Source organism: Camelus dromedarius, chromosome 23 (genome assembly GCF_036321535.1).
Source record: "Camelus dromedarius isolate mCamDro1 chromosome 23, mCamDro1.pat, whole genome shotgun sequence".
Taxonomy (NCBI): Eukaryota; Metazoa; Chordata; class Mammalia; order Artiodactyla; family Camelidae; genus Camelus; species Camelus dromedarius.
This window is the reverse complement of record NC_087458.1, coordinates 9953126-10092111: the sequence shown is the minus strand read 5'-3', so window position 1 is coordinate 10092111 and position 138986 is coordinate 9953126. Positions and strand designations below refer to the sequence as shown.

Genomic DNA, 138986 nt, shown 5'->3' with positions numbered 1-138986 from the left:
AAATGTACTTTTTGGGGATGTCATGAGGATAAAATGAGTTAATGCTCTTAGAACAGTTTCTGGACCAAAGTACTTAATCAATATTAATAATTAGTAATATTATTATTATCTTATTGGTACCATTGAGGGGTACAATGGTTCCTTTTCTTTAGTAGAAATGTTTAAAAATCAAACAACTTGATTTCTAAATGAAGATGAATTTTTAGTGGGAAATTTAAAGCTATCTTACATATCTTCCCTTATTGCAGATATATAACGTGTTTTCTGGGTTGGGACACTCAGAGCCTTATGGACTTTGCTTAAGAACAACAGGTACTACTCCTGGAGTCTCTTAATCCAGTACGCTTCCCATGAGAAGGAACCCTGTTACAGTGGATCTCAACTCCATCACGAGTTCTTCCCAAGAGACTCCTGAAACACTCATTTTATAGCAAAGATGCCTTCCAGCAAGACTGAGTATAAAAAGAATTCTCTCTCCTGTTGACTTGGGTTATAAAATCGGAGATATGATCATATGGGAAAAATACCCCAATTGGTTTGACAAAAATGCTTCGTTAAGGAAGGAGCAGATGATGTGCTTGCTTTAGTCCACAATCACATTACAAGTTTATTAAGAGAAGGGGGCTGGGTCTCCTAGGCTGTAGTTCATAAAGAGTATAGGACCTTAAAATATCATGGGCACAGTAAATGCTGACACAGATTGGCCTGGTCTTTATAGTAGAAACAGAATTTTGAGAAACTTTTAGAAAGAGCTGTGGAATTCTTTCTGAAAACAAAATATTATTTTACAAATTAGCATATGAAGAGATAAAAAGAAGTGCCAGGATTAGAGGGGACGAAGGGAGCCACACTCTCTTGGCCCTGCCTCTCTTATATGGCCCCTTTGGATGCCTTTAGTGTTTGGTGGGCACAGTGGTAAAGCTGGCGTCATTCAAGGTGAGACTCCTGGAGCTAAGATACCAAGTGATGTAACCAAGTCTATACAGCTAATGATGGCAAAGCCAGACCATAACTTGGGCTTTTAACTCTACTGGGAAATTCCAAGATCTACCCCCGCCCCTTTCTCTGTATGACAGGAATTTCTCCTATTTTGATTTGCACCGGCAACTGGGTAGAATTTAGCCTATGGGCTCCTTTTATTTCCTGTAAAAGGGAGTTGAATGCAATGCCACGATTTACCAGTAGATGTCACTAGATGCCACATTATTGTGCATATGGTCGCTACCTGAATTTTACTTGAATTTCTTCATTCCGGGTCTGCAGACTCCTGAGAATCCCTGAATCTATTGAAGGAAGCAGGTGGGAGAGTTAAGGGAATGGGGATGACATGGGATGGGATGACTAAAGACAGCTGTGAAAATTTTAAAATCTGTTAATCGTGATGAAATCTTTTTAAAGGGTTATTTGACCAGATATAAAAGCAAAACTCTTTAGTTGAAAAAAAATTTTTTAAGGAAAACAAAAACAAAAACAAAACCAATGTTTCCTAAACTGAACTCCTCCAATGGGAAGAAGAGTTAGTGGGGCTCTGAGGAGCCCCCACCTTCTCTTCAATCAGCAAAACCCTCTCTTTGTTTCACAGAGAGAACTTCAAACGGTTAAAGAGCATGAGACAAAGTAGACAGAACTGGATGTGAATTCTGACTCTGGTGAGCTGTGCGATCTTGAGTATGTTAACTCTTCTGGCCTCAGTTTCTTCAACTGCAACATAATGACATGGTGGTGTGAGGATGAAATGTGAAAACACAAAGATCAACTGTCATTATTAGCTATGATTATTTCACTTGATAAAAGTGTTTTTATAGTTAAAGTCGTTTTGAAAACTACAGACTAGTTCAAGCTTTGGTTTTAAAAATGTGGGAACTGGGACTTAAGAGGCTAAGTAGTTCTCTGAGTTGCACAATTTCATAACACAATGCAATTATTTATGTCAAGCAAAACATACTGGTCCTAATCTTTTACAGGTGTAACCCTCCCTACTTAGAGAAACTTGATATGTCACCATGTGAATTTATAAAACTGATGAAATACAGAACAATTATTCACCTAATGATTTAACATGCCAAATCGTTCAGTTTATTTTTTAAATTTAATTTGTATTTTATTTGTTCTGTTTACAAAAGTAATCCAGAACAAGTTTGCAAAATTTCAACATTGTTCTTAACAAATGATTCTGTTAATGCAGTTAAAACATCTATTAATAAATATAAATGGTTTCATAATGTTTCAGCCACAGATTTAATGCTTAGATTTAATTGATTTGGCAATATTTTTGTTGGGAAATTTCACTGAATAGCTGTGTAGCCTGCCAAGTGGAGATTTTAATGAAATGAGAATTCATGGATCTGTGACCTTATGATATTGGTTGCTTTGATAATTATTAATTGAAAGAATAATTCAAAGTGTTGTCGGTCTATCTTTATGTGTAATGTAAACTTAGTTTTCCTTTTCTCTGGAAATCCACCTTAACTTCCTTTTCTCAGAATTCCTAAGATTTAAAATAATTATTAAAAAAATTTTTTTAATTGAAGTATAGTCTATTTACAATATTGTGTTCATTTCTAGTGTATAGCATAGTGATTCATTTATACATATGTACATTGTTCTTTTTCACTATAGGCCATCACAAGGTATTGAATATAGTGCCCTGGCTATACAGTAGGATCTCGTTGTTTATCTACTTTGTATATAGTAGTATCTGCAAATCCAGAACTTTCAATTTATCCCTCCCCCGCCCCTTTTCCTCCCAGTAACCATAACTTCAAGTTGTTATTTTTAAGGAAATGCAATTTTATTATGATAGAATCCCATTGCAACTCCATGTGGTCCAATACCCAGAGTCAGAGAAATCGCTGGATCACGGAACCGACAGTTCAAAGACTGGTTTGATTAGATTCACGTCGTTCTGGCTACTTTGAACTTTGCCCAGGGTAGTCAGGGCGAAGCAGAGACGCCATTAGAATCAGGGTCACTGGTCCCTTATAAAAACCAGCTTTGGGCGTCCCCGGGCGTCCGCAGGACCTCTGTAACTGCCGCTGCCAGCAGAGGGCGCCTGCGTCAGCGCCCAGGTGTGCGCGCCTGCGCAGTGCGAGCGCCTGACACCCACTAGGTGTGGGAATCTGTGTCTCCAGACCACGATAATTGGAGGGGAGGGTTAAGATGTTTTAAATTTAATTTATTTTGAAATCAAAATAAAAATTGAATAAAGTAGCAATGAATATATAATAATGAATCCAGCCTGTATTACATTTGTTTTTATCCTAACAATCATGAAATATAATTTGAATTCTTTTATGGAGGAAGGGGCCAAAAAGACCAAATTGCCTGGGGCCCACGACAGTCATAATGTAACCCTGACTTCTACTTCCAAATTCGGTCCTAAATTTACTGACAGGGGAGAGGGAGGAGAGAGAGAAATTTGGAGGATCCCTGCCCGGAGGGCAAACACTGGTCTGGGGCCTGAGATGACGGTGGGTGACGAAGCCTTGGCCCATCAGGCTCCGCCTGACTGCAGCGGTGGTGGCGCGTTATGCATGAATTCATGCATGAATGATTCAAAATTACAAACCTGGTTGTACAAAGAGTTTCCTGACCTCGCAGTCACGAGCTCCTGGCCTATCATCTGTCTCGGAAATCTTCGTAAATGGACCGTTTTACCTCCCTTGCTGTGGTCTCTGAAACGTCTTGCAGTCTGTACAACATCACAGACCCGGACTAGCGGGCACAGGGTGGAGGGCTGGACATTTCCTCTCACACGGGCCTTCAGGCAAATTAGTAGCTCGAATCAACTTTTCCCTCCTGGGGAAGTTACTGTTGGAAGAGCTCTGAGATTTCTAAGCAGGTGTCTCTACCCAGACCTCAGAGGATCCAGGGACGTCCCCCACCCACACCCCCACCAGGTGAATTGCAGGCCTTGCGGGTTAACTCAGAGAAACTCTTGCGGCAGGCGAGAGGGGAAGGTTGGGCTTCCAAACTTCTCTCTCCAGACAGTGAACTGTGGTCTGATACCCCTAGGCCCTATTATGCCTGGCCTCCTGCATATGGCGGTTGTACCCTGTGGGCTGCTGGGGCCTTCCAGTGCTTTCCCCCAGAAGAAGTGGGGGAGTGGGGCTGGGTGGAACTGGAGGAGGCTTGCTGGGCCTGCTGGGTGGGGAATGTAGTGGGGATACTGCCCACCTGGTGGCACTGCACAGATGCCAGCTGCCCCTCCCATCCCGGAAACACAGTGAGCCTCATGGGGTGTGGAGAACGAACAGGCTCCATCCATCATGTCCGGCCCCAGGATTAGGTGATGGTTGTTTGACTGCTAGGGTACCTCGCACCCCGAGGTCACCATGGCCGCTCTCACCCTCTGGCCTCTCTCCTGGGTCCCTTCAGCAGGCTGGCCCTGGTGGGAGGCAGGGGAAGTGTTACTACCGCATTCATGTCCATGTTCATTTATGATTTCATCTTTCAGCCTTTATGGAGCCAGGCCTGGGTACACAGATGAGTAATATATGGTCCCTGCCTTCAGGGAGCTCAAAGGTGGGGGGAAAAAAGCAAATAGGCCATTGGTACACAGTGACAAATACTGGGCTAGAAGTCTGCCCAGGCGGGTGGCAGGAGCTGTGACTGGTGTGTGCAGGGCAGAGCGGGGCAGGCCTCACCGACAAGGTGAGTCTCAAAGGGAGAGCAGGAGCCAGCCAAGAGGGGAGGAAGGGAGGGACAGGTGAGGCCTGGAGCCATAAAACACAGAGTGCTGAGGCCTGCCAGGGTTTGATTAGGTCGCGCTTAGGGCATGAGAAGGGGATTGAGGAGAAATAAGCCAGCAGAGAGGCTGGGATTCAAGCTGTGAGCAAGAGCCAGGCTCCCCCTGCTAATGGGTGGGGGAGCTACTGTAAGATTTCCCCCAGGGAGACACACAGCTGGATCTGAATTATATGATGATGGAGTCCAGGAGAAGCGAGGAGATGGGAGCCGGAGGCAGGGAGGCCTGTTAGAAGGTGATTACAAATAACAAATGATAAACTAAGAGAGTGGGCTAGACGCTCACCGCTCTTTGCTTCTCAGTCGCCTGGGGCCTGCACTCCTGCAGTCCAGGCTCGGAGCTTCCAGCTGCGGGAGGAGAGGGCAGGTGGGAGGGGGCCTCCCAGCCTCAGAGTCCCACAGAGGTGAGTGGGTTGGGCCAGATCTTGCTCGAAGGTGGCACCCCTGTTGGGGTCTGGTTGAGGCCAGTGGGTGGCGGTGGAGCGGAGGGCCCAGGAGGCCTAAGATAGGTTGACAAGCTGAGGGGATACAGAGGTGGCAGAGGCATTAAGGTAGGAAAGGGGATTGACCCCAGTGCTTCCCGGAGTCAGGGGCTTGAGAAAGAGGGAGAGAAGAATAGAAAGAATCCGGGAACAGGGCGATAGAAACAGCCTTGGGAGAGACATAAAACTCTTTCCATGATTTTAACACCAACCAATGGAAGGGATGAGGAGACTGTTGACTATCTTGTCTGTGGAAGGACCCAGCCCCACGGAAATGAAGCTTTGTTGGGGGTCAGAGAGAATCCGTCCCTTTCCTCTTGGAAATGCTGGGTCAGCCCCACGCCTTCTCCAGCCCCAGCTGTGGCTGCTGTGCAACCAGGAAAAGTAGGTCCCCAAGGGGCCAACCAGGGCCACTGGGGCTCCCCAGCCAGAGCGACTCACTGCCTCGGACTTTAAACAGAGAATGCAGGGCACTACGCAGCCCTGATTCATACCACCCAGGGCCACATCCTCCGGTCACTCAAAGATGAGTAGGGCACCAGAGGTCTGGTTGTTCCAGATCTTTCCTTTGGCTCTGGAGCACCCTGCAGGGAGCGTCAGCACAGGGCTATCTCCCTGCGAAGTGGGTGGCTCTGAGCAGAGTTTGGGAGACAGGTGTGCCAGGACCTGGAGAAAGACTGGGGATGAGAGTGAGGTGGGGAGGGGCTAAAGCTGCCTGAGGTCAAGACGCGGTCTCCCATCCCACGGTCCTGGGGCCAGCCTTGGCATCTGGCATGTAGCCATTAATAATAGTTTGTGTTTCTCTTCCCTCTTAGCTTCTGCCACTGATGACCTCATGGACTACTGCGGGTAACAAATGTGTTAGTGGTTGTGAAACCGATTCGTGAACTGATAAGGGCTTGGCCCGTGTGTGGTGGTTGTTTTCCGCACTCAGGCAGAGGAGTCTAGAGGCCTGTTTCCTCCACTGTGTTGTGGGGACATCTCTTGGGCCATATGTCATCTTCCTTAGGGTCTCAACACCTCCTCTCCCAGGCACACTTGGCTATTTTCAGACCTCACTTAGTGCAGATTAGATCCACAAGGTCAAACATTCATTCATCAGTCACCAAGGGAGTGTGTAGTGAGGGCTGGGCTCTGCATCATTATAAGAACCCAGCTTTCATCGCCCGCTGGGCCACTACACGTGTTCAACAGTGACATCCCGAGATGCTGGCCTCAAACTTTTCTTCTGGTTTGGAGAAGCTACTCTAGATCTACTGGTTATAAGGGAATATAGTAAAGGAAAGTCGGGGTAGGGGTGGGCAGGGTGGTAGGCCTGGTTGGACATTCACCTCTGATTTGCCCAGATTTTGGCTTTGCTAGAAGGCATGGGCCACCACTGGTCAACTGAACCTCAGAAAAGCCTTTAAGATCTGTTGCTGACTCCCTGCAACAACCCTCAGTACTTTGAACTTTGGGAAAAAAGGGAAACCAAGGAAAAGGGAAAGACGCCATGTCCTTCTCTGTGACTGTCCCCGTTCATCCAGTCAGCATGGACTTCTCCAGCTTCAGCGACGACGGGCCCACATGTCCTCAAGAAGCAACACTCGGGAGTCTATTATGCCAAAGGGTCCAGGCGACTCAGTCAGGTCCAGACCTGGAGGTATGAGGAATTGGCTGGGAATAAAGTGATGGAGAAAGGCCCATCCAAGAGCTGTGAGCTCTAAGGGATTGGGGTGGAGGCATGTGTGCCCACCCCACTGAGTCCTTGACATTTGGATGCTGGGATGTTACAGAACCTGGAGGAGAGGACCAGGCCACAGCTCTCCCAGGGAGAGCCCATCTCTTTCTTCCTCTGGCTTAAAGGAATCTCCATTCCATCTGCATCTTCCTGTCACTCAACGGAGCGGGGTCAAGGAGGTGGGCATGGGGCCAAGTTTCAAGCTTAATCTCTGCTGCCAGGTAAAACCACGCAGCCCAGATTTTCCAAGACATCCCTGAGTTCAACTATCCTTTTCCAGGTGCCTCTTTGTGACTTCAAATCAGAAAAGGGACCTAAGGAAATTACATATGCCTGATTGGGACCAGAAAGCATGGTCACATGAAGCACAGAAACACAGGACACTTTCAGGCCCAGAATCATCTGCTGTCACATGTTGTGTAGGACTGGACACCCTAGATGTTATGGGGGATCAGGTTTCAAGAAATACCTCTAAAATAGGGTGGGGGCAGAGACAGAAGGCTCCTTTCAGAGTCCAGCTGCTGACTCCCAGAGCAGTGTCCTGTAGAACCATATTGGAGCCAGGGGGACCAAGGAGCAATCAGCGATACTGATCCCATCTGAAAATTTTGATATTTTATTCACAATGGATTTGGGGGGTCATTGATTTAAGTTTTTAAAAAATATTGCATTAAGATATTATTTATCTTGATTACTGAGTTTTTTGGCACTTCCTTCAATTTGTACCTAAGGTGAGGCCTCACTCACCTTGCCCTAGTCCCAGAGCGAGAGAAAGCTACAGCCAATGTCCCTGAAAGGCAGCCATGCAACTCTCCCTATTACGTGGAAGGTCCCCAGAGAGACTGGAGGGTCACTGAGAAGATGGGGCAGTCTGCAGTACCACCGTTTCTTCATGGAAAGGGAAAGACTCTACAAGCCAGGAAAGAGTGAATACAGTATACACCCCACCCTACCTCTGTTACACAGACTCGATGGCACGAACCGTGATAGGAGCACACTTTGAAAGTACAGTTACTCTATCAAAAGCTGTAATACTAAAAAAATGGGGGAAGGGTATAGCGTGGTGGTAGAGCACATGCTTAACATGCACAAGGTCCTAGGTTCAATCCCCAGTACCTCCATTAAAAATAAATAAATAAATACACATAATTACCTCTCCCCCACAGAAACAAACAAAAAAGATATTATTATCATTTCTATTACCCTCTATTTCCATTTTTTTTCTTTTTAACAGATAGAGCTTTTCTTCCTAGCAGATTTTTTTTTTAACCTCCTGTATTATATTTTTCTTTAACTGTTAATTAAATTGTTTGGGGTTCCTTGAACACTGGCATCATTTCACAAATGTTCCGTTGGGATGATAGGAAAAAATCTACCTCGAGTGAAAAAAGGAAAAAAAAAACCCAAACTTATTCATGATGCACAAGGGGAATAATCCACATCATCAGTCGGAATTGAGAATTGATGGGAACCATCTTAATCAGGAAACTTCAGTGAATCTAGAAACCAGGTGTAAATCTCTTCCAGGCCAAGTGGTATCAACAATGTTGGGTATTCAGTCGGCGTAGTCCTACAGCCACTGGCTTCTGCCTCCAACAAAAGTGGGACGGTTTTGCATTATCATCTATGAGCTGAATACTTTCCATGCAGAATGTATCGAATATAAATACAGCGTCTGACCCTGAGTTATTCACAATCTTTTTTCAGAGACAGGCAAGGCGGGTGGTGAGATAGAAGGGTCAGATGTGTGTGCCCTTGGTTTAGTATTTCAGGTCGGCACATACCATGTTAATAATGTTCTAGACTCTGAAGCTGGTGAGCTCACTGCTTAGACTGTCCCCATATCCACACACCTCTCCCATCACCAGCACGCCCTCCTGACTCCCTTCTGTTCTTGGGCGTTCTCCTCTGTGGTGGGAGCCTATGACTTTCAGTCTCCCATCTGTCCTGATCCCTGAGGCCTCAGCCCTTCTCATCCCTCCAGCATGGCTGCCAAGGCTGTGCAGTTGGACTCTTTTGCTCTCTTTTTAAGGGAGCATCATATCGTTTGGGGCCAAATGGCGCCCAGATCTAGGCCTCCAACTCAATGATATTCACATCCCCTCTCCCCTTTAATGATGAAGACACCCCAGTGAGAACCTCTTGCTATCTGGACCTAAGTATAATCTCTCCCATTAATTAACTACATTTTTTATCTTACACTTATTCTTTTTAAAATTCACAATAAATGAAGGAGTTAACTAATTATATCTGAACATTTTGAGGCCACATTTTGAGTCCAGGTTGATATGAACTTGAGGGGAACACCATTCAACCCACTACACCCTTCCACCATCGTAAGTACCATCTACACCTTCAGTCCTAGCCTAACAGTCTATTGTTCCTTATGTGCTTTATGTAGACAAATGGCTGACATCAATATTTTTGGAAAACTAGACATCAAGATTGATGGATTTTATCAAATTTCATCTCTGGTTAAAATTCATGGGCCATGAATCTGGCCAAATGTCTACAAGTTTGATTGAACACTGCTGAGAGGCAACCCGTGATGTAAATCCAGGACGGTCCTCACTCACATTTTGAACCTAAGAATCGATGTTGCACGTTAGTTAATGGTTTCTTTTTATTGCATCTTTGCCACATCTTTGAAATACATATTTACGCTGTAGTGATAGTTGTTTATAAACCCGTTTTTCCCTTAAATGTATTGGTGTGCGTTGGGGGTGAAGGAAACGAAGATGAAGCGGAAGGTATTTACATTTGAAGAGTGAAATTTTATAACCAAAGAATATTTTTGTTGTTACATTTAATTACTTAAAAACACAAGATCTGTAAATATAAAATATTAAAAATATATATACATACACACACACACACACACATACACACATTGGAGAAGACTTGAGAAAACATATCCACATGAAGAGAAAAGGAAGTGTTCTTGTAATTCTAACCATCAGAATTAACAACTGTCAACACTTTGGAGTATGCTTTTTCAGTCTTTCTTTCTAACTATATGCACATGTAAATAGGACGTTTCTAGAAGAAGAGATACGCATTTATACACGTACACTCACAAGACTGCAGCTGCTTCTGCCTTTAAGAGGATGATAGAATTCGTCTCATGAAAAATTTATTTTAATTTAGAAGCATTCCTAATGGCCTATAGAAAGTGTGAATTGTGGACGCCTCTCAACCCTGCTGCCTTCCAGGGCATGGAGCAGAGGTGAATCCAAGAGTAATAAATAACTCCCCACAAGAATAGGAGGGAATGGAGAAAGAAGATGTAGTGTATTTATACAATAGAACACTGCTCAGCCATGAAAGAATGAAATAATGCCATTTGCAGCAACATGGGTGGACCTAGAGATGATCATATTAAGTGAAGTCAGATAGAGAAAGATAAATAAATATGTAGAATCTAATATATACATATACACATATATATATAAATTTTATTTACAAACCAGAAATAGACTCATGGACATAGAAAGCAAACTGTGGTTACTAGGTGGGGAGAGGGAGAAGGATAGTTCAGGAATTTGGGATTAACAGATACATATAACCACATATAAAATAGATAAACAACAAGGACCTGCTGTATAGCTCAGGGAACTATATTCAATTTCTTATAATGAGCTATAATGGAAAATAAACTGAAAAATATGTATATGTATGAATGAATGTATATGTATGTATGAATGTTTATGTATAACTGAATTGCTTTGCTGTGCACCTGAAACTTACATTGTAAATCAACTATACTTTAATTTAAAAAAAAATAATAATAGAAGAACAGGAGGAAACTTTGAGCCTGGCAGCTCAGGAGACATGGGACGGGAGAAGGAAGAAAACCCAGGAAGGGGAGAGGAGGGAGGATGTGAGAAGGGAAACTGGGGAGAAGCACTAAAAAGGGTAGATTCCGTGGAGGAGCACAACCAGTGAGGAATTCCCTGTGGAAAGGAATGTCTGATATTAAACGTGGAGTGCTTTCCTGACTTGTGCCACAATTTTACTCCATGACTCAAGCCTTCAGCGAAAGTATGCTATTAACAGCACCCTCGAGTTTCGTTGCTTTGGTTGAAATGAAGCATGGAGTAAAGTGGAGTGGTGAGGGAGCAAAGGAGCTGAGAACAGAATCCGGGAGCCGACATTAGGGAGAATCAGAACATACCACGCACGCAGAATTTTGTAGTCAGCTTTTACTGGTTAGCAAAAAATTTCAACAGCACGTCCGCATATTGTTAGATACTCTTCCACATCACCATAGTACTCAGCCTCACATTTACAGCACTCTTTCAAATACTAAAATTTTCAGAGGCACAGTTGAAAGAATGATAAGACTCAAGACAACATTAAATAAATCAGCAATCATTATGGTACAGCTGCGAATGCAGTCAAGTAGCGCCTAGTTTTTCTCCCCCAGAATCTAGGTAGAGACCCTGCTCCTAGGTTATATACAGAACTCTGCAATAAATATCCTTGTACCCAAAGCGTTGCCCACATCTCTGATTATTTCCTTTAAAAATCTCAGAAGTGGTTACAAGGGTCAGTGAAGCATCTCAGAATATTTGACTGGCATTATCAGTTGTCCTCCCCCAAAAGTGGACCCACAACCTTTCTAGCAAGCAACCTGGGAAGTCCAACCAGACCCTCTGCAACAATCAGACCAGAAAAGTCAAGACTTGGTCAGTGATGACCAGCTCCCCTCATTTTTGCCCCTGTTTCCAACTCAGGACCAACCAAAGAAAGCCAAATGTATTCTCCAAACCGATCGCATAGGATGCGTCCCCACGCCAACAAGTTCCTATCAAAGCATACTTGAAACCTCTACCTTTTTTCACTATAAACCTTCCCTACTCCCCTGCCTCCTTTTGAGTTTCCACCAAAGCAGGCTAAGGTGGCTGACTCCCCTCCTACAGCAAGCTCTGAATAAATAACCCCTGTTTGTTTGCACTTGGGTAGTCTTTATTTCCACAATGTTCTTCGGTTTTACAGGTAGGCAATTGAGTGAACTGTAATTAGGACTTCCTCCTTTCTGATAGCTATGCATTTACGACTTTTTTTCTGTCCTACTGCGTAGACTGAAACTATCACACCAATGTTATATAATAGTAACAGTAGTAACCATCATTATCCCGCTCCTTACTTTATTGGGAAAGTCTGTAGTTTTGCCTTTAAATACAATGTTGCCTATGGCTTTGAAATGGATATTTCTTCTCCTATTAAATAAATATATTTTCATCTCCAGTTTATTTAGGTTTTTATTTTTTAATATCAGAAAATGATGTTTTTAGTGTCTATTGAGTTAATCTTTTATTTTTCTCCTTATGGATAATAACATATTAATAGATATTCTAATTTTAGTCCATACTTATAGTCTTATAAAAATAAACCTACTTGATCACAGTGCATTATTCTTTTAACACACTGCTGAATTTAATTGGCTAATATTTTATTCAGGATTTTTGCATCTATATTCATAAGTCAAGCTAGTCTGTAATTTTCTCTTTTTGGTGCTATTTTAGTCATATTTTTTACTTGAAATCTATTTCATCTACGATTAATATTGTAGATATGTTTTGTTGGCATGAACAACTGGCTGTCGGTTTGAAATATGTTTTTTGCCATTTTAAGCAACTACATGTAGACCTACTATATTTGGAGGATGAATTCTTAGGCAACAAATTCCAGTTTATTGTATGTGTTAGTCTTTTCAGTCCTTCTACATTCTCTTAAGTCAATTTTGATAATTTTTGTATTCCCATAAAATTACCATTTTGTTAAGATTTCCAAATAAGCTGACATGAAGTTTTACTTGGATGTTTTTTAAAATTTACACTATGCATGATTATAATCTTTAGTTTTAATATGTGTCTGTAGCCTATCATTTTTAATTTGGTGTGGTTTTTTTTTCTCCTATGGTGCAAGACTTTTGTTAGTTTGGGATATTTATTCAACGTACACTTTGGGTTTCCCCTTGAGACAAAGATTTGAGTTCAAGTAATTTATTTGGTTGATGCAGGAAAACACTGGAGGGGAGCAAGGAGGCGGCCCAGGAGAATGAAGGCAGACAATAAAGGATGAGTTGTTCAGCCAGCCACCACTGTGGGGACTGGAATGTGGTCCTGGGAAACTGGGGAGTAAGGGCCTCGGGACCCCACATGCGGGGTGGTGGAGTGACGGTATTTGCACACAACTCCTAACAGATGTTGGTCGAGGGTTACTGTGCGTAGAAATGGCTGGGTTGCGGGTGTCAGGGTGTTCATTCCTTGGCACTAAAGCCTCTCTTGGGCACAAGCAGAAAGGCCTCCCACAGTCTCAGAAAAGGCTGTCATGCAAAGGGATGCAGATACCAACACAGGAATGCCTTCAGAAGACGCCAAAGTGATGATGCCCGGGTACTGGGACAGGCACGAAAGTGTCTGCTACACATACCCCCTGGGCCTTACTTATCAATTCTGCTCTTTCACAGGATTCTCATTAATTTCACCTTTTAGCTTTATTAATGTATTTCTTCTGTTTTTTTAAACTTTAATCTTCCTCTAACCTCTTGTATTATATGCTTACTTCATATATTTTTACTTTCTTATTTAATAATACAAGCATTTCAGATTGGTTATGAGGAAAAATTGAGAACTACCTGTGAAGTGTGTAGTACAGGATCTGTCACATAGTAAGTGCTCAACAAGAGTTAATTAGTATTTTTATTGACCACTTTGAAGTTGCCTCTGATCATAGATTTGGCTGTCTCCTCTTGGTGTTGATATGATGGAGTTGTCATTACCAGCATTTGCCAAGCATTCTATAAATTGTGGTTTAGGTTTCTTCATTAATCCATGGAATATGTTGAAGAGTGTTTTCATATCAAGTAGTCAGACATTTTTTGTTTACGTATTTTTCCATTTTCTAGCTTTATGGTATTGTGGTATAGGATGTAGCCATGTGTAATTTCTGGGTTTGGAATTTTGTTACAGTTTTGTGGTGGTTTAATATGCAACCAATTTAAAAAAAAAGTATTCCATAGACACTGAAAACGATAGTGTATTCTTTTTTATTTTTTCGTATTTGCTAAATGTATCCCAGCAATGAGTTTGGTCAGAGGGTCTACATCTTTATGTTTGCTTACTTGATCAGTCAAGAACTGACAACGTCTCCATAGCAATTGTTTTTCAATCATCTTCCTCTTATTATCTATTTATCCTTTATCTACTGTCATAAAGGTTTATGACACACATATCTTCATTGCAAATCTTAGTTTTCATTTATTTTGTTTAATGGTTTAGGACTTTAATTTTCCTTCACTAAATATATCTTTCCCCATCTTTTTATTTTTAAACATACTGAGTCACTTTGGTTTGGATGTGCCTCTTGGGGACAATATATGGTTGGATCAAATGTGAGAATCTTTGTCACTTCAAAGGGAAATATAACTTATTTAGATATATCATGTTGCAGCTAACATGTTTGACTTTCTGATGAATTTGTCTGGATCCCTTGCTGAGGTATAATAAGAAAAAACTATTTGATCTTTGTCCCTGGTTCCCGGCACAGAGATCTTAAACCCCCCTGGAATTAATTTTTCAAGTGATAGGATGATAGGGCATCTTTCCTTAATCGTAACAAGCCTCTTTCAACCATACCTGAGTTCATGCTGATGAGGTGACTCTTGGCCAGTCCCTAGATGGCTTCAGGGCTGGGGATGGTGCCAGAAAGACTAAGGCATAATTAGAAACTTGGAACTTTCAACCCTACTCTGTCCCCTCTCACCCTCCCCCACCCAACTTCCTGGGAGGGGTGTGCAGTTAAAATTGAGTTAATTACCATGGCCAATGATGAATCAATCATGCCTATGCAACAAAATCTCCATAAAAACCCTCAGTGACCTGGTTCAGGGAGATTCCCAGTTGGCAAACACAGCCACGTACTGGGAGAGTGGCACGTTCCAAATCCATGGGGACCAAGGCTCCTGTACTCAGGGCACTTCCAAACTCATCCTAGGTACCTCCTCATCTGACTGCTTTATAAAGGTAAAAGATAAATGGAGGCATATTATAATAATTTTTAAGAGTTTATTTGAGCAAAAATCCAGTGGAGTGGGGCAGTGGCAAACCAGAAGTGTTTGTGGGTGCTCTGCCCACAGGAGCTCGGGGGATGACTCAGACAGAGAAGGTGCAGAAATCAAAGAAAGGAAATGACTTGATTGGCTGTAGCTACAGCCTGGTTGGCAGTTTGTGATCAGTTGTCCTTAGGTTTTGATTTCATAACCTGGAGGCATTTACAGGCTTAGATTTTGGGTTGTTTATGTAGGCTGCCAGGGCATTCCAGCCATCTTAGTCTAATGCCTCCTTGTTTGATTCATTTAACATAATAAACTGAAATAGTAAATGTGAAATTTTCCTGAGTTCTGTGAGTTGCTCTAGCAAATCATAGAATCTGATGGGGGTGGGGGTGGGTTATGGGAACCCCTGACGTTGTAGCCAAGTTGGGCAGACATGTCTGGCAGACCCCATATTTGAGGCCGGTGTTTCAGGCACTGAAGCTTGAAACCTGTGCGTCTGTGCTGACTCCGTGTACTGAGTGTCAGAACTGAACTATAGGGCACCCAGCTGACGTTAGAGAATCAGAGACTGGGTTGATAGGGGAAAAAAAGCCTCATGCTTGGCAAAGATGGAAATTGACTTTCAGTATGTGTGCTTGCTAAGATTAAAAAAAATTCTTGCTATTTAGACTATAGGGATTGGCCCAGACCAGTCCCTACCCAGCCTTGTTGATGGCGCTACTCCATAGAGATCAGACAGGATTCACGTTGCTTTGAAACAAGACTCTTCATTGCTGCCGCTGCCGCTGCTTCTTGTTTGCAGTAGCTGCTTACGCCTGATCGCTTCTGCCTGGCTTCTCACGAAGTTACTACACTGCAGCGCCTAAAAGGACTCCGTCCGGACCCTTTCCAGACTGTCCAGGGCCCGCCCTTGTCTCCAGCCTTTGCCTCTCAAACTAGGAGCGTCTCAAGATTTTATCTTCTGTTCTTGCAGAGCTAGGGGGAGATGGGCGTTCACTTCTTCGGGGAAGGGAGGGGAAAATCACTCAGAAGTTTTTCTTCAGGCTAGTCCCACCTGGACTTCATCCAGTGTAAATGCACTGAAGTTTCTGGCATGTGATTGGGACTCTTCTTCTGACACCGGTTAAAGTATAATTTTCAAACTGATAAAAGCCTAATGTCCATGCAAGGATAAAATTAATCCTGTCTAAAATTTTATTCAACTAACTCACGAATTAATGTGGGAACCAGTAAGATATTGAAACTGGTTCAAAGAGCAGTTGAGAAACTGAAATAGAGATATGCAATTTAATAAAGAAATGGTAGGTTAAGATCACTGGGTTAGATTTAGATAAACTATAACCTTTGAGGTTATCTGTTCCACTTGACAGTAAATTACTTACATTTTTATTGGACAAAAAGCTACATGCTAACAAGTATTGTAAAGTAAACTAATCAATAGAAATCAGGTTTAGCGCTGCACTGCACTGAAAGAACACTCGGAAATCTCATCTGCCGAGTTCCAAGATACAGATCGTTTTTATGACAGATGTGCTGTTTTTCTCTTTTTACTAATCATTATTTCTAGACTGGATAGAGGTGGGGGATCTGTCCTCAGTCCTTATGCTGCCATCTTACTCAATCAAAGGGCCAAGAGAAATATTTCTCGTTCTGCTGCAGTTGTCTCCTAAGAGAGTGTTTTCATTTCTCTCATTAATGGATTATTAGCAGACTCAGTATTGTCTTGGCTAAACTAGGTGTCTTAAATTATAAAAGAAGCTTCTCCAAAAACTATAATTCAAAAAGATATATGTACCCCAATGTTCATAGCAGCACTATATACAACAGCCAAGACATGGAAACAATGTAAATGTCCATTGACAGATGACTAGATAAAGAAGATGTGGTATACATATACATATACATATACATATACATATACATATACATATACATATACATATATATGGAATATTACTCAGCCATAAAAAGGAATGAAAGAATGCCATTTGCAGCTCATAGATGGACCTAGAAATTATCATATTAAGTGAAGTAAATTAGACAGAGAAAGACAAATATGGTATGATATCACTTGTATGTGGAATCTAAAAGAAAATGATACAAATCTTATTTACAAACCAAAAATAGACTCACAGACAGAGAAAACAAACTATGGTTACCCAAGGTGAAAGGGCAGGGGAGGGATAAATTAGGAGTTGGAAATTAACAGATACATGTTACTGTATATAAAATAGATAAAAAAAACAGGGACCTACTGTATAGCACAGGGAACTATATTCAATTTCTTGCAATGACATATAATGGAAAAGAATCTTTAAAAAAATATATTTATGTATATATATAACTGAATCACTTTGGTGTATACCTGAAACTAACATTGTAAATCAACTACACTTCAATTAAAAAAGAAAAAAAGAAGCTTCTCCAAAATTTAACACAAGCATCTTATTAATTTAAAAATGGAAGCACAAAAACTCAAATAAAGGAAAATTACATTTTAGACCTGGTGAACTTAGGTAAGTCCAACTCTATGCTGAACAAGAGGACACCTGACATGGTGAAGGGACTTCACCCTGCTCTTTCACTCAATGACTATGTACCACAGGATGAGGGTGAGAGGGAGTCACACATTGGCTTTCATTTTCATAAATCTCAGTTTTCTTGCATGAGTATCTTAGCATGCTGAGTGTGATTCTAATGTTTAAAAACACATATAGTTTGGAACCACATGGTCCCTAAATGAAAGCCACCTACTTCAACTGGTACATAAGTTCCAAGCTAGAAGAAAAAAATCTAGCTGTCAGTGTCAGCTTTCCTAAGGGATTTTCAGGGGTAATTTTAACACTATGTTTAATTTGCTTCATACAAAGTCTGCAGACATTGTGTTAGTTTTCTGTTGCCACATAACAGATTGCCACACATTTAGCAGCTTAAGAAGACATAGGCATTTATTAGCTCACAGTTCCTGTGGTCTGGAGTCTGGGGATAGTTGAGCAGATCCTCTGCTCAGGGTCTCCAGAGACTCCAATCGAGGTTTCAACTGGGCTGCATTTTCCCTCTGGAGGCTCAACCAGGAGAAAATCTGCATTCAACCTCGTTTAGGTTGTTGGCAGATTTCATTTCCTTGTGGTTGTAGAACTGAGGGTCTTGTTCTAAGTTCTTTGCCACATGGGCCTCAAGATGGCTCCTACTTTTTCACGTCAGTAAGGAGAATCTTTCTGACCATAGAGAAAGTCTGGTTCCTCTCTTCAGGGCTTTTACCTGATTAAGCTAGGCCCATCTTGATGATCGTTTTTTGTTTTTTTTTTTTTTTACTCGAAGTCAACTGCTTGGGGATCTTAATTACTTCTGCAAAATTTCTTCACTTTGCCATGGTCTATGGGTTGAAAGCAAGTCACAGGTCCTGCTCACACTCAAGGAGAGGGGACTATACAAGACCTGGACACCAAGGGACAGGGGTCATGAGGGTCACCCTAAGGGTCTATCTGCCAAGACCTTGCCCCCACCCCCATAACAATCAGGGACCAGTCAAGAAAACAGCAACCACACCAGGTGTTCTAACAGAAAATATTTAATATAGGAAATTGATCAAATAGTTATTGGAGGACTAAAAATGTTTAAAAAAAAAAAAAAAAGGAATAGTGAGGGCAGAAAGCAGTGCAGGAAGCAGTTACCCTCTGCAGCTAAGGGGTGAGGGGTGAGGGGTGAAGGGTGAGGTGAGGGTTGCCAGGGTTACCACGACCTACGAGCTTGGAGGAGAGGCCCACACAGCTGAGCTGTAACCTCGGAGTAAAACCCCACTCCGACTACCAGTGGTTAGAAGGCAGAGATGAAAATATCAGTTTTATTACTAACAAAGTTTTTGCTGTCAGGGCTGCAGCCAAATGTGCTTGTGCACAGCCCCAGACCCAAACTGCCTGCCCAAGCTGCGGGCCTCTCTGTGGGTTCCCGACGATGAGTGTTCCCGGGCAGCCCGAAAATTCCAAGGAGAGACAGCAAAGCATCTGCGTGAAGCCCACCGTTGGAGACAGTGCCCAGAGGAGCTGAGAGGGTCCCCGCGTAGGGGCTTCCCTGGTTGGTAGAGGTTCCTGTACTAGGGAAGAGCTTTTTCAGACAGACAGATTTACAGGCTTATTTGATCATAACCTAGCTCTGGTTAGAGATGGAGAAACACAGATTTCTTTTTCTTAGTTGGAGGTTTTTTCTTTTTAATTGTAAAATATCTGTAACATAAAATTGATCATTTTAACCATTTTAAGTGTACACTTCAGTGACATTAATTACGTTCACATTGTTGTGCAGCCATCACCATCATCCACCTCCAGAACTTTCTCATCTTGCCAAATTAAAGCTTACCCATTAAACAAAAAGTCCCCATCACCCCCTCCTGTGTCCCCTGGGAACCTGTAATCTACTGTCTATCTCTGAAATTGACTACTCTAGTTCCCTTATACAAGTGGAATCGAACGGCAGTTTTTCTTTTATCACTGGCTTTTTTCACTTAGCGTAATGTCCTCAAGGGTCTTTCATGTTGTGACATGTGTCAAAATTTCCTTCTCCCTTTAAGACGGTCTAACATTCCATTGTATGTATGGACCGCATTTTGCTAATCTACTCATCCATGACAGACATTTGGGTTGCCTTTACCTTTGGCTATTGCGAATAATGCTGCTATTCACATGCTCTGAACCTGGGTGAACAAATGTCTGTTTGAGTCCCTGCTTTCAATTCTTTGGGGCATATAACCCGAAGCAGAAGTACCAGATCTATGGTAATTCTATGTTTAATCAGAAACACAGATTTTGATGGGGATTGTGAGTGGTGTCCAGAGGTTCAGGCAGAGAACTTGTGAAGAGTGTATCACCCAGTCTGGAGGTGTCTTAAGTGCAAATTGCCTATTAGACCCTGAGAGCCTGCTCCTGCTGCCTCTTTGGGTCCACAAAGTGGGGAATGTGCTTCTCGGGGAAAGATGCCTGTATGCTCCTTAGATGTGGGGTAGTCAGTTCCACATTCAGGAATGAGGGCAGGAGCTGAAGTTCACTTCAGTCCCCATCACGCAGAGAGACTGGCTGTGGGACCTGAGTAAGATTCTGGAGCCCTTGCAGCTCGCCAAGCTTCCTTAGTTTTGCTGTCCTTTGTTGTCCATATCTATGCAATGATTGGCAGTAGAGCTTTGAGTATGGGGGCCAGCTGGATGAGTGTCTCTAGGGACAGTTGGAGAAGGGACCTGAGAGGAATTTTTCTGGTCTAGGGCCACTCTTGGGGCAAGGGCCAGAGACGAAAGGAAAGCAAGTGGAATTCTTGGTGGTGGCTGAGATTTAAAAGTTCTTAAGACCCATGAACCATTTCTGGATGGAGTTAAATTTTCTATGCAGCAGAGTCACCCAAATGGTGGAATTTCAAGCATGGGGGCAGATGTCGGGGTAGACATTTTGGAGTGGATGGCAGGGATTAAAAAGCAGTGTATGGTAAGGAGGGAACAGATTCCAGCTAAGCCGTGCAGAAGGATGGTGCTCTGACCTCACTGGAAGTTTCAAAGAGAAAGTGACGGCTCCCTCCTTCTGCCTTAGGGCAGGGACCTACACCATGTCTAAGGCCAAATGAATTTTCTCTTTTGGTTTAGTTGTACCTGGCAGTCAAGAATTAAGGGTGCTCCCAGGAATGTCTCTTGAGCAGCATCTTAAAGATACAAAAAAAAAAAAAAAAAAAAAAGGGAGCAGGTGAAGGCCAGGGGCAATTACGTAAAGAAGTCAGCACATCTTACTGCTTTCCCTGAATGGGCCGGAGTGGCCTTTGTGTGCTGCATGCAGCGAGGTCCAGAGATTCAAAGAGCTCTGTCTAGTGGAAACATAATGCAAGCCACACACAGAGATGTAAATTTTCTAATAGCCGCTTTGATATACAGGTAATGTAAAGCGAAAAGAAAAAACAGGTAAAAGGAATTTTAATGCTATATTTTATTTATCCACTATGTCCAAAATATTACCATTTGAACCTGTAATCAATATGAAAATTATTGAGCTCTTTTGCATTTTTTCCCCCTCTTTGGTACTCAGGGTTTGAAATTTGGGTGTATTTTGCACATGTGGCATACTTCAATTCAGACCAGCCACATTCCAAGTGCTCAGTAGTCACATGTAGCTTGCGGCTACCATATTGGATAGTGCAGCTCAAGGATATTTCTAATAGCATTTATTGCACAGCTACTGTTACACGTATTAAGTCATTTAATTCTCATAGCAACATTCCGAGGTAGTTGCTATCAACTAAGAAATACAGGTATATCCCTTGGTTTGTGCCCCCTTTCCTTCATTTTCAGGAAGCTGGTGGGGTGGTATCTTCTGTCTCTGATCTGTTTCCCTCTGCTTCCGTCATCACATGAACTTCTTCTGACACTGACTTCTCTTGAGTCTTTTTTATAAGGACCCCGGTGATTACATCAGACCCACCCAGATAATCCAGGATAACCTCCCCAACTCAAGATTCTTCATTTAATCACATCCGCAGAGTCTCTTTTGCCATATAAGGTAAGATTCACAGGTTCCAGGATTAGGGTGTAGACATACTGGGGGAACATTACTCAGCCCACACAGACTTATGGGACTTTATTTCCATGATCATGTAAAGAAAGCACTGCACTGAGACCACAGTATTTCCACTTCCTCTTCCTCTTCTTTCCGTCTGTGTAGTCAGGTCACCCTGCTCCTAGAGGAGACCATCTCCTTTGCTCCATCAGATCTGAAGCCCTGGCCCTGCTGCGAGAAGTGTGGCCATGCTGCTCCTGGTGTCCTGTCCTTCCTCCGGTCCTGATCACTTGCTGCTGTAAATAACTCAGCTGGAACTTACATGTGTCTCTTCCTCTGAGGAAGCTGGTGATTTGTTAGAGCTCTTCTGCCTTTTGCTTCTCATTTTGGGGGTAAGAGGGAAGAAGCTGGTCAGAATCAGTGACCAGAGGAGGTAACTGTCCTCTTACAAGGGAACTGTAAGTTCATTTAATCTCGTCCTGCCCCGCTGCCCCTCTGCTCTACTAGCCAACATTGACTTCCAACCTACACTCAGCCTCACAAGCAAGTCATTTCCTTCCCAACAATGCTCCTTCCAGTGAATTCACTGAAGTTCTTTATTTTGCAAGTGATAGAGACCAACTTGAATGAACTTGAGCAAAAAAGGAAAAAATAGTCAGAAAACTCCTTGGGAAGACCTGATCTCTTGGTTTTCTTGGCAACCTGAATATCCCTTCCCTAGGAAAGGAAACGTTCCCTGCCTACCTCTGACTCCTAGTACATGTTTGGTGATTGTGACACATCCATCCCTGGCTTCTCAAACACCCCTGTGCACCTCATTCCACCCAAGAAATGAAGAATCACAAACCTGTGATGGCATCAGGAGGCAGACACTGGGTGGGAGGGTAACTTGATAGAAGTGGAGCTTTGCCAGGGTTTTAATGACTGACCAAGATATTTGCTTTAATGTTGTTATATCTGATGTTGTGTGTGTGTGTCTGTAGGTACACATATAGATATACTTAACATTACACAAAGTTGGGGCACCTAATATGTATCAAGTATTATGCTGGCATTGAGGATACACAGATGACTTTATCCCTATCTCAAAGTTTTCCCTAAGAGACAAGGAATTGCAGGACAATTTGTAAATGCCATAAGAGATGTTAGTATTGGGTATAAAATTAGCACAAAGAGAGGCATGATTTCCTCTCTTGGTTGTGTCCACGACATTTGAAGTGGGTCTTAATAGGAATTCAGAGATCACTAGGTGGGGTGTGTAGTGATGGTGGGAGTGTGTAGTGATGGTGGTGGTGTGCCGGAGAAAGACTTGATAAGGGTTGGAGAGTGAGGAGTAAAGCTTTTTTGGGTTTTTTTTTCAGGCTTTTAAAAATTGTTTTTATTGAAGTATAGTCAGTGACAATGTGTCAATTTCTGGTGTACAGCATAATATATATTCATACATATATACACATAATATGTGTGTATATATACATATATTATACATATAATTGTTTTCATATTCTTACATATATATACATATAATCATTTTCATATTCTTTTTCATTATAGGTTACTACAAGATATTGAATATAGTTCCCTGTGCTATACAGTAGAAATTTGTTTTTTAATCTACTTCACATATAGTAGTTAGTATTTGTACATCTTGAACTCCCAATTTATCCCTTCCCACCCCCTATGAGAAGTAAATCTATTAAATAGGTCTGAGCTCTCAAATTAGCTCTTCAGCCTCAGGAATCTCTGTTGTCCATCAGAGGAGGAAGTGGAACTTGGGCAATGTAGTTGGGTACCATTTTATCACTAGTCACTCTCAAGAAGGAACAAAGGTAGCCATGGCTGAAAGGACACAAGAGGGTGAGAGGTACCAAGGCTGGTGGAGGGGGTTAGGGATAGAGCAAATGGGAAAAGGCTGGGACGACCGGCCGACAGAACACTGAGCCATGTGAGAAGGTGAGTGTTTCTAAGAGTAGAACCAAAGACTCAGCTGATTGTGGAGAGACATCTGTGCCCCAGAAGCCCATCCTGGAAGTGTGCCCAGGAACCACTGTTCTAGGGATGAGCTGTCAGAAGCAGAAATGGGAAAGAACAGAAGACTCAAGTTGCAGATTGGCCCTAAATATCCTTTAACTTGGTCTTGCTCAGAGGGTCCTAATTTTCTCTCCCATCTTTCTTTTCCACTGACTCTCCACTCCTACCCTATGCTCCACCTAGACCTGACCATCTGATGTTTCCTAAAATATCCTGTGATTTCCCATCTCTGTGCCTTTGTTTCTGTCAGTTCCTTCACATATAATTTATTTTACTTACAGCTGCCTCCAAATTCCTTTTCGATTTCCATTGAGTCCTCCAACTGGGCGGGCTCTCTCCCTTCATTGAACTCTCCCAGGCGCTGGTACTTTGCTTTTTGTCTCCATATATATTCTGTCCTGCATGGCCAGACTGTTTGGGAATGAGGACTTATATGCAATTTTGTGTCCCCAGTTTCACCTAGCAGTATGTATGTGCCCTACACACAGCAGAATTAAATAGATCTTTGTTGAGTTAGACTGAAGTAGAAAAGATTGCTTTATGTTATTTTCTCTAGGTCATTCATGGTAAAGAGTCCCATGAGGGTCTCTTCCAGTCAATAAAATATCTTTTGGCTACCGTACTTTGAGGCTTGACTCCCGGCCTTGGAAGCTGAGATTGATTTAAAGCTCTTTCCTTTAAATGCTTAAGTGCGCACATTGACCAAAATGAGCTCATAGCTTCATCTAAGCCTGCTTACCCAAGGAGATTTACATTTTTCCTGAACATTTACAAACATAAGAGAACAGTTTTTTAAACAGAGATGTGTTGTGGTTTCCTCTTATCTCCCCCGGGCAGTATTTGCATATTAAAGAAGAATTTGGGGAAGGTGGTGACAGATGAAAAGAAAGAGGAATTTCACTTAAGGAGGCTGGGTGGTGGGTAGGGCCCCAGAGAGAGGTGACTGAGAAGGGCTTCTCCAACACAACACAACTTTACCAGGTAGGTAGCCTTCTACTCCTGGTTTGCACCAATATTACAACTTCCTCCTGCCCACGCCAGTTTTGCACGGTTTTCAACTCATAGCCATGCTAAGTAAGCCACAAACTCAGGGAGAGTTTAAAGACTTCCTCCTGCCCACGCCAGTTTTGCACGGTTTTCAACTCATAGCCATGCTAAGTAAGCCACAAACTCAGGGAGAGTTTAAAGACTTCCTCCTACCCACGCCAGTTTTGCACGGTTTTCTACTCATAGCCTTGCTAAGTAAGCCACAAACTCAGAGTTTGAAGACCAGATAGAAGTTAAAAGGAAGCACTGAAGGGACCCATTTTGTGACATACCAGGCTCACGCAGTGCCTCGTGATAAATAAGCATAAATGAATCCTGTCCCTAAAAATCAAAAACAAACGAAGTATGTTGATTACGGAGGTGGGGGTTTCATAGGTCTATACACCTATCAAAACTCATCAAATTGTACATGTGAAATATGTGTGGCTTACTGTACAGAACGTACACAACAGTAAAGCTGTTTATAAAAAATTATAAAGTCCTACAAAAAAAAAATGAAGTATCTTCTGGGGTCAGCTTGGGGAAAAGATGGTTCAGAGTGGGAGAAGGCCCCCTTCCTGCAAGGGGAGAGAATTTAGTTATTGCTCAGTCTACATTTTTACAAGGAAACACTGCTTTCTGTGATAATAACAAAACTCAGAACCACCGAAGCTGAGCCTGGAACAAGGGTGTCTTGAGGGGCCGGCCAGCTGGGCCACAGACCTGAGGTTCTCTCTGCTTTGAAGTTCACTTCTGGGGGGCTCTCCTTGGTTTCCACCGCCAGGCTGGGCTTTGGGGAGCTCTGCTGCTTCTTCAGCACATGGCTGTGATGGGCCGAAACCTTTAGATAACTGTTTACTAAAGACTAGAGTAAACAAAAGGGAAACTTTAAAAAGTACCAGGATTCCGTCTTATAAGATACAGTTTAAACATATTTAGCTGCCTCCCTTTTGAGTTGCTGATCTCTCTCTGAATGCTACCTAGCTTGTTGCCCAGGTTACAACTGTCCGTTTACCTCCGCTAAGGTGGAGCCAGGCTCCTAAGAGATGAGGAGTCCTTTCCACCTGCTGAGATCCGCCTCATCAGATCTGGTGACCTGTATGAAGATCCGTGCCTGCTCCCATAATTGACACCAAAGTCAAGTTCTCCTTCCTAGAGTCCCCACCTCCACCCCAAGCCTTGTCCTGCCTGCTACTCCTTAGACGATGAGACAGTTGCTGCTGAAGTCCCATCTGACTTCCTCTCCTCCTTCCCCCTGAAGCAGGGAAGACAGAGAGTGGGGAGAGGTAAGCCATGGGCTGGCTCCGTGAAGACCTTAAAACCAGGATGGCCAGATGCTGTGCAGGAATGTTCCCAAGAAGCTTAACAGGAACTACTACCATATGGGGGTAGGGAAACAGTGGGGCTGGCACATTCCAGATCTGTGTAGGAAGGAGGAAGGGGCTTACTCAACCTGTCCCCACCATTCCCATGTTTAATTCCTCTGTCAGGAAGTCCTTATTATCTAATCTAACTCCCGTCAATTTTCTCCAGTGCGGATCCCTGTGATGGGAAGGTTGGTGTGCCAACTCAAAACTGGCACTTGCCACCTGCCTCTACAAGGATTGAATCACATTGGTGCTTGCCATCTTCCTCTGCTTGGATTAAATCACGAGCCGCTGCAGCCGCTGACTTCCATCACTCCCTGAAAGGAGTTCAGGGTGGAGGTCAGGAATGAGGATCTAGCGAAAACTTTCTGTGCTCTGGGGAAGACTTGCAGAACAGGCCTTCAGATAGTTATTTTCAGGAGAAGATTTTATGAGCCATGATTTTTGCATCTCCTCATATCTAGAAAAGCACTAAAATTGTTAATGGTGACATCTGCTCCTTGTGACTAGCAGCAAGCCTCTGCCTAAATGTGTGCTTAACTGCACGTACTCCCTTCACTGAAATCGTATATAATTCTGAGTTCCCCACTACCTGTTTGGAGTAGTTCCTCAGAGCTATTTAAAATGCCATCTCTCGGGATATAGTCATTATTTTGCCCCCAAATAAAGCTTAACTCACAACTCTTACATTGCGTGATTTTGTTTCAGTTGACAGGTGCATCCTTAGGTTCTCGTCCCTGCTGGTTCTGTGTGTGTGTGTGTGTGTTCACGTCCCCATCTGACCACCCAGCCCGGAAATGTCTGGCTGAGAGGACAGCTGTCTGGCTGAGGTGGCTCCAGCCCCTGACTCTGGATCAGTCAGTGAAGCTGACTCTCCAGTGCTGAGCTAGAGCTTTTGTTCCTGTCAGTGCCGAGCCAGAGGCCAGGTCCGAAGGCACCAGGGATCCCAGGCTCTCGTCCCTCCCTTGGGTGGCTCTGGACCTCCCCCTCCGCCCCAGCACCCAGTGCCGAACATCCGGGCCTGAGCACATTCTGTTTTCTTTTTCAGCCGTTTTCTCCCTTTCACACCAGGTCTCTCCACCAGCTGAAGTCCTAGCCCTGCCAGCAGTAGCTGTAGGATGTTGTGAGAGCCGCAGGCTCTACCGGGAGCTCCTCAAGCAGGATGCAGTGCATCTCTCCCGTAGCTGGAGAGAGAAAGAGTGGGAGGGAGAGCAATGCCACAACCAACCTTCAGCAGAAAACCCTTCTGCTTCGTCCCTGAGTGAAGACTGCATCTGCCGCCGCACGTGTCTTCCAACACTACTTGAACTATGGCTCCAAAGACACAGGTCCAGCCATGATTTGTGTCTCTCTTCTCCTGCCGCCAACAAAACTGCACCCCTAACATCAGTTGTCAGTCTTGTCATCTCCCCATCCTACTCTGCCTAGGCTGCGATCGCCTGGATTCTCGACTCCCGAGTCCGCTCCTCGCTTCCTCCTGAGCATCCTCCTTGCGCACCGAGAAACTCAGTTCCTTAGGATCTTTAGCTGCAGGAGGTGGATCCCTACCCAGGTACCTTCTACCCAGGTAGAAGAAGTTTATGGAAAGGTGTATGGGGAAATAAAGAAGGTTAGAATCTTATTTTATTTTACTTTTTTACTAAAAACGATATGAGAATGTGATAAAAAAAATAGAAAAACATTTTTAAAGAATGAAGAAGTACATTGTGAAAACTGTTTTTTCCCCAGATTTAACCCACAACTCACTCAGTCTACCTGGTGTATTTTAAAAATTGCTGTGCCTATGCAAACATATATATGTGTGACAATGGTGTGTGTAAATCTCTCCATATACAAGTGGAGTTTCACTGTCCATGTGGATCCACATATTGCTCTTAATTTTCTCTCACTAACACTTTATCTTGGAACTCATTCCACTTGGTATCTATGGACCTACCTCTTTCTTATGGCTACATTATGTTTCATTATATGGTTGGACCATAATTATTTAACCAGTCCCTTATTAATAAACATATTAGTGGTTTTCACTCTTTTGCTGATATATATATAGCTTTAAGATTCTACCTCCTTAGCATCACTCATACCCTCCTGGGCACGGGGCATTGATGGAGTCCGGGCCTGGAAGAGCCTCTAGGAGGGAGGCAGAAGAGAACCACTGTATGTTATGTGTCCACACCTCTGGAATCTGGCAAGGTCTGGGCCTGGAGCTATCACTGGAAGTAGGGGCTATCGGGTCAGCCTGGACCACAGAAGGATGTGAGATGTGAAAAATGAGAATCTCTGCAGGAAGAATAAGACAGCTAAGCAGTTGGAAAGATTCAGCTGGGACTAAATATATCAAGGGAAGAGGAAAAGGCAATATATAGCAGGGTCAGGGAGAGAGGAAAAGAGACAAGAAAGGGGGAAAGGTAGTGGAGAAGAAGCAGGGAAGAGGAAGAGGAAAGGAAAGGGGTAGGGGAAAGCAGGGGTCCTGCCCTGGTCTGGCGTGAAGGACCAGGGTCAGTGACCACTGCGAAGGTGCCATCCAGGAGCCTCCATCCCGGAGGAGGCCTCAGGCTGGGGACAGAGGGAGCAAAGGGACTGATGACCTGCAGCTCCAGGGTGACCCTGTTCCTCTGCCTCACAGCCTGGCTGAGCCTCCAAGTCTGACCAGACCCCGTGTTTGAAGATGTCCTGACTCTGCAATGCCAGGGAAGGAGGAATGCAGTCCTGTCCCAGGTGAAGTTCCACAGGGACAGGAAACTCCTCCGTTTCTCTAAGGACAACCAGCTTCTGTCCATGGGGACAGCAACAGTGAAGAGCAGTGGCCGGTACAGCTGTGCTGGGCAGGTGACCTCCGGCCGACATGTGAACAAACGGACCTCAGGGACTGTCATGGTCCAAGTCCAAGGTGAGTCACCACTTAGGGAGCTGGGGGGAGCAGGCTGCTGCTCAGGGGTCTGGTGTCCAGAGGTCAGCAGTGCTCGGGGCAGCCCCCTATTTCTGGTGGCCCCTGATGCTGGGCCACTCTGCAGGCCCTGAGACATCCAGGATGCCGGCCACACGCCCTGCTCCCACCATGAGGCATGTCTGGAGCCAGAGAAGGAGGGGAGATGCCCTGGGGTGGGGGTGGGGAAGAGCCCAGAAAGCTCCCTGCTGCCCACCCTCCTTGAGGCCCTGGGCCTGACGCTTCCCCTCTGGGGACTAGGTGACCTCGGGGGCCCTTCTGGCTCTGGCCTTCTGGGACCCCAGAGGGGCTCAGGGGTGTGGGGGTCGTTTCAGAGCTGGTGGCGGGATGAGAGGCCCGGTGCTGGGAGACAGTGCCAGCGTTTCCCACAGGGCACAGGGCCCTGGTCTGGGATGTGCCAGAGCTCAGCCTCAGGCTCCTGGGGCCTCGCTGTCCAGGACTCCCCTCCTGAGCCCTGGGCCCTCTCCCCAGAGCTGTTCCTCTCTCCTGTGCTGAGCACCATCTCCTCTCATGAGCCTCATGAGGGGAGCCCCATGACCCTGAGATGCCAGACGAAGCTACACCCCAAGAGGTCAGCCTCAGGGCTCCTCCTCTCCTTCCACAAGGAGGACCACACTCTGCAGGACAGGGGCCTCCACCCAGAACTCTGCATCCCAGCAGCCCAGGAGGGAGACTCTGGGTGTTACTGGTGCGAGGCGGCCCCTGAGGGTGGTGGGGTCCAGAAACAGAGCCCCTGGCTGGAGATGCGGGTGTGGAATAAGTAGGGGAGGGGGAGATACTCCTAGGGGCAAGGGCAGTGGATGGTGGGGTCCCCTGGGAGTGTTGGGGGAAGGGTCCCTAAGTGATGAGCAAGGGTGGGCCAACTGACCCTCCCCACTGTGTGCTGCCCCAGCTCCTGTGTCCAGTCCTCTGCTCACCCTGAGACCCAGGCCCACTGACCTCGCTGTGGGGGATGAGGTAGAGCTCCTCTGTGAGGCCCAGAGGGACTTCCCTCCCATCCTGTTCTCATTCTACCTCAATGGGGAGATGCTGGGAAATCGCACGGCCCTCCATGGAGGAGCCGCCTCCTTCCTCTTCCTGGTGAAGTCAAAGCAGGATGCTGGGAACTACACCTGCAAAGCCGAGAACAGAGTCTCCGAAGAGACAAGCAAGCCTGAGACCCTCTCCGTGGATGGTAGGTCTTGTCCCGCAACTGGCTCTGAGCCCAGCAAGCCAGCTGGGTCAGCTCTCACTCCTCTGTGTTCCTCCCGCCAGGCCCATCACAGAGCATGGGGAGCTTGAAAGAGGGAGATGTGCAGAGGGAGAGGAATCTCTGAGGCTCTGGACCCTGGGTGCCAACTATGACCTTGACGCGGCATCCTTCCCAAACAGTTCTGCAAAGCTGCTGGGACCCCCACCTTCCACCGCACACATGCCCATCTTGACCACTCCTCCTGAAATCCCTTCCCTATTAATGCGAGAAGTGGGAATGACTCCAAATCCCCCTCCATCTCATCAGTATCTCCTTGCCTTCCCTGATCTTTTGCCTGGGGACACTGCCAGATGTCTCTCCTCCCCTCACTCAGGGCCTAGCAGCGCTCTGTGTCCCCTCCTCCAAAACAAAGTACCACAAGCAGCACGACCAGCCCACAGAGGGGTTCAGGCTGTGGGCACCTAGTGTCCCTGCTGGGGCCCCTCGCCTTGATTTGTCCCCCTTGGCCTGATCATCAAAGAGGGGATGTAGTCGGGAGTCTGTGGTCATGTCTGGGTTAATTCAGTTTGGTTGGTTGGTTCATTACTTCTTTCCTTCTTACCTTGCTTGAAAAAAAAATTTAGCACATTGTGTGGTGAAGAATTAACTTTCCCAAGGAGAGGTCTGGCTTTTGCCTTTGGCTGCTGGGAGGTGATCTTTAGACCCGTGGAATGTCATGTCTGATAGGAGTGTCTCTGCATGGGGACCACCAGACCATCTAACCATGTGATTTGCGATGAGGGCTTTGGGCCACCCTGTCTCATTTCTCCCCTCCAGAGGGACTGGGAACTTATCGTGTCAGCTCAACTTTGGAAAGGCTCGAGACTAAAGGTCAGTCACAGGAACCACATGTCATCAAGCCCCAGTAAAGACGGCATCAGGGCTTGGGCGAGCTTCTCTGTGTGTCTGTCACACGCTGATGCCAGGAGCGTAACACTGTGTCCTCAGAGTCCCCTGGGAGACAACACATTTGGTCCTTTTCCTGGGCCTCTGCACTTCCTCCCTAGCCTGGTTTTTGGTGAGTATAAAACCTTTCAGTGTGTTCTGTGAATCCTTCTAGCAAATTATTGAAACTGAGGGTGGTTTGGGGGAACCCCTGGAATTTGCAATTAGTGTCAGAAGTGAGGGTGGTGGTGTGCAGACTGTATTCTCTCTGCCTGTATGCATGACTAAACTCTAGCACATGTTTTACAAAAAAAAAACATACAACTGGCAAGATAAGGCACCCATCAGTTAAAAAAATGGGATTGGAAGGGAGCAGGGTAGGAAGATAAGCTGGAGCAAAGAAAGAGGTCAGAACCCCAGTCGCTTGCTTTCCTGTTCTATCCTGGCTCCAGGGGGCGGAGCATGTGTCTCTCTACTTGACGGCAGCCACTCCTTGGGGGCAGTGAGGTCAGCTATGCGGTCACGAGACCGCTCAGGGGAACGGCCCTCCTGCTCCCCACTCTGGGAGACATTTTTTCTCAAGAAGACACTGTGGGATGATAGTAAATAACATCTTTAGCAGCAGATAGCCCTGTTTTCCATAGCCCCATTGAACATCCCTAGTTATTCCAACACACTTCTGCACAGGCTATGGCTTCGCAGCAAAGCACTTCAGTGGGTCCTTGTATGTTGCGGCTTGGATTTCAGCCTTCTGGTCATGTCGCTTCACTGTGGTTAGTGGTTCTCAGTGGGGGCAGACTCCCTTCCCCCCAGCTTGTGTTTGTAAATCTCCAGAATGAGTGATAAACACTGTTTTAAAGGATTTTGTGTAGGGGATTTTTAAAATTTTTTTTTTCCTGCACAGGGTATCTTTTCGTAAGCCCAATATGTAAATAGGTGAAATTCCAACCATTCTGTTTGAAATGAGGTAGCAGTTCTGGAATTCCACCTGCTCCCGCTGCCTCATTTCTTCACTCATCTGCAACCCCTGAGTGGAGGAAATCCACAGAACCCTTAGGGCTCCAAGGAGTTGCCTTGGGGTGTACCCTGAGAAGGGCTACACCCTCAGCTTCCACCAGAATAGTCCACCTTTATCTGTTGCATATATGGGTTTCTTGTAATATTTCCTTTGAGGAAAGGGTTGTGTGGACATTTTCTAAAGTTCACAAACCACTGTTCTAAAGGAAGGGCTGGACTGCACAGCCTTTAGGCAACATCTCATCAGATGCGCTTTTGAAAAGCAGAGTTAAGGACGATACCCCTTGTCCCCTCCTCCTCCCCCTCCCGAGGCAGCGAGTCACAGTAAGCCAGACCAGCGATCCCTAGTGCCAGGAGCTGTCAGTCCTAAGAAAGTTCTCCTCTGCGCTGCTCCTTCCCCTGCCCACAGAGCAGCTGTAGTGGCTGCCCCTACTTCTCCACTTCCCCTTCTATGCCTCCATTTCCTCTCCCAGCAGACTGGGGGGGATCCCCGAGACCTTCCCCACTCCTTAACCATTTCCACAGATTGGGAGAAAATGTCTCCATCATCGGTGTTTTGCCACCAGGCTGCTGTCCCCTCAAAGCAGGGAAACCTCTCAGATCTAAGAGATCCTGTCACATCATCCCCTGGCCAAAATTCGTACCACTATCGGGGCTCTGAGGTCAAGACTCAAGACAGCCCCTCGCTCCCCTAGGAAGAAGGATTTGACCCAGAGGGCAGAATGCCGTGGGGTGTCATGCAACTGTAATAAGTGATAAGCTCTTGGGGGAAATTGACAGAGAAAGGGGAGTCCCTCTGGTCGAGAGCATTTTATATCTGATAATGGAAGAGCTGCTGCCTTCACCAGGAAAAGTATTTAATGTGCGCATGGGGTGGGTAGCTGTGGAAAAGGAGAAAATGAGATTGCCTCTGAGTGCCAAAGTGTTAAGTCAATAATGAGTGGATGGGAGATGAGATATGCAAATTATCCTAAAGAAACAAATGATCAAAGGAAGATATTTACCTTCTTTGAAAAAATGAGCTGGAGTGGTGTGGACTCATTTCAGGAAGGGTACAGACGTCAACCCTGATGGTGCCCCCTGAGTTCTGCCTGAGGACTGTCAGCCAGACTGCAGGATTCTGGGGATTCTGGCAGCCAGGCAGAAGGCGCACATTCTAGAAATGGGTGCAAGAGACGGTCATCAAACATTTTATTTCTATTTTTAAATTTTAAAAACCTTTTTATTTTGAGATAATTTTCGACGTATGGAAACACAGAGCTACTGCAGAGCCTTCATCCAGGGTCCATTAATTAACCTGAGTTCCACACTACACGAGTGACGGTACATTTGTCACCAGATTGTTGCATCGCGGCTCACCATCTTTCTCCTAACACCATACTCCTCGGCAGCCTTCTGTCGACAAGCCCCCAGGCTGACCACGCACAGGGAGGAAATGTCCGTGCAGCAGATCTGCAACTGGTCTATTTGATCCAAATGCCTTCGACAAAGTAGACTTCCTGCCCCCCTCCCTCTGCACCCCTTCACCCTGCTGTTTTTCCTCACAGAACTTCATTGCTCCAGGTTGTGTATTTATTCGTTGTGTGTTGCTAATCTCCCCAAAACTCTGGCCCTGACTAGAGTGTAAATTCCATGTTTCCTGCTCATGGCTGCGGCTCACATCTGGAACAGAGCCTGGAGCTTCGTTGTAACTTCATAAATATTTGTAGGAGGGATGGCTAATTTTGTATATCAGTGGACGACTGCTCCAATGAGATGAGGCAGCTTCCTGGATTCTGGGACATTGATGAGCTGGGCTTCTGAGCCTGTGCTGTGGTGAGCTGGAGCCTGATCAGCAATGACTTTGCTGAGAAAAGTATCATTCTGTGCGAGCTGTCAGCGGCCAGCTGGCTTCCCTCGGGCCACTCCCTCTGTTCTCCTCTGGCTCTTTTTGAGCACCTCCGATCCCAAATACAAATTAACTAATGACTACAAATACAAATTAATAATGACACCAACAATACCAACATTTACTGAGGGTTTCCCGTGTTGGGACATCACCAGATAGAGTTCTGTTACCTCCCAAGTTAGTTTAATCAAGTGAAGTCCTGCCCCCAAGACACCAGGAGACCTGGGTTTGGGCCTTGGAGAAGTCCCTCCATCGCATGAAGCTCTGGTTTTTATTTTTGGTTTTTTGTGGTTTTGATTTGGAAAATAAGGGGTTGGACAAGATCAGTAAATTCTAAACTTTTTTTCCTTTTAACAACAGCACTTTGTTTTCAAATCAATTCTGCACCAGCATCCCCAACATGTCAAGGAATGAACACAGGCAGATGTCTTGGGTGGAAGCTCTGGCCCACACCTGCTTTCCTTGGTGGTCCAGGACGCAGCACTCCCCAACTTCCAGGGGGACTCCCAGGAGGACAGACCCAAAGCCCCCAGAGTGCCTCTCCTGTTCTAGGAAGCCCAGCCCAAGAGGGCAGTGGTTTCACAGTTCTACTGAGGGGGAAAGAAACCTTTTGTGATTGGAGACAAAGGCACCTCCGGCTGGGGAACTTCCTCTCTGCTTCAGCAAAACAGAAGAGCAGGCAGCATGGGGCAGCTCTACAGGGAAATCCCCTGGGGGCTTGGATGAGCAGGTGGATTCACAGCCACTGTCCCCTACCCCCATCCGGATTCCCTGGGTCTGGAATGGGGTCAAAGGAATGAGCACTGTAACCAGCCCTCTTCACCATTCCGGTACAAAACCTGCACTTTGAGGACAGTAAGCACAGGGGGAAAGCAGAGGACTTGGCAGTGAGTCGATTTTAGGAAAGGAGGGCAGACAAATCATCCTTAAGAGGAAAGATGAGGGAAGGGTGTGTGTATGTAGGAACCACTCTGGGATTCGGATGCCTGAGAGACGAGGTACGCGTTGTCAGGCAGTGTGTGTTAGAGGGGCTCAGCCCAGCGTGCTCCACCTCTGCATATATGATGGGCCGATGGGCTGATCTGGTGAACAGGCAGGTGGCATGGAAAACACCGAGCTGGGCTGGAAATGCTGGCAACCTGGCCCGCTGTGTCCTGGTTGATTGGTGCTGTCAGTGAACGTTCTCATACAAACCTACTCATGTGGCTTATGTTAGAGACTTCCTGCTGCAGACCCTGGCCAAGTACAAAGGGACCCCAGGCCTACATAACTGTAAAGCCCATGAGCTTTTGGGGGGAGGTGGGGGAGATAATTAGCTTTATTTGCTTATTTATAAAGTGGGTACTGGGGATTGAACCCAGGACCTCATGCATGCTAAGCATGTGCTGTAACACTTGAGCTATGCCCTCGCCCTCAAAGCCCATGACCTTGATGCTTAACCAACCTTCAGTAACAACCACAACTCACACTTCTTGAGCCCTTGCCGCGTGTGGCTCTGCGCTAAGTGCTTTACAGGCATCATCTCATTTCATTTTCACAGCCATCCTACAATGCAGGTGTCGTGAGCGTCGCACGCTGCAGGTGAAGGTTCCAAACCAAGCAGTTTGGTTCCAGATGCATTTTCATTTCCTCTGCCTACCCCACTCCCTTCCTTCAGAACTTTGGGGCAGTTTGTTGACCAGAAAAGCTAAGGGCGGCCTTGAACTCTTAAAACTTAGCTGTCTCACCATGATTCCTTTTATAAGATTTTGCTTCTGTTCTTGGGTAGTCACATAACTTATCCTACAAACCAGGATACTTTCTAAGAGTGAAAGGGGGCACTATTAACAATTAGGCCAAGATGACAGACTTGGACTGGGACTGTCCCCTGAAACCTGAAAACAGTGTCACCTCATCTGTTTCAAACTCTGTCCATGCTCTTGAAATATCTGCCTTTCACACACACACTTAAACCTTCCATTTCAGCAGATAAATTTGCCTCCCTTTTACAGAGAAAATTAAAACCACTAGATAAGTCCCCCCCTTAACTTCCTGCTGCATGCAAATCTACCTGCATCTCTGATCATCTTTCCTTAGTAGAGTGAAGGGCCATCTCGTCTGTCATCTAGGGCCAGTTCTTCCTGGGCTCTGAATCTCAGCTCCCTCCCATCTTCTAGTGGGGGTGGCTAGGGGGTGGGGTGGCTTTGCTCCACTGATCTCCTTTCTTTCCTGTAGCTCCCCCTCCCTACTTCCTTCTTGCCTCAGCATTTGAATATGTTCAAATATCCCCCATTAAAAGAAAAAATCAACAGGAATAAAACTTTCCTTCTACCCTCTGTTTTCCCTTCACCTCCATCCTTTATGTCTCCTGCCTGTCCAAGTAAACTTCTTGAGAGTATGATTTCTAAGCTCTTGAGCTATGGCCCTAAGGTGAGCTGTCTCCAGTGTGTCTTTGCAGCCCCAGCTCTGCTCTTCACCACCTTACTCTCGGCCCCACCTGGTCAGGACGCCGTCAGTGCATCCTCCATGTGCTCTGCTCTATCCCACCCCCGGGGTCCTGCCAGGCTGGTCCTTCCTTTCTCCTCTGTTTCACAATGGCTCCTTTGGGTGCACTTCAACAGTTTGCGAGCTATTTCAGTTTTCTCTAGCCACCATCATAGTTCAACAGAATAATCACTCTTTTAACCCTGACATTTAAAAAAGAAAAAGGTAAACCATGGATCAAACACACAGGCAGCCCCCTGGATGGAATAGAAGACCCGTGCAGGTCTCAACGTGCTTTGCTGTAGGAGGAAGGTGACTGATTTGGAACTTATCAGCTAATGGCTCTGCTGTGTGGGTCTCTGTCTTTCCAGACCTGAAGAGGAGCTCGAGAGAAAGTTTGACGAAAGGATTGACCTTTTAGAACCCTCCTACACTCTTGATGGGAATGTAATTTGGTACAGCCACTATGGAAAACAGTATGGAGATTCCTTTAAAAACTAAAAATAGTTACCATATGGTCCAGCAATCCTATCCTGGGCATATATCTGGATAAAAGTCTAATTCAAAAAGATACGTGCTCCTCAGTGTTCATAGCAATACTTTTTACAATAGGCAAGACATGGAAGCAAACTAAATGTCCATTGACAAATGAATGGATAAAGAAAATGTGGTATATGTCTACAGTGGAATATTACTCAGCCATAAAAATGAAATAATGCCATTTGCAGCAACATGGATGGACCTACAGATTATCATATGAAGTGAAGTAAGTCAGTCAGAGAAAGAAAAATATCATATGATATCACTTATATGTGGAATCTAAAAAAATGATACAAATGAACTTAATTACAAAACAGAAACAGAATCACAGACATAGAAGACAAACATGGTTACCAAAGGGGAAAGGAGTAGGGATGGATAAATTAGGACTTTGGGATTTGCAGATAAACACTACTGTATATAAAATAGATAAACAACAAGGCCTTGCTGTATAGCACAGTGAACTATATTTGGTAGCTTTTAATAACCTATTGTGAAAAAGAATATGAAAAAATATATATAATAACATATAATATTATTATAATTATATATTAATATAATAATAATAAAGGAATATATAATAAATGTATAACTGAATCACTATGCTGTTCACCAGAAACTAACACAGTATTGAAAACAATACTTCAATTAAAAAAAAAAAGGTTTGACCCTTTATTATTCTCCCCATTCTTTCATCAGAGCAGGACCAGCTTTTCCTTGGCCCCTGTTTCCTAAGACTGTTACATCAGGAGAACTGGGGTGGGAAACTTATTTGTCATTAACTTATTTGCCCTAGAGGCCCAGGCAGAAGAGACAAGGCACCTAAATGTTACTGACGCAACTACTTTGTCATATATAGCAGTATCTGAATCTAGGTTCCTCAAAGCAGGGCCTCTGACAAGAACTTGGGTGGAGGTAGTCTTTCTGGAAGATGATCCAGGAAACCAGCATTAAAGAATGAGGAACATGAGACGGGGAAGGGAGAAAAGCCCACAAAAGGTGTGTTTGTGGCTGCTTACTGGTGTGGGCAATTGGGGCTCAATCGCTGAAGATCCCCAGAGAACAAGTCTCAAAATTGCCCCATGGAAGGGCAGGGAGGCTGGGGCACTTATCCACCAACTGGGCGCTCCGTTGGCTGGGGTTGCCTCTGGGGTCTGTACACCCCTACGCTTCCTGGCCACACTTTCTGGGGTGCTGGTTCCCTTCCACTGCTGCAGAGGAAGCCCTGAAGCAGAAAAGGAGAAATGTGAACGTCAAGGTGGAGGGCACAATTGTGAAACTGCCTACCCTGGTACTGCAGAAACCAGCTGGGTCAAAGTCTGCAGTAAGGGAACCCTAAGTGTTAGCTGGAAAACTCCCTGCCCTGGTTCCCCTGAGGCGTCCATTGGACAGCAGTTGGAACACCAAAGGCAGTGTGAGGGAGACTTCCTTCCCCCGTGGAATTTACCACCAGAATGAAGGAGAACCTGTGTCACTGTTCTGAACCCCCTCATCCACGGATGGAGAGGTAAGAGAGGGAGACTGGAAAGCGATTTCTTTGGAAAGAACTGTTATTTTATTGTTAGTCCCCACCTCATCCTCAATGGATGGACTATGTTGTATCTGACCAGGAGCCAAGTGCAGGGACTTCAGGGAGAGGACGTGAAGAGCTTTGAAACACATGCCTGCCAAGTGTGTGTCCAAGGGGACCAGAGCCTAAGTCAGACCTTGGAGACTTAAAACTGACTGTGGACTGAGCTCGGATTCCCTTGAGGCAACCAGGAGCGTGGTGCTATGCACTACGTCTTGGAATCTGTCAGGGCAAGGAATGGTTTTGGCAGACAGCCGAGGACCACCCCAAAGACACAGCCTGTTTGCTGTACAGTGGGGACAGTTGGAGGAGCGAGGGGTAGAGATGAGACATACGGCCAGATGTGCAGGGGCTGAGGAAAGACTTTCAAAGGACCACTAGAATAGAGACGCATCCACTCTGGGACAAGAGTAGGAGAGAGGGAACCAGTAGAAACTCATAAAAACCCACAAAACTGCTCCTCAAAAGAGTCTGTTAACCATCTGCCAGACCTGCAGAGAGCAGAGCCACCCAGCCAGGTAAGAACAATTCCACCACCCACCCTCTCTGCCCACCTTCCTGGAGAGGGGGAACATGAACTGGGGAGGCAAGTTGAGGGGAGCAGTGGGGAGGGGGAAGCTGAGCAGAGAGCAGGACCTTTCCCACCGCCCTATTGAAATCTTCCAGCCTGAAACAGATGCAAGCCAGGGCTGAGGGAGATTGCTTGTTTTATTTAAGTTTGGGATTTTGTGTATTACATGGGACAGAAGTTCTCATTTTATTTCTGAACTGAAAGCAGAAGCCAAGGCCAAAGTTCTTGCTGGCACAAGGGGAGACCACCACACCGAATAAGATCGAAGAGGTAATAAGAGACAGAAATGGAATTGCAGGGGAGTCACCCTCCATGAGCCAGAATGAAAAATCAGATTTCTAGAGCACTTGAAAATCACATGCTGAGAAGGGCTGTCTCCACACTGGACCCTGAGGGCTTAGTGAGGATGGGGTGGGGGCAGGAGGAGGGAGTGATGGAAATTACTTCCCGCTGCTCAATAAGCATAATGTACTGTTTATGAAGACAGGTTTAATCAATCTGCACATAGTCACCTTTTGTCTGATCAGCATATTCACTGCAGCAGCCATGAAGGTGCCCCTGGATCTCCTTTGGAGAGAGAACTTGTCTTCAGCTGCAAGGGGTGCAGTTAGCTGACAGCTTCCAGCTGCAGCCCCTGCAGGACCCACGCGCTTCCCGGGTAGCCCCAGCCAGTGACTGCACACAGCGAGGGTGCAGAGCTCCGCTCCAGAGCTCCCTGCTGAGTTGGCAGAGGTTATCTGCTCAGCATCATGGTCCCCGGCTCTCCTTGCTCAATGCTGCTTTCTTCCCTTCTTATCTTTTACAGGCATTACCGCCCCACATCACACTCCCTCCCTCAAATACATTAGACCTCTTTGACTCCTAACTCCAGCATCTCTTCAGAGATCCTAACTCATATGCTCATCCTTTAAATCTGAATACTCTCCTTGCTTTAATTTTATTTTTTTAATGAGATTACATTAAAAGTTTTCTTACTCAGGCTGAAACCTGATCTTCCTTTTCAAAAAATCCTAACCCCTGAGGCTTGATACTCATACACTGAACATTAAGAAATATCCAAATCATTTTCTTCTTCACTTAGCAGAACCTACTCATCCCTTTCAGTTTAAATATCATTTCTCCTTGAAAGTTTTTCCTCGACCCTCCTGACTTCAGCTTTCCTAAATCCCTTTGTCAACAGCCTCCCCGATTTCCCCTTTAGTAACTCATCAAACTTGCAGTAACTTTGCCATGGTCAGTTGTTGGCCTCCGATCTCCATGAAGTCATAATCTAAAATTTGCAGTCACTGCTAATGCCCCAGCACTTAGGACGATGTCTGGGCTGTAGAAGCTGCTCAATAAATACCTGATTAAGTGCAGAATTTGCTCATATGAAAGTGTGGGATATTCACACAGGAGCAGAACTAAATGCATTTGCCTCCATTGTGCTCTTGGTCTTGAGGGCATTGCTCTTGCTTCCTGACCACAGCAAGACTCACAGAAATGAGTCCTGGAAGAAAAGTAAAGATTCTCCCACCTGAGTACCCACCTGATGCCAGAGATGTTACGGAACATCCAACAATCCAAGATTTTCCAGTCTTAACTTGAATGCCAGGGACGGAAATTGCCTCCCAAGACCACCCATTCTGTCCTGGACCACTCTGACCATCAGATTTCCTATAGCTTTGGTCCATATCATATTGTCCTAGAATGATTTAGTCTTTTGATAATATTAACAACTTAAATCGACTCTCTGGTCCAAACTGCTTTTTTCAAGAAGGTCAAATATTTCTCTTCCCCTGAATGGTCTCTCAAATGGGAATGTAACTAACTTGAAATACAAAGAGTTCATTCATTCATCCATTCCAAAAATACCATTTGGGTGTTACATGTGTCTAGCCTGGAGACCACCAACATACAGAGATGTCCCAAAAGATGTGTTCTGCCTGGGGAGACAAAGATGTTGTACAGCCAATGAGGGCTTTTTTGTCATGGTTGCACTTTGTATAGTTGTTGAAACATTTATCACTTATATATATGGAAAAAAAATCTATTTTTGCAAACTCTGGTTGCTGCGTTGGGGGAAACTGTCTCTGAGATGCCTCATCTTTCTGTACAAAGATTTGCATGTGCTGTGTGCAACGCTCTCTTCAGGGGAATCAGGCCTGTGTTGTATATATGAGTTGCTTTTCAGGGATGAGTATCATTTTTTAAACCACTGTATATAATGTTTTTATAGCCTGAATGTCTTACTGTGATCGATTAAATTTCTTAAATAAAGTGTTTGGCTAAACTGAAAGAAACAAAGTGATCAAATGATCATGGCAATGCAGGCACTGCCAGGGGGAGCTGAGGCAGAGGATCTTGAGAGCCAAATGACAGGGCTGGATAGAAGGTGTGCTAAGAGTTTGGGGAAGGTGGTATGTCTGGGGGCACTGGGAATACACAGGGTAGGGGGTCTAGTAAGGCTTCATTTAGGAAGTGGGATTTCAGCTGAATTTGATGGACAGGAAACATGAGTCAGTGGGTAAATCTTCTTGCCAATCAGGCTCAAAGAGAGAACCCTTCCCAACACGGACAGGGAGGGGCTTAGTGAGATGGAGGAAGTTAGAGGGCTGCTAAATGGGTTGAGAATAATTTCCCTCTCTTTGGGGCTGTTGATCAGTCACTCTGTCTCTAGCAGCATCCTGACAGCTCGTCTTCTTCACAAGCTTCAGGCCACACCTCCGGGGGCACGGGGCTGCCGACATGGGAGCCCTTCTGTGGCTGCTCCTCCTCTTGCTGTTCCAGGAAGGTGAGACAGACTGTCTGCTCCAGGACAGGAGTATCTCTCTCCCTCTCTGTTCTTCTGTCTTGCTGGGACTTTGGGGTTAGGAGGACATTTCCTTCGGGACTGAATGCTTCAGCTCTTCTGGAGTAAGGAGGACTACGGTGGGGCTTCAGTGCAGGACCAAGAGATGAGGAAACCTGGGATTAAGGAAGGGGGAGCAGCCCCATGAGAGCAAATGGAGAAGAGAAAATTTGGAAGGTGAGGGCACAGATGGAAGCCAGCCCCTGGGAGGTGCTAGAGTCAGGTGCAGCAAAAAGCTAGAGGAGCTGGAGGACAGGACTGAGTGTGGGTCATAGAAACTACCCAATTGAGATTGCGATCATAGCCCCATTGCCAATCTCAGCTGCCCAGAGTCACCAGCTGGGCTGTTTCCATCTTTTCTTTCTTTATCTTCAGCCGAAGGGGACTCTGGAGATGGTGTGGATCCCGAAGAAATGGTTGCTGTCCTTCAGGAGTCTGTCAGCCTCCCCCTGGAAATACCACTGGATGAAGAGGTTGAGGACGTCATCTGGTCTTCCCACATAAGACTAGCCACTGTGGTGCTGGGGAAAGAGGGACAACCAGCTACTATCGTGGTGACCAACCCTCGCTACCAGGGCCGAGTGAGCTTCCCGGAGCCCACCTACTCCCTGCACATCAGCAACCTGAGCTGGGAGGACTCGGGGCCTTACCAGGCTCAAGTTAACCTGCGGAATTCCCAGATTTCCACCACGCAGCATTACAATCTCCGTGTCTACCGTGAGTTTACTGGGAGCCATGAAGCTGCTTTTTCTGGCTCTCCTGAGCTTCCCGTGAAAAGGAGTAGGGGGTCTCAGGACTCGAAGTCATGGCTTGAGGGTCTGGGACTGGAAGGCAGACTGTCTGCAGTGTGCCTGGCCCCAGTATCTGAGCTGCAGCCATAGGTAAAGTGACCCGGAGACCCTGGGACAGGAGGCTATTCTGTGGGCATGCCCAGCGCAGTGAGAGGGGTCAGGGACTTCGTCTAGGGAGCCTTGTTCTCCTAGTGAGAGTTTTGCAACCTGGGCATGAGTGCCACTTCCATTCTTGAGGCTTTTAGCCTCCTTGTGATGTAAGGGCTACTGATCAGTGTCTCCTCTTTACTTGAACCCAAATTTCTTCTTAGTGCCTGTGATGTTGACTGATTTTCTACCTTGAACCTTGCAGAGACACTGATTAAACTATAAACGCCCCTGGGAGGGGTGATAATATTTTCTAGGATCAAAGAGGCAGGACAGGGTTTGGATCACAAGTTAGAGAGAGAAGGTGAGGCATCAAAGGGAGGTAGAAGACACCCACTCAGCTCGGTCCACCTGCGCAGCTGCCCTGGGGACGTGGAGCCACAGCTTTGACGGTGGCAGGTTCCGTTAGTTTGGCTTGTTGGCCATATAGGTGAAGGGGAGCTCTGTGAGGGGCATTCAAAGCCCTGTGTTGAGGAGCTTAGGAAAGCAGACCCAACCCCCGCTTACTTAGAGGGTCTTTGTGTTCCTCCTTCATCTAGGACGGCTGTCACAGCCTCACATGACTGTGAACTTTGAGATCCCTGGGGAAGAAGGTTCCTGTAATATGTCCTTGACATGCTCTGTAGAGAAGGCAGGCCTGGACGTGACCTACAGCTGGATACCCTGGGAGGACGGCACTGACACAGCCCATGAAGGCTCCATCCTCAGCACATCCTGGAGGCCTGGGGACAAAACTCTGTCTTACACCTGCAGGGCGAGCAACCCCGTCAGCACCGTCAGTTCCCGTCCCATCCCTGCTGGGCCCTTCTGTGCAGGTACCAGGGCCCCAGGCCCAGAGATAGGCCCTTAGTGACTGCAGGGCCTCAAGACCACCTCCTCCCTCCCTCCCTTCTCCCCCAAGACAGTACATGGAGCCTAGAACCTAACCCCTTCCGTGGAGACTTGACCTCGGATTGCAGAGCAGCCACCCTCTCCCTGGTGCTCCTTCCCAGGGTCCCCTGCTTCCAAAGGTCCCTTCTAGTATCTCCCTCAGCCTGAGACTGCTCCCCAGATCTCAGCTCCCAAGCTTCTGTGAATAGAATATACATTTCCTGAGCTACTTGCCAAGGGACACCAATCGACTGTGAACTTGAGACCCCGTCTATGGGATTTGGGGTGAATGTCTGCCACCTAATCCCGACCTCAGCCCTCCCTCTGGTGAACCCTTCTCTCTTTGCCTTCTTCTGTCCCAGATCCCAGCTACCCTTCAGAGAAGGCCTCCACTCCCCTCTGTCTCCTGGCCAAGGCACTGCTCCTCCTCTTGCTTTTTGTAGCTCTGGCCATGGGGCTCTGGCGCATCCGAGTCCAGACAAGATGCAAAATGCCGAGGATGAAGAAACTCAGGAGGAACAGAATGAGGCTGAGAAAGAAGGGCAAGCCTGGCCCCAGCCTGGCCTGATGGCCCCTTGGGGACCCCTGTCCTGAGCGTTGTTTCTTCCTAGCCCCCAGGGAGCCCTTCCTCTCTTCCCTGGGCTCTTCTCCTCCCGAGGGGCTCAGGGGTGGGTGTCTGAATGGCCATGCCCCCTGAAGGAAGATTGTCTGGCAATAAAGTCAGATTCAGTGATCCCAGTCTGGAGGAGCTGTTTGGTCCTTTGCGGGGTGACTCAGGCAAAACTTTCCATCCTAGGTGCCCTCCTCCAAGCCCACAAGCTTCTCGCCCCTGCGTTTGGGGAGGAAAGTGAGTCTAAGAGACCCACAGGCAATGAAGTGTTGGTCTGTTATTATTCACGCCTATCCCTTCCCCACCAACACACATAACATCTACACTTTAAATTAGAAACGTGAGCGATTCCTTTTAACTCAACTGAAGCCGGGGCTGCTGAATGGGAAAGTTGCAGGCACTGAGGACCCTACACCACAGCGTGTCCTTCCAGGGGATTCTTCTGCTCTCCTACGCCTCCCTCCACCCGGCACATGAGTTCACTTAACTACTCCCACCCACCCCACCCCCGTCTGGCGGCTGTCCTGCCCAGGGAGACTTGAAGCAGCCCTGTGCAGCCCTATTCTGGGTCTGAGTCAAACCCACTGACCTTCATTCATCTCCGTGATGCCAGCTGCTCTAGGCCTCTGGTTCTACCCAAGACAGATGGCAGCTCGGCCGGATCGGTAGCAGAGGTCAGGACCCTAAGACCTCTGTTTGCACGTTATCTTACTGTCCCGTCTGTTCCTTCTCCATAGATTTCCCTGTTTCAGACCTTCTCTCTGGACTCTTGTCCTGGGTTAATGCCCACCTCTTACACACACACACACGCCTCTCCCAGCTGCCCCCAGCAAAGGCCTTTAAGTTTTTGTTCTTGCCTTTCCCCAGTCCAGTGATCAGTCTGAGCTCCTCACCCAGGCTTGATATGTCACTGCTTAAGTCTTGGTTCTCCTCCCCACATCAGATCTTGTGGGTCTTACTTAATGGTGGGAAGCTGGCACAGGGGATGGGGGAGCGTGGGGGAGGGAACTGAAAGCCACCCAAGCCACAGGACGTGACTAGGGAGTGAGTGACCTGGAGGAGGTGGTGCAGGACATGGCTCTCAGAAGATCTGGGCTCTGCTCGGCCACCTACCTCTGGCAAGGGACCCTTTGTTCAGCAGACACCCATTGAGGCACCAGGAATGCACGCTTTGAAGGTGAAACAGGCAAAGGTGCAGCTGATGGGTGCTCTTCCAGACTCAGGGCCAAGTGAGTGCCCGAGCCCCCGCAGGGTTGGAAGGGGCCGGTAACCTGGTTGGTGGGTGGTCAGAAAAGGGTCTGGGGGTAGGGACAGGGCTGTGTGGCAGAAGCCATGCCGGACATCTCTCTGCATCTCGCTTTTCCCTCTCAGTGAGGAGAAGGATGTTGCCCTCGACAGTGTCTCCCAAGGAAAGGAACACTGAGGCTGTGATGGGACAGTGGGACCCATGGGGGAACCATGAAGGCCGAGGATGGCTTTTGGAGAAACAGGGCACATGGGCCAGGCACTAGGACACCCCAGGAGGAGGGTTCCAAGAATATCAAAAGGCATGGGTGGAAGCCAAGAGGCAGGGTCTCCAGGACTGGAAAGGAAGCAGGGCCAGAGGTAAGCAGGGCTTCCTGTCTAAGTTTTTGTGTGGGAGATGGAGCCCCATGGGGCTTGGGAAGGAGGTGGCGAGGATGGGAAAGCAGTCCCCAAAGAGCTGTTTAGACTGGCAGCCGATCCACTCTACTCCCTGAGGGCCTGAGTCCCTTGTCCCCCCGGAATGCTGTCACTGGACCAGCGTGAGACCGGTTCCCTATGCCTCCCTTTGGCCTAAGCAGTCCCACCTCCAAAAGGCCTGCAGTTCGAGGACCCAGCCTGCTGCCCCCGAGTCCTCCGACTCCTTTAATTCCTTTCTGGAGGCTAAATGGGAAAGGCCCCTGGAGCCCATCTTGCACACAAGGGGCCAGGTCTTCTCTCGTGTGTTTCAGAGTCTGGCACAGGAAGTAAATGAGGGAATGAGCGGTCCCTGTACTGCTGGCCCAGGGCTTTCCCTGGAATTTGGCAAAATCCCTTCTTCTTACACTCAGTTTCTGAACAGAGAAAGGCTGAGGTCCCCAACCAGGCCAGAGCATCTGGAAGAGGAAGGCTGAGACATTCAAGAAGGTGGAATATAAACTCAGAGACACCCAGGCTCCTTCCCCTGCAGGAAGCCAGGATAATAGTCACCTGGTGGCACTTCGCCTTTTGCAAAGTTTGCTTTTTTGAACTAGGTGAAAAGCAAACTGTGGGGAGGAGGGTAATATAAGTGTCAGGCACTGGGCTAGCACGGGAGAAGCGGAAAAGACACTGCCCTCGAGGAACTCTTGGTGGGGTGTGTAACGATATGGGTGTGTTGTGACAAGGGCTATGGGTGAAGGTGAGGGTGTGGTGGGAGGAGTCAGGGATGGTGTCCTGGAGGAAAGAGGTAAACAGCATTTTGACCTGTGATTAGCGGTGAGTTCAGGGAAGGGAGAGAAAGGACATTCTAGTTAGACAGAAGATAAGTGGGAAGCCACTGATACATGATCAGGCACAGTGAATTCTAGGGATTACAAGGCCACACACTGTCACCGTGTGATAAAGGGGTCAGTGAGAAATGAGTCTGGAGAGGTAGGCCGGGCCCCTCTGATAGACCATGGGCTGCAGGGGAATTCAAGGGTGAACAAGACCGGCTTCATGCATTCATGGAGTTAGAGTCTCACTGGGACAGAAGACAGGCACACCAACCGCTAATGGACAATAAATGAGGAATTTTATTTCTTTTCTGATCAGGTGATAGGACCAGTGCTCACAGCATGTGGCCAGCAAAGTCCCTGGAATTGACAACATTGTCTGATCTTCTGGTCAACAAGTTGAAAATATGTAGGCTGGCTGATGCTTTGGTGAGGTAGAACCTTAGCTGGCTGAAGAAAATTTCCCAGAGATTAATAATGATGGTGGAGTGAGGACAACCCAGAGAGAAATCTTTAGGTTTGAGCCTCAGGGACTATTTTCATCAACTCTCACTTCTGGCATGGTGAGGGAACAAGTTTCAGGGCTAGGTTCCTTTTCTTACCAAGAAGCCAACAAGATACATCTGAATCAAAGCAAATGACAGTAATAAAAAACATTAAAAAAAAATGACCGTATCATAAACTTCAAAAAGTGGAAAATCATTTTAAATCCCAATTTTATAAAAAAGTTATTTTAATGTCCAAACGAGATTAACTTATCCTAAAGAAGACGTTGGAGACGCAGAAATGAAACCTTTGAACCAGAGATGTAGCCAATTCTAACAAGGTGTGGGGGGAGGGAGATCTTTCCCACTGTTCAGTGAGGAGCCAAGATGTAAAAAAGACTTCATTCTTTGACCATCTTTCCTAGGCATTCCGCCTGGCCTTGCTTCCATGCTGTGTCCACTAACATGTTTTCATTAGAGTCTTAGCACTGTTAGGTCAGTCTGCTACATTGCAGTCATGCTGAAGGCTGCCACTTTGGGAGAATTTGCTAGGGGGAGTGTGGCAGTCTACACCACTGCTCCTGCCTCCTTCCCAGCTACCCCCACTCCTATTTTTATCTCAGGTCTTGGCATAAAAGCACCCAGACATTTACACCTGGAAGAAATCTCCAGCAGTCAAAGTCCCTGAAGATGGAATGCGTTACTACAGGGAGATGGTGAGCTTCCTGGCCCAGGGTGTGGCCAGATAGGGCTGGGTGACCACCTGGAGGGAAGATGTGGCAGGCATGCTGGTGTGAGCTATGGTTAGACCAATTCCGCAGGGTTGCGCAGGGTCTCTCCCAGTGTTGAGGCCATGATTGGGAATCAGATGCCGGGTGCACTCTTTGAGTGGCAGGAGTTCAGACTGGGGTGAGATCAGTGTGCTGTTTTCAGGAAAGTCTTCCAGAGGAGCACTGGGTAGACTTAAGACCGCCCAAGCCTCCTGGGGAAGGGCTGATGACCCTGCTTCCCCAAGTCAGCACCGAGTTGAGGAAGCAGAAAGCTCTGCAGGGCAGACATACCAGATGTCTTTTTGCCTGAGGTTGAAGTCTCTAAGGGGGTGGGTGTGATGGATTCCCAGCTGGGTCATGTTCCTTCTCTGCTATGTCCTAGACAGGAAGTCTTGGAAAGGTTACGTCACCTCCTGGAGGCGCCGTTTTTTCTTTAGTCAAACGGAGTTACACCTACTTTACAGGGTCTCTGTACAGGTTACATAAGACTCGTAAAGCGTGTGGTCCAGGATCCAGCACCCTGTAGGAGTTCAGTAAACGACGGTTTAATTCATTCCTCCTCTCTCAGTCTCCCGCGCCTGGATGTCTCTCTCACTTCTCCCTTCTGGGCTCTTTTCTCTGCGCGGTTTTGCTGGGCGCTGCGGCGGGAGCTGACTTGGCAACCTGAGGCTAGGAGCGCAGCCGGCTCCTCTGCACACTGGGGGAGGAGCCTGGGCAAGGTTTGGGAGCTCGCCAGTGCAGACAGGTATTTCCAGTCCGGCCAGAGAAGAAATGTGTGGAGGTGGGGATGGGGATAGGGATGGGGGAGGAGATCAGAGGAGCGGGGTGGATCCCCTGGGAAGAGGGCGGGGAGTCCTGCTCCCCGCTTGGTGCTCCTGCCGCCAGGCTCAGATTTCAACCCTAGCTGCCGCATCTGCGGTTAAGCCCTTTAGGGGAGAGGAGAGGCCCCAAGGTAGTCTACACGGGAAGGAGGGTGTGCAGGGCCAACTCCTGCGACCCCTGGAGCACGGGCCCTGACGGGCTTAGCTCCTCAAGCTGGAAGCGGGAAGCGGCGCACCGGCCTTTCCACGCTTCGTTGTATCGAGCTCCAGCAGGGGGCGACCCAAGCCCACGTGCCACCGAGTCCTGCTCTCTCGAAACTACAACTCCCAGGCCGCTCGGGGGTCGCGCCCGCCTCGACTCACCTTCTGCTCGCTCCAATTGGCCGCCGCGGGAGGGGGATTGGCGGTCTCCAGGGCGACGGGAGGCGCTCGGGGCATCCGAGGCGGGGAGGCGGGTCCGCCCCCTATTGTGTAGCTGGAAGAGTGGAGCCGAGCGGTGCGGAGCAGGTGAGGGCGGGGGCGTGCTGGGGGCAATGGAATAGGGGTGCCGGCGGGGGGATGGAGAACGGTGCGGGAGTTCTGGGGGGTAGGAGAAAGCGAGGGACTTGAGGAGAGAAGTGGAATTCTTTGGGGAGCAGAACTAGGGGAGTTCTGGGGAGCAACGGGGGATTCTTGGTGGGTGGGTGGGGCCCCCGGAGAACTGGAGTAGTTCTGGAGGTAATGCATGTGTGTAGGGGGAGGGGGTGGGGGGTGGTTCCTGGTGGGTTCCAAAAGCAAGGAGGAGTTCCAGGGGTCCGGAGAAGGCGAGGAAGAAGAGAATTGGGGGCGGGGTATCAGAAGTGTATTGTGGGCTGAGGTAGGAGAATTCTAGAGAGGGAAATTCCGGGGAGGAGAGGATGGTAGAGGAGAGGATGGGTGGGTGGGTGGTGATTCCGGAGGAGACAGAGAGTTCCTTGAAGCACAGAGGACCTGGTACAATTGGAGATCAGGTGTGAAAAATGGGAATTTGGTGGGGACTATGAGAAGTAGGGATAACCGTACTGGGAGAGAGTGCTGGGTGGGGAGACTACAAAGGTGAGGACATGGTGGGGGCAGAAGAGTTGTGAAGATCTTAGGAAAAGCAGAGGAATTCTGGGCAAACCTGGGTTACTCAGGTTTTCAGGAAACTGAGCCAGGAGAGAACTGGGGGTTCCTATGCATTTGGAAAAGGATATGTCCAGGAAGCATGGGAGAGCTGGCTGAGGGCAGTGGGAAGCAAGGGAGATATTTGCTGGTGAGTTAGACATGCAGGGCCATTAAGTAGAGGCGGAGATCAGGCTGAGGGACATGGAGGATGTTTTATAGCCAGTGGGGAACTGGGAGACCAAGAGCAGGGTGGAGGCCCGCAGAGCAGAGTCTACTTGGATTTGCCTCTGTGACTTCCCTAGATGCTCAGGGGCTGGGGCTGTCAACAGTTCCACCTTTCATTCCCCAGGGCTCACTTTGTACACCCCAGGGAACTTGCAGGCTTTTTTGGCTTCTCACGGACCATGCCCTCCCTGAGCTGGGGAAGGGAGAGCCTGGCAAACCTTGGGCCTGAGGATATGGAGGACGAGTAAGTGGGAGGAACTGGGGTGAGAAACTTGGGTCATGGTGTATGGCAGAGGGAGGGCTGCCTGGCAGCATCATGAAGAGGAAGCGGTGCCAGCCACCAGCCCAGGGACCTGCCCAGACCTGGAGGGTGCTGCCTGGGCCCCCCATACCGGTAGGTGGGGGAGGCAGCGCCTCCTCTCCCAGCTGCCTGACTCATTCACTGCTAAAGCAGTGCTGGGAGGCTGAGTGGAGAGAGTGGTACAGGGTCCCCAGCTTCCAGGGTTCACAGAGGCTGGGGGGTTGAGGCGAGGATTTGTGTGGGGATGCCCTGAGGGCCACTTTCAGGGGCTTCTCACCCAGGCTTTGCCCTCGATTGGCTCTGTGCCCCCCAAGCAACTCTCTCTTAGATCCTTAAGGTCTTTATTTATCACCGTGGAGTGGAGGTGATAATACTGGTTCTACCTTGCGATCTGCTACCTTGTTATTGGCGTCAGGACTAAGGAAAGAAAAGGCAGAGGAGGGTGGGCTGTGGGGGCTCTTCATCTCCTGTGCTTTCCTGACAAGCCTTTTTCCCAGTGAATAGGAACCCCAGTTCCCTCCTGGCTCAGCTCTCCAAGAGGCTTAGTCATCTGGATATCCCCAGAATTCTGCTTTTTCTAAGATCTTTCAAATCCTCTGCTCCCTACATGTCCTCCCCTGTCTGGTCCCCCCACCCAGCCCTCCCTCGCTCTCCCAGTACCCTCACCTCAGCCCTTCCCTCTACCTATCTGCTCTCTTCTCTCCTTTCTCATCCTTTGCTCACCTCCAGCTTTTCTCTAACTTTGAGGTTTCTTTTGGTGTCCAATACTGGCCCACTCTGCCTGTTGCCTTGAATTTTGCATCTAGATCTGGTGGTGCTCCAGAGAACGGCTTCATCGGGTGTTCCGTAAGCCAAGCCCTAACTGCCCAGAAGAGTGCGAGCTGACACCTGCTACCTGATCAGAAGGATTGACAGGGCTTGCTGGGCTGTGGACGTCCCCGGGCCCCTCCGTCTGGGCCCCTGTGGATAGGAGGGGCCGGGTGAGCAGGCAGCTGGGCTATGGTTTGGTGCCTCAGTCTGGCCATCCTCAGCCTGATCATCAGCCAGGGGGCTGACGGTGAGCTGGACTCCCTGGGCTCCAGAACTCCCTGGTGGCTTTCGGGTGGGGGGTGCTCCCCAGGGGGTTCTCTGTGAGTGTGCTGGGGGAGGGGAGGAATAACACTGGTTCCACGGAAGTCAAGGATTCCCTCAATCACTTCACAAAGGCCTGGGGAGCCTACGGAGGTGGAGAGGGTATCTCTCCTCCCAGCACAGATTCTGGTCCCCTGCTGTGTCTTCATGCCACCTGCCCCCTGCAGGTCGAGGGAAGCCCGAGGTGGTGTCAGTGGTGGGCCGGGCTGGGGAGAGTGCGGTGTTGGGCTGTGACCTGCTGCCCCCAGCCGGCCGGCCCCCTCTGCACGTCATCGAGTGGCTGCGCTTTGGATTCCTGCTTCCCATCTTCATCCAGTTCGGCCTCTACTCTCCCCGCATCGACCCTGATTACGTGGGTAAGGCTTATCCTCAGGTGGGAGGCTGGGAGGTATCCCCAACAAAGGCGGGCGGGGTAAAGTGGGCGCAAGACCTCTTCTTAACTGCTCTATCCCTGCCCCAACCTCATCTCCAGCTCCACTGCCTTAACTCCACTTAACAAGCATGGCTCTGCTCCTAAGCAGTGTTAATGCACTGAAGGATTCATTCATTTACACACACACACACACACACACACTATAGCTGTGCTGTTTAGAACTCCACGTGGTCTGTTCCAAAGGAGATCCTGCAGCCTTATTTCAAGTATCCATCCTAATTCTCTAATCACTCTTCCTAGATTTCATCATGAAACCTCCCAGACTCCATGCTGATCCTCCCTGGTCTCCCTCCTTGGCCCTCTCCTGGTCCCTGGCTCTGCTCTTGGCTCACTCCTCCGCCCTCCTCCTCCCCTACTTTCCTAAATGCTAGTCTGGGGGTTCTAGGCTTCTAGGGAAAAGGCTGACGGGGCAGCAGGGTGGGTGGGTCTGTGACTGGTCTGCTTCTCCGCTGCTTCTTATTCGGAGTCCAGCCGAGATATGCACAGACAGGATGGGCTTGGGAGGACCAGACGCCCCTACAGATCAGCAAATGTGAGGGGCTGGATCGCTGCTTCAGGTGGCTCCTGTGGAGACTTAAAATAGTGTATAGGCCTCCCTGGGGGCCTTCTGCGCCCAGCTGGCTCTCTCGAAAGGCTCAGCTTCCTCCTAATCCCCAATGGAGCCTTAATCTGAGCGGTTTAGCTGTCTCAGAGGGCAGTGTGTGGGAGGCCTACGGCTGGGTCTGGGGCTGCTGGCAAGAGAGCTTGGCTGCTTCCTCCTCAGAGGAAGACCCAGGAAAGTCCACCTTGGGAGGACTTGGATGGGGGAAGGGGACCCCCTCCCTTTTCCCTCTTTAGTTTGAATCCTGGGAGAAGCACAGGATTGGCTGAGCTCTCACCAAAGGACAGGCCGAGCTGAGAGGGGCGGAGGCTCAGGCAGGTGCCACACAAGGGAAGAGTTTATTTTCAAACTGGGGGCAGTTGTTGGCAAACAGCCTGGTGGGAGTGGATGTGTCTACACAAGCCCCAGGAGAACTGCTGAAAGGGGGCCCCAATTAGGACAAGTAGACAGATGATGGCTTTGCCCACCAGCCCTCCCTCCCCACCTTCCTCAGTCCCTGCCTCTGCCTTCCTGGCTGGGGAGGGGTGGGCTGCCGGGCTGAGGCTGGGCAGGTTCTGAACATGGTCCTACAGAGGGTAAGGCTGGGGGAGGTGGAGGAGAGGGGAGAGAAGGGCTTTCCTTGGGACTCCCACAGGGAGGTATGCCACTCCCCTCTGCCCTCTGTCTTGTCTTGAGGTCCCTCCAGCAGACAGACCACTGAAGAGCAGCCACTTTGCTACCTGTGGGTTTTCTTCCTGTCTCTGCGGTGTTCCTTTGAGCTGCAAGAGCTGTGAGCAGGAACCTCTGGGGCTTTCTTCCTCCCCTTGCCCTTCGGGTCCACCCCTGCCCCCAGTCTGCAGCTCCAGGTCGGGCCAGGGCTAGTCTGGGGAGTCAGGGCCCAGGAAGGGAGGCCCCTGCGCCCATTAACCCTTTTACTGCATCCCAGTGTGGAAGGGGCCTCTCTGCCTTTGTGTGGAGGACTCCGGACTGCAGTTGCTAGGCAACGGGAGGTGGAGGTTGCTAAGGACAATGCTGTCCTGTCATAAACCCTCTGGGCAAGTGAAGGGGAGATGGCCTGGGACTGTGTGTGAGGCCTGTGGCCTAGAATGTGGGAGGGACCACGAGAGAGACTGTTGGGAGCTTTAGGGATCACACTGAACCGAAGGCTTCCAATCTGAGGATTCTAGAATCCGTCTAGCAGAGGAGACTGGATGTACAGTACAGAAGTGGTAAAAGGCAATATAAAACTAGCCAGGATTAAATTCTAGGGTTAAGTTAGCCCCTGTATGTAAAGTACCCAGCACGGAACCTGCACAGAGCGCCCGCGTGGTGCGAAACCGCGGCTTGACTTTTTCTGCACCAGCTTTCCTGGGGTGGGTCTTAGACCGACTCTTCTGGTCCATGGGACCAGCTTTTGGTCTTTGACTTTTGTGCTGAATTTCTTAGGAGTTTCGAGGTACCCCATACAGCAGAAGGGACATGAGTTTTTTTTACTGTCCTGAGTTGTCTGATGAAAATCAGTTATCTCCTCCTCCATTTAGAACACCCCTGCCCCCTCTAGTCATTTCCTCTTCCTACTATTTATCCTTCAAAACTCTCTGCATGGTCTCATCTTCCTGGAAGCCTTCCATACCCCTCTTGCTCCATAGTCTCTTGCAACATCTGGGCACAGTCAGCACCATTTGTGAGCTTCTGTGTGTATGTGAACTTGCACATGCACATGGGTGTGGGCTCCTTGCCTTCTGAGAGCGAAGACTGTGTCTCCTGCTCCCTCCACGTACCCCTGAAGTCCCTCAGGCTCTGGCTGTGCAAGTGGAGGGCGGGCCTCCAGGAGGGGGGCTCAGGACTCAGGGGACTCCGGCCTGCCTGCCTCTGGCCATCTTGCTCTTCTGTAACATTCCAGGTCTGGTGGTCCATATCTCACAGAGAAGTTAGGACAGACAGTACACTTTATTGGATGTTCTGATCAACAGCTATTTGGAGCTGTTGCCCATTGGCTAGCAGCATCCTCTGAGTGAGAGCATACTAAAGACGCTCAGTGACAGTGTCCTGAACATCACTTGATCCTACTAACACCAGTGTGCACTGGCAAGTACGCTGCATCATGAGAAAGAAGGCCTAGCTGTATCAATGTGATTTTTCACTTTTCTTTTTTTTTAATTTATTTTATTATTTTTAAAAATTTATTTATTTAAAAAAATTGGGGGGTAATTAAGCTCACTTATTTGTTTATTTTTAGAGGAGGTACTGGGGATTGAACCCAAGGCCTTGTGTGTGCTAAGCGTGCACTCTACCACTTAAGCTATATCCTCCCCCATGCGGCTGTGTGATTTTGAAGGAAGCCTAACCTCAGTTCCTTCCTCTATAATGGAATCCTTAGGAAGATTAAGAATGGTGACCGTGCTTGGTATGATGTGGCCTGTGTCCCTAACTCAGTTTCCCTCCCCTCTTCTTCCTTCTTTGTTGGGCTTGACGGTCATTATAATGAAATCACCATCATATGGGACTTAGAAGAGGTTGCAGTGGGGTCTGTGGGCTTCCATGGCTGGGCAGGTTGGGGTTACTGAGGAGCCCCCCGGTGGGTGGAAGGGTGTGATTTTGTTCAATATTTACCTACAAGACCCAGGCTTATCTTCTAGGTGGGGATTTAAACACCTAGCCCTGTAAGCAGCTCCACCCTTTCTAGAGAATCTGCACCCCTGGACTCATTCCTGGAAGAGAAAAGACCACAAAGCCAGCCTTAGCCTGGCCATCCAACTCGCCTTCCCTGGTGGCTTTAGGGACACTGCAGGTTTTGATTCTGTTTCAGAAAGATCACCCTGGAGGTGGAATGGACACAGACTGGAGGGGGCGAGTGCTCGAAGAGCTTCAGATTGTCCAGTGTTAGGAAGGGCTAAGGCGGGGCACAGTCTGGTTACGTTTGCGCATAACCCCAAAGATTTAGAAAGCGTCATCTGTCCATGTCCAAGGTCGAGGTGGGGCGGGCAGCTGGTGGATGCAGAGGGCAGGGGGTGGGAGGCACGGAGACCTCTTCGTGGGCTGTTGGAGTAACCTGGGTGAGAGATGCTCTGAGACTAGACTGAAGTGAAGCAGGTAGAGAGGGAAAAGATATTTAGGAGGTAGAATCTGAAAGGTTTCCTGCACATGCAGATGAAGGGGTAATGCAGAGAACAGTCTAGGGGACACCAGATTTCTGGAAGGGTGACGTGCCCGGGGGCGCTCTTCACTGATACAGGGGAGAAGAGGGCGAGGACGTGTCCCCCTGTAAGGGATGGGGTCAAGGTTGAATGCAGGCTGCTGAATTCAAGTCTGCTCGTTCATTTGTTCAACCGCTTTTACTGGAGCCCCTGCTGATGCCAGACACCATGCTGCCTGCCTCGCCTCCACCCCTCCTGGGTTTCTTTCTCTCTCTCATTTTGTAGATGAAGAAGCTGACACTGAGAGAGAGGTTAAGTAACTTGGCCAAAGGAGTGCACGGCAGAGCTGGATGCTAGGTCTCTGTGGCTCCCCAGCCTGTGCATCTCCCACTAGGCTGCACCACCCAGGACCCACAAACCCGTCTGGGGTGCAGGGATCTGCCAGGGCAGGGGGCTGAGGGGTTCAGGGGGCACCCTCCATCCGAACCTGGTGGTGTGGTGTGGATGCTGACAGAGGTGGAAGGGCAGTGTCTGCTCGGCTAGGGGCTGGATGCTTTGTGGAGCTCTGTGGAGTCTGTCAGACGGGCCTGGATGCCCTGGGGCATGAGGGGAGGGGGTGAGGAGGCTGCTGACCTTGCTGCCTGGCTGGGCTGGACTCTGGCCACCCTAAGGCGCTTAGGCCGCTGATAATAGCCCTGGTGGATTAGAGGCTTTGATTGGCGAGGTCTGGATCCCCGCTCAGGCCCCAGACACTACTATGGTTTCTGGGGACAGAGTCCTCCGGCAGGAGTACTCCCGGGAGCCCCCTTACACAGAGAGCTCAGGGATGGGCAGATTCTGTGTGAATGCAGAGGAGACCCAGTGTTGGCTCTTCGGCCCCCTCCCCGTACAGTCCAGGAAGCCTCGTGTAGTTCAGTGGAGTGTCTGGTCTGCCTACTGCCGCTCTGGGTTTCTCTCTGTCTAAGCTGGGTCCCAGCTGCTGAAAGACAGGAGCCCTCAGAGGGGCTGAGGGAGGGGGCTGCCTCCATGACCCAACTGTACCTGTCCCGACCCCACTCTTCCAGGGTAATTGGGAGAGACTGAACCTTGACCTCTGAAAATGTGACCAGGGGGTTGGGGTTCCCAAGGGGTCCTTTCAGCACCCTTGACTCAGGGCTCCCCCACCAGGGCGTGTCCGGCTTCAGAAGGGGGCATCTCTCCAGATCGAGGGGCTCCGGGCTGAAGACCAGGGCTGGTATGAGTGCCGTGTGCTCTTCTTGGACCAGCACAGCCCCGAAGACGACTCTGCCAACGGCTCCTGGGTGCACCTCACAGTCAACTGTACGAAGCTGGGGGCAGGCAGAGGAGAAGGGAGGGGAGCAGAATGAGGAGGAAGAGGGGAAGGCCCCACCCTCACAGACACGCCTGTTTGCATCTTATCCCTCCCATCCACACCCACCCCACCTTTTGGGTTCTTCAAATTGAAATCCAGCTAGCCTTCTCAGTTCTGTGTTACGACTTCTTCCTCTCTCTTCCCTGCTCCTGCCTTGCTGGCAAGGAGAAGGTGATGGGTTGGGGGTAAGGGGGTGTTAAGCCCTGGGTGAAACATAGCTCATATATATATATATATATATATATATATATATATATATATATATATAACTTTCTGTTTTTTCAAAACACTGTTTAACCCAGTACTTCACGAATCCTCTCTTCAACCCTAAGATGGAAGGAGATCATAATTACTCCCATTTCATAGATGAGGAGACGAGGGCACTGGGAGACCGGGTCATGCCACTAATGAGCGGCAGAGCAGAGTCTAGAACCCAGGCCTCCTGACTCCCAGGACAGTGCTCTTCCGGAGGGCACCTAGCTCTCTCCCAGCTCTGAACATCCAGCCTGTGCTCAGCTCTCTTGCCAACTCTGCAGGCCGTGTGGAGATGGGCTGGTACAGTCCCCACTAGGCTCCCGGTGCAGCAGACAGGGTAGCCTTGGGCTAGGAATTCCTGTGAAGCTGGGCAGGTTGGTGGGCTGAGGGCTGCAACACTGTTGCAGCTCTCTGGTCCCTGGATGCTGCTCTTTGGGCTGATCACCCCTCTGGCCATCCCTGACACCTCTCTCCTTGCAGCGCCCCCTCAGTTCCTGGAGACACCTCCCCAGGTGCTAGAAGTGCGGGAACTGGAGCCCGTGACCCTGCGTTGTGTGGCCCGTGGCAGCCCCCAACCTCGTGTGACTTGGAAGCTCCGAGGACAGGACCTTGGCCAAGGCCAGAGTCAGGTGCAGGTGAGTCTCCAGGCTGGACAGGGTGGACCAGGTAGAATGTGGGGCAGGTGGAGGCCTGGGAGTGGGGCTGGAGGACAGGGAGGAAGGCCAGACTGGGAGACTGGCCAGACAAGGGTTTTTGCACTGGCTTCCCTGAGCCTGGCACGCTCTCTCCCTCTGCTGGCCAGCCTCGGAAGTGCAGGGTCTGAGTCCTGCCGTGGGAAGGGGACACGTGGGTCCTTCCTCACTGACTTCTCCTCTAGGTGCAGAACGGGACCCTGCGGATCCGGCAGGTGGAGCGAGGCAGCTCTGGAGTCTACACCTGCCAAGCCTCCAGTACTGAGGGCAGCTCCACCCACGCCACCCAGCTGCTGGTGCTAGGTGCTGTCCCCAGGGAGGGCTGGGAAATAGGACATCTGTGTGAGAGGACTGTGACCTGAGGCTGGGGGTGCACACAGCAGGATTGGGGCAGGGGGAGACTTGTGCTTGAAGGCAGGGTCCCATGAAGAGGAAGGACCTCCTAATGCAAGCTGTTCCTCTAAAACCAGCATCTTGCTTGTAAAAGGATCAGTGAACAGACAGTAGATACGTAGTGCCCAGCAGTGTGGCACAGTGGAACGGGCGTGGGTCCTGGGGTTAGACCATGAGCCATGTAGCTCCCCGACCCTCAGTTTCCTCATCTGTACAGAGGGGTTCATCCCTACCTCTCAGGACTGTTACAAGAATTTAATTAGGTTCAACCAACCACGGAGTAATTCCTGGCCAAGACCCTCCCTTTGGAGAAGTAGACCCTGCCTCCGTGGAGCCTCCCACCTACGGGGGAGGATAAGCCACATCAGTGAAGTGTGGCTTCCCCGGGCGCTGCTGGAAAGGCAGCGCGGGGCAGTGGTTAAGGGTGCAGTCCGGCGTGGAGAAGGCCTGAACATGCATCTTGCCTTCCCTGCTGATCTCGGGCAAGTCATCACACAGCCTCTCTGCCTCTGAGCCTTCATTTCTTCATCTGTGGAGTGGAGACAGTCATTCCCACCACAAAAGGCTCTGGTGAGGATTAAATGAGATGATGCAGGTAGAGTGCTTAGCGGTGCCCGGCGGGCCTGGAGGTGCTCTGTAGGCCAGCTCATATCATTACGTCTTACTGCTGACTGCTCGTGCAGCAGGAGCCCGGAGAGGGGAGACAGCAGCTGCCCTTAGTGCCCGAAAGAGTTTGGAAGGGTTGACATATGAAAAGATGGTTCGGATAACAAGGGCCCATGGGCTGGGTCAAGAAGTCTGAGCTTAGTGTACTAGGAGCCAGGAACTGTGGTGGGTCCTTGAGCAGAAGTGTTCTGTGGCCAAAGGGAGCATTTCTGCATGAATGGCATCAGAGTGGCAGAGATGGGGGAGCCTGGAGCCTGGGAGTGCTGCAGCATCTTGGGTAATGTTTTGGGTACATGGATTAGGGTAGGAGACACAGAGGTGATTTAAGATGTGACAGATGAGGGATGTAAAGGGTAAATGTGCAGAGAGTTAAAACTGATCGCCCCCAACACAGACACACACACACACACACACACACACACACACACACACACACACACACACACACACACACACACACACACACACAGAGGAAACTGGGTAAATGGGGTTGTCCCTGGTGGGAAGGGGAGCTGGCCTCGGGGAGAGGAGGAACTTTTGTTACATACAAGAGTTAGGACCTATTTGCATTCCCCAAGCGGTAGCATCCAGCCCTGTATTCCAGAGGGCAGACCTGGGAAGAATTGTACAAGTAACCTCAAGATTCCTGGAAGACTGCGCTGAGGCCCCTCCTTCCCCTTGTGCTCCCCACTACAGGACCCCCAGTCATTGTGGTGCCCCCCAAGAACAGCACGGTCAATGCCTCCCAGGATGTTTCCCTGGCCTGCCGGGCTGAGGCGTACCCTGCTAACCTCACCTATAGCTGGTTCCAGGACAGCATCAATGTCTTCCACATTAGGTGAGGCCTGGAGATGCGGTGGGGATGGGGAACTGGTGGGCTGACTAAGAAATCCTTTGGCTAAGCAAGGCCTGGCCCACCCCACCCCCAATCCCCGGCCTCCATATTGCAGCCGCCTGCAGTCCCGAGTGCGGATCCTGGTGGATGGCAGCTTGCGGCTGGAGGCCGCCCAGCCTGATGATGCCGGCCGCTACACCTGTGTGCCAAGCAACGGCCTCCCACGGCCGCCCTCGGCCTCTGCCTACCTCACTGTGCTCTGTAAGCCTGACCCCTGTGCCCTCCCCAGACTGCTCCCCTCAGCTGGGCCAGGCCCAGCTCTGTCTCCATGACTCACCACTGCTTCCCCCAGACCCAGCCCAGGTGACCGCGATGCCTCCTGAGACACCCCTGCCCGTGGGCATGCGGGGGGTGATCCGGTGCCCAGTTCGTGCCAACCCCCCACTGCTCTTTGTCAGCTGGACCAAGGATGGGCAGGCCCTGCAGCTGGACAAGGTACGGGCTTGGGGGAGGGGAGAGAGGGCTTCGCTTGGTAGTATTTTAATCAGGACCGCTGGGGTGTAGTCAGCTCAGTTTAATTCAGTTCAGTGACTGGGGAACATCCACTTCTCACAAGGTGCTGTGCAGGGTGTCACGTGGGGAGCAGGAGCAAACAGACACCGTGCCCGGGGGGGAGGACAGCAACTCAGACACTGCTAGACCAGGGAAGGGGCGAGCATGTCCTCTTGGGGCTGGTGGAGGACAGCTCAGCAGCGCCTTCTGGGACTGGGGATGGGCCCTGAAGGGCGGACAGACATTCCACACGGAAACCAGGGCCCAGAGGCAGGAAACTGTATAGCGCCTTTATGGCATAATGAGTCGTCCAGTTGGGTGGGAGCTCCAGTGCCTGTGGGGACAGGAATGGTCTGGAGAAATCTGGAAAGACGGGTTGGGATCAAAAGGAGGAATTATAGATGCCAACTTATTACCTCATTCCAGGGCAATTGAGATCTTTTGTTTGTCTGCAAAGACTGTAAATTCCTTGTGGGCTAGTGTTGCATCTTTTAATCCAGTGTCCCCAGGGCTTCTGAGATTGCAATACTCAATACGTTTTTGCTGAATGTTTTAAAATAAAGTCCAGAGGTGTTCAGGGCCAGTGACCTTGCTTGAGCAATGGTGTGACTGCGTCAGAGCTGTAAGCAGTGGGGTCTGTCAGATGGGATGGAGGGGGAAGAGAGTGGACCTACGGAGAGGGGCTCAGAGGCTGTTGAAATGAGGGTGCAGATGAGAGGTTATGGGGCCTGGGTTAGAGAGGACAATGCGAAGATGGATGGGACAGACACGGAGAGTGAGTGAGTGAGGAGTCAGATGTTAGCCTTTAACACAGAAATCGGGAAGCCGGGAAGAACTGATACGGGGTGGACGGTGCGGAAGGTCATCGTAGAATGTCACCGTGGGAAGACAACTAGGTGAGGACCCAGCAGGCAGGGAGTCCACATCACTCAGCCCCGGGGGCACCATTCACACTGGATTCCCTGCGAGTGGCTCCCTCGGAGGCTGCGGTCCTGGCCTTCTCACCCATTCGTAGCGGCCTCTCTGTAGGAAAGAGAGGGGAAGGGCTGGAATTCAGAGAGAGGTCCAGCTCAGAGGTAGGGGTGTGGCATCCTCTGCGAGGACGTGGGTCTCTCGGGCTGGCTCCCTCCCGACAGTTGCCTCTCTCCATCTTGGGCTTGCTGCTGCTGAGTCCCTCTCTGGTTGTCTTCTCTTCTTCCTTCCAGTTCCCTGGCTGGTCCCAGGGCCCAGAAGGCTCCCTGGTCATTGCCCTGGGGAACGAGGATGCCCTGGGAGAATACTCCTGCACCCCCTACAACAGTCTTGGGACTGCAGGGCCCTCCCCGGTGACCCGTGTGCTCCTCAAGGTGAGGCTCGGGGGTGGGGAAGGGTGTCAGCCACAGCGGGTCAGGTGGCTGAAGATGAGCCTGGCAGTGACACCAGGCTGATGGAGGGGGTGGGACAGACACTCTTAGGGAGGGACTTCCAAATCTGTATTTCCCACGGTGGCTACAGCAGCAGCTGTCAGATGCCATCCCAGAGGTTTTTGCAGAGATGGTGCTGGGGAGGTGGGACATGAGTCACACAACACATCCACAAAGTAAGATACCCTGCCCACCCCACCCCTTAAACTGGGACCGTGCAGCCTCTCTCTGGAAGGAAGAGAGTGGGGAGCAAAGGGGAGGGTGAAGGGTGTCCACTGAGGCTTGTATATCTCCACAGAGGCCTCCCGCCCATCAGTCCTTTTCTCTCCCACCACTGTCTCCAGCCCCTGGAGAACAGACAGAGCAAGAGAGACACTGAGCCATGGAGACAGATGTGGTGTGAAGGGGCCCCGGCGAGGGGGAGTAACGACCCTTAGACAGCAGTGTGAGAGAGCCCGCTCTCAATGCCGGATTTGGCTTGCAGGCTCCCCCAGCTTTTCTAGAACGGCCCAAGGAAGAATATTTCCAAGAAGTAGGGCGGGAGCTACTCATCCCCTGCTCTGCCCGAGGAGACCCATCTCCTACTATCTCTTGGGCCAAGGTAAGGCTGCTGACCCAACTCTGCCTGTATGCATGTCCCCACCCCCGCCTCCGTGCCCCTGGCCATGTTGTGGGAGGAGGGTGGCTGGGAGAGAGGCTGCCAGAGGCAGGGTGGGGTGGAAATGAGCTCCTGGAGAGATGAGTGGCGCCCTTGGTGAGGGGTGGCTGCGTGTGTCCTCAGGGCTGACCAGTGGTTCTGTAGGTGGGCCGGGGGCTGCAGGGCCAGGCCCAGGTGGACAGCAACAGTAGCCTCATCCTGCGACCACTGACCAAGGAGGCCCATGGGCGCTGGGAGTGCACGGCCAGCAATGCTGTGGCCCGGGTGGCCACCTCCACAAATGTCTACGTGCTGGGTTAGTGGCTGCAGAGCTGGCTGGAGAGGGGAATGAGTCTTTTTTAGAGGCCCCGATGGGGATCTTGGGTGGGGAGCCCCTGGGGTGATGGGTGGAGGGCAGAAGCTCTGGGACTCCCCTGAGTTTTTCACCACGCCTCAGGGCCCTGACCATCATCCCTCCATTCCCCCTACCCAGGCACCAGCCCCCACGTGGTCACCAATGTGTCCGTGATGCCTTTGCCCAAGGGTGCCAATGTCTCCTGGGAGCCTGGCTTTGATGGTGGCTATCTGCAGAGATTCAGTGTCTGGTACACCCCACTGTGAGTGACCTGGCCCTGCTACTCCTTTTCTCCCCACCTGGATTCTCTCTGGCCCTCTGCCCTTCTCCCACCCCTCCATCCCAGCCCTGCCCTAACTCTGCTGCCTGATTTCTAGAGAATCTTAGGTCCCAGGTCCTGAGACCCTGGATGGTTGGGGTGGGGGGAGAGGTCACCTCTCTGGACTCCTACCTTCCTGCTCTTCCTAGTTCATGAGGTGCCCCCCATTTCCTCCTGTCCTCCAGGGCAAAGAGGCCGGACCGAGCCCACCACGACTGGGTGTCCCTGGCGGTGCCAATGGGGGCTGCTCACCTCCTAGTGCCAGGGCTGCAGCCGCACATCCAGTACCAGTTCAGCGTCCTCGCTCAGAACAAGCTGGGAAGTGGACCCTTCAGCGAGATCGTCTTGTCTGCCCCTGAAGGTGAGAGGCCTCTTACCCAGAGCAGCAGACAAGGATGGGGACGGGCTGTAGGGAAAATCTGGATATGGGAGGATCTGGGTGGGAGGAGGCAGAGGTGCCCGACAGCCTGGGGGCCAGAGGGGTTCGTGGAGGATGATCCAGACTTGTCTTCAGGGACTCTGGGAGAACAGCTGGGCACCAGGGGCTGTGGAAGTCCAGGGGAGCAGGGGAGGAGCCCCGGAAATCCAATCTTTACAGGCCTCTCTGTCCCATTCAGGGCTTCCTACCACACCAGCTGCCCCCAGCCTACCCCCAACAGAGATGCTGCCTCCCCTGTCCCCTCCCCGAGGTCTGGTGGCAGTGAGGACACCCCGGGGGGTACTCTTGCATTGGGATCCTCCAGAACTGGTCCCTAAGAGACTGGATGGCTACGTCCTGGAGGGTCGGCAAGGCGCCCAGGGCTGGGAGGTGCTGGACCGGGCCGTGGCAGGCACTGAAATGCAGCTGTTGGTGCCAGGACTTATCAAGGTAGGTGTGGGAGGCAGGCACAGGGAGGGTCCTCCCAGCCGCTCTTCAAGCACACTGCTCCATTCCCCAAACCTGCTCTCACCCTGATAGGACCGTCCTCCCCTCCGGCTCCTACTCCATCCTTCCCTTAGGACTGCAGAGTCTCTCAGGATGGGGTGGGGTGGGCGGTGCTGGGCCCTGACCCCCTTCCTGGACCCCAACCCCCAGGATGTTCTCTATGAGTTCCGCCTTGTGGCCTTTGCCGGTAGCTATGTCAGCGACCCCAGCAACACGGCCAACGTCTCCACTTCCGGTGAGAACCTGGCAGGAGGGCAGAGCCCTGGGGATTGAGGGTCTGGGAGCCCACTAAGTCGTGGACACCGACCCTTCCTCGTGGCCCCTTGCCCAGGCCTGGAGGTGTATCCCTCGCGCACCCAGCTGCCCGGCCTCCTGCCCCAGCCGGTGCTGGCCGGCGTGGTGGGCGGGGTCTGCTTCCTGGGCGTGGCTGTCCTCGTGAGCATCCTGGCCGCCTGCCTCATGAACCGGCGCAGAGCTGCGCGTCGCCGCCGCAAACGCCTCCGCCAAGGTAGGCCACCTGGGGCCCCGCCCACATGAGGGCCACGCCCCTCCATAAGCACCTCCTATCTGGAGGAAAAATGACCTCCCTCCAGCATGGGCCAGGTGTGTTACCACCTCCCGCGTCCTGCTTCCTGACTGGCCTCCACTTTTACAGAGCCTATGGGGTTGGGCGCCTGATGCTGGGTGAGAAGGTCAGCGCCTTGAGCCCTGGTGGGGCTTGGTTTTGCCTGTGTCACCTCTAGTTCTCTTGCCCTTGCAGATCCACCTCTTATCTTCTCTCCCACCGGGAAGTCAGCTCCACAGTAAGTCCCTCCACTTCCTTGCCTTCCTCTCCCTTCCCACTATGAGCGCCAGGGTTCTCTGCTTCCTTTTCTGCACCTTGGGGAGGGATAGGAGAGGGAACAGAAGTGAGAGGGAGGTGAGGATGGGAGTGCAGAGGCCCCAGCCTGGGGGCCGGTCCAGTGTTGCCTGTGCCTTCCCTACACCCCTCCACCCCTCCACCATGTGGGTCCTTTTCTCCCTTGCTCTCCCTAGCTCTGCTCTGTTCTGCATCAAACCTCTCAAGGCCTGACGCTGGTTCCTGGGAGGGGGACTGGCCCCCTACCACAGACCCTGATCTCCTGTCCTTCCCCAGCTCTGCTCCGGGCTCGGGCAGTCCTGACAGCGTGGCGAAGCTGAAACTCCAGGGTTCCCCAGTCCCCAGCCTGCGCCAGAGTCTGCTCTGGGGGGAGCCTGCTGGATCCCCCAGCCCCCCTCCGGATCCTCCACCTAGCCGGGGGCCCTTACCCCTGGAGCCCATTTGCCGGGGACCAGATGGGCGCTTTGTGATGGGACCCAACGTGGGGGCCCCCCAAGAAAGGTCGGGCCTGGAGCAGGCGGAGCCTCGGGCCCCAGCCCGGCGTCAGGCCAGGTCCTATGATTGCAGCAGCAGCAGCCCCAGTGGGATGCCCCAGCCCCTCTGCATTGCAGACATCAGCCCTGTGGGACTCCCTCCTGCAGCCCCACCCAGTCCGCTCCCAGGTCCAGGACCCCTGCTTCAGTACCTGAGCTTGCCCTTCTTCCGGGAGATGAATGTAGATGGAGACTGGCCCCCCTTGGAGGAGCCCAGGCCTGCTCCACCCCCAGATTACATGGATACTAGGCCTGGCCCCACCTCATCTCTCCTCCACACCCTGGACTCCCCCTCAGAGTCCTCCACAGCAGTGCTTCAGGGTGCTGTGGTTGGGGTTGGGGCCCCCCCAGAGCCCCCATACACAGCACTGGCTGACTGGACACTCAGGGAGCGGCTACTGCCAAGCCTACTCCCTGCCGCCCCTCGGGGCAGCCTCACAAGCCAGAGCAGCGGGCGGGGCAGCGCCTCGTTCCTTCGGCCCCCCTCCACAGCCCCCTCTGCAGGAGGCAGCTACCTCAGCCCCGCTCCAGGAGACACCAGCAGCTGGGCCAGTGGCCCTGAGAGGTGGCCCCGAAGGGAGCATGTGGTGACAGTCAGCAAAAGGTGAGGGCAGTCCCTGCCCAACCCTGCCTTATCAGACTCTCCCCAGCCCTCTCCTACGCCCTTGGCCTTCTCTGCTCCATTCCCACCCTGGGACTAGGAGAGCTGTCTCCTTGCGGAAGCTTTTGCTGAGGCCCAGGGATCTTCAGAGGAAACCCATGGTCCAGCCTCCATGTGGGGTCCCTCCTTTTCTGGCTTTTCTGGCCACCCTCTGTTCCCCCATCCACACCATGCATTTGCCCCTTTTAACAGGAGGAACACATCTGTGGATGAGAACTATGAATGGGACTCAGAATTCCCAGGGGACATGGAATTGCTGGAGACTCTGCACCTGGGCTTGGCTGGCCCTCGATCTCGACTTGAAGCTGAGCCAGAGCTAGGTGTGTGAGCCCCCTAGAAAGGCGGGCACCGTAGCCTCGCTGACCCAGTCTGCTACCAGTGGGGCCCTGTGCCCCAGGCACTCTCCTCTCACTCCCTTGTCTCCTCAGCCCTGGGAGGCCCTAGAGAACTTCACGGTGCTGGGAAACCTTGAGACTGCACCCAGGGGGCCTTAAGACTTCTTCCTTTCCTTGTTCTGCCCTCTTGCAGGTGCGAAGACTCCAGAGGAGAGCTGCCTCTTGACCACTGCCCATGCTCCTGGCCCTGAGGCCCGTTGTGCTGCCCTTCGGGAGGAATTCCTGGCCTTCCGCCGCCGCCGAGATGCCGCTCGGGCTCGGCTACCAGCCTATTTAGCCTATCGACAGCCAGTCTCCCACCCTGAGCAGGCCACTCTGCTGTGAACACCCTAATGTGAGGCAGGGTGAAGGCATACGGATCCTGCAAAGGAGGCCCCCAGCAAGACCTAGCTTCAGCCTGGGACACTGCCCCTGGCCCTTGGTGCTCAGGCACAAACCCTGACTGTGGGCTTGGTGTGGGCTGTATGTGCTGAAACCCCTAGGATCTGGGAACTGAAACAGGGATCTTAGGTATGCCCGTGTGTGTGTGTGTGTGTGTGTGTGTGTGTGTGTGTGTGTGTGTGTGTGGTGTTTGTGGTGTGGGTGAGGTTTTTTACAGGTGAATAAAGAAAGTCTGAAAACTGTTTCTGTGTGTCATCTGGCTTTTAATCTGAGAGAGAGGTAGAAAAATCTCTGAACCCTAAAAAAGGAGGGGACTCTTCCTGAATGAATGGAGATGCATTCAACATCCATTCAAAAAACACTTACTGAGTGCCTACTCAGCTACTGGAGACCAGCCGTTGAGCTTGATGCTGAGAAAGTACAAAGTTTACAAGACATGTCTTTGCCCTTGGGGAGTTCTTTCTGGTCGTTGAAGCAGGCAAGTAAAGAAATAGTTACAGTATGATGCGATAAGTTCTGTGATAAAGCTATGTGTTGGTTATTATGGTAGCTCAAAGGGAGGAATCAGCAAACTGAATGCTTACAGCTTGTGCTGGGACAAATGCTACCTATGGGTGCTCCTGAGCATCCCCATCAAAGTGAGAACAATGGTGATAGCTAAAACTGAGCATGTGCCAGATAATGCTCTAAGTTCTTTACATGTATCATTTAATTCCCTACAACTCTGAGGTAGGTAGGACTACTAGCTCAATTTTACAGACTGGGGAACTGATATGTAGAGTGCTTTAGTAATTTGCCCCAAAGTTACAAAGTCGGTGAGGGGTAGAGCAGGTGAGAAGTCAGTCAAGGAAGGGAGAGCCTCCCAGGCAGAGGAACAGCCTGTGTGAAGGCACGGAGCAGTGGAAACACTGGCCTCCCAGGGAATCACTGGAATATGGGGGTATGGACAATGGAAAAGAGGGAGGACACTAGTTGATGTCCTTGAAAACCAGGCTAACCAGGGGCTTCTACCATTTATGAAGAACTCCACTGCTGGGTGTGGACTGGGACTCCACCCAGAGGGACTGCTCAACTGAAACCTGAAAACGGGGAGAGGGGAGCACTCCTTCAACCCCCAAACGATGCTCTCCTCCACTCTTAGAGACAGAAGAACTGCCAGCCTCCTCCTCCACCGAGGGTGGCTCTTCTGATTCCTCCAGGATTAAGGAGACATACCAGGTCACAGAGGAGATGAAGTGGAAAGGAGTCAAGTCTGAACCCTGAGTCCCAAAAGGGATCACGCCCCTTGGGCCCTGGGCAAGGAATGACCTCACTGTTCCTGCCCAGGCTTGAAGAAGGTGGGGTGTAAGACCACGCGCGGGAGCTGTCTTGGCCTGCAAGCCTCAATACTGTCACACCTTAGTCAGTTGGGGCGGGGGGCGGGGCGGGAGGGTGTCTTCCTGTGCCTCCGTTTACCTAACCACCCTTTTTAAACAGAGGCTTCTTCCCACATAAAAACGCCCACAGTCTTGCGCTAACCTAGGCAGAAAGTTTATGGGCTCTGGAGTGATGGTAGAGGTTCTCAAGAGTGCAGGCCATTGTCGCTGCCTGCGTAGACGCAGGCTCTTCACATCCTTTAATCCAGGTTCTGGTCCCCCATCCCTCTCTTAAGCACTGCCTTCGGCTTCTGCACTGCGGCTCCTTTAAACCTTCCCAGCCCTTGCCCCGCCCCTGGTCCGCCCCGTCCGAGGCGGGAGCGCGCTGAAAACCCCCGGCCCGGCCCGGGGCGCTCCACTCGCGCTGCAGCCCCCGCCTTGAGTACGCAGCTCTCCCGCCTGCGTGAACCGTGAGTAGGAGGGAGGGGCGGGTGGGGCCAGTGTGCGTGTCGCGGGTCTGGCGGTCGGCTTTGTGCGCGGTCTCTAGACAGCAAGAAGCCGGTGCTTGAGACTTGCTCCAGTGAGCTTGGGGATCAAGGGCTGGGAGGCAAGGGTCCGATGACTGCTCTGCCCCGCCCCGGCTTGTCAGATCTGTCCCTCAGCCCTGACCCGGCATTGTTGAGCGATGAGGTCAGGCAGTGTTGCGAGTGCATAGACGGGGCGTCCGTCCGCAGCAGGGACTCGGGGACTGCGCCCCAGCCGCCTGCTCCAGCTCCGGCTCCTCGCTGGAGTGAGGAAAGGGGGGCATCAGGGATTACCAGGCTGACCCCGAGTGACGGAGCTTACAGGGTCCCGGCGCCCACTCTGGCCAGCTCCTCGCCACCGGGGCTTCCCGCGCGACCCTTCACTTCCTGGTTCCAGGAGCACGTGTGGGTGCTACCTGCCCTGTGCGTCCCCGAGGCAGTCCTTTCTGTTCATCCTCCTGCAGCCTTTTTGGGAGAGGACTCGGGAGTCGCGGGTTGGGACGAGGAGGCTTCGTGCGCAGGTCCCGCAGTGGCCTGGCCTTCCCGGGTTCGGCGGGAGTTGAGGGTCCAGTCGCCTCCAGAAGAGTCTCCGGATCTCGAACATCTGGGAGACTGCAGCCCTGACTGCGCCCCGGGGTGCTCTGCCTGTAGGAGGTGGTATTGGGATAGAATGGCTGCTTTCCAGGCCTCCAGCCCCTACAGGAGCCGATGCCCCCACCCTTTGCCCCCTGCTGCTGGGAAAGTCGGTGGTGGCCGCGGGCGGGCGGGCAGGCGGGCTGCCCAGACCACTGCGTCACCCCAGCGGCGGGCGGTGGGTGACTCATCCCGCAGTAACGGCCCAGGGCGTGGCGGGGGGGGGGGGGCCGGCTGTGGAGGCCGGACCAGCGGGACCGGAAGTGGACTGCCGCCTTCCCCCGCTCTGCAGGCCTCCTGGAGTCTCCTGGAGCCGACACCGGGGTAGTTCTAGGGGAACCTGGTATTTGTGACTAGAAAGGGTTGGAAGTGAGCATGGACTGGTGTGGAGATCCGGTGTAGGAGGAGACCTGTGGCTCTCCTAGTTTTCTGACTTAGAACACCAGACAGCTCCTTGCCTCCAATTCCCCCATGTGATTTCTCCTTCCTAGTCCACGGGGAAGACTTAAAACTGCAGGGAAGGCCAAGGTAGGGTGGGGCTAGCAAGGCCCTACCCTTCCTATTATTAAGAAATAGTCTTTGTCCAACTGCAATTCTCACCACACCCCCAACACCACAGTCCCTCTTTTGCCCCCTGGGGATTGGCCTCCAATCCTTTCTCCCCCGCCCCATCCCTTCTCTCTCCAGGACTTTGAGGTGTGGGGTTCTCTGGCTCAGAATGTACCTTCTGTTCCCATTTCTCCTAAACTATAACCTTGAGTCTAACTTCTCTACTCGCAAACCTGTAACTTCCCCATCTCTTCCAAATCCCTCCATACCCTTCACGGCTGCTTCCTTGAGGAATCCTTTGCACCTGTCTTTACTGAGAACTGCCAAGAAGGGGCCCCTTTCCCAAGGATCGCACTTCTGTCCCTGGTGCTCGGAGCCTCCTCCCCACTCCTTCTGCGCTGAGTGGACGTTTCTGCCCAGTACCCCCACCCTGCCCCATTCCTGTGTTTGGTACACAGAAGCCATGGCAACAGCCCCCACCATACCCCTCCTCCCCGGTAAGCCTTGTGGCTTCCTGTTTGTGTAACTTCAGCTTTCTCTTCTGCTCACTGACTCTTGATAGTATGGGGGCTGCCCCAAGGCGACCCCTAAATCATGGGTCCCCCACCGTCCTGCTTCTGCCTACTCCCTGTAGCACTTCACTTCAGGGACAAGTACCCCCATTTTGCCCTTTCAGAATAGTCAGTGCCAACTCTGAATTGAGAAGTTCCCCTGTGCCCTCTCTGTACAATGAATGGAGAGTCCCTTTGTCTTCCCAATTGAACTCCCCAGCCAGGAGCCCTCGAATCCTCCCACCCCCACCCCATGTCCGCCTTTTCTTTGGCGGAGGCCTAGGGTGGGGTGAGGTAAGCTTCCAGCCCAGGGTCTGGGTGGGGCTAAGGGCTGGGGTACCTTTTGTGGCTCCTCCCCTTTTCCCAACTATTGTAACCTTGTGAGTGGGGGTGAGGGCTGTTCCCACAGCTGTAGGCAGCTCTGGAGCTTAGGTTACTCACAGCCAACCCACCCCCCAAGTCGTTCAGCTGTCGTTTTCCCTTTGGATCCCCAGCTCTGGACACCTCCCACACAGCTTCCCCCGACCCCAGTAGGCAACTGGCTACCTTCCCTCCTTTAAGGGAGAGCCAGGGTAGGTCCCCTGGATGCCACTCCAGCCCCAGCAGCCACAGCCCCTCGGCGCTGAGCTGCCTGTGGGGGTGGGCTGGCTGGGCCTGGCTGGGCCTGGCTGGGCCGCCTTCTCCCAGAGCTCTGCCTTATGGCTCCAGCACCTCAGGGTCTAGGGCAGTGGCCCCAGAGTGGAGCCGAGACACTGCAGCTGGAGGCTGTGACCTTGCCAGCTGTGTCCAGGCCCCAGAGTCGGGGAGGGGACTTCAACATTCACCCAGAGGTGGGTCTGGGAGGCCGAGTCTGTCCTGCCCATAGGTGACACTGGAGGGGTCACGCCTTGGGCCTGCTCTCCTGGCCTCAGCCTGGTGTCCGGGTTGATCATTCTCCTGTCCTTTCTTTCCCTGGGCCGTAGTGATCCCTGGGCCGCAGGCCACTTGTGTCCCTGCAGACACAGCTCTGAGGCCCAGGTGACCACAGTGACGCTGCTCCCAGAAGTGAGGTCTGGATATTAGGCTGAGAAAAGGGGGCTTACTGGTGGCAGCAGCCTCTGGCCCCCTCTCCTTCCTTCCAAGTCTCCCAACCATGGCCCTGTGGGCCAAGGGTCACAGGCACACGGAGACTGAGTGGCGGCTAGCAGCTGGGGCTGGGCTAAGGGGAGGGAGCCTTGTCTCCCGCTCTCCACAGGCCTCAGCCGCCCCCTGCCCTCCCCTGCCGAGTGTGTGTGTGTGGCCGGTGGTGTGGGTCAAGGCTCAGGCTGACATTTCTTTGGCCCAGCTTTCAGGTCGGGTGTAGTGGGGGTGGGTTGCTCTTAATGAGGTTTAAAAATAACTGATTTATGTGGACGATCTCTGCTGGCAATGTGCAGCTCGATAAGGCCGGTAGGAAGGAGCAGCCCTATTGGAGAGTGGGGGAGGGGCCTGGCCTGAGCCGCACCACCTCTGAGGCCCCTGGGAGCCGGCTGAGAGGTGTGAAGGGGTTTGAGGCAACTGCTGACCCTGTGGCCTGCCCCAGGCCCATTGAGGGGACTGTGGGGTTGTTCAACCTGCTGGGCGGGGGACACAGCGAGCCAGAGTGACTTCATCCCTTAAGTCTGACCTGGCCTAAGGCCAGATATGGCGTGAGGGAGTGTCTCCTTTCCCTCTCCCTGAGCACAGGTGCCTGGCCGGAGGCGGCCCTTTTATGAACAATCAACAGGCTCTAACAGAGCAGAAAGAAAGCCCATCAGGGAGGGGCCAGGGCCAGAAGTGGGGTCCTGTCCCTCCTCTGGTGCTGGCTCCCCCTTGGCAAGGATAGCATTCCCAGGACAGGGCCCTGGGTGCGGGACCTAGGCAGGAGGTGGTGGGTGGGGACAGACTGCCCACAGCAAGGTGCTGCCAACCCAGGCCAGTGGTCAGGAAACAACCCAGTTCTTCCTAACCGAGGTCCTCCAACTAGCCCTCCTGCGTATCTCCCCATCTCTCCCTTTCTTCCCAGGTTTCCCTAAAAATACCCTCCAAGGCTCCTGGATTAGTGCCCTATCCCTGCTGTAACCAATTATCGCAAACTTGGTGACTTAAAGCAACGCACATTTAATATCTTGCAGTTCTAGAGACCCCCGCAGAGGTCTCACTGGCTAAAATCAAGGTATTAGCAGTGCTGCATTCCTTTTGAGCAGCTTAGGGGAGATTTCATTTCCTTGTGTCTTTCAGCTCCTCGAGGCCACCTGCATTGCTTGGTTCACGGCCCGAGACTCTCCAACCTTGACTTCCTTCTCACTTCTCCCTCTCTGACTTGCCTGCCTTCCTCTTTCACTTATAAGGAGCCTTGTTGTGAGCACATTGGGCCCCCTGGGTGACCCAGGGGACTCTCCCTGGTAACTATCTCAAGATCCTTAATTCAATCACATCTGTGAAGTCCCTTTTGCCATATAAAGCAACAGTCATAGGTTCTGGGAATTAGGGCATAGACACCTTTTGGGGCAGGAGGGGAATTATTCTACCTACCACAGCTTCCAGAAAGGAAAGGAGAATATTGGCTGGTTTCTCATGGGAAATTCCTTTTGCCTGCTAAAATCTGTTAAGGGCCTATTCAGACCTACCTCTTCCAGGAAGCCCTCCAGGCTGCTTCTGCCCATACTCCTCTCTGAATTCCTACAACATATGGTCTGACTGTGTAGTTTAATATTTGTCACGTACAACTCTTACCTTTTCATATGTGCATGTGCTTACTTTGTCTCTCTGATGGCACTATGGGCAACTTTGGGACCAAGGACTTCTGTCTCTTCCACAATCCCCAGCACGCATCATGGGTGCTCAATGAAAACCCAGTGGCTGATCGAGGGGAGTCTTCTAGCTCCTGGCATAGATTTCCCAAGCTACTCCATATTCTCCCCAAGTCATTCTCCTTCCCAGAGCTGGAAAAAACAGGGCTGGGGTTAGAATGACCAGCTTGCATTTGCTAAAGTTGACCACCCTGAATGAGGGGCTGAGCCCTCAATCCTGGCCTCATTTACCCTACATTCTATTCCAGGGGGGTTCACACTTCATTCTGGTAGTGGAGCTGTTCAAATGAAATCTAATGGGAATTTAGACTATCAATAATACCAGGCTTAGGAGTGGGGGAACCCAGAGATGCCTGCGTGGTCCCTTAACACCTCCCAGAGTTTGAGCAGGGTGACTCTAGCCCATCCAGGGGTCCAGGTGAGATTTCCCTCCTTTGGCAGCTTTTCTCATCCTTGGGGCCCACCCTGGGAATACGGTGTACGTCCCTGTAGGCAGACTCCCGCACCCAACAGGCTGCAGAATGCTAACCACAGGCCTGGTTGTGTCCTCTTTCCAGCTCCCCACAGCCACCACCGCTCTTCAGAATGGCCAACAGGGGACCTGCCTACGGCCTGAGCCGAGAGGTGCAGCAGAAGATTGAGAAACAATACGATGTGGACCTGGAGCAGATCCTGATCCAGTGGATCACCACCCAGTGCCGCAAGGATGTGGGCCGGCCCCAGCCCGGGCGCGAGAACTTCCAGAACTGGCTCAAGGATGGCACGGTGAGAGCTGGGGCGTCTCCAACCGGAAGTGTCTTGAGAGCGGGGCTGGGTCTGGGAGCCCAGGGATTGTCTCAGCTGAAGAACTGAGGGAACCCCTGTCCCAGGTGTTCCTGAGCTGGGTTGTCTTTATCATGCAAAAGGCCCCTGCTTTCCTCCCTCCTGCTGAGGGAGGTGTGAGGGTGCCTCCCCGTATCAGAAGCCCTGGGTGACACGGAGGAGGAGCTCTAAGGGGTGAGCTAGGGGAGGTGTGTTGTAGTCGGTGATCATCCTCCTTCCCAGAGCTGGAAAAAGCATGTTGGAGCAACGCTGGGCTCAGGCAGGGGGCTGGGCTGGAAGGAGCCTGAGGGTCACTCCAGGTAGAGTCAGAGCTGTCTCTGGTGGAAGAGGAACCTCTGGTTCACTTTGTCTGGTGCCGAGGGTGGTGCATTCTGATCTGTGGTGGGCATGGCCTCACCTCTGTACACCTGCTGTCCTCACCCAGGTGCTGTGTGAGCTCATTAACGGACTGTACCCCGAGGGGCAGGCCCCAGTGAAGAAGATCCAGGCTTCCACCATGGCCTTCAAGCAGATGGAGCAGATCTCCCAGTTCCTGCAGGCTGCCGAGCGCTACGGCATCAACACCACTGACATCTTCCAGACTGTGGACCTCTGGGAAGGTGGGCCAGGCAGGGCGCTGTCCACCAGAGGGCCAGACACTGGGCTGGGCCACCTCTTCCGGGGAGGACGGGCAGGTTTTTGGCACCCTGAGGACAAAGAGTGTTGTGTGTGTGTATGTGTGTGTTATGGAGAAGTTGGTCATGTTGAGGAGCTGGGATGGAGAAGCGTGGGGAGACCAGGACTAAAAGAATTAGGAGCCTGGGCCTGCTGACTTAGTGATAGAGGTGGAGGCCTGGCATCTAGGACCAACGCACCCCCTTTCCCTTCCCAGGAAAGAACATGGCCTGTGTGCAGCGGACCCTGATGAACCTGGGCGGGCTGGCAGTAGCCCGGGACGATGGGCTCTTCTCTGGGGATCCCAACTGGTTTCCCAAGTAGGTGTTGCTAGGGCAGCCCAGGCCCTGCCCATTCCCGCCCCTGGAAAACGCCCTTTACAAAGCACTTCCACATTCCTGTCTCACTGCCCGCAACCTTCCCAGGATGGCCAAGGACTGTTCCTTTTGAGAGATGACGGTGGCTTCAGAGAGCTCAAGGCTCTCTCGGGCAGAGCTGATGCCAGCGCTGGAGCCCACAGAAAGCCTGTGTTCTGTGCAGGGAAGGCATTTACTGGGGCAACCTCCACCCTCCTAACCCGCCCTCCCTTTCCCCCCAGGAAATCCAAGGAGAACCCTCGGAACTTCACGGACAACCAGCTGCAGGAGGGCAAGAATGTGATTGGGTTACAGATGGGGACCAACCGTGGGGCGTCTCAGGCAGGCATGACCGGCTACGGGATGCCACGCCAGATCCTCTGATCCCGCCCGCAGCCCTGCCCCTGCCCGCCGTGAATGGTTAATATATATATATTTTTTTTTAGCAGTGACATTCCCCAAGAGCCCCAGAGCTCTAACGCTCCCCTCTGCCAGGGTGGGGGCCTGGCCTGTCTCCTCTGAGGGGGGAGGCGATCGTGGCCTCCCCACTGTGCTTACTAATACATTCCCTTCTCCAAAACCACCGAAACTGGACCAACTGGCCTCTTTTCCCCCTGGGACCAAAATTGATTTGGGAGGGGGTGTTCACCCCCCTCGCCCTGACATACCTCTTCTCTGTCCTCTGTCCTGTCCTCCCCCTAAGCTCAGTGCCCTAATCCATTCCTTGGCTGGAAGGGGGTGGGGGATCAGGGGTGCTGCCCGATGACCTTCTTGCCACAACTCTGCCTCACCCGCAGCTGTGGCTGCAGGGACTTAGTTGACGGGGAGGGGCCTGTGGCGGCTGCCACCCTGGCCCCAGCTGGACTACACTCACCACGCTTCTGAGGCAGCCTGCCCTGGCAGAGGCCCTCTGGCTTCTCATGTTCCATTCCTCTTGCTGTGGCTAAGGGGTGGGGGTGAGGGCTGCCCACCATGGGCTGGGGCTTAAAGAATCTGAATTTGCTGATTTAAATAAAGCATCTCTGTCTTTTTTTGGATGGACTCTGGCTGTGTCTGGGGCCACAGGGCCCACTGTTGGGAAGGGAGGAATGTAGAGGAAGTGCAGGGACTGGTTCTGGGAAAGAGGGCTTTGAGTTGGAAGGTTGCAGGCACCTCCCCATCTTCGATTTCCTTCCCATCCTTTCTCTCTCTTGGTTTATTTTTACTTATTTTTTGGTTGGGGGAGGTAATTAGGTTTATTTATTTATGTTTAGAGGAGGTACTGGGGATTGAACCCAGGACCCTGTGCATGCTAAGCATGTGCTCTACCACTTGAGCTGTATCCTCTCCTCTTCTCTCTTGGTTTGGGTGAGGGTAGGTTGGGGTTGAGAAGAGACAGGCCCTCACAGCTGCCCTGGGGCTAGAAGCCATGATGGCAGGATGTGTGGTCAGTGTCCACAGGGAGATGGGGCCCTCGCCTACCCACATGCTCCTCCCAGCCAGAAGAGCTCCCAGCCACTGCACAGGGTGGGGCTGGTTGTCCATACAGCCCTGAGTCCTGGCAAGTCTCTGGGTGGGAGGCCTCTCTGGCAGGTGTGGAGCAAGGTGGCCTCTGTTGGAGCTGGCCAGACCACCTCAGAGGCCAAAGGCCAGCGCTTATGGTGAGGAACTGGTGAGCTGGGGAGCGAGCAGAAAAGAGCTGGTAGTGATGGCTGGAGGGGAGGAAGACTTGTTGACCATCCCAGGCACTTGCAAGCTGCCTGCTGGCAAGAGCCTAGCCGTTCTTCTAGGTGAGTGGTCTTGGACCAAAATAATTTTGGGGTCAGGTTGTCCTGCGCTCCTAACCCCGAACAAGACATTCATGCTCCACCTGGAGTTTCCAACCCCATGGCCTCCCCATCAGACCCTGTGTCTTCCTAGAAACCCTAGGCCAGCCCTCACTTCAGCTCCCACCCCCATCAGCCAGCCGCAGGGCCTGGCCTCCATTGTCTTTCTCCCCCTTTCTACTTCAGGGCATCTGTTTCCCTAGGAGGGGAAAGCCGCAGCATTGTGCCTGAGGGTGACAGATTGTGCAGTTGTGGATAGCCAGAGAGCTTTCATTCTTCTTCCTCCCATCCCTCTGTGGCTCCCTCTGCCGAGACACACCTACTGCGTGTCAGGCCCCAGGCCTGTGCTGTCCATTAGCCTTGAGCTCAGCGGCTCCCGCCCCATCTAAGCCCCACACCACAGGCGAGATGATATTTGCTTGCTTGCTGTACTGCCTTGGGCTGTGGCACAGATAAGATAGGCTGCGGCCTATGTGCAAATTCCCAGGGGTTTAGCTGACACTCCACCCCTTTATCTCTGCCTGGAAGGCTTCTGGAATGCCAGTAAGGGAGAGTGATGTCACTGCAGAGACAACATTGAATTTACTGATATTTAAACTAAGAAAAAAACCCATTCGCACCCTTCTCTGGTTTAACTATTCATAGCTATAGAATATTGGCTGCGCGCCTCAGGACTTTCTGAGACTAGCCTGCCAGAGCCAAGGCAGAGCCGCTGCCTTCTCCGGGCGGGTTCCCACTGTGGCTCATGAGGTGGATGGTACTGCATTATGTCCCTCATTTTGTTTCCAGATTTTTGCCGAAATAGCCTCCATACCCCGCTTACTGAATTGAGACTCGAGGACAGAGTTTTGGATGAAGTAGAAAAGGCAGCTTTATTTATTTGCCAGGCAAAGGAGGTCACATGGGCTAATGCCTCTAGGACAGTGAGCCATCTTCGTGGCTGCAGCCATCACCACTGTGAGGCACCTCCGTGTCTCCCCTCAGTCCATCTCGCTGCAGGTTCAGCTAAAGGGCCTCCACTGACACCTCAATATTTGGTTTTGTTGTCTGTCTGCTTTGTAGCATTTTGTTCCATCTGAGGTCACAGTTGCGTCCCTACTTTGGCCCCTCGCATCTCCCCTGGCCCTCCCTCGGGCCCTGGAGCCCGGAATGGATCCCAGCCCTGGGATTAGAGTGGCACCACGTCTCCTGCCATCTAGCAACTCATTCCCCACACTGGTGTGTCCTGACCCTCTGTGCCTGCGGGACAGTTCCTGCTGCCCCAAACAACCTCCCTTTCAAGGGATCACCATGGCTCACTCCTCTCTCTCCTTCAGGTCTTTGTTCAAATGTCACTTCCCAAGTATGGCCTTCCCTGGCCACTCCATTTAAAACTGCACACTCCACCCTCAGTCTGCACCCCATCCTCCTCCCCTGCTTTCTCCTATCACCACCTGATACTCAATATATTTTACTTTTTTATTTTCTGTCTCCACCCATAGAATGTACACTCTGTAAGGGCAGGCGTGTGTTGGTTTTGTTGATGTAGAGTAATGCCTGGAATGTTGTAGGTGCTGGATAAATATTTGTTGAATGAAAGAATGAATGAATGAACAAATGTCACACTACCCTCACTCTCCCAAATCCCCTTGCCTGGTGCCCAGCCAGCCCAAGTTCTCAGCGACCCAGTCTGTCATTGGATCTGAGATGGAACCAGCTGTCTGTCAGTTTCCAATGCTCCTCATTGTTCATTTCCAAAAGGTAAAAACCTGAGAAGCCAGTTCTCCCTACAACAGAACGGAGGTTGGGAAGGGAGTGGAGAGTGGTTTGTGTGCTCTGGGCAAATTGAAGGTGCATTGAATATTTGGCAGAAAAAATGGGAGGCCAGGAGGAGGAGATAGGAGCCAACTTTGGTTCATTTACTCCTTGCCTTCAAACTTGAAGCAGAAAATCACTGTGGAGGTAAAGGGAAAGTAGGCTTGGCCCGTGGTGGTTACTGGGAAGGAGAGTTGGAGAAGAAAGGCAGAGAGGAAGAGGAGGAGGAGCAGGAGAGGGGCGGGAGGAGGTGGGGGAGAAGGAAGAGGGCTTCAGAGTGTGGCTCAGTTCTGTGCCATCTATTTCTGTGCACTGTGCACACTCAGGTGTATGAGAACTTCCAGGACCAGGGCTCAGGGCGTGCAGGTTGGAGGAGATGAATCTGTGACTGTGCGTGGAGGCTGCCTTTGTGTATGTGTTTACCAAGAACTGAGGACTGTGGGTGCAGAGAGGTGTGTGTCCGGTGTGTGTAGGCAGAGCGTAAGTGTCTGAGCATTTGTACATGGCCCCATGGAGAACAGTATGTCCGTTCCTCCTGTGCAGCCCAGGGAGGCATTTGAGAGCTTGGCAGAGGGCCCACGGAGCCGTGGAACAGGGAAAGGGCTGGACAGGAGGCCCCAGGGAGGGAACAATACAGGGCCTGGGATTAAATTTGTTGAAGAGAAGGCTAAAGGGTAAATTAATGACTGTCTCCTTGCAAAGAAACAAGAGTTAGTCCCAGTGGCTAGGGAGGTAGATTAAAAGAAAATGCACTGAAGTTGCACCTAGGGAAATTTAGGTCAGACGAGGAAAAATGATCCTCTTGACTCTGAGGCATTATTAGCCTCTGGACTCTCTTAAGGGTCAAGAGGAATGTCTTTCAATAATAGGACAAATCTCATCTTCTTAATGTGGAAAATGGGCAATTCTGCCTGGGAACACTCATACACACACCCATTTTTTCTTTCATGTATTCATTCATTCAACAATTATCGGGGTTCTCCCTGCCAGGCCTTAGGGGGGACATGAAGGTTATTAATACATGATCTCTTTGCTCCAAAAGTGCATAGTCCTGTAGGGGAGATGAAGTATGGATAGGAGCCATGATAATTCAGGAAGCCAGTGATAGGTGCCTTTGGAGAAACGCAAATAGGACTCTTCGGGAAGATCACTCACCAACCTCCTGCAGCCCCAGATCATTTCTGGAGTAGAGGCTGGTGGTGATGTCATGGTGAGCTGAGGCTGCATATCTCAGGGATCCTCTCCACACACACCCCTACCCCAGTCTGCCCAGGGGAGTGGGGCTGCTGGCTGGTGAGGGTGGGGGATGCCCCTCTGGGAAAAGGAGCAGTCATTGGCTCTGTGGTCAGAGGTCAAATTTCAGTGGGGGTGGAGGGGCTACTCTTTTCCTGCCTGGAGTGGGGGTGGGCAAAGAGGCCTGAGTCAGGGTGAGAACCAGGGATTGGGTGGGGACAGATCAACATCACTGGTGGATGGTGAGTGGAGAGGGACCATACGAACATTTCCCTAGACACTGGGGCTGTCACATCATCTCACCCCACTGTTGGTAGGGCCTGAATTTTGAGTTGTGTTTCTATTAGAGAAACGTGGCTCAGTGTGCAGCTGAACCATCACGGAGATGGTGATGATGGTGATGTTGACAATTCACTACCATGTTTCTGCTAGTCCCTGTGCTAAGAACTTTACCTGTATTTTGTATTTATTCTCTATTTCAAAAAATATTTGTTTAGCACCTGTTCCAGGTGAGGCATCTACTGGGTGCTAGGGGATACAGCAGTCAACAAGGCAAATATAGTCTGTTTCCTCCTGGGAGGAGCTAGAAGGACAGAGAGCCAATTGTAGTATCATGTGACTTGTGGCCACGCTAAAGGGAGTCTAGATGAAAACCCTCAGGAGGGGACTTGGCCCAGCCTTGTTGGGGGGGTGCTTAGTGGCATCAGTGAAGATTTCTGAGAGATAGTGAGGTCTGCACTGAGAGTTTAAGGATAATTAGAAACATGAGGGAGAGGCCAGTGGTGGCGAGGAGGACAGTGCTCTCGGCAGCGGTGTGGCATGGGCTGGAGGTGGGGATGTGTAGGGCTGAACGGTAGAACTGGGTGTGTTTAGAGGCGGGAGGGGTGGGTCTGAGAAACACACATCATCAGAGGGGCTTCAATGTCGAATGAAAAATTTAAGACCTTTCATTAAGGACAGAGGGAGCCACAGAAGGATTTTAAGTAGGGTGATGAAGAGATGAGAGTTGAGTTTTAATTTAGATAATTTCCTTAGGCTGCAGGGTAGAGAATGGTCCAGGTTTGGAGAAGACAGATGAGAGAGGCAGGATGACTCCAGGAGGTTACTGCTGTAGTCCAGGCGGAAGTGAGAGCGGCCTGGGGAAGGAGGGCCAACGGGGTTGGAAATAAGACACTGGATTTCAAAATTGCTCAGTACTCTGTGCAGAGGGAAAAAGGGGGAGAGGGACCCAGAAAGACTGGCTTCTGGCTTCAGCAATTAAGCAAACGGTATCTGTCGATGGGATGGAAATCCAGGAGAAAGGGGCTTAACCGCCACCACAAAACAGTATTCCCTCCCATTGTACAGATGAGGAAATTGAGGCTAAGAGAGCAAAAGTAACTTACAGAACCCAGCAGGTGGCTGAACTGGGATTTAACCTTCTGGCAGAAGAAGTCTAAGCTAATTGCTCCCCACATTGTGGAGCTCCCCGGCTTGATGGTTGACCCCAGGGCAGGGTGCAGCTTGCAGCCAGCATGAACTGTGGTTTTTCAGTGGGTAGAGGCCAGGGCCACAGAGAGGAAGAGAGAGGTCAGGCCTGAGAAGAGATACAGGAAGTTCAACTCTACAGCAGCCACCTGCTCCCTTACACCAAGGCAAATGGAGGTCTGGCAGCTCCAGAAAGGAACTGGTGGTGTGACCCTGAGGTCCAGCCCCTGATCTTCCAACTTGGGGTTTCTGTCCTCAAGGCTCCTGGACCTTTTTGAAGACCCCCTGACAGCCCAACATCTCCCTCCAGCAATAAAAGCTACCACAACCACCAGGACGATATCTGAGAGGTATACTTTCAAGGCACTTCCAAATCTATTAATTCCAGGGAGACTTGTCACCTCTTGGGAAGACTTGAATATTTTTACACCCTTTGGAGAGAAGAGAGAAATGGAAACCTAGAGACTGGAAGTGATGGGCCAGGGCTCCAGGGTTCTTGAGAGCAGAAATCAAACCTTATTTGTCTTCATATGGCTCATGGTTCTCAGAACAGTAGTACTAGACCCAGAAGGGACTCAGCCAAGTTCATGGTTTTGAATTGGTTCTACATGTACTAGAATCCCGGTCTCTGGTTGTTCACTGCATGTTCAAAATGTCCATGTCAAGCAGCCCTGGAGATGGGGCTGTCTGAAGACTCTAGCAGACATAGGATGGTTGGGATGCCTCAAGCCCCATCCTGTATCTTCCCCCAACTCTGCCACCCTTCAAGTGACATCCTCAGACTGCCAGCATTGGAATCACCTGGGCTGCTGGTTTGAAATACAGATTCTGTTAGTCCTACTAGACTCATTAGGCTGGAAGTCTGTGGTGGAGGTGCCGGGGACAGTGCCTTGAATTTGCATTTGAAACTGGCGTCTCCCATATTTTTTAGGCAGCGCTGTCCTCAGAGATTCAGAGAGAAGTTTCTCCAACAAGAAAATTGAGGTCTGAGCAAGTCCTGGCTGATGCCTTGAATGGGAGTTGTCCCCACCCCCTCCCTGCACTGTTTGGTGACTGTGGCTGGGTTGCCAAGGGAACCAGGCTGTGTAACTTCCTGGCTTTGGCGGTTTTCCCCTTCTTGGCCTTATCTCAGCATCCGCCACCCAGTCCAGGGCCCGTGCGGGTCACGTAGGAGGGGAAGCTTGTGCCAGGCGTGTGGAGGCATGTCCAGGGCACCAGGGCAATGCTGGCCCAAGGACCTGGGGCGAGCAGGAGGGTGGAGATGAGGTTTTGAAGAAGGTGGAGAGGCTGCAGATTTGTTAATGTCTTTCTCCTTGGCCTGAGGTTATCTGCCCAGTAGGAGTGTGGCCAGGTAGAGGGGTTGCAGGGATGACGTAGTATGGGGTTCTCTCTGCCACTTCTCTGGAGCTGCAGCATTCATGCACTGCTCCCCCCTCTCTAGGGGGTTTGGGGGGGAAAGTTATGTGCTAATATCAGAAGGTGATTTTGCCCTCCTGGTCTGTGCCCTCTCCTTCCCTCCCTCCTGCTCTAGACCCAGGGCCTCCAGCCAAACGCAGGCAGCATCTAGCAGTCCCTACTTCCACTCCCACCCTAACCTTCTTCCTCCCCCTCTTTCCCTCCACCCCTGCTCTTCCCCTGGAGCTCACAGTCTTTCTCCTTGGCCTTGAATTTCTTCTTGCTCCTCAAATTCTCCTCCCCTACCTGATCTCTCAGGCTGTAGCAGGAAGACCCTTCAATTTTTAAGAACAAGCAAGCAAGAGAGTTTTGAAAGAAGCAGGCAGGCAGCAAATTCCTGGAGTAAAATAATTCATGCATTTAAGTATTTATTTATGTTTTAAGCCATCCTTTGTTTTAGAAAGACTTGAGGCAATTTTGAGAGTTCAAGTATTCCAGGAAGAGGGGGTCGGGGTCGTGAAATAGCCTCTCAGGCATCCTTGCAACTGAAAGGATTTACAGTCTGATTCCTGGTCGTGTTTATACTACACTGAGGACAAAGACATTCCCCCCACCCCATAATATCCCCCTGCTCAGCGGAAAGGAAGAGGGAAGAGAACCACCAGGCACTATGCAAACTGATTTCTGAGCCTGGTCTGCTTTTCACAGCACCTCTCTTTTGGGCTATTACCCATTTCACAGATGAGGATATAAGGCCAGGTGGTTAGGCAGGTTACTGATGGTCTCTCAGCTGTAAGTGGCTGAGCCAGGGGTCAAACTCTGCTGGTCCGACTCCAAAATCAGTCACTACTTTCTTTTTCACTATGCTGTCTTAGGAGCACAAGCAACTCACAAAAGAACTCCTTCCAGGCTGTCCTCCTCGATAGAATTGTGGGCTAGCTACCAGCCTAGGAAATGGTGCTTTACTGAGACCTGAACAGGCATCTTAGGGTTCCTGTCACCGGCAGGTGTCCCCCCTTAAGATGGGAGCGGAAGCTGCTTTGTAGAGGCAAGTCCAGAGGAAGGATGTTGGGGGTCTCTATCCTGGGGAACTGCCAGGCTGAGCGTAGCAAAGGAGTTTGGAGGAAACATGAGTGCCGTAGACCACCGCCAACCAACATCTCCATGAGCTTAACGCCCTCTTCTACAGGAACGTGGAAGCCCCATCTCTTTTGCCTATAAACACAAAATGCCGCAAGCCCTATCAGTAAACAGAGAATGCTGTGGCCATCAAGTCATCGGCTGCTACTGCCAACTCAGGATGCAGACAAGCAGGCTGCCTGGCCTCTGAGCCACCCCTAACTGAGGGGACTCAGAGTGTGAAAGGACAGATACTGGCCCTGGATAGCTAGGTGCTTGTCAAAGGAATGATTTCTATGAGCCCAGACATTTGCTCCCTCCCATACATAGAAAAAGGCTAAATTCTTTAACTTGAGATGTCTAGTTTTCTTTAGTTAATGCTAATCTTTTAATGTTCTGACTACCTGGTCTTAATTGTAAAACTCCTATATATCCTGGCTTGTCCCCTACCTTTTCAGAACAGTCCCTCAGAGCTATCTGGGAGGCTCTCATCCCAGGCTTGAAGGGGTTTGAGACCTCAAAAATGTCCACTGAATACAACTCTCAACTTTTAGGCTGTGCATTTATTTCAGTCGACATGCGCATTGTACACATGTGGCCCTGCTACCCCCAGTCCACACCCAGACCCAGCACCTCTGATCCCTGTGAGAGAAAGAGAGAGAGAGAGAGAGAGAGAGAGAGAGAGAGAGAGAGAGAGAGGAGAGATAGACAGAGTGAGTGAGAGACAGGGAATCAGCCTCCTTTCTCACTGCTCTTAGACGGAGACACGCTCTATTGAGAGGCCAGACTTTTCATATTAACCAAATGGCTCCTCTGGGTCCAGTCTCCCAGGCTCCTCCCATTTAAATGTGCTTATTCATCTCAGAGTCAAAATTCCTAACCCTTCTGCCTCAGCCAGTGTGGGGAGCATCTCAGGAGAACAGCGGGGTGGGGCCTGCCTGACCCAGCGCCTGGGAAGGCCTCAAAGCCCAGAGGGGTGAGGAGGAGCTGTGGGACCCAGTGCAGCCCCCGGCGCCCTGCTCCCAGCACCCAGCACCTCTCCTGGCTCTGGGCTCCTAGCCCCCGGCCAGCAATCCAGGGGGTTTACTCGGAGACTTCTCTGGGAGTGGCGACTCTGTAGGAAGGGTCAGGCAGCCAGAGGTGGGGTTAGGGCTGGGCAGAGAATCCGGATCTGCCCTCTTCCTCCGGCGGCTGCAGCCTCTTAAACCTCTATTGTTCTCATCCCTCCGCTTGCTGGGCACTGAGAGGGCTGAACATGGGGCAGAGCTGAGGAGGAGGGTGAAATGAGAGCTTGGGCTTTGGGGTAGAAGGAAGACCCCAAAGATGCACAGCAAGTAGAAAAGAGAGGAAGAAAAGGAAGGGCACTGCGGAGAATGTGGAAGAGGACGGTGAGGGCAGGAGAGGGCGGAGCGCAGCTGAGATCCGGAGGTGAGAGCAGGGGCACCGCCCCAGCCCCATCAGACACGTCTGAGCATCTGAGCCAAGTTCTAATGCGAAGGGAAAGGTTGCCTCCCTACTTATCAGGGGTGGAACTGAGTTTTGTGAGGCCTGAAGCTTATAGAATTTTGGAATCCCTGTTTAAGAAAAACAGTACAAAATTAGCTACAGGAGTAAATATTTATTTAGAATAATGGCACAACAAATTATACGTTTAAAAAATCTGGCAAATACTATAAACATCATAACATCTGGAAGAATAACAAGACTTGTATGAATTCACTGCCTGAAACAACTCTAAAATAGTTTTTTTTTAATTTTTATTGAAATATAGTGGATTTACAATGTTAGTTTCATGTGTACAGCAATGCAATTCAGTTACACATATACCTACATATATATAGTTTAGATTCTTTTCCATTACAGCTTATTACAAGAAATTGAATAGTTCCCTGTACTATACAGTAGGCCCTTGTTTATCTGTTTTTTTTTTTATTTAGTGGTGTGTATCTATTAATCCCAAACTAATCCATTACCCATCTTCCCCTTCCTGGTAAACACAGTTTGTTTTTTATGTCTGTGAGTCTATTTCTGGTTTGTAAATAAAACCTAAAATAATTTTTACCCTTATCTTTTTTGCCTGCTTATTCTTTGTCTCTTCACACAACAGTGATTTTATGATATTACTTTATATAAAGAGAATAGAGCAATAATTCAGTTTTTCTGCTGGCATGATTTTGATCAAATACTTTTATTATTGATAGATTAGAATATTTCTTTCATTTCAGTTTCCTGGTAAAGTCATATAAACTTTTTGATTGCTGTCAAATTTGGGAAAATCTGGGAAGATTCTTTCTTATATAAGTTGAAGAATTTCAGGACATTGTTCAGAAATTAATCTAAAGTATTCTTTGAGTTGATGTTACTTATTGACCAGATTGTCATAGGTCCTCATTTTAATGTATTAATGTGAGTTTCAAGCAATCTCCACCAATGTCAGTGTTTTATGTCAAATCAATAAGAAATTTAATATTTTCCTAATATGTTGATATGATTTTCTTCCCCTTGTTAATTGGATCATTACATAATCTAAGTCCTTGTTTATTCAGTTCAAAATTTATTTAGTCCTCTTATTGAATTACATTTTTTGGTAATCTGAAATTTTTCGTTTCAATTTGCTTCTCAATTTCAAAATAATTTCTACTAATTTCATGGTTCATTTTTATTACTTTTGTTTCATGAACCCATTCATTTCTTTTATGGAGATATAATTGACATATAACATTATATTAGTTTCAGGTGTACAACTCAATGATTCAACATTTGGGTATATTGTGAAGTGATCACCACTAGAAGTCTAGTTAACATTCATCACACACATAGTGACAATTTTTTTTTCTTATAATGAGAACTTTTAAGACCTAATCTCTTAGCAACCTTCAAATATGCAATACAGTACTATTAACAACAGTCACTGTGCTATACATTACATCCCCAGGACTTATTTATTTTATAACTGGAAGTTTGCACTTTTGACCCTCTTCCTTGCCTCTGGCACTCGCCAGCCTAGACTTTCTATCTATGAGTTCTCTAGGTTCCATGTGTAAGTGTGATCATGTGGTATTTATCTTACTTTTGTCACTGAGCATAAAGCCCTCAAGGTCCATCCATGTTGCTGCAAACAGCAAGATTTCATTCTTTTTTATGACTGAATAACATTCCATTGTATATATACACACCACATTTTGTTTATCCATTGATGGACACTTAGGTTGCTTCAATGACTGTCTATTGTAAATAATGCTGCAGTGAACGTGGGGCACATGTATCTTTTTGAATTTTTCTGAGTTAGTGTTTTTGTTTCCTTTGGATAAACACCCAGAAGTGGACTTACTGGATCATATAGCAGTTCTATTTTTAATGTTTTGAGGAATCTCCATACTGTTTTTCATAGTAGGTGCACCAATTTATATTCCCACCAGCAGTGCACAAGGGTTCCCTTTTCTCCACATCGTCCTCAACACTTGTTAGCGCTTGTCTTTTGGATAACAGCCATTCTAAGAGGTGTGAGGTGATACCTCATTGTGGTTTTGACTTGTGTTTTCCTGATAATTAATGATGTTGAGCACTTTTTCATGTACTTGCTGGCCATAGGTGTGTCTTCTCTGTAAAAATGTCTATCGAAAACCTCTGCCCATTTTTCAATTTTTTTTTCTGTTAACGTGCATGAGTTCTTTATACACTTTGAATCTTAACCCTTATCAGATTTATAATTTGCAAATATTTTCTCCCATTTGCATTTTCCTGTTGTCAATAGTTTCTTTTGCTATGCAGAATAAATCCATTGATTTTAAAGTAAATTTTCTGTCCCTTAATACGTATACATAAAGTTGACAAAAGAAAAAACTATGCTCTTGATATAATCCCAATCTATGAATCTCACTTGTATTATTTAAATCTTTAAAAAATAGTTCCCAAAATGCAGTTTAGAAAGGCATATGCAAGTTGTATCAACTTTTTGAAAATATATTATAGACTGTCAAAATATCACTGCTATGTAGCAAGGTGTGGTAGGCAGAACAGTGCACCTTCCCTCCTCCAAATATCCACCTCTGAATTCTCAGAACTGTGAATATTTTCTTACAAGGCAAAAGGGACTTTGCAGATATGGTTAAATTAAGGACCTTGAGATGGGGCGATTATCTTGGATTATCCAGATGGGCCCAACCTAATCACGAGTCCTTAGAATCAGGGAACCTTTCCCAGTAGAGGGAGATGTGACTGGTGTGGAGTGAGCAGAGAGATGCAATGTTACTGGCTTTAAAGATGGAGGAAAGGGGTCATGGGCCAAGGAACATAAGTGGCCCTTACAAACTAGATAAAGGATTCAGCCTAGAGCCCTCATAAGGAATGCCACCCTGCTGACACTTTGTTTTTAGCCCAGTGAGACTCTCCTTGAACTTCAGAATTGTAAGATAATACCTTTGTGTTTTAAGCTACTACGTTTGTGGTAATTTGCTGCAGCAGTGGTGGAAAAATAATACACAACTATTGAATAATTTTAAATGGAAAGACTATCTCATTCTACTTAGAAACATCCAACTAGGGATGTGTGTTTAAAATTATCTATGAGAAGAAGGCAAAAAGAAAACAGATTACGGTCAGAAAAACAGAAGTAGTCAATGAGTTTAGGTCCTCCAGAGGCAGCTTTTTCTCTGATGAGATGGAGGCTGTGTTGATAATTATATATGTTGCATTACTGGGTCTCTTCCTGGCCAGAGACAACTTCAGTTTTGCCCAGGTATTGGTATGAACAGAAACCTCACTTAACAGTTTTACACCATGGAAGGTTAGAATTTTTTCACAGAGGAACTTCTGGCTTTGTTCATTTCAAACCTTGTTTTTCCTTCACTGCAAATACTCTTGGTGTTGGGCATCGAAGCACACTGTCCCATGGAGAATATGGACAGCACTTTCTGGTCCAGACATCAGGTGAGGTAGCAGGTGGATTGGTGAAAGGAATGTTCCAAGCAGCCATTCCTCCACCAGGACAGCAGGCAGTAACTTAATGATCTGCATCAATGATGGAGAACCATAAAAATCTGTTTCACTAAACCAAAAATCAATGTATCCCGAACTCAACTTATTTTGCAAAGGGCTCATGCAAATGGAAGGCCTGAAGCTTACGCACTGAGAGCTTTGAAGTAAATTCAAACAAAAGTCTGGGGGTCCCTTACCCGGCACTCTGTCATCCCCCTCCTTCCTGCTTCAGTCTTACACTTTCCTTCAGAGGGGTTGCCTGGGTTGAGAAAAGATCACTAACTTTTGTGTTTGGACAGTTCTCTCTCCTGGCCTCAGTTTCCTCCATTGAGCTGTGGCTGTGAGGACTGAGTGGGACTCGTAGGGGAAGCATCCAATCCACAGGGGGCTGGTTACTTCACCTTCCTTCCTCTCTGGGCTGTAGGAAGAGGCCAGGAAAGGAAGGGTGCCAGGGACAGAAAAGCCCCCCTCATTCCTAAGCTTTCCCACTTCAGGCCTGCCCCTGGAGGGTAGCTACACTGGCCTCCCCCTCCCTCTGATCCCACCTCCAACACTTTGTGCACCCCCCCCCATCCCAGGTCTTTTCAGGATCCCAAAGGAGATAAGGCTGGGAAATCTGGGGAAGGAATGTGAAGCTTGCCGGATTTAAGTCATTTTAAAAACAGCTGGAGGACCTGGTCTTCCTGCCGTCACTGGTCACTGGCCTGGAGCTTGTGAACAGCCCTGAAAGCCCCGGGCTCTGCAGCCAATCCTTCAGCCCGGAGTAGGTCACAGGAGGCAGCCTGGCTTTGAAACACAAAAGTTAGGGTGGAATAAGCTTCCAAAATGTGGGCCGTGAGGATCTGGAGAGAGATTTGGGAGTGGGCGAGTAGCTCACAGAATTGCAGAGTCACCATTTCTTTTCGGCCCAAGAGTTCAGCTTATCAGCACTGGAGGAAAAAATGTACTTGGGTTGGAAGGTTTTGTGAGGCTTGGAGCAGGCTTGGCTGTGGAGGTCAGTTTAGTTTTGTCCTTGCAGGTTGGGAGATATAGGTGCCAAATCAAACTGGGAAAATCATACAACTCCTAGAAAGCCTTCCAGAACAGTACACACAAACTGGGAAGCGTTAAAAGGCAGGCTCCCTAAAGCCAGTTCCTTAGATTTCGATTCACATAGTCTAGTAGGGCCAAGATTTTACTTTTAATAAACTCTCCCAGGTGATTCTGAGCTGGAGGTCTGAGGCCCACATTTTAAGAAACTGCTCCTGAAATTACAAACACATCCTCACTGCTGGAAGTTCTTCTTTCAGTCTAACCAGACTCTCTGCTGCTGTGAAACTTGTTTGTCTGATCCTGCTTGCTTCTCCGCCGACTAAATTCGCATCGGGGTTTGGCTTGGCACCTCACTGGCACTGGGGCAACAGTAATCACGGCAACCTAGATGGGGTGTAGGGGGAAAACCGTGACCCTGGGCCCGGGTCCTGGAGGGGCTGCCAGCAGTTAGACCCCCTGGGCCCATGCTAGGCCCTTCAGGGTTTGGGTCCTGGCCCAAGAGTTCAGTCAAAGCAAAGTGAAGGGCGGAGCGCGTCAGGGCGGGTCAGTCTTTCAGAGCCACGGTTCCCGCTCGCGGGCCGGGCGGGAATGGTCTGAGGGAGGGGTTCGGGTTCCTGCAGCCACTGCACGCCGCATCTGCCTGCCAGAGCGGGGCGGAGGGGCGGGGCCTGGGCTGGAGAACGCGGGCTCTTGGTTACTATGGTAACACGTCAACACCCGGCGCCTCGGCTGCGGTGTGGGCGGCGGAGCTAGCGGAACCGCGGAGCTGGCGGTGTGCGGCTGAGATGGTGAGGTCCCGGATGTGGAGGAGAATCTCCGATGGGGGCCTCATGTGTCCTGACTTGTGTTGGGGTTCTGAGTGGGGATCTGAGGGAGGGGCAGAAGTTGGGTCTGGGTCTGGGTCTGGGTCTTGGTCTGTGGGTCAGGAAGGCCCAGGAGCGGGAGGACACCCCTGGAAGTAGCAAGGGAAGTCCTGAGGGGGTGTCCAAAGGGAAGTTAGGGGTAGGGCCAATAGCGACTGACAAATGGAGTGGTGCTGAGCCTAGTATTTGGGGAGAGAGGGCTGTCCCAACCCTCTTCCCCTTCAGTGGGCTGGGGACTGTGGGATGCGATGTGGAAAAATCACTGGTGAGGAGGTGGGATAACAAGTTTATGGTACCTGTTCTGCCTCTGACTAGCTGGGTGACAATGTGAAAGTCACCCAATGTCCCTGAGCTTCACTCTTTTCTGTCACTGGGGCTCTGAGTCACTCAGTAGGTACTCAACAAACATTTGCAAATGAATGAATGAGTGAATGAATGAATGAAGAGGGTACTGGGTTTGAAAGTCCCTGGCGAGGAATTGGGACTGGTCTGGGAGGACTACAATGGTCATGGGGGTCATGGGGGTTGAGAAGGGCCCTAGGCCCTGGAGGAGCTATAAAGGTGATGTGTGAGCTCCAAGGGGGCTGTGTGTTCCCTGAGGAATACGGGAGAGGGGCAGAGGGTAGGTGTTGGAGACTTGGATTATTGGAAATAATCTTAGAATTTCTAGGTGCACATCCAGTGGCAAAGGTGGCTCCTTCGGTGTACTTGTGGACACACTTCACGCTCAGAGGTCACACTGCTTTTCTGGGACTCAGTGGTTCAAATTCAGGGTCCCTAGGTAAGGATTTCAAGAACAGCTTTGTTAATTCTGAAATCAACCATCTCCAACAAAGAGCGGCTCCCAACTTCCGAGGCCTCCCTGTGTGTACTGCAGCGGGAGTCCTCTTTAATACGTGCATTTTATGATGCATACGTATCCCCTGTTCTCCCGGGTCATTTTCAGGCCTGGCAGTGCCTGTCTGTCTGGAGGGCCTGGCGTCACACCTGACCTTTAAGGGCCTACAATAAATATTAGTTCTCTTTTTCTGCTGTTTCAAAAATTTCATATTTCCAAGCCCAAATTAATTAGTGAATTGCACCTAGGCTAGACCTATGGGCTCTGGCTCACCCAGATCAAGGATTCCCTACCCCAGGGCTACTCAAGGTGGGGTTTTGGTCTGTTGACTGAGCCCTTCTGAAGTCCCCTGGACAGGACTGGGCATGTGGGCACCTTTGAGAAGCCAAGCAGGTGAAGTTAGTGATCTCTGCTCTTCTGGCAGTCCGTGTGTATGTGTGTGTGTGTGTGGTAATACTCACTAGCTTTTGAGAGTGTCTGGAGGAGTGGAGAGAGGTGATGGTTGTGCGGACGTTCACAATTAGGCAGACCTCCAGGGCTCAATCTGCCAGAAGCAGCAGGTTAGGGTCAGTACTAACTAGGATGTCATTTTCAAGTGGCACCCCACAGATGGCCAACCTGGTCCTATTTGAGGAAAGAGGTGACCTGAGTGCATCACTCAGGGAAAGACAAGGTGCCTGTGCATGGGCATCCCCACCTTCTTAGTAACCGAAGTCTACAGAAAAGGAGGTAGAATCAGGCCAAGAGTTTGAAGCCCGAATTTGCCAGCCTGTGGTGAACCTAGATGCGAAAGAGGAACTAGCTCCCAGGGTGGTGAGGACATCCAGGAAAGGACGTGCCTTCGCCTTTGTTCAGTTGACAGGTGTTAATGTTACATCAGGGAGACTCCACACTGCCCTGTTCCAGCCCAGTTCCAGCCCAGTTCCAGCCCAGTTCCAGCTCTGTCTTGTTGGATTGCAGCTGAACATCCCAAATCTCAGGACATCTGGTGCTGCAGCTTTTTAAGGGCTGCAGTCTCCAGTGTTCAGAGTCGGCGCACCAGGCCCACTGTTTTGTTTTGTTTTCAAATTAAGAGTTCCGTCTTCCCACCCCCAGGTCACAAAGAGAGTTACCTACTCATTGTAGAACATTATTCAGTATAAGAAAACCTTAAGATGGTGATGCTCACCTGAAATGACTGTTAAACATTTCTGTGAACATTCTTTTAATAGCACATTCTGGGTGCATACCCTTCATATGAACATTTTTAGGGTAGCACTTAGATGTTTCTTATCATCTGCTTTCTTTAAAACTTAATATGTTTGGGAGATTGTCCTATAGCTATAATGACATGAAAATCATCTTCCGATTGACCAGCTCCTGTTTCTGCGTCAGAGTCTCTCCCAGAGCCCCTAGCTGTGGCTGAAATCTTATCATCCTGGGATGAGATGGGATTTGAAGAGAGAGTCAGCTAGGTCACCAAGAGGAAAATATCAAAGCAAGGCTGGTGTCTTTTTCTGTCCCAATCCTCATCTTCCCCAGTCACCGTTGCTTAGCAGTCTGTCCTTCCCTTCAAGAGCTGCCTTCCCCTAAGGAGCAGGCTCCTCTCTTGGCATGGCTCAGCTTCCTGGGGATATTTATTTGGTCATGCAAGAAATGAAACCAGCCCTTCACCTCCTGAAAGAACCTCTTGGCTACTGCCTCTGGCCCAGAGGGATTTAACTTTCCATTTCTGCTTGGTTCTTCATTTTTTCTAGTACTTTTACACAGTGACCTCCCTAATCCTTGTTGCTCTTGGCAAAATTGGTTCTTCTAACCCTGATGTAAGACTTGTGGCTTCAAAGTCAGCATTTCCCCGGTGAAGTCTCTCAGCCGTCCAACCCCAGAGCCCAGTGCTTCCCTCTGCCCTGCCCAGTGGCCACTTTTCTGTGGTCATCTATTTTCCTTCCTCTGTTCTGACTTCGAGGTGTGGGCAGTCGAGTATCTCTTGTGTGACTTCCTCTTGACCTGGGTACCAAGGGTGTAGGAGAGAGGCGACGCAGTCCCAGCCCTGGAGGCACCTACAGTCTGGTGGACACCCGAGCTCAAGGGGAAACCTGCAGGAGCCCTTGACAAGAAACAGGAAAACAAATGCAAAACAACAATAATACTTTCCAGCTGTGCTCCAAAGCCCTTTCACATACATTATTTTCCACAGTGCAGACCGCATACGTGATATGGAAAATGTGGAGTGGTGGCATATTCCGGAAAGGCTTCCATCTCAGTCTGGTCTGCAGCCCCTGAGAGGTCGTCTTGCTTGGTTTCATTCATTCATTCTTCATCAAATGCCTGTGGAGCTCCTACTGTGTTGCCAGGCACTGCCCCTTTTTTCTTAACTGTGTACAGAACTCACACCATCACTCATGATCCAATGCCCTCCATCTTTTCCAGTTATTCCCAATGCTTTACCTCAGTCCCACCTCTGGCAGCTTCTATTCATTTCCTCTTCTATTTTCAGTGGAAAGGGGAGCTGTTGCTCACCATTCACTATATAATAACCATTCAGCGCCTGTTATTAGGCGTCCTTGGGGCTGCTATATTTACCTTTTAATAAATCCAAGCTTTCCTGCTCTCCTGAGTTGGGGCTGACTGAGGCTGTAAAGGGAGGCTCCCTCTGCAAGCCTTTTGCTGGCTGTGCCAGGCTGGGAGGAGAAGGGCACCCGCAGTAGTGCTCGCTGTGCAGAACAGAGCCAGCTGAAAAATAATTGCCCAATTTAGTGTGAAAGCCTGATACAGGTGGAACAGGTGTTGGGGGCGCCTGTGTGGTCATGGCAGATCAGAGAGAGCTTTCAAAACACACTGTCCAGTGTTTAGTGGCCTGGAAGGCACAGCCCATTTCCTTGTCCACCCTGTCCTCTTGATGGTTGCCGATTCCCAGTCTTGGTAGATCTAATATGTCGAGCCCACTCCCCGGAGGTCGCTAGCTTAGAGAACTGCGGGAGACATGGGATCCTCCAGAGGGAGATTTGAATCGGCTTACAATTCAGCCTGGAGTTGTCTCGCAGGCCTCATAGAAACTGTCTCCTGGAGACGGTCTTCTCTTGGGGCTGAGCTGGGGCTGGACTGACCTTGGGGAATGGAGATTGTATTAGTCAGGTTCTCCGTTATCAGCAACAGAGCCAGGACTCTAATTAGAAGAGAATAGAGAGGACTTTGGAGAGCTCATGGACTTCACACCTAGGCTTGGAGAATGAGAACAAAGGGAGGAGCTGCAACCAGAGCCAAGGCCCAAATCACAACCCAAAACTGGTCTGGCAGGGACCTTGATGCACTGTTGTACCCTCGGCGTTGGCAGCTTTATCATGGGGTGCTGCTGCGGGTACCCTTATCAGCATCGCCCCAGACACAGGATGTGGCTACCACTGCTGCCTTTATCGGAAGGGGCTTCCATGTTCTCCTTGCATTGCTAGTTCCCTGTGTATTGTCAGGCTTGGGTGATCTGATGGCTAAGCCTAGGTCCTTTGCCCAGGCTTGGAAGGCAAATATTTGATGTCTTCAGCTTCTACAGTCAGAGGTGATCCATGTCTCCCTCAACTCATTAGATGGGAAACTCGCCAAACCTAGGAAGATACTGGGTGGTTAAAAACTGACTAGTGCACAGGAAAGGGGTCCTGGGAGTGAAAGAGGCACACGGTGGACTCCTAACCGGTTTGTCTGATTGTAGCTGGCGGCAGCGCATCACGCAGCCGCTGAAATTAATCGGACGCCAACCGCACGCCGGCAGTGGGTGAGGTGCTTTTTCATCCTTGGTGTCCTCTGGTCCCCCCGTAACTGAGTGAGATCCTGGAGACGTGAAGGAGGTCAGAGAACAGCATCAGCCGTGAAGGGGGCTTGGCTCTGAGGCTGAGAATGTTGGAGGTGAAGAAGAGCCTGTGCGGCTCTGGGGAGGCAAGCTCACGTGGCCTCACGAGAGACTGTGCTTGTGGGGATTCAGGACTGGGCCGACACTGATGTCATCCTCCTGCCGTCCCTTGTCCTTTCTCCTTTCTCCTTCCTTCCCTGCCGCGCAATGGCTTGGCTTTCTTCAGCTCAGGGACTACAAAAGTCCTCCTTCTCGCTGTGGTAATGTGCCTGGTCCCTACCAGAGAAGGGCTGTGCGAGGTGCCCCCTACATTTCAGGATTTACCCGATGCTTTCCCCCATGCCCACCCAACCTCCCCCCAGCACAGGCTGGAGAAGCGCCCAGGGTCCAGACGGCACTCAGCACTGATGGTCCCCACTTTCTGCCTCTCTCTGCAGCCCCTAAGCACAGCCGGCATCCTGAGCTCCTCTCCTGCCACCTCCAGCAGGTCAAGGAATAGGCCTCGCTATCGGACCAAAGCCCTGAGCTCCCAGGTGGATGAGAGCCTCTTCGGAGTTATCAAGGTAACCCTCACCCAGCCCCTGCAGGGAGCTGCCACCTGGAGGCAGTGACCGTGACTCGTGTTGCTCAGGACAAAGCTAGCTCTGGGCAGGTCACCCCCTCTCCCCGGTAACTCTGACTGAAGACAGAGGGGAGTTCTGAGGCCTGAATGGACGAGCTCTGACACCTAGTGAAGCCCATTGTAAACAGGGCATCTCGCTTCCTCCACCCCTGAAATCCTTATGTCTGTTGTCACGTCGAAGGGAGGCTCAGCTGCAGAGAGATTGGTATCTGCTCAGTGAGCACCCGTGATGGACATATTTGAAGGCTGCTGGACCAAGCCTGCAGATAGAGAGCAACAGAATTCCCCCTCCATCCAAGAATAGCATCAGAGTAAAACGAAATCATCCTCCTTTCCCAGTTGTTCAGCTAAAACAGTTACTTAGCTTCGGGAAATGAGCAGGTCCTTATTTGTAAATGTCACCCAGCCTAAGAGGCTGATGACTCCTTTAGAGGAGAAGAGCTATAATGTTACTTGGACTAATCTTGCTATATGTGAAGTTCAGAAGGTGAGGCAGAAGAGAGGTAAGGAGGGAAAGAGAATGAGACATGGAGAGAAGGGCAGTGAGAGATTAAGATAGAAAAGGGACACTTCTGTATATTATATAGGAAAGTTGTTAAGAGAGTAAATCTTTAGCGTTCTCAGCACAAGAAAAAAAATCTATTTATTTAATTTTGTATCATATAGACGAGACAATGGATGTTCACTAAACTTACTGTGATAATCACTTCACAGTGGATGTAAATCAAATCATTACACTGTACACTTTAAACCTATGCGGTGCTGTATGTCAGCTATGTCTCAATAAAGCTGGAAGAAAAACAAAAGAAAAAAAAACAGAAAAGGGAAAGAGAAGAAATGATGTCAGTGGTGGTGTGAATGAATACCTCTGGCTGCGGGCAGACCAGGGAGAGGTCACTATCCTCGCTGTGAGTCAAAAAGGACTTCCCAGAGGGTTCCAGATGGACATCTTTCTCTGCTTAGAAGACCCCCACTCTGTCACAGTCTTCCTATTGACAAGGGAAAGAATCAAAGCAGTGCAATTTCACTTACAGACATTTTGTTTGTTTGCTTTGGGTCCTTCTAGTCAAGGAGAGGACAGATTTGGAGATGGCGGAGTTCTCCAGGTTGTAGTCCTGCTGGCTCGCAAAAGGGAGCAGGCAGAGAAATCAATGCCTGTTCCTGGCCCCCGTTCCATGGCCCTATTGCTGGGTGAGAGCCCCGGAAGTCTCTCAATCGGCAGTAGGGGGCAGAAGTGGCCTGTGGGCTGACCGAGTTGTGCCCACTTGGAAGCAAAGATGGGCACCAGGTGGCAGCAGCACTCCGGGGACAGGCGTGCAAAGTGAGGTTTTCCAGACAGCAAAGTCCTCCAAAGAGGCCATGCCCCGGCCTCTGCTCAGGATCACAGCTCCTGCGTTACTGACAGAGGAGATTCTCTCTCGTGTTCAAAATTCCCTGAAACAAGTGATTTCATCTTCTTATTATCTGGTCCCTTCACTATCAGATACATTTTTAAAAATCATATATCTAATCTGTATTCTCCTTGGTGAATTCTAACTCACTGACTTCCTCACTGCATTTGATTTGAGAGCAAGTCTCCACCAGGCCATTGAGCTATTTCTAGCCTCCTCAATATGGCTTTTTGGGGGATCAAAGCAAATGAATCATTAGAAAGGGCTGAAAACAACAAATATCATAGATTAGATGAGTCTGTAACAAACTGCATGTTTCAAACCCACAGTGTGAGCCAAGAGAGCTAATTATTTTTTCTTTCATAAGTCATTGGGGAAGGAGAACCCAGAGAACCCAAATTTTCATTCCTGATGGTTTTTAGTTAGGAGTGGATACACGCTAGCAACCCTCCCCACCCCCCACCTCCCATCCCTCTGGGAATGTCTGCACAAGTTATAGAGAAGCCTTGTTCTCAGAAGAGCTGGTCAGCACAGAACACATCTGGCCGTGTTCAAGGGTAGATCACCATGCTGCTTTCTCAGTGCCCTGGCTACTCTTGGTGGTCCTGCAGTCTGGTCCAGCCCACTTCCCTTGCCACTGGATGGGGTAGAAGCCCCAGGAGAGGGCAAGGCTACACCTGAGATTAGGACTGACCAGCAGGAAGTGGGATGACCAGCTTCTAAGCTGTTCTTCCTGACCCCACAGCCCCTGACCCAGAGTGACAGCCCCATTGTGCTGCTCCGAGATAAGCATGCCATTCGGAAAACTCTCACTCCCCTGGGCTTGGACCACAAGCCGGAGACCATCCAGCTCATCACCCACGACATGGTCCGGGAGCTCATGTGAGTACCCAGGGCACAGAGCCCTTCTGCTGAGGACCTGTGCAGAGAGCCAGGGAAACCCACCTGGTCTCATTCTGCCAGTGCAGCCCCTGCTTCTTTCTTATTCATTTCCCTCTTTTGTTTCATGGTTCCCCTTTCTTCTCCTTCATGGTGTCTCTTTTTTCTCCCCTCTTGGATCTATTATTGCCATTGCCCTAGATTGCCAGCTTCTTTTGCTTCCCTTTCTTCTGGCTGCTGTGGGACTAATGGGGCTGGTAGAGGGGAGGTGCTTAGTGGGTCCTCCCTGAGCCCCCGTTAGTGCCCTTGGTAAAGGGAAATGTCTGAATGAGTCACTTCCTCTTGGCTGCATCAAGAATCTGAAGCAAAGGGAAATGGACCAGATGCCTATTTAGCCCCATGGCTTCTTCCCAAGCTCTGAGGCTAGAAGAGGAAATTCCCAAGGGCTCTTGGGTTCCTTTGGGATTAGCTCAGCATGGCTTCCTGACTGGAGCTGCCCCCTTGCTTGGGCCCCTCCTGTGGGGTTTAGGCCCAGCTCAGCAACATGAAATGAGCCAACACTGTCACTCAGCGGTTCAACTCTTACGCTAGTGCTTCATTCTCTGGAACTGTTCTTCCCACTCTGGCTCCACCCGCTAAAAACGGGAATTCACAGAAAATGCAGCCTATGTCACAAGCTGGGGAGGGATGGCTGGGACACAGCTCCAGGAGCACCGTCTGGTCAACTCTGGCATCAAATGGCCAGACAGGGTCAGCATCCCCACAGACATCCCTGGGGCCTGAGAAAGGGCTCCTTTTTGAACTGGCCCCATCCTAAAAACACGTTGGAGGTGAAGTTGCTGGTGATGTGTCAGGGCTGCTGAGAGCAGCAAGAGATGCTGTCTCAGAGTCAGGTCATTCCTGGTCAGTCCCGATCGCAGGCTGTTCTGGGCCACGCCACTCAGTGAACCACGCGATCTTGGCCAAACCCCAAGTCCACTCACTTGTTTGTCCTTCTCCTGGACCCCTCCCCCCGCCACTAGCTTTATTGGATGAATTTCACTTCCTGCTGCAGACCTTCTGCGTCTCATTGTCATGTACCTGTTAAATGGCCTCGCCCAGAAGCAGCTTTATCCCCACCCCTCTGCTCCATCTGTAATACATGTCATCTGCTTGTAATCATTATAATTATCTATTGGTTTGTTGAATGCGTTGGGCGGCTAGAAAGGTCTATAGACATGTCTCTGACTATCGTTGATCAGAGATTTTAATTAATATTTAGGGTTCAAAGCTTCTCTCTGCGCTGGACAGGGATGTTTATGTCTCTCACTGGCACCTGCTTCAGCCTCGTCTGGCGTCCCTTTGCCTTTTTTATGTCATCCTTGAGGAACCATCTATTTTTAAAGTTCAGTTCAAAAGCTTTGTTTGGAGCCTTCACTCTTTGCCCTGCACTGCACCAGAGACTGGGCTGCCCGTGGGATTAAGACAGAGTCGGTGTCCTGAAGGAGCCTGTGATCCAGCAAAGGGAACTGAACGTGCCCATAACACAGGCGGGGAGAGCAGAGTGTGGTGGCACTCAGGGGACGAGTGGTCTATACATGTGTACATGGGGAAGGGTCACAGGCAGCTGCGCAGAGAAGGTAACATATGAACTGGACCTTTTAGAAAAAGTCCTTGAAAAGTCCCTTTTTTAGCTTGTGACGCTACTCCACCCTTGCCTGGGATCCACTCTCTCCAGTGGACTCGTCACTTATTTGGCTGTCTCTCCTGCCATCCTTGGAGTCCTGGGCATGAGGGTGGGCATGATGAGGGGCAAGGAGGAGAGCAGAGCAGCCTGCCACGGTGCTAAAAGCCAGTCCCCCTCCCTCCTAACTTTGCTCATCCCTTGTGTCAGCGTCCCCACCAAGGATTCCTCCGGCAAGTCCCTTATCATGATCCCTGAGGAGTTTGAGCGGACCAAGTGGGCATCCCAGATCCTGACTAGAGAAGAACTCGAGGCCAGGGAGCAGGCCTTCAAGAAGGAGAAGGAAGCCATCGTGGTAGCTACCCCCACCTCCACCCCCACCAAATTTTGCAAAGTGGGATTCAAGAGAAAAGTGCTGGGGAGAGGCCAGCTTCCCACAAGACTGGGAGCTCTAGTTAAGGGGCTCTTAAACGAGGCATGAATGGGTGCTTAATGAAGACATGTAGTAGAATGAAGATGGGACGTGGGGGCAACCGTGGGGCAAGCGGAGGGGTGAGGAGGAAGCCAGGCTGAGAAACCCCTGGGTTCTGACAGCACCACAGGGTGAAGCAAAACTCACCTGGGGTCACCCGTGGCAGCCAGGCGAGCGTCCAGGGTGAAGAGCTCAGGGGATAATCCCCCCACCGGTCCCGACTTGGCTCCCATAGGACGCGGTGACCACACGCAAGAAGATCATGAAACAGAAGGAGATGGTCTGGAGGAACAACAAGAAGCTCAGTGACCTGGAGGAGGTGGCCAAGGAGAGGGCCCAGAACCTGCTACAGAGAGCCACCCAGCTGCGGATGGAGCAGGAGGAGGAGCTAAAGGACGTGAGCAAGGTGGGCCCTCTGTTCTCCCGCCCTCCTCTTACCTCCTGTTCACACCCCGGGGCAGCCCGGGCTCCGGATAGAGATGGGGTGGCCGGGTGAAAGCGAGGGGCCTGGGATGGGGGGTAAGGGTGGAGATGGTGGGGGAGAGCTGCACCTGCCACGTGGTTGCTGTGATCAGAGGGAGGACTGGTTTTGCCACGTGCTAGCTGTGTGACCTTCAGCACATCACTGGCCCTCCCTGAGCCTCACTGTCTCCGTTTGTAAAATGAGGGCAGTGAAAGTACTTAGCAGAATTATCAGCAGGATTAAATAAGCTAATGCATGGGAGAGGCTTTGCGTGCTGGGGATTGATAAATACAGGTAAGGATATTACTTGTATCACTATCCCGCTAGTTCAATTCTGGCCATGACGTATGGTGGTCCAGGCAATTGGGTTCTTTTTGTTGTGCTCATAGTGCTTCCTTGAGCAGAGAGCGGAAAGACAGGAGGCTCATTTGAATGCTATTGTGTTACTCATTTGCATGTGGGTCACATCCCAGCCAAATGAAAAATGCTGACTCCCCAGCCCCTTCATCTCCAGTTTCTGTCTCTCAGGTAAATCTTCTCTACTTACGCTTCCTTTTATTTTCCAAAGCTTTTATTTCACAGTTCTTATTGATGGCTCATGGTTTTTCACTCCTTTATGTGTCATGTTGGGCTCTTCCAGCTTAAAAATCTAGTGGCTTGGCCTCTGCAAGAATGTTTGTTTCCCTGAGGAGGAGAACAGGGGGACTTAACTTGGGGTTCATGGGTCTCTAAAGGGGACCATGGACCTCTGAAGTTTAATGGAAACTTTGTGTGTGTAGATGTAAGTGAATTTTATGGTGAAGACCCATAGCTTTCATCATGTTCCCAAAGAGCAACCCACGACCTCTGAGACACGAAGACCTAGTACCCTGAAAGACGCTGTTGCTTTTCTGGGCCAGCGAGTGCACTCTGTAAGATTCTGCTTCCCTTTCTCACCCCTCCAACTTCCACACCCACAAGGCCCCTCCCTCCCCATCCTTACTCTCAGACCTAGTGCCACACTTTCATTTTCATCCCTCAGATCATCCTCAACGCCAAGTGCCATGCCATCCGGGATGCCCAAATTCTGGAGAAGCAGCTGATCCAAAAAGAACTCGACGCAGAGGAGAAGCGGTTGGATCAGATGATGGAGGTGGAGCGGCAGAAATCTATTCAAAGGCAGGAGGAGCTGGACAGGAAGAGGAAGGAGGAGAGAATCCGGTAAAGAGGTGGTCTGGCATCTCCTCCTCTGGGTCATTTCCGTGGATCGTTAGGTCCACATAGCCTTGCAAATAGGGAAGACATGAGAAATAGTCATTATCATCATCCATGATTATCTCAAAACCTTTATGGAGGGATTCATAGAACCACAGAAGTTCTTAAAGCTTATTTCCAAGATCATAACAAGCGCTTCACAGTCTGGCCCCAATTTGGCCTCGTTTTGCACCATTTCCTGCCACCCATTTAAGGAGGCTTTTCTCCATTCCTCCAACATGCCAGGTCGCATTACAAATTCATGACTTCTGTTGTTCCCTTGGCTTTGAATACCCCTCTCTTTCCTTTTTCCCCTGGACAGCGCCTTCTCTTCCTTATTGCGTAGCTTTGCTGTCACCTCTCCTGCAAAACCTCCCTAGGGTCACCAAGCAGGCTCAGTGGCTCCCTTCTGGGACCCCCCTCCCCCACACTGTATTTATACGCAAGCATATCCCTCCTGGCCCTGTGGCTCTCTGACCCCCTCCAGGCCGTGTGCGCAGGGTCCCTGTCTTACTCATTTCTGTAGCTTCTGGGCCTTGCAGAGTATTTGGACTGTAGCAGGTGCTTAATACATGTTAGAACAAATAGAGTCAGTCCCCTTCATTTTGCAGAAAGGACGAGTCCCAAAGCAGGTAAATTACAGGATCATAGTGTCCTAGATTTAGAACACCAACCATATAATGCAAGAATTCCCTCTCTAAACAGCCCTTGTACCACTGGATGGCAGTTCTCTCTCGCCATCTGTATTCTGTTCTCACGTACCATTCACCTCTGTACTTCTATTAGGTACCTGGTAGACTGTAGTTGCCTCCCAATAAAAGTTTATTGAATGACCAAGTGGCTTTTCATCTTTTGCGTATATAGTTCCAATGAAGGGAAAATCTCTGCCTCATTAGCAGCTCTGATGACTTGGCCTGGGCCTTATACGGAGTCTAAACCTGCTTCTGTGTAACTCTTTTACTCATTACTCCTGCTTATTTCATCTGGAGTCATGAAGCCATTCAAGAGCTCCATCTGAATGTGAATCTCCTCCTCCTTCCTGTAGCTTCTTATCCTAATCCGTGTCTTCTCTCATCCTCCCAGCCTTTACTCATAATGGGGTCTGGATGCTCACAAGTTTGCTGACATCCCAATAACACACATGGAGTCCCTGACAACACTGGTTTCTCTGCTTTTTACAGTTGAGCTAGGGCACTGCTGGGTGGAGAGACTTCGTCAGACTCAGCCTTGTCCACCAACAGCTGACGATCTTAAAATAGAAGATTGGACCTAAGGAGGAGTAGGGGTGGGAGATGGATTGGGAAGACGAGGTGCATTGGGTGATAGCAGATGCACTGGAGAAGGGAGAAGCCGTGGGCTTTTTAACTCTGTGAAGCCAGCTTGGGAAGGTAGCTCCCTTCGATTACTCTGGGAATGCTTGGGAGATGGGAGGATTTCAGAAGCTCTTACACGCTGGAAGAGAGGAGGTGTATTATGATGTGGGTGCACTCTTGGGCAAATGGAGGAAGGGAATCTCAAGAAAGGTAAGCCCCAGAATCAGGAGCTTGGAAAAGAGAGAACTGACCGGCCAGGACTCCGGGGAGGGACTTTGGTCTGAGCTCACAAAGCATAGTGACATTGACAGAGCACCTGTCACATTGTTCTTCCCATCCTGGGGGTTATTTGGGTGGAGGTTAGAGCCGAGACACATGGACCCTTGGTTTCTAAGACACTGTGGCCCTGTTTCCTCCCAGAGGAAGGCGGTACATTGTGGAACAGATGGAAAAGAACCAGGAGGAGCGATCGCTGCTTGCCGAGCAGCGGGAGCAGGAGAAGGAGCAGATGCTGGAGTATCTGGAGCAGCTCCAAGAGGAGGACCTAAGGGTAACAGTGCTGCAAAGATAAATTCCAAGTTCCATCTGCAACAGCAACAAAGCCCTCCAAGACTGTGGGGTTTGAGGGAGTGGGCCGATTTTCTGTCAGGCACGTGCTCGTTTCACATCTTCACCATCAACTTTTTATTACCACATTAAACGTTTATTTGGCTGTGGTGCCATGCTGGGGGATGAGCAGTGATTTGGATACTGTCCCTGCCGTTCTGAGACTTGAGGGTCCAGGACTGACATATCCATGAGAATGGACACATAAAGGAAATATATGGCTGCATGCTTTGCACAAATAAACCTAAGGATGCTTTATAGTCGTCCCTCAGTTATCTGGGATATCACACACTTTGTAGATGAATAGTAGCAGCGTCTTAGTTCCAGGCTCCCTGCTCTTACTTCATCCAAAGTGCATAGAATCCCAGTGTCATTCATTGTGTTCAGGAGCCAAACCCTTTTTTTTCCTTTTAGCCTAAATCAAATGAGTAGGCATATCCATTGCAAAAGAAATGATGACATGCATACTTGCCCAAACCAAGTAGGCTTAAAAAAATCCTCTACTATTTCCTTATCTGATCTGTTGCAACATACAAAACCCCCGACACAGTGAGGTACCTGGCAAGTGTTTGGAGCATTTTTTCTTTTTTCCCCTCAATGTTTTACTGTTGAAAAATTTTACACACACAGTCAAGTTGGAAGAACTGTACCACCCCTCAGTGCTTCCCCCAGATTTAATGTTTGGTGATCTGCCTGGGTTGCCTGTCTCTTGTAGATGTCTATACGTATTTTGTTATTGTTAAACTATCTGAAAGTAAGTTGCAGGTATCTGGACACTTTGCTAGTAAATGCTTCAGCCTGTATCTCTGAGGAACAAAGACATTCTTGTACATGTAAACAATATCATTTTCACATCCCCCCGTCAATATTTCGAATCCAACAATTCTACAGTATCATTTAATATTTAATCTACATTCAAATTTACACAGCTGTCCTAAAAATGTATTTTCAGTTGCTTTCTTTCTTCCAAACCAAGATTTAATCCAGGTTCACACATGGCATTCACTGAAGCCTCTTTTTTGTTGTTTGTTTGGTGGGGGGAGGTAATTAGGTTTATTTATCTACCTATTTTTAATGGCAGTACTGGGGATCAAACCCGGGACCTCGTGCATGCTAAGCATGTGCTCTGTCACTGAGCTACACCCTCCTCCTTGAAGTCTCTTAGGTCTAGTTTGATCTAGAAGAGTTCCCTCATTCCTTCCTTCCTTCATTTTTAGAACACCGATATTTTGAAGCATCTAGGCCAGTTGACTTGAAAACTGTCCCACATTCTGATTTGTCTGAATACTTCCTTATGGTGCCATTTAACTTGTGGAACACTTACTCTTTTATTTTTCTCCTCCTCCCCCATGTTTGGGGATGACTGAGTTGTTATCTCCCAGTGCATCTGATGGTGGTGAGTGACAGGGGGCCCTGAAGGGCTCCATGGGTGACCTTGTAATTATGAAGGCTTCTCAGAGCATCTGCAGTGTGAGGATTTGTGTGAGGAGTGGGAGGAAGATCACTAAGATGGTTAAGGAAGACGAGGGAGCATGCAGCCTTGTGAATTGCTTGGGAAGGGAACCAACAGGGCCAAGAAGACAGCTGAGACCCGGCCAGACTCCTGGCTCTGGGGATGGGGGAACAGGCCAGGAAAGAAAGGTATGGGGTAAACACACAGAAGACTGGAAAATCGGACTAGATTGTGTGCAATGGGAAATTGGTGGGCTTGCTGAGAAAGTTCCAGGTGTCACTGAGTCAAGACCATTACTCTGGTGGTGTGTCATCATCCTTTTACTGTCCTTCTAGGCGCTCCCTGAGTCCCCAGGAAGTATTATGAGGCAATTTGAAGGTAGAAACATGTGTCTCCCTAGCTTAGAACTGCCTTAGCAGCTCAGGACGGTGCCAGGACAGTTTTTCCCACCTGCTGGCGAGATGGAGAGAGTGAAGGAAGTTGATCAGGGGCTGCTTTGTGATGGCTTCAAAGATGAGAAACAGGGAAAGTCCTATGGTTTCTTGGAAATGAAATGAACCCACAAAAAGAGGAAGCCAAAAAGTAAATAATTAAGCAAGGTAAATAAATATATATTTCTATATGTCATAGATCAGAAGTCAGCAGCTTTTCTAGCTTTGAAGGTAAGTGGGATCAAATACCGTGCGGGGTACCAATGGCAGGTCTGAAACTGGTGGGAAGAAGGTGGGAAGGAAACGAAGAAAATGGGAAGGGAAAAAAGAGGGCAATGTGGAGTGAGCAAGGAGGGAGGGACGTGGAGAGTGAGGGAATGCTGGTGGCTGTAAGGCAGGCACCACGTGGACCTGGCAGGCGGCATACAGTGCTGTGCTGGTCTGGTTCAGGAGGCTTCCTGGAGGAAGGAGTGAGCCAGGCTTGGGGAGGGCCAGCAGAGTTGCCTTGGATGAGTCTGGACAGAAGCTGGGCAGAGGAGGAGCCGAAAGGCCAGTCTTTGAAGAAATGGAAGGCGCCGGGAGCAGTGTGGAAAGTGGGTTGAGTTGATGGGTAGAAGCGTCTGAAGCCAAGGGTCCAAGTTTGATCAGAGAGGATAGGGAGGCACTGCACAAGATCCCAGTGCCCCTCGGCACTGGGACCCGAGGACGTGCTCGGGCTCAGAAGCAGTCTGATCACTGGGCGCTTTCAAAGTCTCAGGGCTGGGCAAGGCAGAGGCTCGTCCCTTAGAAGCGATCTTGTCACTCAGGGTGACAAGGGGACTCTGATCTCCATCGCTCATTGCGTTGTACTCTGAGATTTTTTTCTCTTTCTCATTTGCCACTTACTTTGGTCCCCTCTTCACTGCCTCACTTAGTATTAGTTTATTGGCGTAGTTTATGGAGCTGTTTCCCACTCAGTGGGCTCGGTGTTGCTGGGGAAGAGAAGTGTGACACATGGTCCCCGTCCTCTGTCTGGGACAGAATAAACACACTGGAAGTGAATGGCACCTATAAGGCAGCGTATAATCAAATCCCCGGGGCTGGGAGCTGCGGCATCATCTTAGGTGCAAAGGAAATTCAGAAATGCAGAGAGAATTAAAACCTGGGCCAACCAAGTAAGAGTTCCAGGGAAGACTGGATCTTTAATTTAGACAGAGTGGGTTCCAAAATCCTGGCTCTGAAGTTTATTAGCTGTATGGCCCTGGGCAAGTCACTTATTTAAACCCTGGGCCCCGGTTTTTCCATTTGCATGAGAAAGATAACAAGGTCTACCTTTCAGGATTTGGGGGCGGCATTTAAATTTCTAGGTAGGTTATACCAAGCGTCCTGTGAATAGAAAATACTGAATTAGGACAATATTATTTTAATCATTACTACTGAACAGTGGCTGAAAGTTTGGGTGTGAATAGGAGAAGGAAATTGAAGGCAGGAGGAAAGGTATGTGGGAGAAACTGAGTGGAATTTTAAGAACCTCCACTTCCTGGGAGAATGCAGAGACCAACAGTGTTGGGGGCTGCTGTGAAGTCAAGTTGGATGAAGACTGCAGAGGGCCTTTTGGCTGGAAGAGGTTGTCGATGACCCCTGAAAGAACAGCTTTAACATAGGGAGTGAGGTCGCAGACAGTGCCCCTCTCTACCCACCTCTCTGTGTCTCTCCATCCTGATAGGTCAGTGTCTTTCGGTCTTTTCCCTTCTAATCTGAGGCTGTCTCCCTTTGGTGGCAGGACTTGGAACGAAGGCACCAGCAAAAGCTGAAGATGCAGGCTGAGATCAAACGCATCAATGAGGAAAACCAGAAGCAGAAGGCAGAGCTGCTGGCTCAGGAGAAGCTGGCGGACCAGATGGTCATGGAGTTCACCAGAAAGAAGATGGTAGGGACCTGCTTTCTGAGGCCTGGGGTTTCTGAGCAGGAATGGAGTGTCTGTCTCGGGGAGAGGCAGGCCTGAGAACGAAGGGAATTCGAGAGGGAGCCATGTCATCACTCTAACATTCACGTCCTTAGTTCAAGGGCCTGGCTTCTTTTTCCCTTCAACTTGGCCAGTCCCCATGTCCATTAACAGAGAGTAGCCTGGAAAGGACACCCCACCCAGGGTGTGATTATCCTTGTTAACACCTTTGATTAGAAGTTGGTTTTGGAAACGTCCAGGAAAGAAGCCATGCATATTGAAATGTAAAAAAGAAGTTGGGGTGAGGGTCAGGTGCAGGCAGGGAAGAAAATTAAAACTAGTGGTGAAAGATTTTGTGGATTCCTCATGACCTGGATAATTATACCCCAGGAATCATGAGTCGGCTGCCCCGTAAATTTTTTTGTGAAAATGCCTATATTGGGCATTCTGTACTGGGTGCTAGACTCAGAAAATAGAGCCTCCTCCCCACACCCCTGGCTTCCCCTGCCCCTTAGAACCTATCAGAACAAACGCACCATGGAACAGAGAGCAACACCCACCAGCGGTTACAGGGAGATGTACCTCACGAATGTATGGACTTATTCTGGGGCAAGACTGAGGACAGCAATGGCATGACTGGGGCCTGTGAGGAATGGAGGGCAGAGAAAAGCTTTGAGGCAAGGTTTAGATGGAGGGACATGGATTTGTGTAAGAAGAGAAGGAAGGACTCAGCTCTTCACGTGTGGGTCCTGTCTCCCCTGCTAGTTCTGCGGCTCTGTGATGATGGAGGGCACACCACACTCCTCTGTGATCAGGAGTCTTAATGACGGGCAGCGGGGGGTGTGGGTACAACTGAAAAAGGCACACTTGATGTACCTAGCTACTCCAAATGCAAACCACAGAGAACGTAGCTCAACAAAGCTTATTTACTGGCTTTGGCTTTCTCATTGGATCTGCAGGCAACGGAGTGAGAACGCAAGATGGGGGGGCGGGGTAGGTGGTTCGTGCACAAGAAAGATCACACAACCACCATTTATCGGGTGCTTAGTCTGTGCACGGGCTCTGTGCTAAGTGCTTTACACATGTGGTCTCATCTAATTGTTACAGTGACCTTGTGAACCTAGTCACTGACTGATTGAAAAGATCCTGAAAGCTTCAATGTGTGTCCAGTATCAGACTAGGCGGAACGTACCTAGCATAATGCAGGTACATCCTGTGGACCTCAGCAACTGTTTCCCTGCATGAGTGAAGGTGGTGATAGTAAGCCAATCACGTGTAGGAGCTGGTGAACAGGTGGCTGACTGCAGCCAAGAGTCGGGGGTGGTCATGATGGGAAATGAGGTGGTGAGATGATGGAGAGTCAAGAGCAGTTTTGGGGGATGACTTGGACCTTGGGCAGAGCTGGAAGTGTGGAATGATGAGGACTGAGCAGGAGAGGAATCTGTCTGGTCTTTATACGTGGAAAGGCCACTGGCAGGGGGAGCTGGGAGAGGCTGGAGACTGGCAAAGGGATCGGGCACTTGGGCGTGCCCATAGCCCACCGTAAGTATCCAAATACATCACAAGGCTTCCCTGACCTCACGGTGGTCACTGGTCTTGCAGCCAGCGCCGCCCCTTTAGAGCTAAAGGCAGAGATTGACTGTGGAAGCCTCCAGAGTTCCCTGCCCTACCATCTAGGGCAAGGTGAAACAGAGACACCAGCCTGACACGCAGCCAGCAGCGCACAGCTCACAAGCCGATAACTCACTGGGCTGCACAGAAGTCTGGACAGGGAGGACAAGGGGAAGGAAAATTCTTTATGGGACGATCACATTTCCATCCAACCTAAGCCATTAGTCCTATAACTAGTCAAGAATGGTAGTTAAGAAGCTGAGTGGGAAGCTTTTAGGGATATGTCTGATCTTTCTGAGAAGTGGCAAAGCGAGCTAATTTTCATGGTTCATCCCTTAGGTATCTCCCAGCCACTGGCGGACCGCAAGTCGTGTGGTTGGCCATTTGCCCAGGGACTAATGAGATAACCTCCACCTGCTGCACTTTACAAGAACAGGCAGGGAGCCACAGTTGCTCCTTCTAGAAACTTGGCCCAGTGGCCTTGCAACTTGGAAACTGTGAAGTAGCAGACAGAGCATGAAGGCTGGGCTCAGGATACCTGGGTTCAAATCCACCTGGTGGTTTACTGGCTGTGCAGTCTTGGACAGGACCCTTGAATTCTATAAACCTCAATTTCTTCATCTGAAATGCCCGTCTCATGAGGTGTTGTGAGGACCCCCCGGGATAGTGCAGGAGAACGCATTTTGTAGACAAGGAAGCGCTCTGCAAACGCTGATTGGTTTTATGTCCACGCATTACTAGCCATCTTGCCCTCCCTTAGAAGGAGTCAGGAAGGGGTAGGGAGATATCTGTTTCTCTGCAAGTCTGGGGCAACGGGAGCTGTTCTCTAAGGCCCTTTCTTCCTGGCAGGCTCGAGAGGCAGAGTTTGAGGCTGAACAGGAGAGAATCCGGAGGGAGAAGGAGAAGGAGATTGCCCGCCTGAGGGCCTTGCAGGAGAAGGCCCAGGACTACCAGGCCGAGCAGGTACCTATTTGGTGTCTCTCCCCTTGGCCTCTCCCAACCCCTTAACTACTCCTTTACCAGCCCATAAAATGGCCACGAGGGTAGGGATATGGAAGAGAGGGTGCAAGTTCTCTCAACTTCAGGGGTCTGAGGATGGAGGGGCAAGCCTGCTCCCAGTGCCCGTGGCAGCAGGGCTCAAACACTGCATTCCTGCACATGGTCCAAGAGAACCACAGAAAGAACTTTCAACCTTAGCAAACCATTGAAAGGTGTCACCGGAGGAAACTGTGGGATCTCCACCATTAGCAGTTTTTAAAATTAGAAGCAGTCTCAAGACCACCTGGAGGTGTCTGAGGTATAGGGAAAGAAAGGAGGGATGAGCGAGCTGGGATGGGGGGTGGCGGGGAGACTAGATGACCCCCTTGGGGGTATCTCCTGACCTGAAAGTTCTGAGACAGGATTCTGTTTATTCTTTCCTAGAATGACCTTGCAGCTAGAGAAATTCACGGGGCTTCTCAAAGCAGGCTGTGTCCAAGTTTGAAGTGGGTGTCTTCCTAAAGGGACCTGAGGTTATTTTGCACCCTCCCTGGTCTCCCCACCCTCCCTTTTCCAGGATGCCTTGCGGGCCAAGCGCAACCAGGAGGTTGCAGACAGAGAGTGGCGCAGAAAGGAGAAGGAAAACGCGCAGAAGAAGATGGAAACGGAGGCCAAACTGCGGAAGAGCCGGCTGGAGCAGGTGGCCTTCAAGGAGCACGCCTTGGCCGTCCAGGTGCAACGGGACCGGGATGAGTTCGAGAGGATTCTTCGGTAGGAGGGGCTGGGAACCTTGGCTTGCTTTCTTGGTGCTGTGATTGGGATGGTCATACTGCGAGGGGAGGAGCTTCCTGGCTCGGACACAGACAGACACACACCCATCTTGATGGGCTGAGGGGTCATTCTACTTGATGGCTGACTGAACTATTTCAAAGACATTTGAGCCAAGAATTTTATTCAAGAATTGGAAAATAGCACCTGGAGTGTGCAAGAAACTGGGGATTTGGGGGATTATTTATCCGGCAGCATCGGAGGTGTAACTAAAGGTATCAGTCTGGTCCCTTCTGCCCTCCGCTGCTCCCACGTTCCCTTGTGAGTCTGGGCTGAAACTGCAGCAGGGGAAGTTGAGGAGAGATGGAGAGAAGATCTTCAGACACTAAGGGTTGTGAGTCATTGGAGCAGGGCTCTGAGTGAGGTCTTTGCCATTCATTTGACAAATATGTATGAAGCACATGAATTGAAGGCTCTGGCTGGATACAATGGGAGATAGTCGAGATGAATAAAACCCCGTTCTTGCCCCTTCTTATAGGAAGGATGTCAGAGTCTCATATTTGGATGGACCTCACCTATACATATCCATCTTTCCTGTCCTGCCAGCTTTTTATCCTTGTATTTTTGTTCTCTCTGTTTGCGCAGTGATAATTCCGACACATAAGTGGAAGCTGAGTGTTCACATTTCTCACTCTCTCTGTCTCCCTCCTCCTCCCCCAAAGCAGTCTGCAGGCTCAGCTGCTCGACTCTCTACCAGTCAAATCTGCCACCACCAGACCTGGCCCCTGGGGTGTTCTCCTGGCTCTAACTGTTCTGGCCTAACTGGAAACAACTCTTTTCTTGTTCTGGTCCAGACTCTATAAGATCAGAGTTTTTTCTTATTTTATTTTATTTTATTTTATTTTATTTTATTTTATTTTATTTTATTTTATTTTATTTTATTTTTGAGGAGGAGTATGATTAGGTTTTATTAATTAAATTTTTTTTTTTTTACTAATTTAATGGAGGTACTGGGAATTGAACCCAGGACCTCATTCATGCTAGGCACATGCTCTACCACTGAGCACTCCCCTCTCCTCCAGTCTAAGATCAGAATTTTTAAAAAAGGAAACAAGCCAAACAAAAATTAAATTGGGGGAGGGGGATACAGAACTTATGCTCAGATAAGTAAAGCTCTCTTGGTCTACATGTCCTTATTCTTGGTACTGCCCCTGTTAGTTGCATGCCAGGCGAGGCCCCTGGTCCCTGGGCAGAGGCAGAGCAGATCTATAGGAATCTCCGTCCTTGTCAGAGCCAACTTCCTCGTCTTTTACTGGGCTGTGGGTCCCTAGCCTCCTCCTACTGCCTGCGATGCCCTGTGGTTCTGTAGCTTTCCCTGCCCACAAGGGTCACGTCATGGTCCGTGGATACCTGGTGAGGAGGGTAGCTTCCTTAATGAGCCCAGAGATTCTGCCCCAGGGCTCCAGATTGCCTTCCAGATGTCTGCCCTCCCCGCCTCTATGCCCTGGGCATCTGAGCTGCCCTTAGCAATCGCTAGCAAATGTTAATGGAAAGAAATGAAATCCCGACTCCTGCCACTGACCTATTTGTCCCTTCTTTGCTTTGCTTGCCTGAAGCATAGGCACTAGTCAGCTGTCAAACCTAGCCCAGCCCTTTGGAAAAGTTCAATTTCGCCTGTTGTTCTAGGTTAGCCTCTGAACCTGGTGTCACCAGGGCCACGTGACCGCTGTGGTGGGTGTCTTCCAGGGCTAGGAGCATCTCTGCCTTGGCCAGCAACCCAACTTTTCCTACTTCAACAGCATGGTTTCCTCTATGTCTATATATGGACTTCCTGCTTCTGGACAGAGGGACGCCTTTAACGTCAGCATGCTGACTAAGCAGAGATAGCTGACCTACCCTACACAGAGGTTCTTAGAAATGCCTGGGAGCTTTCCAAAAGTGCTCATGCCCAGGCTCCACCTCCACAGAGTCGCATTTAACTGGTCTGGGGAGGGGGCCTGGGCATCAGGAGTTTTTGAACGCTCCTTGATGACTGTCCTGCAGCCAGGCTTCAGATCTCAGCTCTAAGACCAGGCTCTTCCCCATTCAGATTTTCCACTGGCTGCCACCCCAGGGGCTCCCTGGGGACACATACAGGTCCCCCATATCCACCCTGTTTCACAGAATGTGAAACAATAGAAAACTGTTCTCTATTTAGGGAAATACTGACAAGGCAAGGATGAGACTGCCTATTGTCACATGTGTCTGGGCGGTGTCTGAGCGGTGGGGATTTGCTGTCTAAACACAGAGGGGCAAGGAAGTCAGCAGTTTTCTTCTGATAAACTGGGAAGGCTCTGTAGAAGGTATCGAATTTTAGGAGGTGCTTGTATGGTGTAAAAGAATTGCTGGGAGCTGAGGGGCACCCCATGCCCCTAGGCAGGGTGGAGCATGGAAATGGCTAGAGGGGAAGGAGTAAGTGAAGTTTTTGGTTGGGGTGTGAGGGACCCCAAGGGAGGAGAGTATGTGAGATCCTGGCCTAAGATGATCTTACATTTTGTTTTTGTTTTAAAAAATTTTGGGTTTTATTTTTAGGGGCGTGTAATTAGGTTTATTTATTTAATTATTATTAGTGGAGGTACTGGGGATTGAACCCAGGACCTTGTGAATGCTAAGCACACACTCTACCACTGAGCTTTAGCCTCCCCCTCTGTTTTTGCGTTTGATTACATTGAGAAAGATGTCAGCTCAAGTTGGCTTATGGGCTGCATTTCCTCTGAGATGTGAATACATTGCACATGAGTTTTTCGGGGTGTATCTGGTCGACATTAGCCATTTCCCTCCTGATGTCAGGCTTCGTGAAGTTTTCTTGTGGAAGAAACGCCTAAGAGGAATTTGGAGAGTTGGAACCAAGTTAAGGGAGCCAACAGATAACAGGCCAAGTTCCTTCTCCTTCCAGTAACTAAAGGAGAGCCAGCAGGACAGCTTTCCCACTTCTTTGAACTTGTTAAGCATCCCTTTTGTTGGTTTGGTTAATGTCATTATTCTTGTTAGTGGGAAGGAAGGAGGGAAGGGAGAGGGAAAGAAAGATACCTTAGAACTAGCTGGAGAGGAGTCATGCATTGCTACAGGAGAGAAGAGGAGGAATGACAGCTTCCAGTGGGCAAAATCCTGAGTGTCGGGCCAATGACAAAATTTGCAGGGCCCAGTGGAAAATGAGAATGTAGAGCCCTTTGTTCAAAAATTAAGAATTTCAAAACAGTGACAGCAGAGTGTTAAGCCAAGCATGGGGTGCTTCTCAGAATGACTATGACAGAGTCGCATGCCCGGGGAGCCGGGCTTGGCTGGGTGGGAGGATTGGCGCACACGTGGAGGCGGCCTTTGGGGCTGATCTCTGAGCCACAGAAGAAGAGGGCCATGGTCTCTGAAGCGTGTCCCCTGAAGGAGCTTTTCCTGGGCTGGGCTGGCTCAGCCTAGCCCCTTTGACAACCCGACAACCCGTGTCCTCCTCCAGGGCTCAGAGAGAGCAGATTGAAAAGGAGCAGCTGGAGGAGGAGAAAAAGGCCACGGGGCGTTTGCAGCATGCCAACGAGCTCCGGCGCCAGGTGCGGGAGAACCAGCAGCGGCAGGTGCAGGACCGGATCGCCACCTTCGAGGAGGGCCGGCGCCTCAAAGAGGAGGCCCAGAAGTGGCGTGAGCGCATTGAAGACATCAAGAAGAAAAAGCTGGAGGAGCTGAGGTGCGCCGGGACCCCTGGAATCCCTTCCTCCCCAGCTCATGTCCCCTTCTCCAGCTAGGTGGCAGGGCAGGTGTGGGACTCCGGGGATGAAGGGATGGTGACAGAGGCACAGCCCTCTCCTGACTCAGGGCTCACATGGGCTGTTTCTGAAGGGGCGTCCAACAGGTCTTCCTGGCTCTCTGGGACCTCCTTGGCTGGAGCATTGAGAGGAATGTGTTTGGGGGTGGATTGTGGGACCAGGGTTGGGGGTACAGGCCCCGGGGTCACCATCCGCATCCCCACGCCCACCCCGACACCTACCCTGTGTCTCCCCTGCAGAGCCACCGGCCTTCCTGAGAAGTACTGCATCGAAGCTGAGCGCAAAGCTAACATCCCAGCAGCCACCTCCGTGAACTGAGGGCACCTCTGGCCCCTCGGGGTGCCTTCAGGGGGCAGGCTCCTCCCAGTCTCTTGATGTCCATGACCACAGCTAATCTAGACATTTCTAAGTTAGAGATTAAATCTATTCTACTTCTCTAAAGAACAGTCCAGCTTTCTTGCAGTGGGGATGTGGCTGCCACAGGGTACTGAATGTGGTGCAAAATAGGTTATGAGAGCCCCGGGCTGTGGGCAGTGTGATGCTCAAAGGCAAGGAATAGAAGGATACTCTCTCATGATTGTCCCTTCTAAGCCAGGTGGTCCTTTTGTCCTGCTGTCTCTTGGCTTTTCTGTGGCCCTCTGGGATGCTGTCATTTCCATTTTCAGCACATTCTCATCTCTGTGTCCACTCCACGCCCAGCTCGGAGGCATTTCAGGGCAAGGAGCTAGAGATGCTCTCTCAGGGAGGGGCTGGGGCAAGGGCTGTGCTGGGCAGAGCTGGGGGAGGAGGTACCACAGCCACAGGAGGCAGAGCTCTTACTGGGCTCACATCTATGACTCAGACCACCCATGTGGAGAGGGTGGTGTCTGAATCTGGGGCTCACCCTCCTGTCTCAGCCCTCTCCTGCCAGAGCCCTTTCAACTCCAGGCAGTGTCACAACATAGGCACCCGCCCCATCCCCCACTGGGACACGACCAGGGCGCCAATCCTCACACTGCCAGCCCTGTTCCCTCATCCAGACACAGCTGCTCCCTCACTCGAGTGGCTGGTTCTCTACAGTTCACCTCACTCCAACAAGTGGGGGTCCCCAAAGCCATCTTTATCTGTGTTAGCCTGCCTCACTTTTCCCCAAAGTAGCCTTCGTTCATTCACTCATCCAGACACCCCTGAGTGCCTGTGGTGTGCTAGGGACATTCTAGTGAAGTCAGTTCCCAGTGAATACAGCACGCTTGGCTCCACTCCCACAGAAGCTTCTCATCTGTGTCAGTCAGTCTGCTCTTGCTTCCACCCCACCCCGCCCCCCTGTGCCGCTCCCCACCAAATTTCTTGTACCTTTAGAATAGTCTCAGCCTATTTGGAAGGACCTGATTACCAAGCTCCCACTGCGGGCTAAAGTGCTGGCTTCCAGGGGTGGAACAATTTCCCCATTTTCATGTCCCTTGCGGGGGAAGGGCCTCCAACCAGCTCCCATCGCCATGGCAACACCCTTCCCCCCAGTTTCATTTCTCAGATCCAGAGCCCAGTCTTGCCTCCTTCGATGTGTCCTGCACTAGAGGAGGCAGAGGACAGCTGCTGGGTGCGTCCTGGGTGTTTACAACGCCAGGTTATAAGGGCCTCGGGCAAGAGTCCTCTTTTCATAGGGCCCAGGGAGGGTGGGCAAGCTGCTTCCTGTGCATCCTCTGCCTCAGGACAGCTGTGGCTTCCCCAGGTGCCTTCCTCACCTTCTCCATTGGGGAAGACTGCTGTCCCCTTCCCCTCATACCAGGTGGGCAGCCCCACCGGCTGCCAGGGGAAGAGGCTTTTTCACCTTCTCTGCTTGGTACCCTTAAGTGCACCCCTCCTAGCTAGGGAAGTTGGTCACTTCCTCCTCAGGGGTCTCAGAAAGATGCGGTGCCCAGCCTGGGGTGGGAGAGCAGACACAGAAATGCCACTGAGGCAACCTGCTTGCTTAGGTTGTCTCTAAGCATTGCCTGTTGCACAATTAATAATACCAGCAGGGACCGAGGAGTGAGCCCGTAACTGTCTCAGGGGACCCTCTTCCCAGGAAAGCCAGAAAGGGCCTTGGAGTTTGCCCAGCTCCCTGCCTATGCCATCCATCCCCAGGGTAGGGGCAACAGGCTCCCTTGGAGTGCAGGTCAAGAAGAAAGGCGGTTCCATGCCCACTGCTTACTTCTGAGCCCTGTAGGAAAAATAGGGCCAAGTTTCCCAGTTAAAAGCAAGACGAGTACTTCCCCAGAACTGCCTCAGGTCAAATTGCTGGTCTGCAGGGCCAGGCAAACCCCGAGGTCTAAAAGTGAGAACATCCTGACAGGGCCTGGGTATGGTGGGCGCCGGCAGTTAGAGGTTACATGGATAAGGTCTGGCTGTGCAGGTGGGAAAACATAGCCACCTCTGAGCAGGTGAAGATGGCTGGATGGCTTGCAGGAGAATCTCAGAGTTCTGCCCTCAGAGTTTCCTCCTCCAGAAATTCTCTTAATTGGCCCATGATGTGGAAGAGAGGTTTGATTTCTTCTCTCAGGGTACCCGAGAAGGCTCCACACAGGCCTCTGTGGCTTCAGGGCTGACCTGACTCATCAGCAGGAACCTAGTTCCTAGAAGAGGGATGTTCCTGACTGCCAGTCAGGCAGCCGGCATCTGAGACCTGCTGGCTACATCCAGGCATCTTTTATAAACCCTCCACCCTTCTCACTCAGCAATGGCAGTGGGGATAATTATAGGGAAAAGCTCCCTGGTGTTGAGTGGGGACTGGTAGGGCCAGGCTGTATGCTAGTGGGGGCAGAGCCAGCAAGGGACCGCATGAGCCCAGCTTGCACGATGGGGATGGAACCTGGAGATAAACGAAGAGAGGAAATTGGAATTCTTTTGAGGGCTTAGTGGGCCCCCCATCACTGCCCCTACCCACCCCACTCAGGAACAGTCAGCCTCAGACTTGATGCTAGAGGTTGGACTTTGGGGAAATCTTGGAGATAAGTGAGGAGTGCTGTTTGGTGCATTGTCTTTCTTGATGTAAAGATGTTAGAAGCTTGCCAAAAAAAAAAAAAAAAAAGTGCCCAAGCTACTAACTTTGTTGTATGGGTACCTGATTGACTTCTCAGCTCTCTTTTTTTCTGTTCCTTGGGTCTTCCGGTCCCTGCAGTGTCAGACTGGGCTGGTGCAGCCTGGAAAATCCAGTGGCTGGATGCCTCCTTGGAGCACTGAGTCAGGTCTGCAGGCAGCTGCCTGCTCGGCACGTGTCCCCGATCTTCTGGCTGGGCTCCAGGCTCTGCCTGGCCACGTGTGCCTGCTGCCCGTGTCATGCTGCACTGTGGCTCAGAGTCCATCTCAGAACCTTTGCACCTGCCGCAGAAGCAGCACCAGCTGGGTGTGACTCAGCAGCCTGCCCTGGTGGCCGAGCCAGGCTGTCCCTGACTCAGTGGGGTCCTGGGATGTCCTCCAGCACCCTTGAAATCCTCACCATCCCCATCGGTGACTCGGGCCACAGCCGGGCATTAATTGGTTTCAGTAAAAGCACTTTGATTAAGCTCGGATGAAGGGCTCAGGAGATTTCAAAGCCAGTGAGGGCTTTTGGGGTGAGGAAGGGTGGCAGCTGTTGAGGTGACAGTGGAGGGGAGACGCTGGAGTCCCAGACAAGAAGGCTGGGTAGGGAAGTCATGCAGCTCCTCACTGTTTTCTTACTCTCATCCATCCTGACTGCTGCTTCTGCAGGGTGAGCGTCTGGGGGAGGTCTGTGGCCAGGGGAGGGGTGCGGATGGCTCACTCTAGACCAGAGGTCTCTTCCCCATTCTAGGCTGCTCTCAAGGTGATCTGCCCCACTTTCCCTCTCCCCTCCATACTCTGAGAGTTACGGTGGCAGATCACACCAAGGTTACCTGGAAGAAGCTCATTTCCAACATCACAGAAATCTATAGTCCCGGAAAAGGCTAAGTTTTTCTTGATTTAACTACCTTTAAAGAGCTTAGGCCTTCCCTCTGTCTTAGCTCCCAGAACTCCCTCCCTCCCGGCTCTGCATTTTTTCTGCATTCTCCATGTCCTCTTGGGAGCAGGGTAGCCATCATCTCCATGCTCTTTGATAACTTTGAGGCTGGGACAGTAATAGGATGGAGATTTTGGGTGATTTTTTCAGGAGACTTCCTGGAAAGAGGAGTCAAGGGTCAAGGGGGTGGGTGGCAGTGGGGAGCAGGAGAAACTGCCCACAGCTGAGCTTTTCACATGGCTCCTGGGGAAAGACTGTTGGTCCCTGGGCTAGTGGGAGTGAACACCAGATCATAGAATCTCAAGGCTGGAAAGGACCTCGAAGACCCTCTGGTGCTGGAATCTCCTTTGTAAACTAATCAAATAGTTGGACAGTCTGAGCTTGCACAGCCCTTGAGAGGGTGCTCATTACCTCATAAGGCCAAACCCAAACCATCTCAGATCAGCCCTGATGCTCAGAAAGTCAATACTGAGTCAATATATGTCTTCCTGTGCATCCGCTGTGGGGCCCTAATGTTGCTCTTTGGGACCCAAAAAACAAGTCCAGGTTCTTCTTACATGACACATCTTCAGCTGTCTCCTACCCTAGCTGCTGTGCGGCTGGACCCCATGTGGCGAAGTGCCTGAAGTTCTGGAAGGCATGCTCTTCTGAGCTTTGAGGGTGGGAAGTGTTGTTGGAGGAAGGAAGTGGGGGAAACTAGGGAACCTCCCACTTAATCCCTCGGGCTGGGCATGTTGCTTTCCTGCCAGTTAACACTTCCACTGTCCCAGGCAGCCCTGGCCAAGCTGTGTTGCCTCTGAGTCCCACCCCTTCTAGCACCTCCTTCCTCTCCTTCCTTCCTCCCTCCCGGTGTCCAGGCAACAGGAAACAAACAGGAGATCAGAGTGAGGGTTGGTCGGGAAGGGCTTAGTGCAGAAGGCTGTGAAGCAGACACACCCAGCGTTGCTCTGCTTCCTGCCAGCTCCACACACCTTCCCTGGCAACTTCCAGGGAGGCAAGGCAGGCCTGGGGCTGCCCCAGGGGCCAAGGAGAACCCCGGGGCCCCTCTGCGGATATGTATCGGGGAACCCAGGTGGCAGAATCCAAGGCAAATCTCTGTCCACACACACACATAGACCTGGTCCAGGATGATCGGTCTTAGTTGCCTAGTCTAACCTGAGGGTCTGGCTCTGACCCCGCTGAGCTTGTGGGTGGATTGGGTAGAAGACCCCCAGAAGCTCAATTCTCAAGGATCTTCCCTCTTTAGTCCAAAAATAACCACCAGCTGCCTCTCCTGACGTCACTCCCTTCTCTGCTGTGTCTGGCAGGGCCCTGGTTTATTTTTCGAGACTGAAACACTCTTCCGGCCATCCCTCTCCTCTCAGTGCTGTCGGGCACATCAGCAAGTATCCTTCAGGTGGCTGTTTCAAGGTCATGGCCACCAGGCCAGGGGGCCTGCCGCACATCACCAGAGCTCAGCATGCCTGGTGCTCCTTCCCTCGTCTGTCTCCCCCTCCAGACTGGGCGCTCCAGAAGACAGAGTTTTGCAAACCACTGCTTCCCCAGGGCTTAGCACAAGGCCCAGCCCATCTGTTGAATGGATGAAGCTTCTGTAGGATATGGTTGATCTTGGCCAGGTGAAATTCTCTTTTATCTTCAGGGACTCTTAATTCTTTTTCAAGTTTGCCATCAGGAATCCACATACTCTTTAATAGCGAATTCTTCTTTCCTCCACTGTTCCCTTGATAACAGTTCAGTTCATAAGGTTCCATCAGCCCCTCTTTGCCGAGATGCTTTGCTGATAAAGCCGAAGGCGACTCCTTTCAGTAATGGGGCCATTTCAGTGCCGTCTGCTCTTATGAGTCTGGGTCAGCTCCAGGATATCACCTGCTGGGAGAGAGCTGGGCAGAGCCAGGCTTGCTCCTAGGGTCTCTCTTCTTCTGAAGTGGACCAGCAGGAATCACCAAGCCTCAGGGAGTCCCTGAGTCTCACGTGTCAGAAGCTCTTGCCCGCTAGCCTTGATCTGGGCCTCAGCCCCAAAACCCCAACCCGGTTCCTGACACTGAGCCCCACATGTGGGCCTTGTCTTTCTTTCTCTAACTCTAACTTCCCTCTCTGAACTTGACATTCTCCCATCACACCTCTAAGCCCCCTGCCCTTCTCGTCCAAACCTGGCCTCACCTGGTGGTCCTCCAGCCCCAAACCTTCACTGAGGGCTGGTGGAGAGTAAGCAGCGGCGGTGGCTCCCCAGCTTCTCTGAGACTGTGTGCCCCTGGTGTCTCTGTCTGCCCTCTCTGACACTTAGCACGGCTGGTCTACCCCAAGGCTGTTCATGACTCCCGCTCCCAGACCCTGTCTTCAGAGGTTTGTCTCCCCCCTGGGATCTGCTGCTTGCTCCCTGGGTGATGCACGGGAGCACCTGGGTCTACGTGGGGCCTTGGGAGAAGGGCTCAGAAACCTGCTGACTGTGTGTGGTAGGGAGTTTAAAAGGGTCAAATTGCAGACCCAGGGCTCTGGATGGGAGATGGGGAGCTTGAACTTGAACCTAGGAAACCTGGGGAGAGGGGTTGGGAGATGGGGAGAGGGGTTGGGAGATAGGTCCAGGCAGGTGAGGGCAGGGCCTATGGGGTTGTGTGGAGTTGCTGTGAAGGGCCTTTTGGAGGACGGGTAGGTGGGCCAAGGCCTCTGCCTGTCCTTCCCCACGAGGTTCTGGGTTTGGGCTGCACCTCATCTCAGAAACTGTCTCTGGGCTTCTCTGGGTCCTTGTCCTGCCTCCTCCCTCCTCCTCTGTACCTCTGTCCACTCCTTTCCAAGCCTCTGTCTTTGAGTTTCTGTTTCTGCCTTAGAATAGAAGCAAACACAAGCCATCTTGGGGGGGAGGGGGTGTGCACCAAGGAGAGGGCACGCTTCCCCCAGGGAGCTGTGGGTTTCTCAGGGGAAAGCAAGGGGCCCTTTTGGAAATTGGTGTGCTGGGTCCCAGATCGTAGCTGGGCCGTCTGTCTCCTGTCTCTCTCTCAACCTCTAGATGGGCCGTTTCGATGCCATGTGTGTTTCTCTGCCCCCTCTATAACCACTGTCTCACTAATCTCTTTCTCTCTCCCTGGGACACAGAGGGAACCCCAGTAGTTTCCTGGATCCATTGAGATCTTTATGGGACCTGAAAAAGAAGTGGGTAGGGTGGTGGGATGTTTGGGGCGGAGACTGGTGGAGAAATAGGAGAAGGAGGAGTTGGGGTTGGGGGCCTCCCAGGAGTGGGCCCTCTTCCTCCAAGGATGATGCCCACAGAGAAATGTGGGCTGTGGGCTGGTCTCAGGAGGGGCCGCGGGCTGGACCTGTGCTATGAAAATGAAGCTGAGGCCCCAGTGCCCTCACTCCAGCACAGCCCCTCCCCCCAAAACCCCTGCAGGATTCAGGGCACAAGGCAGGAATGCTGAAAGCTTCTTTTATGAGCCCCAGATTGCAAGGAGATGGCAATTAGTCCTCAGTGGGTCAAAGGAAAGCAACGATGTGCTCTGCATTTTGAGGCTTTGAGGGGCCTCTGCATGGAGCCCACAAAAGTGGCTGTTCTTCTAGGAGCCCCTAGGCCCTCAGCCTCCCCCAACTCCCATCTCCTAGAATCTAAAAGCAGGACCCCCTTCTCCCCAGTCAAATTGTGTCTGATGGACCACCATCTAGTTCAGTTGGGTGTCAGAGCCCCATTCGTTGCTATAGTTCCCTGCATCCCCTCCCCAGATGCTCCCAGAAGGGAGCTTGACCAGCTTAGGTCATGGAGCAGGATTCTGAAGGTTACATGTGTTATGGGATGAAGCTGTTTCATGCCCCTCAGATGGGCTCATGTGTATTTTGAACTCTTTCCAAAATCTTGGGACCCCAATCCACATGTGCCATTGGTATTCTCCCAGAGCGAAGGCATGAAAATTTTAGCCAAACTTAGATTTAGTGGAAGGAGACTGAGGTCTCTATATCACAAGTAAAATTCATTTTGATCCCTGCCCAAGTTCTAACCCTGACCACAGCCTATCTTAAATCTTAAACTCAATTCTAACTCAGCTGTAAATCCAATCCTTAGTCTCAACCTAGCCCTCAGTTTAGCTCTAACTGCACTCCCAAGCAAAGCTGAACATGAAACTAAAACGCCGTTCCTTACCGCCCTCCGAACCCCAGCTGTAAACCCTAGCCTCAGCTCTAGCCCTAATCTCAGACTTAACTTTCTTCCCAACCTCAAATCTGACCTCAATCTCATTCACCTTTCCAACTAACCCCAACCTTAATCCCATCTCCAGCCTCCACTCCCACTCGAACATTAGCTAAAATCCAGAACCCAGTTAAACTCCAGCCCTATATTTCAGTTTAATGGAACCACGACCTTACTCCTTTCTTCTAAGGCTCCCTCTTTCTGGTCCTACTTGTTCTCCCCTCTGGTCATCACTGACTTCCTCCACGAGTGGGTCTAGTTACCCATAGGGTTACCGTGCCCTTTTCTTGGACCACTCTGGACTGAGAGTCAGGATGCCTGCATGTCCGCCAGTTACTCAGACCTTGGCAGCATCACCTGGGCTGAATCCTCATGCTTCTCCAGGCCTCTGTTTCCTCATCTGTAAAGTGGGGGTAATGATCCCTGCTCTCCAGAGGGTACAGGACAATCCCATAATCCTCAAAATAAATAAGGACATAAGGATATTCTTTGTGTACCCCTGGTGGTTCCCGGAGTACCCTGTTATTGTGAGGAGGGCAGCTGGAGGGGTTTGGAATGCAGAGATGCGTGGACTCTGTGTGCTTCCTTATTGTTCCGTCTTGTTTTTCCCAGAGGGGTGGGCCCTGGCAGTATCCCAGAGCTCCATCACTTTCTCCAAGAATCTTTCCCCACCCCTTTCCTGCGCTCCTGTCAGGGGTAGGAGGGCCTTTGTTTCCTTTGAGAGTGCTGAGCTGTTGAACAAGGCCACTCATGACCAGACGGCCCTACCCCAACATGTGGTGGGTAGTCTTGGAATCCAGGGGAGACCCAAGGCTTGTCCTGGGAACCCCTGGACCAATGAGCAGAGGCTGGTCCTCCACTGCCTCCCTCTGCCCAGCAGGACCTCCCCACCCCAGCTCCGTCCTACCCGAACTGTGCTGGCTTAGCCACCCTGATGACAGTCCAGGTTATGAGGGTCCCTGTGGTCCCTAGAGGAAGTACACACAGAGGGTCTTGGTGCTCCTCGAGATGCACTGGCACATTCTGCTTAGTAGGTCACACACACACACACACACACACACACACACGCACGCACGCACATGCCCACTCTGTCTCCAACATCCCCTCTCCCACCTGTCCACTCACCTCACTCCTTCACACACTCTGGTCCCTCTCCTCTCAGGCCTCAGGTTTCAGTTCTGTGGGGGAGGTGGGGTGCTGGATCCCCCATGAAACCCCAGCTCCCAGGGATCCCCTACACCTGGGGATGAGCTTGTGTCAGGTGTGGGTAGGGGACACAGCTCCAGAGGGGGCAGCCAGGGGCAGACCCCCTTCCTTTCCTCTTTATCTCAGGAGGCCTGGCTCCCTTTGAAGTCCTGGGTCCTTTTCATCTGCCTGGGCCTCCCTTCCAGGCCCAGTGTCTCTTTCCCTGGTGCCCTTTCCCACAGACCTTGACTTGGGTGGGAGGAGGGCCTGGAAGTTCAGGGATCCGTGGTGGAGAGGCGCTGGAGCCTGCACTGGCAGGGCGTGTCAGACACCAGAGCCCCGGGGTCAGGGGGAGCCCTGCAAGTCCTGGCCACCCTCCATCCCAAGCCTGGCTTCTCCTTCCTCTTCCCCACTTCCCCCAGGGAAGGAGGCAACAAATGAGTGGTGAGGGGAGCTCCGTGGACGCTGTGAAATTGGGTGACTGTTGTCACCCTGAGGATGGGGCCAGGAGGAAGTGGAATTTTAACAGGTGCCTAATTACAAGACCTCTGGACATCCTGCACCACTTTTGGGATAGGGAAGAGCTTGGGTAAGGGCTGGGTGATGCCTGGGTAGGACACTTTGTCACCTTGCTAATTAGGGTTCCTGGGACTCCTCCCCAAGGCGGGGACCAGGCCCCCTCCCTCCTATAGAAATAACTCCGGCTGCTCCCCAGCCAGGCAGTCACTGCACCTTCCTGCCACCCCGGGGGGCAGTGTCTGGGCCCTCAGTTCCCCCTCCCTCCACCTGTCTGCACACACCACCACCGGCCCCACTGCCACCGGAGCCAGGGATACCCAGCCCAGGCGGAGGAAACATCGAGCCTAGAGACATGGGAGTTCGAGGAGCTTTCCACCTTCTGCTCGTGTGCCTGAGCCCAGGTACGGGGCTGAGCAGGGGCAGGGATGCCCACGTGGCATGGGATGGGCAGGGAGAGGGCAGCAAGGGAGGGGCCTGGAAGGTGGGCTGAGATGCCCTGGCAGGGTGTTGCCCATGCTTGTCTTGCTGCTCCCAGGGTTTGGATGTTGCCAAGGGGGCCTCTCCCCAGGAAAGCCCTGCGCCTGGGGGTTTGAGGCATGTGTTTTTGGATGGCTCTTCACTGTGTCCGTGGACCTGTGGGGCCCACACATGTATGCACATGCTGTGAATGGGAGTACAGGACTTGCCCGGAGTTGCCGTGGGAACTGGCAGTGGGGTAGGAGGGTCAGGTGAGCAGCAAAGTTCATCTGGGGGTGGGGGCTGAGGAGGAGCCTGGGGAAGATCTTTCCATCAGTCTGTGTGCTCCTTCCAGCAGAAGGGCCTCCCCCACCCCAAGCCAGAGCCAAGGGCCAGGAATCGCCTGCCTCGAGAGGGCAGAGCCTCGGGCTGGTGGAGTGGAAGTGGGTTGCTTCCAGCTTGGCAAGTGACAGCCGGGACCTGAGACCTCTGCTCAGGGGGCCCTTGTGCTGTGAGAGTTCCAGGGTAGCATCTGCCCCCTCCAGGCTGAGTCTGGGGAGGTGGGGAGGGTAACTCCCAGAGCCCTTCCCTGGGGCTCACCTGGAGGGCAGGGCTCAGGACTGGATGTCCTGGCTGCCTGCTGGAATGGGGCAAGTCCCAGAAAGGGCCAAGCTATGTGAGCATTGCTGGAAAGGACTCTGAGACCCTCCTGGGATCTGGATTCTGGCTGAGGGGGCATCAGGGAGGAGCTCAAGAAGAGGGGGGCATTTTCAGCCTCTGTGTGCAAGTGTGTGATGTGCGTGTGTGTGTGTGAATGACCGCATTTCCAGCAGGATGCCTGCAACACCCTCTGTCTGGTGAGAGCTGGGCTGGCAGAGCTCACTCAAGAAGCTCTGCTTTGGGGACCTGGGGCATCTCTGTGTGTAGTGTGTCTTAATCTCCTAATGCACCAATACCCTCTGTGGGGTTGCCTTTTCTCCCCTCCCTTCTCTCTCCCTCCCTCCCCAGCAGAGGGAGGGTTAGGAGCTCTGGAAGCAGCTTAAAAACTCACAAAGGACTTACCAGCTGAGAGGAGACACCACTACTCAGGTGTCTGCCTTCTGCCTTGGGGAACTTTGTGTTTCCCTCCCATCCTCCCTCCAAGGCTCCGTGCCCAGCTCGCTCTCCCACTCTGGTCTTCTTCCCTGTCCCCAGCCTCTCTCTTCTCTTCCATTCCCTGGAAGTCCATCCTCAGTGCCACAGCAAGAGGAACGCAGGTGAGACACCAGGACCAACTTCCCCAGGAGAGCCAAGGGGTGCAGAAAGCTTGAAACCCTTGGGAGGAGGTTAAGAAAGCTGTTAGGGGGATGGAAAGGCCAGGGTGAGGTTCCCTGGCCTGGGACAAGGGAAGACACTGCCTAGGGCAGGGTGGAGGGGCTCTCTTTCAACCTGTCCCTCCTTCCCGAGCCCCCTTCCCCGAATTCCCACCCTCCAGCTGGTTCCCGGGGTGTGGAGAGTGCGCTCTTGTTGTGGGTTGCTTTCAGCAGCCCTTCCCCAGGGTGGAGCCTCTGCTCTCTGCTGAGTTCTGGCTCATCCCTGGCTTGCCTGGTGCCAACCCAGGAGTTGGCAGATGGCATTAGGATCCTTATCTCAGGAATGAGCTGATGTTTTCTTGGCCTGGGGCTGGAGGAAGCATCACCTGGTCCCGTTAGAGCCCCAGCAGCCAGCCTGCCTGCTCTGGGGTTACCCTGGAGGCTAGTGGGGTCAGGGCACAGCTGATGGCCCAGCCAGGATTCCGAGGGGCAGGTACAGTGATGCCTGGGATGTTGGGAGAGTTGCAAGGGCACCTGCTGGCTGTCTAGACCCAGACTAAGCTCCTGCATGAATGTCTGGTCATGAACCAATGCACATGGGGGACTGTAAGTGTGTGCCGGGGGCGTGTCTTCTGGATTAACACGTACCTGTGCTTGTGTGCACACATGTGTCCGTAGGGACCTGACAGTGTCTGTGGACTAGGAAGGTGGGATCACATAGGCATGTACCTGCATTTTGAAGGCTTATGAGTGTGTCCATGTGTTGATATCCTTGGCTGTGACAGTGTGTAATTGTGCGTATGTGTGTGAGATGCCCTCTCAGTGGGAAGGTGGTCCCAAGAGAGAGCCAGAGAAGGGCAAAGCAGAATGAGTTGCCAAGACCAGGGGCTGGGACTCCAAAGGACTTGCTGATTCTTGCAGAGGGAGATTGAGCCAGGCTGGGTGAGGGGCCTGGGGAGGGAGGGTTGCAGGAGACTGGGAGATGGCACACTGCCTGCCCAGCCAGGGCGGGGGCCCCGGGCACACCCACCTTCATAGTCTTCTCTAGGTCCAACCAGTTGGGGCTAGCACTTGCCTGGTGCTTCAGGGTAGGGAGGAAGAGATGGGTCCTAAGCTTCCAGATCGTGGCTCCTCCCCATCGGCTGACTCAGTGGGGCTAGGGCTGGCTGTAGAGGGAGGAGCCCCAACTGAGGTGAGCCTGTTGGGGGGTCGATGTACCTGAGCCACATGATCACACAAGGGGACGGACACAAGATCCACAATGCCACACGCCTCCACACAAAGCTCACCTGTCCGACCGATATGTGTGGCCATGTTCCCAGCACCATCATGCACTCACACACACAGACACAGCCAGGCTCCTGGGCATGGTCACGCCCAGGCCCACCCTAGCACTCAGAGCCCTTACCCAGCCAGGCACACATGGTCACGCAGGCCTACAGCCACAGTCATGCACTGTCATACACACTGAGACACAAAGACATACCCATTCTTCCACTCCTTGGGTCAGAATGGGACTCCAGAGGCCACAGTGTCCATCCTCCTGCCTCCAGACACCACCACCTCACTTGGCCCAGACAGAGGTGGCTTTTAACCAGCCAGGATCTTCCATCAGAGCATTTAACACTCTATGTGCTCCATGTGCCTACACACGCACACGCACACATACACGCACACACACATGTAAATATATAAGCAGACACTCTACCTGGTCACGTGCATGATTATCCCCACAGTACACAAAAGCAGCCACAAATACCCAAAAGCACACAATGTACACGTGTGTGCATAGCCATGCATGTGTGCTCAATCCTGCAGACATACGAGCAGACATACCAGCTATGTACATAGAAACAGTATTCAGATGCAATCCTGCACAAATATAGAAAACAGACACACTGACACAAGTCTACACAGACAGGCATGTATCAATTTATGCACACACCTATGCACACACTCAGAGCAGCCCTTCCTCCCTAAGGAACTGAGCCCTGGGTTGCTGCTGATGGAAACAGTGGACGGAGCAGGGCTGAAGCTGACCACCCAAGCCCTGGTTCCGCTCTCCTTACCCTGTCTGCTCTGCCTATGTCCTAGCACTGCTGTCCGCTGTGCGGATCAATGGGGATGGCCAGGAGGTCCTGTACCTGGCGGAAGGTGATAATGTGAGACTGGGCTGCCCCTACATCCTGGACCCTGAGGACTATGGTCCTAATGGGCTGGACATTGAGTGGATGCAGGTCAACTCGGACCCCTCACATAGGGAGAATGTGGTGAGTGTTGGGCACGGGGTCTCCCTTCCGCTACACTTCATGGTGTCTACCTCTTAGGCAGCCAACACCCGGAGGGGAAAAGTAGGGCAGATGAGAAAACCGAGCCCTGGAACTTCCCCCAAGACTTCTCAGAGAATGGGGCAACAGGGAGGAGCTCTGTCATCACAAGTAAAGCCAGCCAGTCAGTCCCTCTCCTCCTGCCCCACTCCAAAGGGAAGACAAGGCCCTGTCTCTGCCCGGACCTTATACTCTGAGAGTCTTTGACTGAGTACCAGCTAGGTCCTGTGTGTGCTGGCAGCTGTGTACCCCTGACCCCATTTAATCCTCAAGTGCCCCTGAAGTTAGACATCAGGTAGACGGTGCTTGATCTCATCCGATCTCACCCATTCTGTAAGAAGTCAGTGGGTCAGGCATCATCATTCCCATTTTTCAGCTAAGAAAACTGAGTCTCAGAGAAGTTCAGTGAATTGCCTAAGATAGCCAATCCACAAGGCCCCCCTTGGTGCTGCCTGTCTCCCCATCTCTGTTTTCTTCTCTTCTTCACAGTTTCTCAGTTACCAGGACAAGAGGATCAACCATGGCAACCTCCCCCATCTGCAGCAGAGGGTCCGCTTTGCAGCCTCAGACCCCAGTCAGTATGATGCCTCCATCACCCTCACGAACCTGCAGGTATCCGACACTGCCACCTATGAGTGCCGGGTGAAGAAGACCACCATGGCCACCCGGAGGGTCATTGTCACCGTCCAAGGTATGGCCAGGCTCCTCTGGGCTCCCCTTCCCCAGATTTCAGAGCCAAGGGCAGTCTGGCCGCCCTGACCCTGGCTCTGCCTCTTGCTGGGTCCTGGCTCACAACTGCCCATTTCTCTGCAGCACGGCCAGCAGTGCCCTTGTGCTGGTCTGAGGGTCACATGACATCCGGCAACGATGTGGTGCTGAAGTGCTTTGCCAATGGGGGCAGCCCGCCTCTCTCCTACAGGTGGGCCAAGATCAGCGGGCACACACACCCCTACCGGGCTGGGTCCTACCACTCCCAGCACAGCTTCCACTCTGAGCTCTCCTACCAGGAGTCCTTCCACAGCTCCATAAATCAAGGTGAGGGGGCCCAGGAGAGGGGAAGATCGGGACTCTGGGTCCAGCTGGGGCTTCCGTGGGTCATTAGTGTTACCAAGTCAAACCGAGAATCCCTGGTCTCCTCTGGGGGCGCCTCCTCTGAGCTTGCTCCCTCTGCAGTGTAGGAAAAGGGGACGATAACATCTACCTTCAGGGGCACATGCGTATTAAGTGGGGTGAGGTGTAGACAGCTGCTGGCACACAGAGAAGCTGGCTAGTGCTCACTATCAAAGACTATCAGAACTGGAAGGGACCTCAGAATCCCTCTGGTCTAGCCCTGTCCTCACTGTACAAATGAGGAGACCAAGGCTCAGGAAGGGGTCATATACCCCTAAGGTCACAGAGTGAATTAATGGTATCGCTCCTGTTGCTGGGAAAGGGGCCCTTCCTTGCCTCTGGTTCAGCAGGGGGAAGGTGTCTCACCTGGGGAATGAGGTGGACCTGTGTGTGTGTATGTGTGTGTGTGTGGTGTGTGTGCAGACCCTCTTCCCTCCTCCATGCCCCACCCCACAGTGGTAGAGGCGGGGGTGAAGCTCTTGGGGGTCAGGCCCCTCAACCTCACCACAGCCCTCTGATGCTCCTACAGTTTCAGGCTTGAATAACGGCGACCTGGTGTTGAAGGACATCTCCCACAAGGATAATGGGCTGTATCAGTGCACCGTGGCCAACCACGTGGGCTACAGCGTGTGTGTGGTGGAAGTGAAGGTCTCAGGTGGGTGCAGCGGCAGTGGCCCTGGGGGCCCGGTGGCAGGGAGGGTTGGACTGGAGGAACCTGGGCTGTATATTGGAGCCTCAGCTGGAGCTGTTTTCCTGTTGCCTTCAGTGCCCAGGTCTGCCTGGGGCAGCTGGGAAGCCCTGGGGAAGACATGCAATCAGGGGTTAACTTGCATCTCCCTACTCCTCGCTGGATGTCCGAGGGTCCTGAGACCCCCTGCCCACCCCTGGCCCTCTTTCCCACGGACGCCCTGCCCTGACATCGTCTATTAAGCCAGGCACCCGCCAGGCTGCAGAAAGCCTGACTAGTCTCTACTTCTCTCCCCAGACACCCGGCGCATCGGAATCATTATCGGCGCAGTGCTGGGCTCTTTGCTCATACTAGCCTGCCTCCTGGTGGGCATCGCGGGGCTCATCTGCTGCTGCTGCGGGGGCTCCGGGGCTGGCGGCTCCGGCGGTGCCTTTGGCAACGGCATCGGCCTCGGGGTCCGCGGCGGGGCCTGCGGCGACTTGGCTAATGAGATCAGGTAAAACCTGATGCATGCTGCATGCTGCTGCGCGGCAGGGGCCGGCGCCCTGCCCCTCCTCACCCCTGCCTGCCACCGGCCGGCCGGGACCCCCACCCCCACCCTGCCTGCCATCGCCGCGGAGTGCTGGGACCACAGCATGTCAACCTGCCACTCGTCGCAGGGCTTTTTTCTCTCCCCCTTCTCATGAACCGTCTTCACCTCTGCTCCCCAGCCCTCCACCTCCCTCCTGCCTTTGCTCCTCTCTGTCCCGTCTAGACTGTAAGCCCCTGGAGGGCAGGGCCTGTATTTTTTTTTTTTCACTTTTCCTCTGTATTGCGCCGGTGAAAACTCTGGACATGCTTATTTAAGAAGAATTAATGAACAAGAATAGTACTAATAACTTATATTAGAAAAAAAACTAGAAATAAAACTAGAACAAGACTAGTAGTGCTAATGACTGCAATGCCCTGGGGCTGGAAGAAAAGATGGAGAAGTTTGGGGGGCAGGAGGTGAGGAGGAGAGAGCGAGCCAGCGAGTGCAAGGCCAAGGTTAGTTAAGGAAAGACGGACAGGGAAAGCAGCTTCTTCTGGATCTCCAAGGTTCCCTCCCTATTAAAGCCCTCGAAAACACCAGAAGGGGACCGGAGGGACCCGAGGGCGCCTAGCGGGGGCTGCCTGCCGTATGGAAAAGCCCTGACAGGAGGATGGGGATGGTGGCCCCGAGAGCGCTGCGGGGTCGCCGGCCCAGGAAGAAGCAGAGAGGAGAGTAGGTCGAGGAGGAGGCTGAGAGGCGAGGGGAGGTGGAGGGAGGCGCGGGAGACGAGAGGATGCCAAGAGTCCCCGGCTCTGCCCAGGCCGTGCCCACGCCGCGCCGCGGAGGAGCCCGCTCACCCGCCCGCCTGTTGTTTTCCACAGAGAGGACGCCGTAGCGCCCGGGTGGAAGGCCAGCGGGCGCGGCAGCCGCGTCACCCAGCTCCTGGGGTACCCGACGCAGAACGTCAGCCGCTCCCAGCGCCGCAAGTACACGCCTCCGCCCTGCGGCGGCCCCGAGGACGTGGCCCTGGAGCCCCGCACCGCCGCCGCTTGCGAAGCGGGCCCCTCCCCGGTGTACGTCAAGGTCAAGAGCGCCGAGCCCACCGACAGCGCCGCCGAGGGGCCGCTGCCGGGCGAGGACGGCCTCCTGGTGTGACCACGCGGCGCCGGGCTGCGCCCCGGCCGGGAGGAGGATGCGGGGCTCTCCGCTCGCAGCTGGGGACGCGCTCGGGCCGGCGCCGACCTCGCCTGCCCCAGGCCGCCCTGCGGCCGGGGGCTGGAGGCGTTTCCCTCGAGAACTGAGTGGGGAGGCTGAGCCTCCCTCCGATCCCCCAAAGTGGGAGGGGGCGGGCGAGGGCAGAGAAAGGCCATCCCGGGCCCTCTCCGCAGCCCTGGGCCCTGAGGCTCCGGGAGAAGGAGGGGTGAGGCCGTCTCTGAGAGCGGTTGAGGCTGAAGGCCCTGTGTCCCCAGCCAAGGCAGAGAGCCCCGGGGGCGGCCGGGTGGGTGGGGGTCTGGACTGAATTGCTGTGTGTGTGAGATCTGAGCTCTGAGGCGGCTGTGTTAGCACAATAAAGAAAATGTAAAACTTGAGACTGTGGTTCCACAGAGGGGTGGGCATGGAGTCAGGGTGGTGGGCCCTGCTCGGGGTTGGGTGCTGCTCCCTGTTGTCCCTCATCATTCCTGTACCATTCCTCCCACCCCCTCCTTGGATGGGGAGCAGTCAGAGCTGGAAGGGGCTGTCTAATCCTACTCTTTCACTAAACAGGTGCGGAAACTGAGAATCCTCAGGCCTGATTTTAAATCTAGAATTTCACTTTTCTCTTTTATTCTAGAAATCAAAGGAGGGGAAACAAGGAGCTGGCAGGGATGACCTCTCTGGATATTCCCTCACCGTTCTCAGCATCCTCCTTCCTCCACTCCTATCTACCAAATCCTGACTTCATCTCTCCCAGATGTATGCCATCCTTCTCATCAACCAGGAAGGGTTTTGGAGTCATACTCTGGGGTAGAAAGACCTTCAAATTCATCTAACGCAGTCCCCCTTTTAATGGAAAGGGGGTTGACATTTATTGGGATCAAACTCTGAATGCCACGTGCTTTCTAATATTTTGTCTTATTTAATGCTTACTTTAGTCCTATGAAGTGCATTATCCCATTATATAGATGAAGAAATTGAGGCTCAGAGGAATTAGGTGTCTTACCCAAGGCCACAAAGGAAATAACTCAGGTTTTGATCCAAGTGTGTTTGACTTTAAGACATTAGGCTGTTTCTCTGATGTTTGAATTTCTTCTACAGAATTCCTGATAAAGGATATTTCCACCTTTTCTTGAATCCCTCCAGTGGCATCTCATATCTCCCAAAGTAGTCCGTTTGACCTCTGACTGTCAGAGATATATTTCTTCTATTGAACTCAATTTTTGTCCCCACGTAGTTTTTATCCCTTGGTCAAAGTTTTACTCTTAGGAAGCCCTAAGCATCACGTTTCCAATTCAGCTGCCTCTAGCATACCAAGTGGTTGTACTCCATACAGGATGACTGGAACAGGTGCACAACTGCACATCTGTCTGGTCTAGGGATTGAGGGGCTTCTGAAGAGCACAGTACTTCAGGGTCACTCTGTTCTCCCTGCCTCTGCCCAGCCGCCTGCCTTTCAAGAGCCCAGGCACTTCTTTCTCTTTTTGCCTCTCTTTCTTTGAGGAGAAGCTGGGCTTCCTAATTCCTTCTGCTTCTACCCTGGGGCCAAGGGAAGTGTGCTGTATGGATGGACCTCAGAGTCAACTGAGAAAGCCCTGAAACCCCGCTTAGTTGTACTGAACTAGGAAGCCCTTCTGGTTGGCTTGTACTGTAATGTTTGCAAAAGAGTGATGACATCTCTGGTTCTACCTTGATAGAGCTTGGGAAGAGAAAGCAGAGATGACGGTGGGACAGACGGAGCCAGGGACAAATGTCTTGGAGTGGAGGTGGGAGGTGAGCGGTCCTTGAGGATGGATGGGGACACAGAGGGTAACGGGATTAAACAGTGAGGGGAACAGAGAACTTCAGGAACTATCCATCCCCTCACTTATTTGGAAACATTTATGAGCACCTATAGGATGCCTTGATCATAGATAGGGAGTTAGAGCTTCAGCAGCGTGCTGGGCCTGGCACACTTTTGCCCCGAGGCAGGCATTGACTAGGATGACCTGGGGAGGGCTCTCCCAGTCTGAGGAGCCTCCAGCTTTGCCTCCTTTGAGGTGATGAGGGACTGAAGCAGCCAGCTGTACAGGTTGTGTTGAATGACATCATCTTCCCCAGGAATCAGGGAGCCATGTTCAGACTTAGCCTCCCTTCGAAGGCTGAGAACAGCAAGGCTCTGGCAAGAAAAGCTCATTAAAAAGCTGTAAGAGAGATTTGAGAGAGACTCTGGAAACAACTTTCAGTAGGGTGACTCAACAGGGAAGCCAGGGAAGTTCTTAAATCCCTAAATAAATTATCACTGCACTCACCACCGCTGGGTGAGGAAGGAGAGAATTTTCTGCTCCTAAGGTTTCGCTTTAGGGACACCTGGCCTTTTTTCATTTCTCCGGCATGAAACCTTATCAGTGTTGGAGAACACTGCTGGTGGTAAATGTTTCCCAGTGGCTTTGGGAGTGGGTTGAGGGTGTAGGGGGCAGGGAAGCCCTGATGTGTATGTAGCATGTACCATTTCCCTGATGCAAATTCTCCCATCATGGCTGATCTCAGGCTACCAAAGTGATGTCCCTGGCGTGGAGTCGGGAGAAATGTGAGAAATGTGCAGAAGCACACCATCGTGGAGTGTTTCCACCATTCCCACACTGCAAGAGTAAAGAATCTCAAAAACTGAAACAATAATGAACTCTAGTAAACTCATTAGGAAGGGATGAATTTGGAGCACTAATCTCCTATGTTTTAATCTAATTTATTTTAATGGTAAATTTACATAATTTAAGTTTTAATAATTGCTGCATTTAACAACTGGCTTGCAAATCTTAGGCAGACTTTGTCCCCAGGCAGGCGGAAGGCTGTGTCCACAAACGCTGCATCAGGAGAGGGAATCTCAAGTCTAGTCCTGATTTTTCTGTTTTCCCACAGAGGCACAGAAAGTCCCAAGTCAGTTGTCTTCACCCCACTTCCTAGTTCCATCTTTTTCGTGCATCTCTCCCCAGTCTTGCTGAAACTGAATTCTAGTTCCTCTGGTTGATGAAAAATTATTCAGGTAATGCATATGTCCTTGGCAACCATCAGAAACCCAACTTAGCACCCACAGAATTTCTATAAGTTGGTCTCCCAGGGCTGGATGACCTGGGAAATCTATTCAAGGGACAATCTGAGTCTTTCCTGACTCAGTTCCTTCTCTGGTCCTGTCGCCCAGGTTTTAGGAAGTTATTCTCCAGTCTTATTAAGCCCCAAATTCTCAAGAGTGTCTCTATATGGAGTCCCGGAGGTTTTTCTTCTGTGCTTTCAGAGTAGCTATGCGTGCTGCCCCATTACATTTCAATTACTCTAGGCCCAGTCACTCTGGTGACTCTGGGGAGGGATTAATTATTTTTCCTGCTTCACCAGAAACAAAGGAGTGTTGAGAATTGATTACTCAGTCGCTGCTTAGGTAGAAACCTGTCTGGAGGCAGCGAGCCGGATCCGAACTTCAGCCCTGTTCCCTCTGCTTCCCAGGGGAGCCTCGCGTGAGGCTCTAGAGTTTACACTCTTGTCCATCCAGCCCACATGGAGTAATCGTTTCATTTATTCCTAGTATATAGACACAAAATGGATTCCACTCAGTAGACTAGGGAATGGGCATTGGGAGACGTGAAACTATGCAGACGGGGGAGCTGCTGGCTGCTTTGGGAATCTGGAAGAGCTTGGGTGTGGTCACTGTGCCTGCCAGTGGGGAGTGGACCAGATAGCCTTCTGCCACCCTTCTGTGGCCATTGCCCTCAGCAGCCTTCTTGGATGTATTTAATTTAATTTTTTAAAAATTAATGCATAGTCAATTTACAATGTTGTGTTAATTTCTGGTGTACAGCATAGTGATTCATTTATACACACATGTATATTCCTTTTCATATTCTTTTTCACTATAGGCCATTACAAGATAGTGAATATAGCTCCCTGTGCTATAGAGTAGGACCTTGTTGTTTGTCTAGTTTCTATATAGTGGTCAGTATCTACAAATCCTGAGCTCCCAATTTATCCTTTCCCTCACCCCTGCAACCGTAAGTTTATTTTCTATGTCTGTAAGTCTGTCTCTGTTTTGTAAATAAGTTCATTTGTGTCTTTTTATTTTTTTAGATTCCACATAGGAGTGACATCTATGGTATTTTTCTTTCTTTTTCTGGCTAACTTCCCTTAGTATGATGATCTCCAGGTCCATCCTGGATGTATTTTAGGATGGCAGGATGGGACACTCAGCGTTAGGGAGGAGACCGAAGCCCTTGACAAAGGCAGGACATAGAGCAGAGGAGGATGGGGCAAAACGGTCAAGCTCATTTTTATAGCGGCTGACTTTGAGGTGATGGTGGACCCACGCTGAGTGTCTTGGGGAGAAAAGAAGGAAAAGAAGCAGGAAGAAGACTTGTAATAAATATCTGTGATTTAGTCATGTTCACATATGCAAAGGCGAAGTCCTCAGTTTTGGAATCAGACTGACCGGAGTTCCATGTTATTATTAAGCCTGCAAAGCCTGTTTCTTCATCTGTAAAATGGTCGTGTGAAGTGCTTATTACAGAGCCTGGTACATAGGACGGGCTTGGCAAATGGTTGATTCCAAGCCCCTAATCCTCCACACCCAATTTCATCTCACACAGGAGGGCAGACCTGGAGGCAGAGACCTAACCACACAGAGGAGGGGTGGAGGCTAAGGCAATAGGAGGTCCACAGGGAGGGGGATGGAGCGAGAAGAATGGAGCCTGGGGGTTGAATCTGGAGAGGTCTCGCCATCTGGGGATGAGGCAAGGAGCCCAGGAAGTAGCAAGTAGCAAAGCAGGAGGAGAACCAGGCCTTGCCTGCGGATCCTGGAACCCACGTGCTTGTATTAATGCTGACAGCAGTCCTCGTCAGTAGCAATGATACTAATAGTAACAGGAATCACCTGCAGCACAAGCTTGGCTGGGTCTCAGCCGGGCCTGGGAAGAAACTGCCAGAAGTCTCAGGGTCACCTCCCTGGACCAGGGTGTGCCCTTCGTGCCCTTTCACATCTACCTGCCCCTGGGCCCAGTGCCCAGTGTGGCGCCCACCGGAGCACTGACCTGACAGACCCTCCCAGGTGTCCAGCCCTTCATGCAGGGGCCCCACACAGCTCTCCCAGCAGGGGGCACAGAGATTTTCTTCAGCACTCTTGGGAGAATCAACTCCGTCTTGGAACCAAGCACCATGCTCCCCACAGACAGCCCCTGGTCAGGCAGGCCTCCTCCCCTTTCTCCTGCCTGGATGCCACCTGCAGCCTGTGGCGCCTCCCCTCCTGGCCATGACTCACCAGAAAGTGCGCAGCCCCATGGCTCCCGGGCCGCTGGGATTCAGCTCTCAGCCCCAGCGCCAGCCCCCGCCCCCTCGGGCCTCAGCCAGGCTGTCCTCCTTGCTGTAACTCACTCTCTCCCTCTTGCATCATCTTTCTCAGCCTGCACTGGTTCTTCCGACAGGCGGCCTGACCATCTCCTGTGCAGTCTCTACGCCGCCCCCAGATGCCGGGAAGTGGTGTTTACTTTGTGCCCTCTGCCCTGTCTGGGCGAGTCCTGCTGTTCTCTCACCTCATCAGATTAGGCTTCCACTGAGGGCAGAACTGTGTCACCTTTTTTCTCAGCGTCTACTCCCTTCAAGAGTTCAAAATCTCTCCGTGAGCTGACCTTCCCTAAACTTAGTGTGATGGGAAAAAATGGTGCTAAAGACGCCTCCTCCAACCTGGGGTGACAATAGCCAACGACTGTGCCCGTGATGGAAGAAGTCACACATATCCCCCCAAATCCTTCTCAAACGTGCGTATGGAAACCGCCCTCCCTGAAAGGGCCCGGAAGCTGATGGACAGAGTCAGGTAGGACCTGGGGAAGATCCCACTGACGCTCCAGGCCTCCCTGGACCTGGGCGAGTGGACGTGCCAGGCACGGCTCTGCTGGACAGGTCAAGGTGCCTCTGTTCCTTTGACTAATGGGCTCCTTGGGAAGCCCTTTCCTGTACAGCCTGCAGGCTTCGCATCCTGTTTATTAAGGACTTGAGGAAATACCATCTTCTGATTACCACCATTAAAAAATGGAGCAACAGGTTCTTGGTCAAGAGCCTGATCTGCCAGCGTAACATTGTTTCATGGGGAGATTGGACTGCTTCTTTCCAATATCCGTCAGCCTTTCCAGGAATGTAGCACAAGAGTTGGAGAAAGTGAGGAATAAGAATGAGAATCATCTGCCACCTGACCCCCCACCTTTCTATCTATCCATCTGTCTAAAATCGATATGCCTACAAAACCTGAATTTATGCACCTGCGCCAAGTCTCTCTCCCACATTGCACACCCCCTTATCTGCTTAAATGTGTTA

General features: G+C 50.8%; 6 protein-coding genes across 12 annotated transcripts; all 6 read left to right on the top strand.

The window, feature by feature from the left end:
• Positions 1-28538: 28538 nt before the first annotated feature.
• On the top strand, positions 28539-30218 carry LOC116148220 (Fc receptor-like protein 6). The gene is given in 5 exon segments (XM_064478146.1): positions 28539-28845; positions 29374-29653; positions 29752-29756; positions 29795-30076; positions 30157-30218. Coding segments are annotated over 5 exon segments (936 nt in total).
• A 550-nt stretch (positions 30219-30768) lies between these two features.
• Positions 30769-44443, top strand: SLAMF9 (SLAM family member 9). Of its 7 annotated transcripts, none has more exons than XM_064477891.1 (5): positions 30771-30964; positions 41712-41840; positions 42273-42614; positions 43375-43650; positions 44068-44443. In XM_064477891.1, the coding sequence occupies exons 2-5, from the start codon at positions 41795-41797 to the stop codon at positions 44271-44273; spliced, it is 870 nt and encodes a 289-aa protein (XP_064333961.1). In that variant the 5' UTR covers positions 30771-30964; positions 41712-41794; the 3' UTR covers positions 44274-44443. The 7 variants fall into 7 exon arrangements, with proteins under 7 accessions (XP_010975362.1, XP_010975361.1, XP_064333961.1 ...); XM_064477890.1 differs by lacking the exon at positions 30771-30964 and adding an exon at positions 31086-31151; XM_064477893.1 differs by lacking the exon at positions 30771-30964 and adding an exon at positions 31110-31151 and having other exon boundaries at positions 41758-41840.
• Positions 44444-49169: 4726 nt separating this feature from the next.
• IGSF9 (immunoglobulin superfamily member 9) lies at positions 49170-67277 on the top strand. The gene is made up of 21 exons (XM_031435993.2): positions 49170-49375; positions 51326-51576; positions 51818-52006; positions 56968-57120; positions 57908-58062; positions 58305-58422; positions 59875-60016; positions 60129-60274; positions 60366-60508; positions 61771-61911; positions 62453-62569; positions 62771-62921; positions 63099-63222; positions 63465-63640; positions 63897-64147; positions 64355-64439; positions 64536-64712; positions 64965-65007; positions 65340-66200; positions 66450-66577; positions 66786-67277. Exons 2-21 carry the CDS (start codon positions 51519-51521, stop codon positions 66974-66976), a joined length of 3549 nt encoding a protein of 1182 aa, XP_031291853.1. The 5' UTR covers positions 49170-49375; positions 51326-51518; the 3' UTR covers positions 66977-67277.
• A 1424-nt stretch (positions 67278-68701) lies between these two features.
• TAGLN2 (transgelin 2) lies at positions 68702-76324 on the top strand. Its single transcript, XM_031435994.2, has 5 exons — positions 68702-68858; positions 74013-74220; positions 74702-74876; positions 75149-75251; positions 75530-76324. Exons 2-5 carry the CDS (start codon positions 74041-74043, stop codon positions 75669-75671), a joined length of 600 nt encoding a protein of 199 aa, XP_031291854.1. The 5' UTR covers positions 68702-68858; positions 74013-74040; the 3' UTR covers positions 75672-76324.
• A 14492-nt stretch (positions 76325-90816) lies between these two features.
• CFAP45 (cilia and flagella associated protein 45) lies at positions 90817-115672 on the top strand. The gene is made up of 12 exons (XM_010977056.2): positions 90817-90897; positions 96068-96193; positions 98389-98525; positions 100396-100540; positions 100893-101063; positions 102142-102320; positions 104087-104216; positions 107919-108065; positions 110541-110654; positions 111247-111440; positions 114928-115152; positions 115471-115672. The coding sequence occupies exons 1-12, from the start codon at positions 90895-90897 to the stop codon at positions 115547-115549; spliced, it is 1650 nt and encodes a 549-aa protein (XP_010975358.2). The 5' UTR covers positions 90817-90894; the 3' UTR covers positions 115550-115672.
• A 9479-nt stretch (positions 115673-125151) lies between these two features.
• On the top strand, positions 125152-133039 carry VSIG8 (V-set and immunoglobulin domain containing 8). Its single transcript, XM_031435996.2, has 7 exons — positions 125152-125483; positions 128925-129100; positions 129647-129848; positions 129971-130192; positions 130797-130922; positions 131253-131451; positions 132348-133039. Exons 1-7 carry the CDS (start codon positions 125435-125437, stop codon positions 132619-132621), a joined length of 1248 nt encoding a protein of 415 aa, XP_031291856.1. The 5' UTR covers positions 125152-125434; the 3' UTR covers positions 132622-133039.
• Positions 133040-138986: the final 5947 nt, after the last annotated feature.

What these genes read in the sequence shown, in the direction of transcription:
- SLAMF9 (XM_010977059.3), top strand. Translation starts at nt 30,833, where the DNA reads ATGGGGACCACCAGACCATCTAACCATGTGATTTGCGATGAGGGCTTT. An exon ending in CCTCCCTAGCCTGGTTTTTG is followed by an intron (nt 31,152 to 42,272) that starts GTGAGTATAAAA and finishes CTTTATCTTCAG; the next exon opens with CCGAAGGGGACTCTGGAGAT. An exon ending in TTACAATCTCCGTGTCTACC is followed by an intron (nt 42,615 to 43,374) that starts GTGAGTTTACTG and finishes TCCTTCATCTAG; the next exon opens with GACGGCTGTCACAGCCTCAC.
- IGSF9 (XM_031435993.2), top strand. Translation starts at nt 51,519, where the DNA reads ATGGTTTGGTGCCTCAGTCTGGCCATCCTCAGCCTGATCATCAGCCAG. An exon ending in AAGGCCAGAGTCAGGTGCAG is followed by an intron (nt 58,063 to 58,304) that starts GTGAGTCTCCAG and finishes CTTCTCCTCTAG; the next exon opens with GTGCAGAACGGGACCCTGCG. An exon ending in CACCCAGCTGCTGGTGCTAG is followed by an intron (nt 58,423 to 59,874) that starts GTGCTGTCCCCA and finishes TCCCCACTACAG; the next exon opens with GACCCCCAGTCATTGTGGTG.
- TAGLN2 (XM_031435994.2), top strand. Translation starts at nt 74,041, where the DNA reads ATGGCCAACAGGGGACCTGCCTACGGCCTGAGCCGAGAGGTGCAGCAG. An exon ending in ACTGGCTCAAGGATGGCACG is followed by an intron (nt 74,221 to 74,701) that starts GTGAGAGCTGGG and finishes GTCCTCACCCAG; the next exon opens with GTGCTGTGTGAGCTCATTAA. An exon ending in GACTGTGGACCTCTGGGAAG is followed by an intron (nt 74,877 to 75,148) that starts GTGGGCCAGGCA and finishes TTCCCTTCCCAG; the next exon opens with GAAAGAACATGGCCTGTGTG.
- CFAP45 (XM_010977056.2), top strand. An exon ending in GACATGGTCCGGGAGCTCAT is followed by an intron (nt 98,526 to 100,395) that starts GTGAGTACCCAG and finishes CCCTTGTGTCAG; the next exon opens with CGTCCCCACCAAGGATTCCT. An exon ending in AGGACTACCAGGCCGAGCAG is followed by an intron (nt 110,655 to 111,246) that starts GTACCTATTTGG and finishes TCCCTTTTCCAG; the next exon opens with GATGCCTTGCGGGCCAAGCG.
- VSIG8 (XM_031435996.2), top strand. Translation starts at nt 125,435, where the DNA reads ATGGGAGTTCGAGGAGCTTTCCACCTTCTGCTCGTGTGCCTGAGCCCA. An exon ending in GCTCGTGTGCCTGAGCCCAG is followed by an intron (nt 125,484 to 128,924) that starts GTACGGGGCTGA and finishes CCTATGTCCTAG; the next exon opens with CACTGCTGTCCGCTGTGCGG. An exon ending in GGTGGAAGTGAAGGTCTCAG is followed by an intron (nt 130,923 to 131,252) that starts GTGGGTGCAGCG and finishes TTCTCTCCCCAG; the next exon opens with ACACCCGGCGCATCGGAATC.